This window comes from Sorex fumeus, unplaced genomic scaffold (assembly GCF_029834395.1).
Source record: "Sorex fumeus unplaced genomic scaffold, SorFum_2.1 ptg000063l, whole genome shotgun sequence".
NCBI classification, from domain to species: Eukaryota; Metazoa; Chordata; class Mammalia; order Eulipotyphla; family Soricidae; genus Sorex; species Sorex fumeus.
In genome coordinates, this window is record NW_026606120.1 from 74450900 (window position 1) to 74594736 (window position 143837).

Genomic DNA, 143837 nt, shown 5'->3' on the forward strand with positions numbered 1-143837 from the left:
CAGAGCCAGAAATAATCCCTGAGCACTGCCAGTGTGACTCAAAACTAAAGCACAAGGGAAAAACCCCAAACTTATTTCTAAAATTTCTTTTGCAGGTTGTATGGTTTTTATGTCTTATCCTTTTGAAAATGAGTGAAACTATTGCTAAATTTGTTTTTGTTCATTTATTATATAGAATGGATCTCCATTCACTATAGAATCATTAGTTTCTTAGACTAAATTTCTTAGACTGGTGTCTACCTGTCTATCTATGCTCCATTATTGCGATGGAAGTTGATTCCTTGGGGATGTCTCTGCTGAAAATATTCTCTCTGTATTATGAATCAGTATCAAAATAAGTGTGGCTTCATACAGTGTTTCTCTCTAAAGTTTATTTTTTTCCATTGTACCACTGTAGGCAATCACATGGTCTGAGGTCCTTAGCTGCCAGTTTTATTTACATTGTCAATTTATAGCAGGAAACTGGTGTGGCAATTGGCTGCAGCTGACATCTGGAAATTTAGGACACAGAAAAGCTGTGCTTGGTATACTCACTTTTGGATTGTCATTTAGCAATGTCAATTTCAGGATCTTCAAACCATTATTTATGTGCCATGACAAATTCTTTAGCAACAGACACATTGAACAATTATCTAAATATTTCTTTACAGCACTTATATCTTCCTTTAGACAAAAGTAGTTACTTTATTATTTTAGATTTATTCGAACAATGTACTGAGTTTAATTTTATTTAATTGTTTTGGAAGCATTTATATAATTATTTCCATGAAAGAAATTATAAAAGCAAGCACAATAGAGACAAGAGTATCATCAAGTTTCAGTTTAAGGACTCTAGTTTATTGCCTAAAATCTGATTCCACTGAGACAAATATAGCTGCATGTACAGGTGTCCCCAATCTTAATGTCTTATTTTTTGTGTGTGTAGCTCCTATTACTCCTGTGTAGCAGTAATTAAAATTCTTTATTTTTGTTGTCCCCCCCCCACCCCCGCACTATACCTAGCAGTGCTTAGGACTCACTCCTGGCTATGTGATTCTGGGTTAGTCCTGATGGTGCTTGGGGGACCAGCTGCAGTGCTGGGAATTGAACTGGGTCAGCCACATGCAAGGCAAATACCTTAACCCCTGTACTGCCTCTCTGGCCCATTAGCAAAATTTCTTATCTGGTTTTCAGAGACCCAGAGATCTGGTAGTGTTTCCTGAGTGCCTTTTTCTTCTCTGGTCATTAAGCCTTGGTCCACATTTTTAGAACAAACTGGGATTTTATATCCAGCGTTGCCTGCTCCAGAGTTCCCACCTAAGGTAGGAAAATGGCGAGAAAGTCACTAAGGTTTTTCATCACAACCTTCTCAAAACCATTATTTATGTGCCATGACAAATTCCAAGGGCAACCTACTCTTTCTTCCTATAAGTTGATGAAGCCAAGTTAGAGGGGGAAAAATCATCCCTAGAAGCCACATATCCCCTCTGCAATCTTTCCTTCATCATGACTAGAATCTATGTGCTTAAGGCTGACTCTGATTTTTGTGTAGAGATTGACAAAATGAAAGGACTTAGCCCTGCAAAACCCAGTTCCCCAGGACAGTGTTAAGGGAGTTAGTTATCATTACTAACACAATCTAGGATTGATCAAGTAGCTGAGTCATTTCCAATAAAGTAAATGCCATAAAGATTTTCTTTTGGGGGGGGTCACGGCCAGCAATGCTCAGGGGTTGCTCCTGGCTCTGCACTCAGAAATTACTCCTGCCAGTGCTTAGGGGACCATATGGGACACCGAGGATAGGCACACAAGGCGAACATCATACCTGCTGTACTATAGCTCCAGACCCATCCATAAAGATTTTTAATGCCATCTGTGATATTCTATTTGGTTTTGTTAACTATTTGTGCGAGTTGGGAGAGTCTATTATTTAAAGACACAGAACATTTAACGAGATATTTTTTCTCTCACCTTGGGGAAATGAAGCAGGCACTATTTCTAGTTAAATTTTTATTCTACCTTATGAAATTTCTGCCCTCATGAATTTTTATGACTGTGCTTATAGTGATTTATTTTATTTGGGAATTAGGTGATAAATATGTCATTTTTTTAAAAAAGAAATTATTTGAAATCAATTTTGGGGGTGTTTTTGTGAGTTAATAGCAAGTGGCAGATCCTTAGCTTTTGCATGCTGTACATTAAGTATCACACAGAAACAAATAGTCAGATGAATTTAAATTTAAAAAAATTTCAGAGCCAGAGCAATAGTGTAACAGATAGGGCATTTTCCTTGCATGTGGCCAACCTGGGTTTGATCATCAACATTCCATATGGTGTACTGAGCTCACCAGGGGTGATCCCTGTGTGCAGAGTCATGAGTAAGCCCTGAGCACCACTGGGTGTAACACCCTAAATTTTTTTAAAAAACTTATTTTGAATTTTGACAACTGTAAGATTTTTTTTTTGTAGTGCTGGGGATAAAACCCAGGACCTCACATATGCAAGCCATGTGCTCTGTTCCCAAGTCACATCTCCAACACAAGAAAAGAAAATATAAGTTTTAAAATGTTCTCATTGACTTTTTTGGACTTTGGAAGTGATTCCTTATGCATAACTTGTTATTCTTCTTTTATGAAAGGGAAGAACCCCCAGAAAGTTAAGGAGAAATGGAAAAATAGATACAACTCAGTGTTTTGATTTAATATTAAAGAGCAAACTTGTATGTCTCTCCAGGTGCCTGTGAAACTCTGTGACTGGCCCTTTGCCCCTTTTACAACATGGGCAGATCTTGAGATGGTGAAGAAATCCTGGTCTTGGAGGTAGTACCTGTGATGTCCAGTTGTCCCTCTTCATATTTCTTATTATTACAGGACAACCCCCTCTCCAAAATGTTCATATTCTAAGATGCATTTTTCTTTATGAAGAAGCTGTTCATAGGCAGTTAAATGAAGCCATAGATTACTGGAGAATCTACATAATCTTTAGTAAAATTTTGATAGTAGAAATACAATTTTTTTTTGTAATTTAACTTGGTGTCACTTGATGTTCTTTTTCTCATGGTCCTCATTTTCCTTTTTTTTGTTTTTATGTAGGAATACTGCTATTTATTCAGCCACTGATTAGCTGATTGAATTGTGAATGAACTCCACCTTATTTTTTTTCATTTTTTATAGTTTTATTTATTGAATCACCATGAGAGCAGTTACAAAGCTTTCGGGTCTAAGTCTCAGTCATACAGTGAAACACCCGTACCATCACCAGTGCCCATTTTCCAGCCCCTACAACCCCAGTATGTCCCCATCCCACACCCTCCCTCTACCTGTGGGGCAGATGATTTCCACATTACTCTCTCTACTTTGATCACATTCAATATTTTGACACCAGACCCACCATCACTATTTGAGATTTTACTCTAACACTCAGTTCTGCTGAAAGGCAGCAGTAGACAATTTGTTTTCTATTGCTGGTTATGAATAACATATGATGTCGCGTGGCTGCAGTAGTGACCGTGCGATTTTGAAATTCGGAGATTTTAACACTTAAATCTGGAGGGATTTCTGCCCAAACCTGCTGGGTTCCAAGATTTGCTCCTGAGTCTCTGGGATCATGGCTGTTAAGCAGCTTGCTCAGGAGCCAGAAGAGCCGTTCGTGGGTGATGACTTACGGTCTAATTGGGGTGGGGAGGACAGGACCGGCTCCACCCCCATCTCGTGAGGCCCTGCCTGTCTCATCACTGCAGGCCCAAACCTGACTGTCCAATGGCCTCTGGAGGATGATGGCCACCGAGCTGCCAGGGGGAAGCAAGCGGAGGGACAACACCCTTTCTCCCCTGGGATGGCCTGGTGACAGTAACCTACTACTGGGTCCAGACACATTTCTGCCAAAAGCCACTGGGTTTCGAGATTTGTTTCTGAGTCTCTGGGATCATGGCCGTTAAGCAGCTTGATCAGGAGCCAGAGAGGCCGTTCATGGGTGATGACTTGGGGTCTCGTTGGGGTGGGTAGGACAGGACTGGCTCCACTCCCATCCTGTGAGGCCCTGTGTGTCTCGTCACTGCAGGCCCAAACCTGACTGTCCAGTAGCCTCTGGAGGATGGCGGCCACTGGGCTGCCAGGGGGAACAGGCCAAGGCATGAAACCTATTTCCACCTGGTTGGCCCAGCACCAGTGACCTACTGCAGGGACCGGATGCATTTCTGCCAAAAGCCGCTGGGCTTCGAGATTTGTTTCTGAGTCTCTGGGTTCATAGTCATTAAACAGTTCAATCAGGAACCAGAGAGGCCATGTCTCCAATTATATAACTGAGCCAGAGGTGGTTTGTGGGTGTGTTTCCCACATACCTAACTTTTGGCCTTTACTTTCTTGGTAAACTTTGCCCCAAGTTTTTGGGGTCTGCCCAAAGGCACAGCAGCAATTTTGGGGTATCTGGAAGTCTGAAGGCGCCAACAGGCTGCTGATGCACTCGCCTCATAGTACAGATTGACCTGCTGGCGGCACCATACCCCCGGGTCCTCATTTTTCTTAAGGGGAAGTCTGAGCATTTTCTTTTTATCTTCAAATATCCTACTCATTAAATATATTTTTAGGGGGTACCAGATATCAGATATCCAACTTTGTACTTCATAGTTGCAATCCATAAACGTTTTTTAATTTTTTTGTTAAAATCTATCAGTGAACTCTAGGATAAAATACTCCAATAGCATATTTAAGAAATCTACATGTCAAACTGATTTTGACAAGTCTGAGGCTATTGGCATGCTATTATTTGTATTTAAAGCTCTGCTGTTTCCTCCCAGTGGATGTAAAATATATTTAATGAATTGAATGAGAGAATTGAAAATATGTTTAAAAACACTTTCAGGATGAAATGGTGATTCGAAAATTATGAGAAGTTAGAGTATGTCAAATAAAGAGGATTTTTAAAAAATGAAGTTTAAAGAGTCTGGCAAACTCCCCGTGGCGTATCCAATATGCCAAATACCAGTAACAATGTTGGGTCTCATTCTCCTAAAGAGCCTTGAATATAACCTCAGGGCCAGGATGAAGGAGACGTTACTGGGGCCTGCTCGAGGCAATCGATGACTAACAGGATGATTTGTGATTGTGATTGTGAAGTTTAAAGAGATTGAAGAAAAGAAATGACAAAAAAAGCAAAACAAAGCACATGAGATGAAAGACAGATTTTTCTTTGCAACAATCCCAGCTTAACAGAGCAGTGACTATACCATGGCTATTGAAAGTAATATTGTATTCCAGTTTTCTCAAGGTCCAGGGCTAAACTTCCTTCTGTTCTTGATCTTTGTGCTTGATTCTGGAGGCCACGTTGCAAACTTGTTTGTTATGTCCTAAGTGTGTGATTGAGATAATGAAGAGTATGGCTTTTGCCTGAAGCACTGGGAATTGTTTCATTAGAAGACACAACTGTTTTAAACAGCTCTATTAGCCTGAACCTGGATCAGATGACAGGAATTTTTAAAATTTTAAAAATGTTTTAAAATTTTTATTTTATTTTTATAAAGTTCACTATCACTATCACTATCACCCTGTTGTTCATCGATTTGCTTGAGTGGGTGCCAGTAACGTCTCCATCCATCCCTGTCACGTGCTAGTGTAGCCCGATGGCAGCTCTTTCAGGGTCAGGGGAATGAGGACCATCATTGCTACTGTTTTTGGCATATTGAGTACGCGACGGAGAGCTTGCCAGGCTATATATTTATATGTTTATAATTATAAAGTTGTTCATTTATTACACTCAATATTCCAATACCAATCCCATCACCATTACACCTTTCCACCACCATTATTTCAAATTTTCTCAGCCAGTGCCGAGAATAGTAGGCCCCAATAGTAGGCCCTAGGTAATTTATTTTGTATTGCTTGTTATGAATAATTCGCTAAAAATGATCCAAAAAGTTTCCTTAGAAGAAAGTGTGTGAAGATTGTTGTATCTCACCCTGGAGCCATTGAGTCCTTGTATAAGAGATCACTAACACGTCATTGCAGGTTGAGCCTTGTGTACTAATAGTTTTTCAATTGAGGTGGGTTGTCTTTTACTTTACATCCCCTCCAATGTAGTGTGCTACTGCTGGTACATCAGTGGTGTAGAGTATGAGATGCAGATGACAGGGATTAACAGAAGGGCTTTGGTTAGTTTTAACCAGAGGCTGGAGGATAAGAATAATCTTTCAGGAAGAATTTATGTTTGGGGTGTGAATTTGGATCGAAAGTCATCACCTGACTCTACCATTCTGTCATTGTAGTGGTTGCTAAGATTGTGACAGAAATTTTAAGTACTCACATTGGCTTTTCATGGAAATGTTTGGGTGTGGAACACTGAAGGGGTAATCAAAATTGCTCCACCTTGAAGTGTTGCAATGAAGCCCTTGTTTGCATAAAAACCACTCATGGAGATTAAAAAAAATCTGACATGTTCGTCTTAGGCAACCTAATGAAAAGATTGTATGAAGTAATTTATTTTACAGATAGCTGCAAGCAATGAGTAAAACTCAAAGACCTGTGTACTGCTAAAGATTAGGGTGTCAGAATTAATTGACAAGTTCTGAGAGTATGGAAAGCTCATCCCCAGGATGTCAGGAGATTCCAGGTGCTAATAATCTTGGTTACGAATGACGTCCAGAGAGGATCAGATTCTAAGGTGGGCTAAAAGGCGAGGAAGCCCCTCTGTCACTATCCTCTGATCCCCATTCTTGAACCACAACCTCAGGGGTCACGTGATGAACTGGTTGAAATTGGAGATCAAAGATGGCAGAGAATGTGCCTGCAACTTGACCTTTTTACTTTATCATGGTCAGGTTAGACTAAAATTACCATCAAACTTCTTCTTTCCCATCATCTATGTGATATCATGACAGTTCTGAATGCCACATGTGGTATAAAAAGGAGAGTGGCTCCAACACTGACAAGTCTCTACTCTAAAGACCAATTTTCTCTAGGAAAATCCTCCCTCCCTCATGAATATATTGCCCCATGCTTAGAGAAGTCCTTTAAAATATCCAAGCCCAAGTCTGGAGTATGGGGGTAAAGGCTCTTGCCTTGCATGTGGCTGACCCTGGCTTGATTCCCAGCAATGTATGATCCCGTCCCAGCACTTCTGGGAGTGATTCTGAGTTTGAGATCTGTTACCACATGGTCCCCTGAGCACCAAGACTGTGACTTTGGTAGCCCCTGATACGAGTGGGCTCCATTACTGGTTCTAGCATTGAACTGTCAGGTCCAATTGATGGAATATTGTCCAGAGTGACCCTGAACACCACTTGGGTGACTCCCCAAAATATTTAGACCTCAATCCCCTCCTGGAAACTCCTCTATGAGTGTGCCCACAATCTGTCTCCCTTAGAATGTGTATGAAATCTTTAGCAAAGCTTTCTTTTGCTTTACTTTATATCTTTTCCTTATTTATTTATTTTTTTTGTGATGAAAGCAAAGTCTTTGACTACAAGTTCAGGTTGGGAAAGACTGTTTCCTTTTCCTGTAAAGAGCCAAACTGTCCTAGCACCACATGGTAAAAGCAGTGCTTAGCTTATTCCTAGTCCTGCACTCAAGGATAAACTCCTGATGGTATTCAGGGGACCATGTGGTGCTGGGAATTGAACTGGAATTGGCCACATGCAAGGAAAATTGTCTTATTTCGTGTGCTCAGTAAATAATTTTGGAAATGTCTTGACCAATTATTTTGTACTCTTAAAATGTTATATATGAGGCACTGGTACTATTCAAAAAATGTTGGTTTCTTGGGGGTAGGTGGGTGGTTATTATGCCTGGCAATGCTCAGAAGCTATTCCTGGCTCTGTGCTCAGGGGTCATCCTAGTGGTGCCCTGGGAGGCCATGTACGGTGCTGGGGATTGACCAAGATTTACCTGCAGGCAAGGAAGTTACCTTAGTTCCTTGACTATCTCTCTGGTTCACATGGATAGTTTTTATAAAGTGATTTATGACTTGCAGTATTTTGTCATTTGAAAAGTTCTTTGGAAAACAGTGTTTGAGCTACCTTTTGGGTAATTTTATGTGTCATATTATCTTCCTATCTTGTGCTGAATTTATGAACATTGTCTAATTTTGTTTGCAGTTATTGAGCAGGTTTTAACTGCCTTCTACAGATCCGCAGGTCCTTGGCAGCTTCCTCTTCTCTGTCACCCATAATCCTTGCTTCTTGTCCCTAATCTCTGGGATGATAGATGCCACTTCCAGCATTCTCACCATTTTTTGTCCATGTTGCCTGAGCTCAGAAATATAAGAACAACCCTATCAATCTCTGGATCAGAGCTGACAGATGAAAATCCATATGCGAGTAGACACTGGCCCATCCTCAAGGATAATTAATTCCATGCCCCAATGAAATCAACATCTTCTTCTCATTTAAATGTAGTGTTGACTGAATTACTGAACTTCGGAGTCTGAAAGTCAAACCTCTGTCTGTTGTGTGATCCTAGAATGGGTTTGGCAACTGGAATAAAACGTTGACCTATTTTTCAGCATTGCATTTAGTACTCTAAACTTCATGATGTCATCTGGTTCCATCCTCTTTTATTAAAATTCCAGTGCTCTTAATTCTTTCTACCATATTTCTCAGTATGTTCTGGCCTCTACTATAGCTGTCCATCATCAATCATCTGGTACAAATACAGCATCATCATACTTGTCAAGGAAACGGACAAATTGATTTTCAGAGTAGTCACATACTGTTGACGGGCATGAGGCTGAGAATCACCATCAGTGTGGATTTGAGGGGTATAAGGCTAGAACACTGGACCTCAGCAGATTCAAAAGGGAAGTTTCCCAATGTAATCCTGATGGTCTCAGGGACAGGTGACTGCACACTGGTTTCCATTGCTGTCCTACTTTTAAGCAAGGCTGGATCATCTAGCTCATAGCTTTTAATTTTTCAGCGAAGAAAAAACATTCAGGGTTTAGTTCAGTGTAATTGGTAGGAAGCCTTTGTTTCATTTAAGACAGCCTAACACGGGCTCCTTTTGTTCGAGTAGTGATTTTATGCTCAGGGATGATCTTTATCTGTGAGTGGCACGCTCTTTCTTTCCTTCCTTCTTTCTTTCTTTCTTTCTTTCTTTCTTTCTTTCTTTCTTTCTTCCTTTCTTTCGCTTTTTGGGTCACATCCAGTGATGCTCAGGAGTTACTCCTGGCTCTGCGCTCAGAAATTACTCTTGTTGGTGCTTGCGGGACCATATGGGATGCCAGAGATTGAACCCAGGTTGGCCGTGTGCAAGGCAAATGCCCTACTGGCTGTACTATTATTCTGGCCCAAATGAGAGTGGCTATTTCAGCTATTTAAGTGGCTATTGTGGCCTTAAATCCTATCTTTTATTTCAGGTAATGTGTCCAGAAGATGAACAATAGCATATGTATTGTTATGGTGATTAAGCTTTGATACTCATATGTTATCGCACTTATTGTTTTTGTATTTGAAGGTACAGATTCACACAAGTTATGTTCAGGTTTGCCTTTTGGGAATATGAAATTTGGCATTGTATGCCAAGTCCGATGTTCTTGAGGACTGACTTTGAAGTCTTTCCTAGTGATCTGGTCTTTCATTTTCAGCTTCTTGTTTGATGAAGTGCTTGCCCAAGTTGGATTTGTTTAGTGTCTGGTTCTTCCCAGGACCCACCCTGCACTACCTTCCACCTGAATCTTAACAGGTTTCATCCTGAGCAAGACAGGACAGAATCAGGCAGCTTTAGAATCACTGCAGGGGGCAGAGGAGGGAGCTGGGGCCAACACCTTTGGGGTCACAAATGCCAACAGTGGCAAGTAGGAAATGATTCACTAAGTTTACTAGGGGTGCAGAGGGATTTGGCAAAAGAGTGGGCCCCTTGCCTCCTTTTCTTCTGTGGCTTTCAGAAATCTGGCCAGATCACAGAGCCACTCTGACTTACCAAGATTCTGTAATTTGACCGTCTTTTGAATGTTTTGCAAATGTCCACTGTCAACTCCTGGTGACTTTCCAGGAGCTTGTTGTGGAATCGAGTCCCCCTTATTGGTAATACCTATGTTTTCCTTCTAATTTGTATTTTACCTTTCCTCTCTATTCAAAATACACATTCACGAACTGGGAGGCATAGTTTATGTTTCCTTTCATCTTATGAAATAATTCTGTAATGGGTATAAGTAAACCAGGTCATCATTAATTCTGGATTGGATAGTCACAGAATCTCATCTTTTTTTTTTTTCGTAAGTTAAATGGTTGGTTATACTTTTAGGGACACTGAGGTCTAATTTTAGGAGTTACTGATTCAATGCTATTAAAAAATTCCACAAACAAAAATGGCTGAAATCTTAATTTTTTCTTTTTCTTTTTTTTGGCCGCAGCTGGTGGTGCTCAGAGATTACTTCTGGCTTTGCACTCAGGGATCCTTCCTGGCAGTTCTCAGGGGACTCTCTGGGTGCCAGGGATCAAACCTGGGTTGGCCACTTTCAAGGTAAGTGCCTTACCCACTATACTATCTCTCTGGCCCCTGATTTTGATTTTTTGAAATAGGATCATAGCTGGTGGTGCTCAGGGCCACATCAGGTGGTGCTGTGAAGGCAGGTAGAGGTGGCGGGTGGGTGGGGAATACAGGGCATGGATTCAGCTCAGGTTCTTGCACACACTAAGCATGTACTTTACCATTCCAGCCATCTGGCTCTACACGCTTGCATTGTATGGAGAATGCACTTATAAATAATGGTTGAATATTCGTGACAGAAAAATGCAGCAAGATAATACTTGCTTCATTTCCAGGTAAAAACACAGAATTTCTGAAAAAAAATTAGGAACAACATAGGTAACTTGCAAAAGTAAGTTTATTGTAGTGCAGAAACAATTAGAGAGAAGTTGCCATGTTTTTCAAGAGCATTCTGAAAAGGCAAGAAGAGGATGCAGAAAAGCAGGTTAGGCATTGAGTTCCGGAGAGAGGCTTTTCCTTGGAGTTTTCCAGAAAGATGACTCTATGGGTGCAACCGTTTTGTTCGTGTCCTTTTCCTCCGGAAGTCACTCCTTGGGAGTTGGGAAACTGCTTATTTAAACTTCACCTCTGAAATATTGCTGACTTGAGATGAGACAACTTTGCCATCTACCACCTCCTCGATAATGGTCTTGGTCACTCTGGTCTTACTAGGATCTGAAAAATCGCAGAATCGTAATGTCAGTTTAGAAACCATCACACGGGCCGAGAAAAGTCTCAGGGTGTTATAGGAGTTTCTTTCTGGGTCAGACAATTTTTGTAAACAATAGTACATAAACTTTGAATATTACATGGTTTCTTTTAATTAAAATTTTTTTGTTTGTTTTTGGGGCCACAATCAGCAGTGCTCCTCGCTCTGCATTCATAGATCACTCTTGGCAGTGCTCAGGGGTCCATATGGGGAGTTGGGGATTGAACCTGGGTTGGTTGTGTGCGAAGCAAACACCCTACCCACTGTTCTATTGCTCTGGCCCCAACATCATTCCTTTTAAATGATAAATGCTTCATGAACATCAAGAAAATGACTACCTCGTGTCTGACCAGAGCAGCTTCCTCCAGATCTTGAGTCACCGGTTCCTGAGCCCCTGGATCCTGAGCACCTGGAGTTTCTAAAATCAGAACCACTTGTGAGAATGCTGGAAGAGGAAGGTTCTGCTTCTGTCTGTGGCTTGCAAAGTTGCAGGACACCGCCAAGTGTGGTTCTCTATGATGTGTCACTGTGACTTTGTCAACACCAGCCCAGCTTCCCTTCCCGTTCCATAACCAACACTCAGTCCGAGGGTGACTTGCACTTACCCTCCCTCCCCATCCAGCAGGCGGCGGTAGGTCTCGATCTCCATCTCCAGACGGGTCTTGATGTTGAGCAGCTGCTCATACTCCGCATTCTGGCATTCGGTCTCACCCCGAATCTGGCAGATCTGTTCCTCCAGGCAGCTGATCTGCATCTGCATTTCCGACAGCTGAGCCATGTAGCCCCCCTCCGTGTCTGCTAGGGTCCCTTCCAGGGAGCTTTTCTAAAAGAAAAAGAAAAAAATGTATAATAAAAGAAGTAATTGGGTTACTTAAAATACACATGCATTTTTATAAGGTCAGCTTCATTAAGTTAAACCTATATGCTTAATTTTTGTTAAAATAATTATCTATTTTGTCTACATCCAACTTGATGCTCAATGGTCACTCCCAGCCATGCTCAGGGGACCAGGTGATGCCCAGGGAGGAACCTGGGACTCCCACATGCAAAGCATGTGCTCCTGCCCATGAGTTGAGTTATCCCCCCAACCCTACTTAAAAACAATAATTTTAATTTTAGAATTAAATCTTTTATGTAAAGAAGTAGGACATTCTTTTCAACTAGAATGCTCCATGCTTCCTTCCACCACAATTTAGTTCTTAATCATGCTTTAATTATGTGCTAAGTGGAACACCTTGGCAAAAAGGAAAACACACATACACACACACACACACACACACACACACATACACGGGATATCTTCACTCCTGACTGGAGAGTTTGAAAAGGCACCTTTGCACCTACCATGGCCAGCTGGGACTGAAGCTCAATCTCCAGGGCTTGCAGAGTGCGTTTCAGCTCTGTGATCTCAGTCCTGGCAGAACTGGCAGCTCCGGCGTCAGTGGAGATCTGAGCTTGCAGGGAGGCACTCTAAACAAAATCGGGGGGAGTCATTGGAGGCTGGGCTCTGAGAGTGGGTGCAGCTGGAGTGTGGCCGCAGGCTCAGAGGCTGACCCACCTGCTTGTTGAATTGCTCCTCTGCCTCCCTGCGGTTCTGCTCAGCCAGTTCCTCATACTGCGCCCGCATGTCGTTCAGTAATTTGGTGAGGTCGGTGCCCGGAGCCGCGTTCATTTCCACATTCACATCCCCTCCGGAGCTGCCTTGCATGCCCTTCATTTCCTGGCATGAAGAAGCAAGAACATAGTGATGGGAAGGGGCAATCTGGGGCTCTTGCAAATGCACACAGCCTACCCAAATCTGAAGCCAGGACAGAGATGAGAACTCCCCCGGCCCCTCCCAATCCACATATCATGTATTCATGATACACATTCCCCCACTTCCCCAGGTTGTAGTAATTGGAAATCCACTCAGACAGAATTAATTTTTCTCTCTAGGGACTATGGCAAGTGGGAGAGGGGTCAGGACAGAGATATTTCCTAACAAAGCGGGGTCCTACCTCCTCATGGTTCTTCTTCAGGTAGGCCAGCTCCTCGGTCAGGCTCTCGATCTGCATCTCCAGGTCACTGCGAGTCATGGTGAGGTCATCCAGTACTTTCCGTAGGCCATTGATGTCGGCTTCCACACTCTGGCGGAGATACAGCTCGTTCTCGTACCTGTGAGAGTAAGAGAGCAAGACAATGGGATGTGAGCCAAAGAGGAAAGTTCCTGCTCATCCATCCAAGTGCAGCTTTCTCCTTAGTGCTTTCTGGTAAGGCTCTCTGTGCCATCAAGAAATGGAAGAGTTTTCTTGCAGGAGCTTTTCTTTAGTCAAGAAAATAAGAGTCTACATTTGATTCTCTTGGTGACTATTATTTTTTAAAAATGTTTTAAATGATAACTCAAATGTTATCCTTCAACTGTCTTTGTGGTGGAATAGTTTTAAAAGTATACCCTCTGGATGTTTGTGAATTTATGGCCTGATATAAAAGATTTTATTTTAAAAATTGGAAATGAAACTAAGCTACTGGATTTTCTCCCCTTCCCCCTGTCACAACATGCATCTTTAAATCTTCACATTTCTTACTTCAGTCTGAAATCATCAGCAGCCAGCCTGGCATTGTCAACCTGCAGGACAATTCCCGCGTTTTCAATAGTGGCAGTAATGATCTAGAAAAGGAAATGAGAGGGAGTGAGTCTGACCTGTGTTTGCATGCCTGCCAGGGAGGGGAAAGAAAAGTCTCCAGGTCGGCCCTGCAAGGTGCATTGCTTTGGAAACCAGTTTAGTGATGCTGCTTGCATTGATAACACTGGTGCAGTTGGGTTATACGTTTCTGCAGAAACAAACACTTGACACATTTAGCGGAATAAGCATAGAAGGTTGTTTAAAGAACACAACCCTTCTGCTGCTTTGGAAGGTTATTCTCCCAGAAAACATAAATCTCACTTTCAAACACAAGATGTTAAGAATAGATTTCCCACATAGAATTGTTAAACATTTTGATATTTAGATTTCACCACACTCTTATACCATATTGGTATCAGTTTTCAGGAAGAAAAATAGTCTAAGATTACTCAAATCTTGCAAGACACAAAAATATGCCAACCTACCAGAAGTCATCATGAAATTAGTTTAAGTTACAGTTGACTAAGCTTGTTGCCATCATTTATATATAAACACTTGCAAAAGAGCTGACTGGCATTGTAGGTATTTCACTCTGACGTGGATGCACTCAATCATGAGAAGCCAACAGAAAATTAATGTAGCAGAAGGTTACACATAGTTTGAGTTAAGTCAAAACTGGCCGAGTCCCACTGGACGTCTACAACAATGCTATCGGTTTCCAAAGGCCCCCTGCACTGAAGTTCTTCAGTATAAGACATGATCTGAACACAAAGCCAAGGAGACAGAAATATCAGAAAGAGCAGTCATGGGGGTCTCACCTGATTTCTGAGATCCTCAATGATGGGGTAGTATTTGCTGTAATCTTTTCCAGACCCACTGTCTCCAGAGTTGGGCCCAAATTTCTCATACCACTCCTTGATCTTCCTCTCCAGATCCGAGTTGGCCTCCTCCAGGGCTCTGACCTTGTCTAAGTAGCTGGCCAGGCGGTCATTGAGGTTCTGCATGGTTTGCTTTTCGCCCCCAGGGAAAAGCCCCCCATCGCCACCCCCCCATCCCTCCACCCATCCCCCCACCCATGCCCCCACCGTAGCTGTAGAAGCCTCCGCTGGCCCCTCCACCCAGTCCAGAGCCCCCTCCGAATCCAGAGCCCCCTCCGAATCCAGAGCCCCCTCCGAATCCAGAGCCCCCTCCGAATCCAGAACCCCCTCCGAATCCAGAGCCCCCTCCGAATCCAGAACCCCCTCCGAATCCAGAACCCCCGCCAAAGCCAGCTCCCGAGACCGAAGCGCCTCCAAATCCACTACTGAAACCTCCACCGAAGCCCCCGCTGGAGCTGCCGCCTCCAGCTCGGAAGCCGCGGCAAGAGCTGACCCCCATTCCGCATCGGCTGCTGCTGCTGAAGCTGCTGGCCCCCATGGACCCCCTCATGGAGCTGCTGCCTTTAGCCCTGCAGGAGGAGACGCGGGAAGAGCAAGACATGGTAACTGGTGAGAAGCAGGTGGAGCTGGTCGGTGGAGCAGAGGCGGGAGAGGCTGTGGCAGCTGCTGCCTTTTGGGCCCTTTTATACCCACTGGGAGGGTGTTCCTGGTCTGTGTCACTTGTTAATCCCCGTTACAGTGGTGCTAATCCGCAGCTGGATCACGGCTGTTTCTCGAACCCACTCTACTGGCTTTTTTTTTTCCAGAAGCTGGGTCAGCGCCCCAGGGCATTAACTCTATCAAGAAAATAATAAGGTGGAGCAAGGCAAACCCCTCTCCCCCCCCCATTAGAGTTTTTAATCTTTTAAGGGTTTGATGACTGATCATTCTTTTCTGAGAGAGTAATTCTATTAAATTTGCCTCATTATTTCTCAATTGCAGGGCACATCCCCAGATTAAAAAATGTAATTAAAATACTTAATGGGATGAGAATGGACATTTCCCATCAAACTGGTAACTTTTTGTTTCTATTATTCTTTTAAAGATGCATCAGCATTTTGTTTGAGTTTTACTTAACTGTCGCTCTAGAATAATTTCTTAAGTTTTTCTTTTCTTTTTCTTTTTTTCTTTTTAAATTCTTTGTTCCCTTATGGCTGACATGCAAAAAAAAACAGCTGACATATTTAATACAGGTAACATGATATTCTGGAAATAAATTCATGCCCTTGAAATCATACCATCTATGCTACAAACAGTATATCCTTCACCTCCAAAGGTTTCTTCCCACCTTATTTATTATTTATCTATTTTTTTTTGATGTTTGCATGGGTCAGAGTCCCAGGGCATTAAATCTATCAAGAAAATAATAAGGTGAAGCAAGGCGACCCCCCATTATAGTTTTTAATCTTTTAAAGGTTTGATGACTGATCATTCTTTTCTGAGAGAGTAAGTAAGTAAAAGTAAAGGCCCTCCCGTTGATCATCGATTTGCTCGAGCGGGCCCAATAACGTCTCCATTGGAGACTTTGTTGTTACTGTGTCTGGCATATGAAATACGTCACGGGGAGGGGGAGCTTGCCAGGCTCTGCCGTGCGGGCGAGATACTCTCGGTAGCTTGCCGGGCTCTCCGAGAGGGGCGGGGGAATCGAACTCGGGTCGGCCATGTTGGCTGCGTGCAAGGCAAAAGCCCTACCGCTGTGCTATCGCTAATTCTATTAAATTTGAAAATATATCCCTAGCAACGTTTTTGGGGGGTGTTCGGTGTCAGCCTGATGGTATAGTGTTGTGAGAGTTTTGGGGACCATTAGTGTGTACAACCTGGTTTTGGTGGGGTACTCTAGACCTATAGCTAGCAGTACTGGGGTACTGGGTATGCAATGCTGAGGATTAAATTCAGGATCTCAAACATGAAAGGCATGCACTTCAGTCTTTTGAGTTATCTCCCTCGAACCTTAGCAACTGTTAGACCTATAACATGATAAATTAATGAAAATGAACTGTGATGTTAATGAAGACTTAGCATCTTAGAAATAATAGCACTGTAGCACTGTAGCACTGTCCTCCCGTTGTTCGTCGATTTGCTCGAGCAGGCACCAGTAATATCTTCATTGTGAGACTTGTTGTTACTGGTTTTGGCATATTGAATACGTTACGGGGAGCTTGCCAGACTTTGCTGTGTGGGCAGGATACTCTTGGTAGCTTCCCGGAGTCTCTGAGTGGGGCGGCTTAGAAATAATAGCAGAAAAAAAAACTTTAAAGCAAGCGATGAAAATATGGTAAAATTTTCCTAGTTTGGAAAGTTTATGGGGGATTGGTGAGTTAAGAGCTGAGAGAGGAATTAGATCTAATATTGGAGGTAAATTCTGATGGTTCTTATATGTATATATATATCTTATACATAAATACACAAAAAAATCACAAATCACAAATCATCTTGTTATTCGTCGATTGCCTCGAGCAGGCCCCGGTAACGTCTCCTTCATCCTAGCCCTGAGATTATACTCAAGGCTCTTTAGGAGAATGAGACCCATCATTGTTACTGGTATTTGGCATATTGGGTACGCCATGGGGAGTTTGCCAGACTCTGTCGTGTGTGCAGGCTACATTCGGTAGCCTACATAAATATGTGTATACATAAATACACATAGATAAAAGATATATATGTATTTTAGTTGAGAATGCCATTTCTAAATGAAATGTGTTCATATTGCATTATCACTCTTGCAGAATAACAAGAAACTACAAAATATATCCCCCAAACAAAAACAAAAGTTACTACTATGTGAAGTCATTGGAGTGTACAGAAATGCAGACAGATTTGGAAGAATGTCCAGAATTAGAAGAGAAATTAGTTTAGGGATTTCCATGTTACAATTTTGGCAAGAGAGCATGAAGCATGCAGAGTGATTAAAACTCTACTCAAACACGACATCTTATTATCTCATTCTTACTTTGAACAAACTGGCAGGCTACCAAATGTAACCTGCTCACACGGCAGAATCTGGCAAACTCCCCCTGTCATACCCAATATCCCAAATACCAGTAACAATGATGGGTCTCATTCTCTTAACCCTGAAAGAGCTTTGAATATGGCACTTTTTAAAAAAATTTTAGGGCTAGGATGAAGGAGACGTTACTAGGGCCTGCTCGAGGCAGTCGACTCAAAAATAGGACATCGTTTTAGGCTTTGAAAATCAGAAGAAAGTTTGAGACAAACAGAGCAACTAGAAGTTGGTTATTTCAGTCAGCAAATATTTGCTAAAGTTTGTGACATTAATGTTCACCTTGTAGTTCAACAGTTGAAAATTTAATTGTTCAAATAAAAACTTCAACAATGATCTTGCATGTCTGTATTATGCTAGCAATGCTTTTACTCAAGCAGAGAATACCTAAGAAAGATTGGGAGAGCTAAGGTAGATTATTTTAGCATCAGATCAAAGTTAATTTTCTTTCTGTTTGAACTTGAGGCTATATGATAATTTCGACTAACTTCTTTAGAATCAAATATTGAGAAACCAAGAGATGAGATTGACTTCACCCGCCTTTGCTTGAACGCTATTTGGACAAGAGACTCTAAATCCACTTTTAATAACTAATGTTATGCTTGGAGTTGTTTTGTGTGATTATGAAATCTTGATATTCCTCCAGATTATTCTCTGCCTATGTTTTTCTATTTTTGCTAAAAAGACATGTAGAAAAGAGAGGGCCCATTCCCAGTGTCTTACTGTATGGTCAGGGTCTTTTTATGGATGCTGAAATCTAGAAACATCTAGAAATCTAGTATAGATTTTTCTGGCTATTTATATGTTGGATTATTTCTATTTGCCTCTGACAACTGTTTCTCTGGTTTAAAAGTTTTGCTTTTGTTTTCTTAATAAGACAAACTCTATATGATTCTACTTACAGAGGTGGTTGGTATAGTCAAATTCACAAATTAGAATGATGATTTCCAGGGGCTGGGTAGAAGGGAGAAGGAAAAATTTTTAATGGATGTAGAAATTCAGTTTTATAAGACGAGAAGAATTTTGAAGATTAGTTACAAAGCACACAGCAAAGCCTGGATTCGATATGCCAAACACAGTAACAACCAGTCTCAAAATGGAGACGTTACTGGGCCCACTTGAGCAAATCGATGAACAATGGGAGGACATTGTTTGTTTGTTTGTGACAGTTACAAAGCAAAATGAACACACCAACTACGATTGAACTGCATATTTAAAAGGAGTTAAGATATAAACTCTAAATTAAGTGTACCTAACTACAATTTAAAAATTACCCCCTTTAACAAGCAGAAAGTATATGCTTCCAGAAATATATTTTTAAAATCTTTTAATTTAATGTTCAAGCATCTGACTTTTGTTTATTGGAAATTTTCTTCCTAATGTTGACAATTAAATGAAATGCATGATCCAATCTTTATTCTTTATATTTCTGTTAAACAAAGTGTTGCTATAATTTTTATATTCACCCTTTTGTTATCCAGGATTCTGTCTTCGTGTGTGTGTGTGTGTGTGTGTGTGTGTGTGTGTGTGTGTGTGTGTGAAGCAAGGTGGTTTTTATGGAATAAAACTTTTTTAGGGAGACGTGAGAGGAGAGAAAGAGGGGACATATGTGTTTAAGAGAAAATGCAGGCATTTCCAGAGAGGAAATAAGCAAGCAAAGAACCTGAGAAAAGAAAGTAAGATATGTGTTCAAGAGAGAACACAGGTTTTAAAAGCAAGTGTGCATTGTTAATTTTCTTTAGAAAATAATCTTTGACTTGGACACATAATAGATGACAATTCTTTTTAATATGTGGCTTTTCATGCTCTTAACTTTTAAGTTCTATCTGGAATTATTTTCTTGGCAGTAGGGTGACTTTATCCCTTCCTTCTATTTAGGGTGCCATATCTCCAAGGGATACAAGGTATTTTATAAACTTTGAATGGCTCTATTGGCATTAATTCCCCTTGCAGCATCAAAGGCAAGTGAAAAAAATGCACTCACCATTCTAGTGTGTTGGTCATCTGGCTTCACCCCGCCCAGAGTTAGGAAACACTAATGATTAAATGGTATGGGAGGAACAGTCACTGGGCTTTTCCACCACAGTGAGGAAATGCAGTCTTTCCACTTCTAGTCAAGCTGGCATTTGACTTAAAAGTCTTAAAGAAAAAAAACAGCAGCTAAATGAAGGAAATCTGGTAAAATGTGGATGTTTCAGAGCCTCAATTGAAAAAGACTATAGAGAAAGAAGAAGGAAAGACAAAATCCAGTAGTCTGCTTGGCTCTGGATTGTGCCAGGGCTTTGTGGAGTTTTTCCTGAGCTGAAGTTTTTCACATGTCACTGTTTTCTACCTGATGCTTTGGGAGAACTGACTGGATATTGGGTCTCAACTGAGGGAGCATAGAGTGACTGAAGTATTTTATCTTTTTTGATTTTTAGCATTTTTTTTTGCTTTTTTGGGTCACACCTGGCGATGCAAAGGGGTTACTCCTGGTTCTGCACTCAGGAATCATCGCTGGTGGTGCTCAGGGGACCATATGGGATGCTGGAAGTCGAACCTGGGTCAGCCGTGTGCTAGGCAAACACCCTACCCGCTGTGCTATTGCTCCAGCCCCTTGATTTTTAGCTTCTTACTTGATAACATATTTGATGCTGACCTCTATCTTGTGTTTTTAAAACTTTATTTTATTTTTACCTATATTTTTTGGGGGGGGGCATTGAGATCACACCTGACAGTGCTCAGGGCTTACTCCTGGCTCTGTGCTCAGGGGTCATTCCTGGTGGTACTTATGGTGGATCATATGCAGTGCCAGGAATTGAACCAGGGTCAACTGTATACAAGGCAAGTGACTTAAGCCCAGCACTATCTCTCTAGCCTGCCCCCTCCCTCCCTCCCTCCCTCCCTCCCTCCCTCCCTCCCTCCCTTCTCTCTCTCTCTCTCTCTTTCTCTCTTTCTTTCTTTCTTTCTTTCTTTCTTTCTTTCTTTCTTTCTTTCTCTTCCTATATTTTTGGGAAGGGAGCATACCCAGTGGTGTTCAGGGTCCATACCTTATTCTGTGCTTGGGACAATGCCTGATGGTGCTCAGGAACCATATGTAGGATTTGAACCAGTGTTGTGGCTGCAGCGTTATGCTAGACAAGAGTCTTTACCTCTGTAGTTTTTCTCTGATTTTTGAAAATTCACTTCCATAATTAATTTCTCTTGGAATGCTTCTCTGATTTTGTTTTCCTCAAAGAAATTGGCTAGGAAAGGTATTTAATGAGTATGCAGCCATTGTGACTTCCAGCTCTGTCTAACGAAACTGTATGTAATTAAAAAAGGGTTGAATAATAGTAGCCCAATAAGAAGCCCAAAAAGAAATAAAATGAGAGCTAAATCCTTGGGTTTTTCTTCTTTGCTTGTTAGTATTTTCTGAAATGTATCTTTATGCTTTCTTTCTTTGTGTTTATGTGCCTTTTTAAAAAGTGAATCGATCCAAAAGAATTTTCTTGATTCTGTGATTTGCAATCTGTATAACATTGTTGGTGTTTGGTTGATTAAAGGATTTTTAATAACATACATAAATACAATTTTGCTCTTTACTGAAGTATAGAATTCTTTACTAAACATTAATTACCATTATTTTCAGACATCTCCAAATTCAAAACTCTGAAGTATAACTTGCCAAAGGTCACAAACAATTTACATTTTTGGGTGAGTCCACACTCAGTGGTGCCCAGGTGCCACACCTGGATCCTTGCTCAAGGGACCATATGTAAAGCTGGGATTTGAACCATTTTTGTGGCCACAGTTGCATATAAGACAAGTATCTCTGTACTATCTCTCTAGCAAAAACAAGTTCTTGGCATTTCTTTCATCAGTAAACTGGAAACTTGAAGAATATTATATGTTCCAGAGAAATAGTATGTTCAGAAGCTCTAGTCTCAGCCCCTGGCACCCAGGATTATTAGATTCATGAAATTGAAATTGAAAATTCATGAAATTGAAAGGGCTGGAGCAATAGCACAGTGGTAGGGTGTTTGCCTTGCACGCAGTCAGCCCTGCTGAGCCGGGCTGACTCAATTCTTCCGCCCCTCTCGGAGAGCCCAGCAAACTACCAAGAGTATCTCACCTACTCGTGATGTATTCGATATGCCAAACACAGTAACAGCAAGTCTCACGATGGAGACGTTACTGGGCCTGCTCGAGCAAATTGATGAACAACGGGAGGACAGTGACAGTGGCAATGATCATTGAAAAGAAACTGAATGCCAGATGTAGGGATTTCTCCTTGAACAAGGTTTTTCCCTCAGAAACTATTCCAAATTGTTTGAGTAGTTTATTCTTTCAATAGAATTATATAAATTATAAATCTTTATTTATAAAAAAAGTTATGTTCTTATGACTTTTATAATAAGTGCAGAAGGACTTGCCAATAACAACCATCAATATTTTTGTGAGAGGGGTCACTAGCATTTGAAAAGCATTCACATTAACATAGTACATATTATTAGAGCAATAAGAAAGCCAACTATTGGAAAGTTGGGCATATCACCACTGGTAATTCTTTATTATTATTTTCTTTCTTTAAATTTTTTTAATGAATCACTGTGAGATAGACCCTTACAAAGCTGTTAGTTATTAGTTTCAGTCAGATAGTGCTCCAACACCCATCCTTCCAACCACTGGTACATCTTTAGACTTGAGTAGAAAATGAACTCTGGGCTATTATCTTCAATTAATTCTGGAGAACACTACTGCACATTTTTCAAATGAAACGAGAGCAGAGAGCAGTGAGAAGGACATAAACTATTTGTGAAGGATTGACAGAGCTTTTTGTAGCTGACAGTACAGAGAGGAAAAGCCCCATTGGTGTGAACATAGCCTCTTAAGGGTGATGAAACCATCACCCAATGGATAATGAAGACTTCTCCAATGAATAAACAACACGGTTTGTTTGCTTCATGCATAACTTGGGTAACATTTGTTACATAGTCATTTACTCGTTTTTTTTTTTTTTTTGTGACCTCATCTGTCAGTGCTTAGGAGGGGCTATTCCTGTGCTCAGGAGTGACCCTTGAAAGTGTCAGGAGATCATATGTGGTACAGGGAATTTGAATGGGGGTTGTCGGTGCAAGATAAACACCTTAGCCCATAATATCTCTCAGGTCCACGTTAATCCTTTACTGTGTGTTGCTTTATTCTTTGCCCACTGTGTGTGTGTGTGTGTGTATGTGTGTGTATGTGTGCGTGCACGTGGGGAAGGTTGGTGAGAGGAGGGAGAGAATGCCATGCTGGTGTCACTGGGAAGGGAAGGGGGGATTATCTATTATTCACAACAGAGAATAATTGTTTTGGGGGTCACTATAGTAAGACCCATCAGGATCCTCCTCTCTGTGGAAGAGAGTAAAAGTTCTTGCAATAGTCAGCAGCCTGAGAGTGTCCAGAGTGGATCTAGTTCCATCTGTGAGTTGATTTCAACCTTTGTTGTCAGACACAAAAGAGGCCTCAGTCTCTCTAAAGGGAGACGGAATCCACCAAGGCGACCCAATTTCCCCTCCTCTCCTCTCCCTCCTTCTTTCCCAGCCATACTGTTCCCATTCTCCCTGGGGCACCTGTTAGCTGGCACCTTCTGCTGCATTTACACCTGTTTGCTTGGGTTGTTTTGCCGTATTTTGTCTTGGAGGGACTTTAGCTTTGTGCTAGTTGCGTTTGAACAATCTGGAACCTCCAAACACAGCAACATTTCTGATGATTGTTTAGTTGGTTGTATGGAGAGGGAAGAAAATGGGCAAGGGACTTTGTAGGGGCTGAAGCACTTCTCTCCTTTAGTGTCTTGAGTCAGCTCAGAGTTTGTTTGACGATTCTGTTTGAGTAGTCTCTAGACAAGACTCCAGTTGTCTGATTTGTAAAATCATTACACTGAGTGGCCTCATTTTCAAGATTTCTTGCGGCCCTCAGAGTGAATAATTTGGATATTAAGCCGCATTATCTCTCACTCAGCTGTCCCTCATGCTTTCTATTGTAATTCAGCACGTAGGCTGGAGAAGGTCAGCACTGATCCTTAAGCATTACATAAAAGTACTGCTTCTTTGGCAGAAACGGTGCCAAGGAAGGGGTTAGAAATGGGAAGTCCTCCTTAGCTGGCAAGTACGTGTGCACCCTGAGGGAAGGTCTGGTACAGGTAACTGCTGAGGCATGAAGTGCTGGTCTGGGAATTCCTGCACGGCAATGCTCTCCTGTGTTCCCACTGACCAAGTCTTCACAGGGGCCTGTTTCTCACTCTGTTATCAGGCTGCTCTGCTTTCTACAGGTCCTCAAAGAGAGAGGGAGTAGGGGGAGAGAGAAAGAAAGAGAGAGAGAGAAAGAGAAAGAGAGAGAGTAAGCACATGCCTCATGTCTCTGCTTTCTAAAGGTTCTCAAAGATAGAGGGTGGAGAGAGAGAGAGAGAGAGAGAGAGAGAGAGAGAGAGAGAGAGAGAGAGAGAGAGAGAGAGAGCTCATGTCTCATATTAGTTTCTCCCAGGAGACAGCTGATCCCAGCAGTCCCTATTCCTGGTGGAGTTTCTCTTTCTATGCTTCAGGGTCACCCCATTTTCCCACCAAAAATGCTTCTGCCAATTCTTTTTCAGTATGATTTTGAGATGCTTTTCGATTTCTGAGATCACAGTGACTCCCTAGAACAAGTCGTTCTGATAACATATTCCCCCCCTCAATCCAAATTAGCTACCATAATTCAGATGTTTGAACTACATGACAACCAGACCCATCTTAATTGGTGAGTTAAAGTAGTCTCCTCAATAAACCTTAGACTAAAGGAAATCAAACTTGGCAATGACGAAGAAGATAATGAAAAGAAGAAAACTTCATGCCTGGACCTTTGGCTGGTGGCTGATGTGGGGCTGAGATGTTTAGGCTCAGATGGTTACAAAGAAAAGTGATAGATGAGAAAGCACCAGTGCTGAAAAAAATGTTTAGAGGAACAAAAAAAAAGTATGAAAAAATAGTAATGAAGCTGAAATTATTGAGAGAAAAACAAATATATAAACACTCAAAAATAGATCATTAAAGTAAGTCAACCTTTTTGGGCTGGAGAGATGATTAACTCGAGAGGCAAGACCATACATATTCCCAATCTCTGTCCAGCTTCTGGCACCCTTGGCTGTCCTCCAGCACCACCCCAGGAACTCATGTGCAGAGCCAAGAGTAACCCTTGAACGCTATCCGGTGTGACCCCCCCAGACCTCTACCCCACTGTCCTCCTCAAAGCCCAAACTAAACAAATAATCAGTCTTTTCATGAGCCTGGTTTAAGAGAAAGAGAATGCTTTAAACCACAAATATTAGAAAAGGGAAAGGATGCATAACTGTGGATACAGAAAAGAAAACAATAATTAGACATGAATACCTGGCAGTCGATGGCAACACACCTGGAGACCTTTCTGGTCCTGAGCCAAGCTATTCTCACCCTGTGAACACTCTCTATGCCTACGAGACCAGGGCTAGTACAGGAAGATCATTCGCCCTGTGGAGAGGAAAGGACCTGCAGAGGAAATGCTGCAGAGCCGTTGCTAGTGGGTACGAGGGCTCCCAGGACAAGAATGTTTGAATGAAGAGCTGATAGACCCACCCAGGTCAAGTTGCTTGGGTCAGCTTGGGGTGATGATCTTGGGGACTGCCTGGCACAGAGTATGGGGGGACCTGGTGGCAATGCGTGCTGCAAAGCAGACTGCTGGGGAGGGAGGCAAGGAAAGGGCTTGCCTCTGGGACCCGTTCCTGCACACAGAGAAGCTTCTGGAAGCCCTGGAGGAAGGAGTCAGGGCGCCTGCATCCTGCCTACCACACATTCCACAGCAAGTCCAGGACGCCACCATTGTCCTTCTGTCTGTAGAGGTATTTCTCCAAAGCGCTAATGGATGATATTTGCATATTCACTTCGACCTATCCATCTAGGAATTTGGATGTTTCTAGGAGTACTTAGGCATTTCAAATGTTTCTAGAAGCACTTTGATGGGATTAGTTATGGAGCCAAAAATCAAAACCTTGTCCAAGCCACTCTGGAGTCTTACCATCTTTTAAGGCTTGCAACTTCTAGAATGCTTTTTATCCCCACCCCATCCCTAATTTTTAGCTCCTCTCCTCCCACAAGCATCTTTCTTCTCATTGTCCTTAGAGTTTCTACCACATTACTTACCTCTTGTTGTTATTTTAGTTAAAAGTTAAAAAGCATATTTACCATAAAAACATTTGAACATAGAGATTTTTGAAGATATAAAAATTTATGAGTAATACATTTATTTCAGAAAATGCATAGAAATATGTAGAAGAAAGTATTACTTTCCACTATTCATATATAGACAATGTCACCATTTTTATGTAAATTGCTTGAGATTCTTATTTTTATTTTATTTTATTTTATTTTTTTATGTAGGAGTACTCCTATTTATTCAGCCATTGATTAACTGATAGATTTGGGCATGAACTCCACCTTACTTTTTTTTATAGTTTTATTTATTTATTTATTTATTTTTCTTATATTTATTTATTGAATCACTGTGGGAAAAGTTACTAAGCTTTCAGGTTTAAGTCTCTGTCATACAATGATCAAGCACCTCTCCCTTCACCAGTACTCATTTTTCACCACCAAGAACCCCAATATACGCCCCTCCACCCCTCCCAATGCCTGTGAGGTAGATGATTTTCACTTAACTCTTCTCTATGTTGATTACATTCATTATTTCGACAAAAGATGCACCATTATTGTTTAGAATTTACCACCCCCGCCCCCCAACAATCAGAATTGCTGAAAAGGCATTGTGAAATACTTTGTTTTCTATAGATGGTTATGAGAATCATATAATGATTTTCGATTTCTGCAAAGAGCCAGATAATTACGAGATTGGTTTCTGTATGTCTGGTGTTATGGCTGTGCCAGAGAGCCGCTGGGGGCGGGGGGGGGGGGGGAGCAACTTGTGACCTCGGTAGGGCGTGTAGGATGAGTCGGTACCACCCCCCCCTTCCCATGAGATTGCAGTTGTCCTGTCACCGCTGGCTCATACCTGGCTTTCCTATAAGCTCTGAGGTGGCAGCCACCTTGCTGTCAGGGGGGAAAAAGGTGGAAGGGAGCAAGACCCTTTCCCTCCCAGGGAGGCATGGTGCCGGAGTTTAATGCATGATTCATTTACTTCTCTGCTGCAAGCTGCTGGGTTCTGGACTAAGTCCTTTTGCCTCTGGAGCCATGGCCGTGCCAGAGAGTCACTTGTGGGGGGCAACTTGTGAACTCAGTAGGGTGTGAAGGATGAGCCTGTACCGTCCCCCTTCCCATGAGACTGCAGTTGCCCTGTCACCGCCGGCTCATACCTGGCTTTCCTATAAGCTCTAAGGCGGCGGCCACCTTGCTGCCCTGTGGGGGAGGGGCGGGGGGAGAAAGGCGGAAGGGAGCAACACCCTTTCCCTCCCAGGGAGGCATGGCTCCATAGTTTAATGCATGGTTCATTTACTTCTCTGCTGCAAGCTGCCGGGCTCTGGACTAAGTCCTTTTGCCTCAGGAGCCATGGCCGTGCCAGAGAGTCACTTGTGAGGGGCAACTCATGACCTCGGTAGGGTGTGAAGGATGAACCAGTACCGCTCTCCTTCCCATGAGACTGCAATTGCCCCATCACCGCTGGCTCATACCTGGCTTTCCAATAAGCTCTGAGGCGGCGGCCACCTTGTATGTGGTCCAGATGCATTTCTGCCAAAAGCTGCTGGGTTTCGAGATTTATTTCTGAGTCTCAGGGATCATGGCCGTTAAGCAGCTTGATCAGGAGCCAGAGAGGCCGTTTGTAGGCGGCGACTCGGGGTCTCGCTGGGAAGGGGAGGAAAGGGCCGGCTCAACCCCCAACTGGTGAGGCCCCACGTGTCTTGTCACTGCAGGCCCAAACCTGACTGTCCAGTGGCCTCTGGAGGATGGCGGTCACTGGGTCGTCAAGGGGAACAGGCCAAGGCACGAAACCTATTCCCACCTGGAATGGCCCAGCCCCAGTCACCTACTGCAGGAACAGGATGCATCTCTGCCATAAGCCTTTGGGTTCCGAGATTCGTTTCTGAGTCTCTGGGATCATGGCCGTTAAGCAGTTCGATTAGGAACAAGAGAGGCCTTGCCTCCAATTATATAGCTGAGCTGGAGGTGGTTTGTGGGTGTGTTTCCCACATACCTAACTTTTGGCTGTTTACTTTCTTGGTAAACTTTGCCCCAAGTTTTTAGGGTCTGGCCAAAGGCACAGCAGCAATTTTGGGGCATCTGAAAGTCTGATGGTGTCATCAGGCTGCTGATACACTCGCCTCACAGGTACAGATTGACCTGCTGGCAGCACCATACCCCCTTGCTTGAAGTTTTTAAAAAGTATGCATGCAACTTGTGTGTAATTCTTTTCTTACGCAAATAGGAAATCATGTTTATATTGCCTTGTACCTCTGTCTTTTCCATTCCTCACTTGATTCTTGATACCATTTTGGTCAATACAAATACATTTTTTTTGGTGTCAAATATCATGAACCTGAATACTTTTTCATTTTGTTTTGTTTTTGCCACATAGGGTGGTACCCAGAGCTTATTCCTGGCTCGATGCTCAGGGATCACTCTTGACTGGGCTCAGGGGACCATGTAGGATGCTGGGTATAAAACCAAAGTTGACCTCATGCAAGGCAAGGGCCCTCCTCATCGTGCTATTACTCTGGCTTGAACTTAAACATTGTTTGTTTGTTTGTTTGTTTGGGAGGTTCACACCTGGCAGTACTCAGGGGTCACTCCTGGCTCACACTGAGAAATTCCTTCTAGTGGTACTAAGGGAACCTTATGGAATGCCAGGGATCGAACCCAGGTTGACCTGTGCAAGGCAAGTGTCTTTCCCACTATACTATTTCTTCAGCTCCATAAACTTAAACATTTTTAATGATTGTACGACATTCCATCAGTAGGCTTGGATGGATGTTTTAAAACAAGTTGTTGGTTCTTTGTTGTTGGGTATTTTAGTAGGTCTAATTTTTCACTACTCTAAGATACTGTTAAAAGATGGGCATAAAATAAAACTTGATAATAGTAATATGATTATATAATAACACAAAATAATAGTTGATAGAGCTCTTTCTTTTATTCCTTGTTTCCTGGAGGACCCAGAAGTTCAGAGGAGGAAGTAGACAAAGATTTTCTTATTTACCTTTCTAGTTTTTCATGAATAGCAACAGAAAAATATACATTTCAGATTTTTCATCTGCGTCTCTCTCAATTATTAGGGTGAATCCTACATTAAGAATTGATAGCCACCTCATCAAGCTGCTCAACGGCCATGATTCCAGAGACTCAGGAGCAGATCTCTAAACCCAGTGGCTCTTGGCAGAAATCCCTCCAGATTTAAGTGTTAAAATTTCGGAATTTCAAAACCACATGGCCCTACTGCAGCCACACGACATCATATGTTATTCATAACCAGCAACAGAACACAAATTGTCTATTGTTGCCTTTTCAGCAGATCTGAGTGTTGGGGTAAAATCTCAAATAATGGTGGGTCTGGTGTCGAAATATTGAATGTGATCAAAGTAGAGAGAGAATAATGTGGAAATCATCTGCCCCAGAGGTAGGGGGAGGGTGTTGGATGGGGGTATACTGGGGTTTTTGGTGGTGGAGAATGGGCACTGGTGAAGGTACGGGTGTTTCATTGTATGACTGAGACTTAGACCCAAAAGCTTTGTAACTGCTCTCATGGTGATTCAATAAATAAAATTATAAAAAATGGAAAAAAAAGTAAGGTGGAGTTAATGCACAATTGAATCAGCTAATCAGTGGCTGAATAAATAGCAGTACTCCTACAAAAAAAAAAAAAGAATTGATAGCCACCAATGCAGATACTCCTTCTAAATTGTGTTCTAAAAGTAAGTTCCCTTGTGGACAGCAGGTATGAGCCGGGAGTGTGGGGGCGACTAAAACCTCATGGGAAGGGGGGCGTTCTGGTCCGTCCTTCACGCCCTACCGAGGTCACCAGTTGCCCCCCACGAGCGGTTCTCCAGCACAGCCACGGCCCCAGAAGCACAAGGACTTAATGCAGAACCCAGCAGCTTGGAGCAGAAAAGTGAACGGACTATGCATTGATCCAGGCCATCAAGTCTGCCGGAGGGGAAAGGGTGTTGCCCCATTCGCCCTCTCCTCTCTGGAAAGAAAGATGGCGGCCACATGGGAGCCTTGTGGACAGCAGGTATGAGTCGCGAGTGTGGGGGCGACTAAAACCTCATGGGAAGGGGGGCATTTCCGTCTGCCCTTCACGCCCTACCGAGGCCACCAGTTGCCCCCACGAGCGGCTCTCCAGCACGGCCACAGCCCCAGAAGCACAATGACCTAATGCAGAACCCAGCAGCTTGGAGCAGAAAAGTGAAAGGACTATGCGTTAATCCAGGCAATCATTTCTGCCCAGAGGGGAAAGGGTGTTGCTCCCTTCCGCCCTCCTCCCTCTGGAAAGAAAGATGGCGGCCACATGGGAGCCTTGTGGACAGCAGGTATGAGCCGGGGGAGTGGGGGCGACTAAAACCTCATGGGAAGGGGGGCGTTCTGGTCCGTCCTTCACGCCCTACCGAGGTCACCAGTTGCCCCCCGCGAGCGGCTCTCCAGCACGGCCACGGCCCCAGAAGCACAAGGACTTAATGCAGAACCCAGCAGCTTGGAGCAGAAAAGTGAACGGACTATGCATTGATCCAGGCCATCAAGTCTGCCGGAGGGGAAAGGGTGTTGCCCCATTCGCCCTCTCCTCTCTGGAAAGAAAGATGGCGGCCACATGGGAGCCTTGTGGACAGCAGGTATGAGCCGCGAGTGTGGGGGTGACTAGAACCTCATGGGAAGGGGGGCGTTTCGCTCCGCCCTTCACGCCCTACCGAGGCCACCGGTTGCCCCCCGCGAGCGGCTCTCCAGCACGGCCACGACTCCAGAACACAGAAACCAATTTCTTAACTATCTGACTTTCAGTAGAAATACTTCCAGGGTCAATAGGTAAAAGAGCAGAAACCCAAAACCAACATTTAATTCTTGAACCCAGCCGTAGAAAGCAAATCACTTCACAATGCTTTTTCAGCATGTCTGATTTGGGGGGGGGGTAAACTCTAAATAATAGTGGTGAATCTTTTATTGAAACAATGAATCTAATCAAAGCAGATAGAGTGTTAACTAGAATTCATCTGCCTCACAGGGACGGGGAGGGGTGGGGGGTGGGGTTTTATTGGGGTTCTTCATGGTAAAAAATAAGTATTGGTAAAGGGAAATGTGTTTGATATTTGCATGACTGAGACATAAACCTGAAAGCTTTGTAACCTTTCCCACAGTGATTCAATAAAAAAAAAAAAAAAAAAAAAGTAAGTTCCTAGGATTTAGCAGAAAAGAAATTTCCTTGGCCCAAAATTGAGAGGCTTAACCCTTAATTAAATGAACTCCATTCCAATAAGTTTTGTTCCTTGGATTTTTCTCATACCCAAAGGGATCAAATTGGACATTTCTACCCTAGAGAGGTACTCATGTCAAGCAGTCCTGAATGAGGTTAAATGGGACTACTAGAGGAACTGAAACACAGAGTGTTAAACTTTGAGGGGTCTTATGGGCCGTGAGGCCCAGATCTCCCTCACCACCTCCTCCATCCCGTGACCTTGCAGGTGGAAGGAGGAATGCTGAGGACCTAGTGGAGAGGTGCTCCTTGGTTTCAGCTTCCAGGAACAGCAATGGAACTGCTTGCTGAAAGAATATTCTAAAATATATATACATATATTGTTTTTTGACCATTAGCAATGCTCAGGGGTTACTCCTAGATCTGCACTCTGGATCTACTCCTGATGGTACTCAGGGATTCTGAGGATCAAACCTTGGGTAAACCACATGCAAGGCAAATGTCCTATCCACTGTACTATTACTCCTATATATACTCTTTTTTTTTTTTGCTTTTTGGGTCATACCTGACAATGCTCACAGGTTACTCCTGGATCTGCACTCAGAAATTACTCCTGATTGTGCTCAGGGGATCATATTTGATGCCAGGGATCAAACCCAGGTTGGCCGTGTGCAAGGCAAATGCCTTACCTGCTGTACTATTGCTCCAGCCCTATATCTGCTCTTTTCTTGAAGATTTTTGATACCAGGGGATAAATGGTTCTTTGAAAAGTTTTGTCCACTTCATGGAGAGTATCATGCTAAGTGAAATGAGCCAGAAGTAGAGGAACAGACATAGAAGGACTGAACTCATTTTTGGAGTATAAAACAACATAGCATGAGGCTGACACCTAAGGATAGCATATACATGGGACAGGAGGATTGCTCCATAGCTGGAAGCCTGCATCATGAGCAAAGGGGATAAGGCAGCTAGAATAGAGAAGGGATCACTAAGAAAATGATGGCTTGAGGGACCAGTCGGGATGGGAGAAGTGTGCTGAAAGTAGATAATGGACCAAACATGATAACCTCTCAGTATCTGCATTGCAAACCATAATGCCCAAAAGTAGAGAGAGAGAATATGGGGAAAATTGTCTGCCATGGAGGCAGGGGGAGGGTGGGAATGGGGGGGGGTATACCAGGGATATTGTTGGTGGGGAATGTGCATTGGTGGAGGGATTGGGTGCTTGATCTTTGTGTAATTGTAACCCAAACATGAAAGCTTGTAACTATCTCATGGTGATTCAATAAAATTTAAAAAAAGAAAGAAAAGTTTTGTCCACTTACAGTTTGTCAACGTATTTATACCTTTTTCCTGTTCCCTTGCTGATGTGGTTATTATCATGGACACACTAGACCTATTTTGATGTTGAAACTGACATCTCATTATTGTACTTTGCCTTTCTTTGATTACTGGTGTGGGTCATAGGGAACTTTTTGATTCACAATTTATAGTGTAGAAATTCCTTCCATGTAGCATGCATCCATTATTGAGGTGGCTATCTCTGAAGCAGATCTATACAATAAATTCTGTGTGTGTGCGCGCGCACGTGTGTGTGTGTGTGTGTGTGTGAGAGAGAGAGAGAGAGAGAGAGAGAGAGAGAGGGAAACCAACCTTAAACTAGCTTATAGCGTAAGTACAATGAAAGCCCTGAACCATGCAGCATCGCTGAAATGGATACTTTACTTAATGGGCTCTTGGCTCCCTGGCTGTGTTCAGCCCCCAAGAAAGTGGGCCAAAATTTCTATCTCCCAGGACGAGGAAGGGAGAGAGCAGTAGTGGAGTAAGAGTGGTTATGGAAGGAAGAGTTTGGGGAATTGGGAGATCGAAGATAAATCAGTTCAATTAAACAAACTGCAGATTCTTGGAATGGAAGATTTCTCCTGAATTGGCCGGTACCAAAATTTAAACAGTCTGTGGACCTTGAGTTTAGACAGAGAACACAACTTGCCAGCAGGTGGTGCCAGACCACCGGTTGTACTTGCCATACACTCTTTACTGACCAGCTAGCTCTATGGTGCTGGAATGGAATGGTACCATACACTGTCACTGTCACTTGTCACTGTCCTCCCGTTGTTCATTGATTTGCTTGAGCGGCCCAGTAACGTCTCCATTGTAACACTTGTTACTGTGTTTGGCATATCGAATACGTCACGGGTAGCTTGCCAGGCTTTGCCGTGTGGGTGAGATAGTCTCGGTAGCTTGCCGGCTCTCCGAGAGGGGCGGTGGAATCGAACCTGGGTCTGCCAGGTTGGCCTCATGCAAGGCAAATGCCCTAACTGCTGTGCTATTGCTCCAGCCCTATTACAGTTAAAATATTTTATTCTAATTTTCTTCTTACTGAATACTATTTCCTTGATACTTATATATCTTGCTACCTGTGGTTTCTGTTTTTGAATTTTTTTTCTTCAATCAATATATACTTAAAATTGAAAAAAATTAATTTAAGAACTTTGATTTACAAAGTTACTCATAGTTGGGTTTTAGGCACACACTATTTCGACATTAATCCTACCACCAGTGTCAACTTCCCTCCACCCATGCTTCCCACCCCACCACCTGCTGCCTTGACAGGCACATTTCAAAGTTCTGTGGTTGGAATTTAGATCTCATGTTCTCAATGCCGCTGAGTCTGTGCTTTGTACATAGAGCTGTACCATTCTCCCACAACATCAATATAACCAAGGCTCCTGACCCCGAGTTCCCCAATTACTTGTTCGATATGTACTTTACAAAAGAAGTAAGTCTTTGGGGCTCGTTTTCTTATATTTGCGATACTTGTAGAATTGATGTTGGCGTGGTATGAAGGTGTTCACACCTTCCTCAGTTCCACCCTTCCTTTGTTTTTATTTACCCCTCCCTTGGGCCACACCTGGCTGTGTTCAGGGCTAGCTTTCGGCTCTGTGCTCAGGGATCACTCCTGGCAGTGCTTGGGGGGACCATATGTGGTGCCAGAGATCAAATCAGGGTCAGCTGCATGCAAAGCAAGTGCCTTAACCTCTGTGCTACTTCCAGCCCTTCCTTTGTTAACTCATTATTCCAACTGCCTGTATTGAGTAACTTCACATCTGATCTGAAAAGCCCATCCTTATAATAGGTGGGTCTGTTTCTGGGGTGTTGATTTCTGAGTCTGTGTGATGCATTGTTATAATTGTAACTTTATATTACTTTCCTAAATCTTGTCCTCTGGCAGCCCTGAGATGGTGACGTGTGTGCAGAGGGTTATCCAGGAGTCTTTTTGAGGAGGTCAACACGTAGGGAAGCCAGGGGTTAAGTCAGAGGGAGAGGCAAACTTATATTTTTGTTTGTTTTTTTTTGGTGGGACTGGACCCAGGTCTCATGCATGCTAGGCATGTGCTTTGCCCTGAGCCACATCCCTGGCCTTATAATACTCTTTGAATGACTGATCCTTTGTGGAGTACATAATAGTTACTCAGCACCTATCTGCTGAACAAAGTTAGTGAGTAAGTGAGTGAACAGTTTTGTGAGAGCAAAGGCAGACACATACACTCAGATCCTTCTTTTCTTTTCTTTTCTTTTCTTTCTTTCTTTCTTTCTTTCTTTCTTTCTTTCTTTCTTTCTCCCTTCCTTCCTTCCTTCCTTCCTTCCTTCCTTCCTTCCTTCCTTCCTTCCTTCCTTCCTTCCTTCCCATACTGGGCAGTGTTCAGGGGTTACTCCTGGCTCTGTTTTCAGAAATCACTCCTAATGAGCTCAGGAAACCAAATTAAATGCTAGGGATTGAATCCAGGTAGGCTGTGAGCAAGGATCCTACCTGTTCTACTATCTCTCCAGCCTCTTAGATCTCTATTCAAGAAAGGAACCACTCTCTGGGTATAGTTAGTTACTCCAAGGGTCAATGATCAAGAGAAGCAGTGGTAGCTAAGAGTACTCTCTTGTTTAGGTGGCCATGAACCACTCACTGAACCAGGAGGTGAACAAGACCATACCACTTTCCTGGCAGGGGCTAGCCTAATCCTTAAGATACCATCAAGAGGGCCAGAGAGATAGTACAGTGGTTAAGGTACTTACCTTCCATGCTGCTGACCTTGGTTCAATCCCTGGCACCACAGGTGGTCCCTTGAGTCCCACCAGAAATGATTCCTAAAAACAATTCCAGTTTACTACCCCCCACTCCCACCCCGACACAGACAAAAAGGTAACTTCAGGTAAGATCCAAATTTCATTTTTGAGTATCCTTTAAAAATAATTCTGTATGAGTTGATATTTCAAGACCTTTAGCTTTTCTTAGAAGCTTAAAAAGAACAAAGAAAAAGTATGTTTGTATGTATTTATTTGTTCCTTTATTGGTGGTGGTGGTGGAGGAAAATTGGGCCATATCCACCATTCTAGTCCTGGCTCTGCCCTCAGGAGTGAACCCTGGAGGTGTCTGGGGGTACTGTATATCATTGGGGGATTCAAACCAGAGTTGGCTGGATCCTGACCTCCTTTACTATCTCTCCGGCCCCTGGACTTATTATTATTATTACTATTTAAATGGAATAAGGTTTATTCTGTCTTGCCATGACCATGGGGTTTCACTGTATTCTTTTATAACTCTAAGAAACATTCAAGTCTCTTGAGTCTTCTTTCTCCCTATTTATCTCGGAAACCTTCTGCTGATTTATCATCCTAGAAACTGGTTCAATTCAGAGTAGGGGCATTCTCCCAGGGGCTGAGCAGGGGTGGGACTTTGGAACGTGCTCACGATGGAACAGTCTTCCTGGATGCCTTTTTCCTTGAAGCTCAGTCAAGATTCCACCCTGGAAACAAACCCTATCAATGTGAGGACGGGGTTTAGGTCATCGGGGCAGTGGGTGTTGTTGTCTATCTTCTGCCTTCCCTCGGGTGGAGTCAGGCCCTGGGAAAGAAACCTGGTGGGAGTGATCTCACTGGGAGCCTCTCTGGAGGTTCCAAGCACTGCCAGGGAGACCCTGGTAGCCCCCCACAAACCACAGTCTTTGGTCCTCAGATCCCTGCATTGAACTGGCAGCTGCTTGGCCAGGAGAGGTCTCTTGAGAAACTGAGCACACACACCCCCCCTCCCCCCGCAGCCCCAAAAACACAAAGAAAGAAGCCCCAAAAACACAAAGAAAGAAGAAGGAAATCATTATTCTGAGTCTTAAAGGTTTAACTTTTAAAATAAGAAATAGATCTGTCTAAATAATTAATTTTTTTTCTTTTTTGGGTCACACCTGGCGATGCTCAGGGGTTACTCCTGGATCTGCACTCAGGAATTACTCCTGGTGGTGCTCGGGGGACCATATGGGGTGCTGGGAATGGAACTTGGGTAGGCATGTGCAAGGCAAATGCCCTACCCACTGTACTATCGCTTCAGCCCCTAATTAAAAATTCTTTTCCTTTTCTAAATGGAACAAGATTTGTTCACAGAGTTTTATTCAAAAGTTTCCTGAAGCCACTGGGCTAAGAAGGAGAAAAATCTAAAACCTAAACCAAACCCTAAATAATTTACCAGAGCCTACATTTGGAAACATTTTTATTTGGGCCAAATTATATATATATATATATATATATATATATATATATATATATATATATCTCACACTTACTCCAGGCTCTGTGCTCAGGGATCATTCCTGGTGGGGCTCAGGGGACCGTAGGCATGCTGGGGGATCGAACCTGGATCAGCTATGTGTAAGGAAATTACTCTATATGCTATATTATCTTTCTAACCCCTTGAGTCAAATTTTAATCACTTTGCAAAAACACTGATGATCAAAATGGGTTTTATCTAGAGTACAAATCAGTCATGGGTACCCATGAAGCAGAAAGCTTTGATCCCCACTGAGTATTTTTTTAATAATTTATTTCTTTATTGAATCACTGTGGGAAAAGTTACAGAGCTTTCGGGTTTAGGTCTCAGTCATGTAAGTATCAAACACATTTCCCTTTACCAATACTTATTTTTAACCGTGAACCCCAATAGAACCCCACCTCCCACCCCTCCCAATTCCTGTGAGGCAGATGAGTTCTAGTTAATACTCTATCTACTTTGACTAGATACATTGTTTCGATAGAAGATGCACAATTATTGTTTAGAGTTTACGACCCCCACCCCCAATCAGACATGCTGAAACAGCGTTGTGAAATGATTTGCTTTCTACAACTTGGTTTAAGAATAAAATGATGTCGCGCGGCCGCTATTGCGGCCGTGCGGTTTTGAATTTCTGCTATTTTACTTATTAACCCTGGAAGAATTTCTATTAAAAGTTAGATAGTTAAGAGATTGGTTTCTGTGCTCTGGCGTCGTGGTCGTGCCGGAGAGCCGCTCGTGGGGGGCAGCTGGCGACCTCGGTCGGGCGTGAAGGACGGCCCATTACGCCCCCCTTCCCATGAGGCCCCTGCCGCCCCCCGCCCCCGGCTCAAACCTGCTGTCCACAAGGCTCCCGTGCGGCCACCATCTTTTTTTCCAGAGAGAAGCGGGCGGGTGGGTCAACACCCTTTCCCCTCCGGGCAGGCATGCTGGCGCGGTTTAACACATAGTGGGCTGGAGCGATAGCACAGCGGGTAGGGCGTTCGCCTTACAAGCGGCCAACATGGCCGACCCGAGTTCGATTCCTCTGCCCCTCTCGGAGAGCCCGGGAAGCTACTGAGAGTATTCGATATGCCAGACACAGTAACAACAAAGTCTCCAATGGAGACGTTACTGGGCCCGCTCGAGCAAATCGACGATCAACGGGAGGGCCTTTACCTTTACCTTTACCATTTGCTTTTCTGCTCCAAGCGGGTGGCTCTCTGTGCTAAGTCCTTGTGCCTCCGGGGCCATGGCCGTGCCGGAGAGCCGCTCGTGGGGGGCAGCTGGCGACCTCGGTCGGGCGTGAAGGACGGCCCATTACGCCCCCCTTCCCATGAGGTCCCTGCCGCCCCCAGCCGCGGCTCAAACCTGCTGTCCACAAGGCTCCTGTGCGGCCGCCATCTTTCTTTCCAGAGCCCCACTGAGTTTTTAAATGAATAGGAGGCTGGGGATGAAGCCCAAGACAGAAAAAAGAAAAAGAAAAGAAGAAAAACAAATTTAAATCAGTGCCTTTTCACCAAGAGGAATCTGGCTTTAAAGCTTTCCTGCCTCCCCTCCAAAAGAATCATTTTTTTTGAGGGGGAGAGCGGAAAAATAGTACAGCAGGTAAAGTACTTGCTTTGCTGTTCTGGGTTCAATTCTTGGCACCCTTTATAGTTCCTTGAGCCCTCTAGGAGTGATCCCTGAATGCATAGCCAGGAGTAAGATCTGAGCACAGCTGAGTGTGCTCCAAATGCCAAAAGGAAAAAGAAAAAAAATAAAAACATTTTATTCCAGGTTCATTTTAACAGAAAGAATTGAGAAGCTACAAATATTTTTTTCTGTTTTAATTTAGCTATTCTGTGCCCCCAACCCTCCTCCCCAGTTCCTCTTAATTAGCCAAAAAGATGGAGGAATTGTATAGTTGCAGTCTAATTTTCTGGGAGAAATGGCATCCAGCTGCAGACCTGTTCCTGACATTTGAATTCTGAGAAACATAAAGGCTGCTGGAGGACCCAGCTCTGTTCCTATAACGGCCTGTCCACATACACATATATGTTAGCGCTGTAAATGACACATGAAGGCATATTTATAAATAAAAGGAGCATATTCCAGAGCTCTTCTGCAACGTGATGCTACAGACCAGAGGAAAGCATGACGGGCTCAGGTCTGTGGGGAACTAAGCCTCCAATGGGGTCCGAAAGCTGGGACCCCCAGCTTCACCTTGTCCCTGACATGGACACAGTCTTGTTAGCGGAGGCTTGTGAGAGCAGCTGATGGCGAGTTCCTCACGAGGGAATACTGATCATTCATCACTTCCGCAGACACTTGTCAGCCTCTTCTGCATTCGGGCCTTATCCACAGCACTAGAAAATGTCTGATTTTTTTTTCCTCTCCAAAACAGACCATTTCTGATGCATGTGAGCTGTTTTCTTGTCATTGGGTATTTCGCTCTTGCCCATGAGAACCAGATCCTTTGATTTTTTTCCATGGAGGTGATGCCCAGGAACACGATGTCGTGGGATGAGGGTGATCATCAAAGAAACAAAGTCTGTCCGTTCAAATATCTCCATGTTCTGTTAGCGTATTTCAATTGGCCAGGGACGATGCTGGTGGATGGCCTGCAGGTGGCGCTCTCTACCATGCTCTGTGGCCTAGATCAGCGTCAAAGGATGCTTCTGGTTGATCTGGGGGCTAGCGGTCATCTGCAAAAGAGCGCCTGGTCAGATTCCATTGCTCCTTTCTTCACCTCCCAAGCGGCCTCAATTTTGGGTGCAGCTTATCACTTCCTAGGTGCCACAGCATACCCAGCCCTGCTTGCATTTCACCTGCCCCAGAGACCCAGGTGCTCCTGCCTGCTGCCCTGGTTTCTGCAGGTAAGACGGGGGTTTAAGCACCTAGGGGCTGCAAACTAATGTTTCAGCAGATATCCAAGATAGCTGTGCGTAGTTAATTAACTGACATGATAAAAAGTTAAACTTCTTTCCATTGCTTTGCACGTTTGATGTTGGATCGAAGGATCTGAGTAAATTGAATGACATCTTCTGCAGAATCACAAGACTTTGTAAAAGTAGAGGTTATGGTTTTCCCCTCCAGAGAGGTCATGTTCTCACTTGAATATGTATTTCTCTCTCTTTCTCTTCCCTCACATCTCTCTAAATTTTTTTCAATAAATAAATTGCTTCATTAAAAAAATTAATTAGTGGTTGGAATTTTTGCTTTGGTTTTTCTTCTTTTTTTGTTTCTGGGGAGATGTGTGCCACACCCGCATTCAGAGCTTACTCCTTGCTCTGTGTTCAGGGATCACTCCTAGCAGAGCTTAGGGGACCATATGTGATACTGGGGATCAAACCTGGGTTGGGTGTGTATGAAGTAAGGTTCTTATAAGCTGTACTGTCTCCAGTCCAGAGGTAGGAATTTTTATAGCTTTGGAGAAATTTATCTTGGAAGAGGCTAAAGTCCATGCCTGTCGTCTTTACGGTTCACATTATATATTTACATAAAAGGTAAAATGGTTATTTAAAATTTATTGAACTGTTTAGAATGAATATAACAGATACTCACTGATGTATGGCTTCATTCATTTACTAGTCACCCTATTATTGTATTTGCTTTTCAATTTTATCCTTATTCAATTAATCTGTCTGCAGCTATCAATCATCTTATCATTTATTTTCTTTCTTATTTTCTAGTTAGAATTCTGTAATTAATCATTCTCTAATTGATCATGTTAGGTGGTTACTTATTTATTTACTTACTTATTTATTTCACATTTTATAACCTAACCATAAATTAACTTTATTAACTTTTAACTTTCCAGAAAACTGTGATAGTTTGGGATTAAAACAAAAAGTCAAAGTTCTTAACCTTCAAGAATTTATGTACAATTTTGGCATATTTTATATGATCCCAGAAGTCTCCTTTTATGTGTTTCTTTTTACACTTGAAAATTGTGTTAGAAAGAGAATTCCCTTGTTTGCTTAGCCAGAAATAACAGCGACTATTTACTATCCCAATGCTTGACCTAGTTGTAGAGTCTGAGTTGCTGATGTTCCACTTATCATCTTCTCTCACTTTACTTAGAGACCCAGTTTCTGTCTACCTCGGTCCTAGAAGCATCTCACCCCGTCATCTGCTCTGTGCATCACTCAGCTCTGACAACGGTTCCCTCATCCTCAGTAGCACTAGCTCTGACTCTCTCCCTTTGCTGGTGACCTGGGACCTTCTCTGCTACCAGCTGCCTGGAACCTGTGCTGACTCCATAAGACCCAGTTTCCCCAATTCCTCCGCACCCCAACCTCTTGGGAGCCGTGTTGGAGATGCTGGATGGGAGCTGAGAGTCATTCATGAATGAAAATGTTACCTGGTGAGGCGTAGCACTGTAGCACTGTCCTCCCATTGTTCATCGATTTGTTCGATTTGCTTGAGCAGGCACCAGTAACATCTCCATTATGACTGTTTTTGGCATATCTAATAAGCCACAGGGAGCTTGCTAGGCTCTGCTGTGTGGGCGGGATACTCTCTGTAGCTTGCCGGTTTCTCTGAGATGGATGGAGGAATTGAACCCGGGTAGGCCATGTTCAAGGCAAATGCCCTACCCGCTGTGCTATTGCTCCAGCCCTCCGTAATAAAGGCACTGATGAGGCACATACTCTGCAAGCCAGGGAGAGCCTTTGACCTCTCGATTTTCAGCTCAGCTCCATGTGAAATTTCTTAGCGGTCAATAATTTTTCTTTTTTTGGTAGGAAAATAGGTTCAAGTTTCAAAAAGTCTCAAGGCTTGCTGCTTAAGGAGATCTGGAATCATATTTCTGTCCTTCCAGTTCCACAGTTGTTACTGGGCTCCTTCCTAGCTGTGTGATGCAGATGTAGTGACTCAGCCTCTCTGTGCTTTGATAGCCTCATCTATAAAATGAAGATGCTTGTTACACCTTCACAGGATTATCAGGACTCAACAACTTATTTTTGCAAAGGACCAGAAGCAATAATTGGCACGTTGCAAGTGTGAACTGATTAAAGCTTGCAAACAACTCTAGGGAAATAATAGCCCTATGAACTGATTATAGCTTTTGTTTTGAATGATAAATTGATGTAAGCAAGGACCATGATCTTCTAGCCCATTTGAAAACAGTTAGAGGGGTGGGCAGGGATTGGCGCAGGGTAGGTTCTCTGCCTTGCAGGCACCACGGGGCCCATGAGTTCAATCTATAGCCAAAGTGTCAGTAACTTTGGGGGGCAGTACAGGTCAGTCACAGTCAAAAGTATGGGCTCTGGTCATCACAATGACAGTGATAATGATGACGATGTAAAGCAAAGGAGAATCATTAACAATTTTTGTGGGTAGTACTGAGGTAGGGTGCTTGCCTTGCACAAATCTGACCCGGTTTCGATCCCTGATACCACAGATGGTCCCATGGGTCCTGCCAGCTGTGAACCCTGAGCTCAGAGCCAGGAGTGAGCTTTGAACACTGGCAGATGTAGCTTAAAAATACCAACCCCCTCACCCTCGATTCAAAAACAAAACAAAACAAAACAAAGCAAAACAAAACAAAAAACACACCCTTGGAGATTTTAAATGTTAGTAGCAATTTTCTGAAAGTAGAAAGCACGGTTTTGTCTATTTTTTATTTTTTAAAAAAATCCCATGAGATGATTATCTGTAAGAAATGGGCTGAAGAGGGGGGACTTCCTGCTTATTCTTCTGTTCCTCAATTCCTATTTAGATCCTGTTTGCTCTCATCTTTGGTTGGTACACAGCTCTAGATTCCGACTTTTGAATCAGCCCATTGTTCATTTGGAAAGCCACCATCTCGGCAGAAGGTTCAGGGTGACTGACACTTGGGGACCAGGACCCTGACATGACACTACTGTCTCTAAGTGAGACAGTCTTTATTACCTGGTCCTTTCCATGATGCTGTGGTCCTAGCTGTCGTGCATGCTTATACGCTGAGTTCCATTTGCAGTTTCCATTTATACCTATCATCATTCCAATTTAGTGATAGTGAGTATGGTGAGAGCTGGCCGGGGAATTTCACAGAAGGAAACTGAAGTTGAAAGTTATAGTTTCTTTTATGTGCTAATTTTGGTGGATACAATCTCCAGGGTTGTCCAAGCCTCTTAGCTCCTGCCCATTGCCCTCATATTCCCCGATGGCAGTCACTCTCATGAGAATCTCTGCAAGGTCCCTGGACATGGAACTGTGAAGAAATGGAGATGTTAGTTGGAACTGTGTCACTCCTGGGATTGAAGGTTAGGGTTGAAGCTCATGGACCTTATAGGAGGAAGGTCTACTCACACAGGAAATCCAGTTTCTTTTTTTTTGTTTGTTTGGGTTTTTTTTTTTTTTTGGTCACACCCATGATGCTCAGGGTTTACTCCTGTCTATGCGCTCAGGAATTACTCCTGGCAGTGCACGGATATCAGATGCTGGGGATTGAGTCCAGGTTGGCCGCATACAAGGCAAACACCCTACCTGCTATACTATCTCTCAGGTCCCAAAAGTCAGTTTTTTTCCCTTAAGTTCTGTCCCTTTGTTACATTATCAGCATTGCTATTTTATGATAGCTTATTTCTTTGGGAAGAACTGTGTGTGTGTGTGTGTGTGTGTGTGTGTGTGTATAAGAGAGAGAGAGAGAGAGAGAGAGAGAGAGAAAGAGAGAGAGAGAAAGTCAGACAGTCAGACAGACAGAAGTATTTTATTCTTACTGGAATTCTACCAACTTTACTTTCAGAAATTTCTTGTGAAAAAAAGTTGATCATTTTCCCAAAGAATCTAAGAAATTTCTTAGGCCTCTGACAATCATGCTTCTTACATAACTGAACCTGGCTATAGTTTGCTTTGTTGAATTCTTCTTGTTTTTTTTTCTTTGCTTTTTGGGTCACACCTGGCGATGCATAGGGGTTACTCCTGGTTCTGTACTCAGGAATTACTCCTGGCGGTGCTTGGGGGACCATATGGGATGCTGAGAATCGAACCTGCGTCAGCCGCATGCAAGGCAAATGCCCTACCCTCTGTGCTATCAATCCAGCCCCTGAATTCTTCTTAATAAAGTGAAAATCATTTACTTTCTGTTAATATGGAGTTGATAGCTGGCATAGAGTTAATCATCACTTTGGGGAAAACTGAATTTGCTTGCTTGCATTGGGAGAAGATGAATGTAAAGTTATGTCTGATCCTTCCTCTATTCAAGGCGATGCCTATTGCAGTCTGAATACCCACTCTGTGTTAAACTACAACTAGGAGCTAGGAGTGACTGTTTCCCTGAACTCTGTGAGTCCTTCTAACAAACCACATCAACCAATGATGGCCACACACAGCCAAATCTCTACCACTAAGCTACCTCTCCAGCTCTAAATGCGCGTTTTTGGGGGGTTTGATTTTACTTTAGATCTCCCAAGTACTCTCAGGAGTCTTGGGAGTTGCTCCTGGGCATTTTCAGCCTGCTGGGCTGGTAGTTCAGTGCCCTATACACTTTTAATTATATTAAGTCCCCAAGTCCCCTGCATAATTTCAGAACAAAGGCCACGTGCTCTGAGTGCTGTGGGTGAATGAACTGCCTTTGCACCATGGAGGCTGAATGCCCTGTGAACCAAAGCTGTCACGTTTCTCTTCCCTTGTTAGAAAACTCTCTACTTCTAGCCTGAAACTCTAGTTCTAGTTCAGGCATGTCATTCACTGGGTTCTGTTGTCATGCCCACCTGGACAGGAAGCACCCTGGCCACGCCTGGTTCTGTCTTCTTGTGGGCCTGAATGCCAGGTTGGGAGAGGGCCAGGCTTTCTGTTTCCTTTGTAGACTTGCCATGTTGGCAGTCCTTCCATAGGAATGGGGTCACTTTTATTTTACTTGGCTTAAGTATTTGATGCATTGCTGGAGCTTTGTGGCAAAGTGGGGGAGGATTATCACTCATCCTAAAGGTTGGATCAGAGCTGGGGAGATAGTTCACAAGATCATGCAAGATCCCTGACCAAAGTCCCGAGACCCAGGTTCAATAAACCCGTTTCACATGGCCCCAGCACTGCCAGGTGGAACCTGATGGTCCTCAACACAGATGCATAATTTTTTTATTATAGCACTATGATTTACTAAGTTGTTCATAATGCAGTTATTTCAGGCATTTAAATATTCCAACACCAATCCCACCACTGTCCCTTCCCTCCAATGTCTCCAGTTTCCCATCCACCTCTCCAGCATGCTTCCTTGTAGGCACAAATAAATTCACTTCACATTGTGTGTTACAACCAAAGACAAATAGAATGATTAAAACTTGGATCAGTAAGAGTCAATTGTGATAATTGTTCGGTCTCACAATGATACTACTAAAGTCATTTTCTGAGGATCCACTGTGCTAGTTCGGCTCATTGAGCCTTCTGTGCTATTGTTTAGACTCATTGAGCTTGGTGGTCTTCTGTGCAACTTTCCCTACTGGGCTGACAGTACTATGTAATTTGGAGGAGTCATATGTGGCTGCATATGTTGCCACATGGTTCAGCAGCTATAGATCTGGAACAATTTTGGGCTTAGCATTTTAGTGAGGTTCGGTTGTGGAGGTGGGCCATTTCTATGTTGGAGGGTGCCAGGTGTGGCCACGGACCTTTAGGCACAAAGGGGAGTCTGCCTGCCCCCATTCTGAGTTTTGAGAAGGACCTAGACTTTTCTCCATGAGCTCCTGCCTACACCCCCTTCCCCACCACCAGTAACTAAACAGGAACAGCAGGGGCCTCCAGAACGGGCTCTAAATGTGCCAGCTACTGGTTCTGTTCTGATTTATCTGTTCCCATATCACGCAACTATTACCTGTTTGTTATCACACCTGCTTTATACATTTTTATACATCCTCTCTCTCTCTCTCTCTCTCTCTCTCTCTCTCTTTCTCTCTCTGGTTCATATTCTTAAGGAATGACTGGCAGGACTCTGTTCCACCATCCAAGATGGTCTGTCTCTGGGGCTGAAGACAGTGGTCAGAACAGAAGCTTGGGCATTTCAGATTGGAGATGAGTGGTTCTGGCCTTTGCTGGCAGCCAGGCACTGGTTCTGGTTTATTTGTTTTGTTTTGGGGTCACACCAGATGGTGCTTAGGGCTAACTTTTGGCACTGTATTCAGAGATCACTTCTGGTGGATCTCAGGGGGACATGTTAATAATGAATCACTTATTTCCATGAGATTAGTTTTCCTTTTTTCCTTTTTTTTGAAGGAGTGGGGAGGGAGGGCTGTCCCACAAAAACAGTGCTCAGGGTTTACTCTTGTGCTCAGAGGACCCTATGCAGTGCTGGGGATTGAGTCAAGGTTAACTGTGTGCAAGGCATGAATCTTAACCTATGTACTATCTTTCCGACCTGAGTCTTTAAAGATATGTACTAGTTTTGCTGAAGTCTTTTCTGCACCTTTGTGCAAGTTAGAATAAGTTGTCTGTTCTCTTGGATATTTAGCTTTAGGGAATAGAGTATGGGATGGCTTCCCCTGGAAGGGCATAACCTGCCAAGAACCTTCCAGGCAACCTTTTATAATAACGATTCTCCACTGGAAGTGTGAAGGAAGTGCCTGTGAGAATTTCTTGGGTGTTGGCATGCTGTTTTCATGTTGACCCCAAAGGGGATATGATCTGAGGATCACTGCTTGAGGCCATTACCCAAGCCATCATCACCCTTTACAGTCTGGCCACCTCACTGTAGAGTAGTTGGGGTTCCCTTGCACCCATTATAACTGAGGCTGTTTGCACATGCTTAAGGATGGAACATCCAGGTTAACTTTGGCACTTAAAAAGTTTCAGTGCCTTGCTGTTTCAGGCCTTAAGTTCAATTTTATTTTATTGTTATTATTTTTAATGAGCTCCTCTCAACTGTGCTCAGAGAATACTCCTGGCTTTGTGTTCAGAGATAACTCTTGTGGTCCTCAGGGGGCCATATGCAATGCCAGGAATAGGACCCAGGTCTGCTTGATCCAAGGCAAATGTCCTACTGGTATACTGTTTCTCTGGCCCCCTTAAGTGTTTTGGGAACAAGCTGGAGTCATAATCTCATAACTCATTCAGCTATGAGTCTGATCTCGTGCTGGAATTCAGAGATGAGGGAAATAGCTCCTGCTCTTATGAGCTTGCAGTCAGCCAGATCACGAGCTAGATGAGGAACAGGCAATGAGGATGCAGAGCTCGGGTATGGCAGAAGGGTGTGGCCCAGGGAGTGGGTGTTCCGGAAGGACTCCCCGGGGTAGAATGAGCCAGTGTCACCTCCACCTATGTCACTCGCCTAGGTCACTATTATTATGAGCCTGCATCTCCTTATGCCTTTCTACAACTTCTTCCTGTAGCACTGTCCTCCCAATTGTTCATCGATTTGCTTGAGCAGGTCCAGTAACGTCTCCATTGTGAAACTTGTTGTAACTGTGTTTGGCATATCGAAAACATCACAGGTAGTTTGCCAGGCTTTGCTGTGTGGGTGAGATACTCTCGGTAGCTTGCTGGGCTCTCCGAGAGGGGTGGAGGAATTGAACTTGGATCGGTTGGGTCGGCCGTGTGCAAGGCAAATGCCTTACTGCTGTGTTATGGCTCCAGACCTTCTTTTCCCTATGCTAGAGTTATTTTTCTAGATTCCTGGCACTCTGTTCCAAACCTCCCCTGGCTTCCCTTTCTTTTTCATTTTGTTTTGCTTTTGGGCCACACCTGGTGTTTTTCAGAAATCACTCCTGGTAACTCAGTGGACCATATTGGGATGCTGGGGATTGAACCCCAGTTGGCCACATGAAAAACAATCACCCTACACTCTGTGCTATCACCCTAGTCCATTCATGGTTTCTCACCGAGCTTTGAATCCAGTGCAGCTTTCTCTATGACTTCAAGTGCACTTCCCTCCTTTCTGCTCACTCTCCTCCAAACTCTCTGTTTGGAACTCCCCAAGCTTTCTCTTACCCAGGTTAAGACCTTCTCCCTGACCACAGAACATCTCACAATTGACTCCTTATCCATTTTGCTTTGGTTCAAGTGTCACCCACTTTGAAAAATTTGTAATCACTGCCCCATTGAAAGGTGTCACCTTGATTCTGCATTAGCTGTGATTTTAGGATTTTTATTTTGTGTGTAATTTATGATATTCAACATCTTAAAAAGTGTGCCAGTCCAGGGCTTTTCAATTTCTAGACATAGCAAAAGGCCACAGTTGGAAGGGTGTATTTCCTATGCAAATAAACCAGTTCTGAATCTGAAATAAACCAGGTAAGTTGAGTCTGAATCTGGGGTCCCAACTAGGTCTGTATTTAACTCCCAGACCTAGGTTAGATCTCTAAACCAAGTTTCAAGTGTTATAATACTCTATCTATCTATCTGTCTATCTATCTATCTATCTATCTATCTATCTATCTATCTATCTATCTGAGTATCATTACTCAGTTGGTCTTTTTTTTTTTTGTCACACTGTTGAGTCACAAACCTTGGCTGTGCTTAGGGGCTACTCCTGACTCTATGCTCACAATTGCTCCCTGGTGGTGCTCAGGGGATCACATGTGGTTTGGGGATTTGAATGAGGATGAGGCTGCATTCACCGCCTACAAGCCAGTTGCATTATGTCCTGTCCTATCTCTCTGGCCCTCAGTTTATTCTCTTGAAAGGCAGTTGGCAGCATCTAAGGTCTTGTTCATTTCCCTGTGCTTACTTCTTTCCTTTGCTCTATAAAAGCCAGAGCCAGATCTGTCTGGATTCCTACTGTCCTTCAGGTGGGTGTGGGCATTTACTCAATGGGTGATTTTCGCCAAATAGATGAGTGGAGTCTAATATTGCCTTGACCTAGACTGGCCATGCTACATTCCTCAAGGAGAGAAATGGGAAAAGGATGGGATGCTTCCATATAAAAAAAATAAAAGCCCCAGTTAAAAAAATTCTGTTGATCCTTGTGAGCACCTTCCAAGGCAAGGTGAAATGTACTTTAAGAGAACAAATCCACGGCTGGTTTGGTTCTTGTGGTAGAACACATGCTTCCCCTGTGTGAGGTCTTGGGTTAGATTCCACTTCTGCCCCAGCACACATGGCCTCTGAACACCCACCAGGGATGTACTGAGGGCAGGTCTCTGCGATGCCCATGAGTCCTGGGTTGTAGAATGAGCCCCTGGAAAATAACTGTTCCAGACTCAGAGTTGGAAACAGATACAGATGCTTCATGGAAACAAAGAACAGAGGAGAAAGAAAACTTGGGTAGGACTGAACATAGGATGAAATTAAGACAGATTCTGGCTCGTTGTGTAAAGAGTTTTAAAGGTAAGTTGAGTCTGTGTTTCTAATCAAGCCGATGGGTCTATTATAGAGTATTAGGGGGTTCCCATTAGCTCCCCACAGATGTTCTGTTAATTTAGGGCCCTTTCAAGTTGCTAAGATAAGACTAACATCCTGTATTTCCAATTAGGTTGATGGGGCTGTTCTCTTCCTTAGAAGTTTCTGCTTATTTAAGATCTTCAAGTTGCTTATTTAACTATTTACCTTGGAGCAGCCTGTTGTTATCTTCAGGTCTCTTGTGAGCCTGCCCAAGGCCTGGGGCATAATTTATCCAGTTGTTTCAGGGCATAGCCTTGGGAGACTATGGACTTTCTCAGTGAGGGGGTAGGGAGAGGGAGAGGGAGAGGGAGAGGGAGAGGGAGGGGGAGAGGGAGAGGGAGAGGGAGGGGGAGAGGGAGAGGGAGAGGGAGATAGAGAGAGAGAGAGAGAGAGAGAGAGAGAAAGAGAGAGAGAGAGAGAAGGGGAGAGGATGGCTGCAGAATGGGGGTGGGAGGGGAGGGGAGGGGTGGGAGGGTAAGAGAGGGGAGAAGAGGAGAGGAAAGGGGATGGGAGTGGTAGGGTGGGGAGAGGAGGAGAGAGGAGGAGAGGGGAGAAGAAGAGAGGGAATGAGAGGAGAGGAAAGGGGAAGGGAGGGGAAGGAAAAGGAGAGGGAAGAGGGGACAGGAAGAGAAGGAAAGGGGTCCAGGAATTGCGGTAGAACACATTGTGGTAGAACACATGCTTCCCCTGTGTGAGGTCTTGGGTTAGATTCCACTCCTGCCCCAGCACAAATCCTCCAGGAAGAATGGAGGATTCAGGCAGCTAAAATAGAGCCATTTTTGGTTATCAGCAAAGGGAAACTGAGGCTTCCTCTTTCAGCAATGTCCTTTCAACAGGATTGGCCCCAACAACAACAAGAACAACAACAACAAAAGTCTTTTCATGAAGCATGTGTGTTTGCAGAGATAAGGTTAAGTAGAGGTGAACCATATCCCAGACCCAGAGACACCAGCACCACAGCCAGTGTGTCAGTAATAAGCACTGGGGACACTTCCTACGATGGCGAGATTCATGCTACCCACATGGACCAAGATGGCAGCTCCCTGCTTCCTGTCCAATCCTTTGAGGCAGGGGATGGAGAGTTGATCCCTGCTGTCCATCCCAGTTTGGATACTGAGCCAAGTGCAGGAGGTGGCTGGGGCAATAGCCTGGCTTCCCACATCTTCGATTGGAAAGTCACTCTCTGGAAAGAGTTAAACAGACCCATGGAGAGGCAGCACCAGCCTCAGTGAACGTGGAGTGTTGGGCCTCTCTGCTGGCCTGATCACTATCCTAGGGGCTTGAAGGGCATCTTCCAAACTGGGGTGTGAAGATCAGCAGGGCTCACCTTCATGACTACAGTGCTGTTGGATGACGACCCTTGAGGTTGTCTCTGGGGCCATCCAGAACCACCCTGGGGATGGGAGTTCAACAGCATCAGGGAGTTCATATAGGAGATGGTGACAAGGAGGAGGAAGAGGCTCAGGAGGAGCAGCAGCTTAGGTGCACAGGGACTGGGTTTGGGACATGCCTGCTCACCCATCACTGCCAGCCACTCCCAGGATGGTCCTGCGTTTTCTGGACCTGAGAGGAAACAGCCCCTGCTCATCTTTAACTTACACGCACATACAAGTCCATCCTTTAAATGCAGGCGTATGAAATTTTGGTGCAAGTGTAAAGATTTGGAAGCATTACTCTGATCAAGTAGAACTTGATGAGAGGTGGGAAGAATAGTAGAGATTACTTCAGCATTAGGGCAAGCATATATATATATATATATATATATATATATATATATATATATAAGCTTTTTGGGTCACATCTGGCGATGCACAGCGGTTACTCCTGGTTCTGTACTCAGGAATTACACCTGGCAGTGCTCAGGGGACCATATAGGATGCTGGGAATCGAGCCTGGGTTGGCTGTGTGAAATGCCCTACCCACTGTGCTATTGCTCCAGCTCCTGGGCAAGCATATTTCATCCATAAGTTTTCTTCTAGGATTATAATACTTTGGTTTCACATAATGTTTTGTGGGACATTACCAGGCTTTGTATATTTTATTTTACATAATTGTACATGGGGCTGGAGCGATAGCACAGCGGGTAGGGCATTTGCCTTGCATGCAGCCAACATGGCTGACTTGAGTTCGATTCCTCTGCCCCTCTCAGAGAGCCCGGCAAGCTACCGAGAGTATCTTGCCTGCACGGCAGAGCCTGGCAAGCTACCCGTGACGTATTCGATATGCCAGACACAGTAACAACAAAGTCTCCAATGGAGACGTTACTGGGCCCGCTCGAGCAAATCGATGAACAATGGGAGGACAGTGACAGAGACAGTGACAATTGTATAAAGGACATAGTTTTTATTTTAATGGTCTCTAAGATTAGAAGAAAACAAAAAGTAATTAAAAGATAATTATATTGACCTTGAGGACCTCATCATCTTTTTATCATATTTTCAGATGGATCCCGAAACTAAATTTTCACAGGAGTATTATAAAACGGACAATTCATTCAGAAAGGATTTGAGGTCAATTAAATATCTAAGGGAGAGGCTCAAGCAGCAGTACAGGGGGTAGGGAGCTTGCCTTACACATTGCCAACCCAGGTTCAATCCCTGGCTTCTCATGTGGTTTTCTGAGCTCCACCAGGAGTAATTTCTGAATGCAGAGCCAAGAGTAAGCCCTGAGCACCACTGACTGTGGTCCCAAACCAAAATAAGCAGAACTATCTAAGGGATAATAATTGATTCACAGAAATGATGCTTTTAATTTATCTGAATTTATTTCTTTTTACTAAGGATAAATATTGCTGATAATTTAATTAATAATATTTAGTTCTGAACTAGAAGTTTTATTTTAATCCATCTTACTTTAGAACATAATTTAAATATATACTCAAAGGGGAAATAAGATTTGAACATAAGTCATTTAAAATACTCAGTATTAAGAAAGAGTTAACATTTATTGAGTGCTTACTCCTTAGGTGTACTTTACATCAATTGATTGGTTAATCTTTACAATAACTATTTTGAGAGAGGGCTGATATTATCTCATCTTATAGGTGAACTTGAAATGTGTGCATTTTAACTATAATGAAGGAAAAGAGATTTATTACTCTACCAAAGTATGGAAGATTAGGGATTTAAGTCAAGATATTTTTATTTCTTTTCAATTTGTCTCATTTTAAATTCAGAAATATGCTGGGAATCTTGATGGCATAATTTGATAATCACCTTGTTTTTAAAATGTTTTATATTTAAAATTTTTATTTAAAATATAATTTAAATACTGTTAGGCATTCATATATCTGTGCCATACACACGGACATTTTATCCCCCCCCCACTTTACTTAGACACTGTGATTTACAAAGTTGTTCATGATGATTTATTATAGGCATTCAATATCCCAATATCAACCCCACCACCACTGTCACCATTGTCTTCATTTTCCGACCATCCCTCAAGCCTGCCACTGATAATTTATTTTATATGCTTGTTACCCTCAATAGCTAATGGAATGGTAAAGAAATATCTCCAATGAGAAAAATTTGTGAAAGCACATGAAAAATTTATTTATTTATTTGTTTATTTTGCTTTTTGGGTCACACCCGGTGTTGCTCAGGGGTTACTCCTGACTCTGCACTCAGGAATCACTCCTGGCGGACCATATGGGATGCTGGGAATTGAACTTGGGTTGACTGTGTGCAAGGCAAACACCCGCTGTGCTATCACTCCAGCTCCCACACAAACATTTTAAAGAGAAGACAATATCACCAATAATAGCTTGCTAAAGGAAGGTTTATTGAATACAAAGAATTGGCAACATTTTCTGCAAGTAATCAAACACATCATGGTCTTCGTGTGTGCCATTCTTCTAGGTGAATGGGAACATGCTGCCACTGCTTGCGCAAACAGAGATAATATTTCAGTAACAGAAAGACAACAGGATAGATATTTTGAAAGATTTGCTCATTTCCCCCTAGACAGACATCTCATGCCTTCTCAGAGATGATTTGGCATATGCTCTCTTCTGCACCTCAAGTTAATTGCCTTGAGATTTCTCTTCCAGAGAGTGGAGCCTGGTAGTGAGGATTTTGCTGCGCTGGTCTACTTCCTCAAGAACCTTCTTAACCACAATGGCTTTGATGGGATCTAAAAATCAAAATGAAAAAGAAGATATTAAAGACTTAAAAAGGCAAGAATATAAGCACAATACCTAAAATGTGGAAGCAATAATCCACATGCTCATCAATGAATAAACGGAGAAACAAAATGCGTGTGCACACACGCGCACACACACACACACACACACACACATACACACACAGAGGAATATTATTCAACTTTAAAAAGGATACACATTCAGACATATGCCACAACAGACATGACTCTTGAGGACATTATGCTCAATGAAGTAAGCCAGTCACAAAGAAACAAATATAGTAGGTTTCCACTTATATAAGTCACTAGAATAGATGAATGGTGATTGCTAGGGGATAGGAAGAGGGGAGAGGGATGGGGAACTATCATTAAATAGGAACTTTTAACGATATTTTCAGCTTTATAAGATGAAAAGAGTTTTAAATGGCACTGATGGTTGCAAAACACTATCAATGCACTTAATGTCACCAAAATCTGTACTCAAAGGAGTTAAGATGGCAAACTTATGTTCTGTGTATTTTACTACAATAAAGATGTAAACAAAAATGATAATAAAATATATGAATTAAAGGAATAAGAGAAACTTTATAGAGAATGAACTAGGCAGTGTGCATACATACGTAGATTCACTTCTGATGAATTTTTAAAAAATTTCCTGGTTACCCAAGCACAAAAATGTGTAAGTCTGTAACTGTACCTCATGATGTCTCACTATTAAAAATTTTTTAAAAAGTTCCTAAAACAAACAAACAAACAAACAAACAAAAAATTTTCTGATTACCCATGGTGACATGCTTGCTTTTAAAAAGCAGCAAACATTACTGAAACTAGCCATCTAGCACGCGCTGATAGCTGCTATAAATTTTTATGGTGTCTTTTCTTACTAAATCCTGGGCATATAAAATACAAGCAAGGCATTGGCAATGCCAGAGCACAGCATCAAAGCTGACTTTTACTGGAATTACCTTTGAGTTGATTTCCCATGTTTCCAGATCCATAATCTTTAGACTTGTAACTTCCAGACTTGCAAGCCCTAGGAACACATATTATTGAAAACATAACCAAGAAGAGTCATTTAGAGACAATCCTTCAGTTCTAGATTCATGAAAGCTGTTAATTCTTTTCTTTCTTTTATTTTTTAATTTTTGGGTCACACCTGATGATGCACAGAGGTCACTCCTGGCTCTGCACTCAGGAATTACCCCTGGCAGTGTTCAGGGGACCCTATAGGATGCTGGGAATTGAACCCGGGTCGACTGCAAGGCAAATGCCCTACCCTCTGTGCTATTACTCCAGCCCTGAAAGATATTCTTTCTGTCACCTGTGGCTGAGAATATTTTTACCAGAGGACACAGCTGAAGCACAGCTGAGAAGACTGTGCTTCAACATCCAGAAGTTTATTCTTCCCAGACCTTAAACCCCCAGTTTATTGCATGTGAGTTTTGTAAGAGGTAGCTAGTGTGGATTTTTGGCAATGGAGTATAAAGTTTACTACTTAGCATTCACCGCTGTAAAGGAAGTCCTACCAAGTTGACGTTCAAAGTCTAGAGATCCGCATTCTTCAGAGTTTTCAGGAAATTTCATTGTTCCTTTGAATCACCTACCCATCATCTCCACCGATCAGGAGGCAGTAGGTCTCGATTTCCTTTTCCAAGTGCACCTTGAGGTCCAGCAGCTGCTCGTACTCCAGCTTCTGGCCTTCGGTCTCGGTGCGGACCTGGTGCAGCTGCTCTTCCAGGGCCCCGATCTGCGCCTGGATCTGGGCCAGCTGTGCGCAGTAGTTACCCTCGGTCTCGGTGAGGGAGCACTCCAGAGAGTGTTTCTACCAGCAAGCAACAAAGATCCAGTGAGTGCATGGGCAGAGAGAAGCAGAAGGTTGCTTTAAGTAACCCCCACCCCAACCCCTTAACTGTCCTGTGTTGTTTGAAATCTTCCCCTGAAAAATAGTTACCATGGCTCAAAAAAAAGCAGCGCTTTCTTGGTATTGGGATACCAGCAGCTGTTGTCGTGCTCTGGATTGAATCTTATTCTCGCCTTATTTTTCCAATTTAATTGAATGAAAACTAAAGGAAGCTACTCTCAACACTTAGGGGGTTCTTTATTTAAAATAGCTTTTTCAACTCCCCCTATTCCAAACGTTACCCCAGGAGACGGTGAGAAGCCGTGGCGTGTCCTACCGTGGCCAAGAGGGACTGGAGTTCAATTTCCAGGGTCTGCAGCGTGCGCTTCATCTCTGTCAACTCGTTGCGCGCCGAGGTGGTGGCGCCCACGTCCTCGGAGATCTGCTGCTGTAGCGACGCGCTCTGCACCAGACCCGCACCCGGGAGCAAGACTTAGCATCGCTGGCATCATCCAGAGGCGCCCTGCCTTCCCCTTCCCCGCGCCAAACTCACCTTCTCGTTGAACCAGGCTTCGGCGTCCCTGCGGTTCTGCTCCGCCAGGTCCTCGTACTCGGCGCGCATGTTGTTGAGCAGCACCGTGAGGTCCACGCCGGGCGCTGCGTTCATCTCCACGTTCACGTTGCCTCCGGCCGCGCACTGCAGAACTTGCATTTCCTAGAGGCAGAAATGCGGGCACTTAGGGGTTAGGGAGTCCTCGGAGGTGTCTCCGGGAGCGGGGCAAGGGATTTTAGAGGTCATACATCCCAGGCTGGTGTGAGAACCACGCCACACTACACTTGATTTCCCCCCCCCCCCCCCCCCCCCCCCATGCAGGAGACAGAACTTTCAATGACGATGAAACAGTCACACTGAGCGACTCTTGGGTTCTTAAAGTTTTGCTCGTCCAGGCACTTCCTAATGGGCGATCAAACTGCCGCACTTAACAACTCCCAGTTGCCTGGTTTGAGTTCTGCTGCCCAGAACAAGTCTCAATACTTTTCCAAATGTTCGGTCCTTGCTGGCACTAGTTTTGATGTCTTTTCCTCTCAGCCCATCACAGCCTGGACCTGGACTGGGTGGGGAAAGTTCTAGAGCATTGAAGCAATGATAAATAAAGAGCGATACAGAAGTGGAACGTTTGCTTGGTCACTGATAAAGGAAGAAGGTGACCCTCTGAAGAATCACTGTCTGCCTATGTTCCATGGACATGGGATGAGGGTGTCATGGCAACTCAAGGGTATTCTGCTTCTGCCTTTCTTGGGGCTGGGTGAATTTGCAAAGATTGTGTCCTTTTTATCTTTTCCTGACCAGACCTTTGTTAAGTCTCTGTTTTCTCCTCTGAAAATAACACAAGACCCAGCAATACTGCCTAGCATTCAAATGCCAAATAAATGCTGGCTATGACGATGGTGATTATTATGAGAGAAGTTGGATTCAAGATGAAGTTACTGCATCTAAGGCATGTGCTGTTGGGTGCCATGAGTCTGTCTCCAAGAGGGTAAAGAGGAGACAGCTTTGCTTAGATGGTGTCAATGAAAACAGTGGAACCCACCCATGGCTCTGCATAGAACCTCCCCACCCTGACTACACCCCAAGTCCTGGGAGCATCTAAGGACTGGCATGGAGACTTTCCTCTCTATATAGCTTCCTTGAGGGTTTCTAGCATTATTTCCTCCCTGGTGACTCCTTGTCTCTTTCTTCAGAGGATTTAGTGAAAACATCCCTTGTTTAATCAGAAAACAAACAAAAAAAGATGAAAAAGGATGCATGTGTATTTTCCAATAAGTGAAATGCTAGAAAAAAATAATCGCATTTACCAGCTTCTTATTGTATAATTATCATTGACCAGAAACCGTATTTAATCCTCTGTAGCCATATAAATTCTATTCTTTAAATAGTTTTGTTCAGGAGTTTCATGACTTGGAAAACACATGACACTTTTTATTTTTAAACAAGCCTCAGGTCTAATCAAGAAATCTTTTAATCTGTTTAAAAATAGCAAGTTCAATTTTAAAGTTTTCTGAGAAAACAGTAGATTTGAAAGCAGTGGTGACTCAGTTGTAACTCGATTGTCCATTGTGGTCAATTTGGAAGTGTACTGTATATTTGGAGGCTTGCATTTTAATATAGAACTTTGATTTCAGACTCATTGCTTCAATAGCCATACCGATTAAGAATATGTATTAAGTTACTTCATGGGAAGAAATGTTTTAGTGTTTTACATCTGCCACAGTTTGACAGAAATTTAGATCTTATTTTCTTAAGATGTCTTTCATGTATATTTATTTTATCTATTAGATATAATCTTCTAAGTGTACCATTTAAACTTGGGCCATAATTATCTAGCCCAATATTGTTCTCAAAGCCCTGACTGGTCTGGAAACAGAATTCTTTTTCTTTCCCATGGGAAATTTGGTGACAGAGCAAAGGTGGATTTTTGCCACTTATAAAGTCTACTCAATTCAGGCTCTCTTACTATGGACCTTTAGTACCAGATTCTTAATTTAAGAAGTCAAGTACACTATTTTCCATTAGATGCATTGTGTTGGTAGAGGGAGAGCAATATGTAAACAGGCATATTTTACCTCCTTATGGTTCTTTTTGAGGTAGCTCATCTCCTCACTCAGGGTTTCATACTGAATCTCCAGGTCAGTCCTGCACAGTGTTATTTCATCCAGAACTCTGCGCAACCCATTGACATCCGCCTCAACACTCTGGTGAAGAGCCAGCTCATTTTCATACCTAAAAGAGCGTTCATGAGGGAGAGAGAGAGAGAGAGAGAGAGAGAGAGAGAGAGAGAGAGAGAGAGAGAGAGAGAGAGAAGAGAGGGGTGAGTGGGGTGAGTGGGAGGAGAGGGAGAGAGAGGCGTAGATGGGAGAGAAGGAGGGAGGGAAAGAGAGAGAGGAGATAGAGATAGATAGAGAGAGAGAGAGAGAGAGAGAGGACAGAAGAACAGGGGATAAAGCACTTGCCTTTTATTCCTCTGGGCCTACTTAGAATCCCCAGCACCACCTACAGTTCCCTAGGCACCCCCCAGGGGTCACTCTTGAGCTCAGAGCCAGGAATAGCTCCCCAAAGCTGGATCCAATTACTCAAAATCCCATGTTCCCCCCCCCCCCCCAAAAAGGAGTACTCATAATTGTCCAATTGTTACATGGTTGGAGAATAGCCACTAATTGCAGATTAAAATTAGAATTCTGGAATCTTTATAGTAGCAGAATTGATGTCAAAGTACATTTTTCAACTTCATTGTATAATAATCATCTTTTTATTTTGGGTGTCTTGACAGAAAAAGTACTAAAGTATCAAAAACTTGTAGAATGTATTTCATAATAAAAATATTTTTAAAAAGTCACATCCTATTAATTTTAAGTCCAAGAATCTTACAACTTTGGGTAGTAGAGTTGGCAATATCTGATGTGTGTGTGTTTTGGTGGGGGGGCAGGGGAACTCAAGAACTAAATTCAAAGGTTTTTTTAAAAATTAATTATCAGATATTATTTTCACTCTACGGATTGACTTACTTGAGTCTGAAATCATCAGCAGTCAGCCTGGCATTGTCAATCTGCAGAACCGCATTTGCATTGCTGGTGGTGGAAGCAATGATCTGGAAATGGGAAAACTGACTTTGAAAAGGCCATTTATTACAAGCAATAGTAATTTAAAAGGCATCTTCATTTTTAAGGTTAAGAAATGGGAATGACCAAAACTACTAACTAGATTGCGAATTTGGCCGGGGTGGTGGTGGTGGGGGTGGGGGGGCACGCAATTGACCTATTGAAGTTAAACAAAATTGTTTAACTATTGTTTAACTAGATCGTGAATTCAGGGGCACGCAATTGACCTATTGAAGCTACTTAACATTTATTTTCAATGCTCAACAGTAATTCCATTCAAGTAATTACAAGCAGGAATGAAAAATGATTTTAGTATTCAGTGATAAAGGAAAAGGGCATTTAGAAGTAAAGTCCAAAAAAAAATGAGAGTGAAGTAAAATTTCTTACCTGATTCTTAAGATCATCGATTATTGGGAAATATCTACTATAGTCATGATCAAGCCCACGGCAGGAACCAGGCCCGAACTTCTCATACCAGCCTTTGATCTTCTGTTCCAGGTCAGCATTGGCCTCCTCCAGGGCACGCACGTTATCCAGGTAGGATGCCAGGCGGTCATTGAGGTTTTGCATGGTCACCTTCTCGTTCCCGGAGAGGAGACCCCCCTCATTGACGGTAAAGCTGGCACAGGAACTACTTCCCCCGGCATTTGCCCCCAGTGAGCTGCTTCCAAAAGCACAGGAGAAGTTACTTCCAATTCCTGGCACGCCGCAAGCATTTCCAGCCCCGAAGCTGGCTCCCCCTGCAGAGAGCCTGAGCGACCCTGCTGTGGTGCGGGGACAGGTTCTCCTGGAACCACTGGAAAGTCGAAGAGACATGGTGTGGGACAAGCGTGTCACAGAGCTGGGTTTGTGATAGCCGGAGTTGGAATGTCTTCTCGTTGCAACGGTTTTGTGTGCCTTTTTATAGACAATTGTCAAGTGTGTAATGGATGGAATTCTGCCTACCTAGAGTGAAACATGGCTTGCCAGCCTCAGCAAGTTAGCATAATTGGATTATTTTTTCTAATTAGTAACTAACTTTGCTGGGCTCATTCTGTAGGAGGGCTGTTGCCCTCAGGTTGGTGGTTATCTGAGAAATGGGTCTGGGTGGAGCAATTGCAGGTTCCTGATTGCGTTTCTAAATTGTGGGTGAGTCATTTCTCACTTCCATCCTTAGAAGATAAAACCCCTCAGTCCACTTGGCGTCATGGTTTTGGGCCATTGTGCCAAGACAGATCTTGATATTTCTGAGACTTCCACATTTCTTCCTCCCTGATAGAGAACAGAACTGCTAACGTGGTCTCAACATCCGGGTCTTGCCTCCCCAACTCCTTGTTGACCACTGAGTTCAGTGGGCAGTTAGCTTCCTTTTTGGCTGACACACACTACATTTTGTTGACATTTACTTAAGACTGGGGATAGCTGTCCTCTATTATTCATTTTGGTAATTGGGAACACGCCCCTAATTGCTGGTATGTGTTTGGAAGGGCATTAAGTTATTCCTGACCCTGCACAATTAGAGCAAACCTGGAAGGAAATACTTCATCTGTTTTTATTTCATTGTGGTTTAGCTTAGGTGAAAGTCATCAGAGAAATAGCTATTTACTAGATGTGAATTTGCATGTATTTGTTGACTATCCTAAACACTGTGAAAAAATTGGAAAAATCTGGAAAAGGGCATTTGGAGAAATTTTCCATGAATATTTATTATTTGAGACTGTCATGCACATACTGATTCATTCGTTTATTCATTTGTATAACAAATATTTATAACACCATACATATCAGTCAGTGTTCTTAGTATTTGGAATACAGAGATGGAGAGTAGAAATTCCCTTGTACTCATGGGGCTTATCGCTAGTGGTCCCAACCACAGAACAAGCACGGTACACCAGATAAAGAGTCTTGGGGTTGCAATTTTGTTTAAGACATGTTCTCTCTCCCTTTCACTTTTTCTCTTTGTTTTCCATATTATCCCTGAATTATCTATTTCAAAAACTACTAAATGGGGGGAGGGTTATGTGAATCCTTGTCACCTTTTCAAATTACTGAGTGTGATCCCCCAGCACTGCTATGATTGATCTTTGTGAATCTCTATACTTCATATCGATTGTATGAAGTATGCAACTCCTGGTGCATCACAACCAAATGTGTGTGAGCACCACAACCATGTGTGACCCATGGACTGTGTAACAATAAAACAATAATAAAGAAAAGGGAAAAACAACCCAAATGCCCTAAATCTTTAAATGGACTTAAGTAAGGTAGTAAACCAGGATGAGAAAGCTATCCCTGTGTGTGAACGGATTCAGCGTCTGTGAGTGTAGGTGAGGTGCTTACTGTTGGCAAGGGGCAGTTAATGGAATTCCACACATGTGGGATTTATCTGCTAAGTAACTATTCTAAAGACAGTGAGATCCAGGATTCTTCCTGTCAGGAAAAGGATTTATAGATACTAGAGAAAATTAGACAAGATTGAATCTTGTGTTGGATTAGTGGCATCAAGTTATATTGTTATATTTATACAATGCAAGTTTGCACATGCACATACGTGTATATATAATGTAAATTTAGAAGTATAGCTATAATTACATGGCTATATTTATAAGTATGTACATTTAGCTCTTCCATCTCTATTTAAATATATTTATAAATGTGTGATGATCTATTGAAATTTTTTTGTTTTTGGGCCACACCCAACAGTGCTTAGGGCTTACTCCTGACTTGTGCTCAGGGATCGCTCCTGGTAGGAATTGGGAATGATATGTACTATTGTTGATCAAACTTGGATTGGCTGTGTCCAAGGCAAGTGCCCTATATACTGTACATATAATTTAAAAAAGCCCCTTAGCTCTCTCTACTGTGAGTTCCCAAGAACAACACTAGCTCAATAGCAATGATCATGACCAGAACTCAGCTCTTGATTACTAAAAATCATTCCCCACTAAGAACCCAGGTTCTGTAGGGACATGACCAATTCATGGGCCCATGAAGGAAAAGCACAAGGTAGGATAGAAATGCTCTTATTGTGATAGGAAATAAGAAAATACTTGAAGAATGTGGTATACATCAGACGAACATGGAAACAAGTTGAAGACACTCAGACAAACCAAGTATGAGATAATTTGAGCACCAAAAGAATAATGATTGTAATGGATTATAATCTACTAAATGGGACTTTAATGACGCTATAATGATATAAGTTAACAAAAAGGAAGATGGATGAAGAATGGAATGTTTATGTACTGTCAAAATACCTTCATACAGATGCTTAGGAAAAAGAATTGGACTTTTGATGGTGAACTTAATGTGTGTAAAGATGTTGGTTTATAATGGTGTACACTGAAACTTAATAAGAATATATTAGAAAAGAAATATTTGGTCTTTATCTTCACTTCTGGAGATAAATCTTTAAATCATTGGAATTTCCTAAGTGACAAGAGTAATAAAGGAGAAATACTTATTTTTGCTGTTTGTAGCTTTCAATCAGAACTGAGGTTATTTTAAGGAGATGAGAGCTGGAAAATCCCTCAATAAGGAGAGCCAACCAAGAGATTAGAAGTCAATTTTCAATTCAAACTTAATCTCTGGGAAGGTGAGAAATTCTGGGGTTTAACAAATCAACTATGGTCAATCATTTAATCAAATGTGTCTATATAATGAAACCTCTACAGAATCCTAACGCTCAGGGTTCAGAGAACTCCCAGGTTGGTGGATCATAAGGAGGAACTAGAAGGATAATGCACTGGAAGTAGGCATGGAAGCGCTGTTTCTTTTCACATATCTTGCTCTATGCCTATCTTCCATCTGGTTATTCCTGAGTTGTCTCCTTTCACAATAAATCAGTTAATAATCTAGTGAATACAAATAAATAGAGAGTAGAAGAAGAATTTTACGGTTTTGGAGCATCTTGGCAGACTCCATCTTATCCAATCATCAAAGTTAATAGCAACCCAGAGGGAAAAAATGGAATTTTATGCCACCTGATAGGTTCAATGAGATCACAGTTTCATTTCTGGAATAACCATATCTAAGATGTAGAACCCATTTGTAATCATAGGAGAATATCAGAGAAACCAAAGTAGACGTGTTTGGGGCTGGAGTGATAGCACAGTGGATAGGGCACAGTTTGCCTTGCACGAGGCCGACCCGGGTTCGATTCCCAGCATCCCATATGGTTCCCTGAGCACCGCCAGGAGTAATTCCTGAGTGCAGAGCCAGGACTAACCCCTGTGCATCACCAGGTGTGACACAAAAAGCAAAAAAAAAAAAAAAAGTAGACACGTTTACTATGTTACTAGACTGTACACATAAAAACAGTCGCAGTTGGATGTAGAAGATAGCTCAGAGGCCAAGGGGATATGCTTTACCTGAGGCAGCATCTGAGTTCAAATCCTGACACCCTATGGTCCCCCCAGCATTTCTGGGTGTGGTCCTGCAGGCCTTTGAGTGCTGCTGGGTGTGGCTTAGGGTATGGCCCTATTTTCCCTGGCATCTCAAGGCTCAGCAGCTCCAGATCCAAAACCCCTTTCTGGCCTGATTGAATGAAAATTTCTGGGAATTGAATCCACCCCTAGGGTCCCTGAGCACTGTTTGGGGAACTCTTTAAACCCTCAAATGGTCAGTTTCAAGAAAAATTGCTTCATATAGGAGAGGATACAAAGATATGTTAACTAAGAACAATGTAGAGATTCTGAACTGGATTTTGTGGGTTAGATAATAATAATATTGAGGTGCTTACTGGAGGCTGAATATATCTGAAGACTAGATGGTATTTTAAACTCTTAACTAGTTACAGTTATGTAGAAAAAGTTTTTAAAAAATTTCTAGGAGGGGGGATACTGGGATCATTGGTGGTGGAGAATGGGCACTGGTAGAGGGATGGGTACTCGATCACTGTATAACTGAAACCCAAGCACAAAATTTTGTAAGTCTACAACTGTACCTCATGGTGTTTCACTAATAAAAATTTTTTAAAAATTAAAAAGAAGAAAAATTCTAGGAGATATTCAAGTATTTCTGGGCTAGAGCATCATTTAGGTAGTTTATCCTTTTCTAAGTTTAAAATTATTTCAAGAAGAATAAAAGAATTGCAGCACATTTTTAAAATTTTTAAATTTTTTATTAGTGAGACACCATGAGGTACAGTTGTAGATTTACGAATTTTGTGCTTGGGTTTCAATTATACAATGATCAAATACCCATCCCTCCACCAGTGCCCATTTCCCACCACCACGGGTCCCAGTATCCCTCCCACCCCCATACCTCCCATCCCACCCTGCCTCTGTGACAGGGCATTCCCCTCTGTTCTCTCTTTCCTTTTGGGTGTTGTGGTTTGCAAAAGAGGCATTGAGTGGCAATCATGTTTGGTCTATAGTCTACTTTCAGCATGCTTCTCCCATCCTGGGAGGATCCTCCCAACACCCTTTATTTGGTGCTCCCTTCTCTATCTGAGCTGAATTATAGCACATTTTAAAGCTCTGCCAAGCTTCATTTTTAAGCTCTTACAAGTTTTTAATAGTAATAAACAACTTTCAATATACTATATTATTTATGTATTATCTTTATTATTTATGTATGCTAGAGAGCTAACAGCTTTCTAAAAGCTAGAAGGCTTTATTTTCTTTTATTCTTCCTTCCTGAAAACTTATTTTTGTTTCTTGCTCTATATTAGAACTATATACCTGGTACAAACAGGATAATACAAAGCTACTTGCTGATAAATTACACCTTTCCTTGGATATTAAAAATACTCTTTTCTTCCTTTGTTGTTTTGCAATTTAACCATGCTTTATTGATTGTGAACATCTTTTTATCTTGTTTTTAGTTTATCACAATATGCTCAACGTAAATTTTATTTTATCAAAATGCATTAGACTTAAAAAATTATGAACTGGTGTTTTTAATCAGTTCTGAAGGAATTTTAGCTCTTATTTAAAAAAATACTGCCTTATTCCTGCTCTCTCTCCCCTTCTCTCTCTCTCTCTTTCTCTCTCTCTCTCTCTCTCTCCCTCTCTCTCTCACATTCTTTTGAAATCCAAAAGGAGATTCCCATTTTCTATTCAAACCCATTGGTAGGTAGTGGATCCAGAGCCTGATACTTACTAAGTTTCTGGTCCTCAGATGGTGGGTACAGACAAAAATGCTATAGGAATTAAAAGAAAAACTTACATTTGAAGTGAGTGTTAATTCTATTATGTAAAAATACTACTCCCCATAAAGGGATGCAAGAGAATCATCTTACTAGCATGTGGTTAGTTTTTCTCCTCCCCAAATGGTACCATCATCTCAAAGACAGTGCCTGCTTGTCATGAGGACAGGTCTGTGGCCTGAGCTGACTTCGTGGGAGGGACCCCACACATTGGGCCCAAGAATAGCTCAAGTATGTCTGTCACAATGATCGCTTTGATAGTAGACTCATTATGTAAGCATCAAAGCAGTGAGAAGAGAGGCTCCACAAGATGAATCGCTTTGACCATATCATTGTGGAGGTTTCTCTGGGAGTCGGGGATGTTCTCTAGAGGGCATTAAAATGAGTCACAAAGAACCAGATGCCTTGTGTTCACTCTTAGAAGCATGCAATTTTCATAACTTATTAATTTTCATCACAAATTAAAATTTAATGGGAATTATGCAAAAATATAATTAAGAATTTTGTATACTATGAGCCTAAAGCAATATTACATATAGAAAATATGTTGCATTATTCTTATATTCCTGACTAGAGGAGACTTCTGTCTTCAGGCACTGCTGAAGAGTTGAGTTCTTTACAAAATTACACATTTGATGACTCAAATGATTTTCTGTAGACTAGTTTCTGACTCCACACACTTCAAGCCTTTAATCTCTTCCATGAATTACATACTTCTGGTGCCATGTGTGGTACCATCTGTTCATATCATAATATAGCTTGTTGCCCTCTACCTTTCTGCTCTGACGCTGAAAGCTGAGTCAGACAGAAGGCCCTGGGATTCTGAGAAGTCTCCCATTGAAAGAATGAGAACTTCCAAAAAGAATAACCCACTACGTTCAGCTCAACTTCCTCATGACTTGTTTTGACTTGTGTGACTCTATATGCATAGATCTATCTTAGATCAGTTCATGTCTGTTTATATGCCTGTTTTAGAACATCTTTTACTGTTTGGTTTTGGAACCCTACCTGGCCATTTTCAAGCCTTGGTCCTGGTCTTGGCTCTGTCCTCAGGGATCACTCCTGGTGGGCTCATGGGACCATATGTTGTGGGGTATCACATATGGTGGGATAGAACCTGGGTTGGTCATGCCCAAGGCAAGTACCAATCCACTGTACTATCTCTCTGGACTAAGATTTAGATCATATTTATCCACTTTTAAAATAGTACATTTGATAACAATGAATAAGAAGTTGTGTGGTCAGTCTATTTTAGTACTGTACCCCAAATACTTGTGGATATTTCAATGTCACCTGACATGAGGGAAAGTGTGATGAGCAGAAGTTTGAGTGGAAAGGGATAGCTGACTTATTCAATTATGACATAATTGGTTTTGTACATTTTACAAAGATGGCTGTATGAACATAATCCTACCTATGCTAAGGAGAGGCCCTGAAATTTAAGCTTCATTAGCACCATGATGCATTTACCTCTGTCAATAATCCTGCCTTTGGTTTGTCTATTAGCTTGTTCCCCTATTAAACCTCTTCTAAGACGTTACTGGGCCCGCTCGAGCAAATCGATGATCAACGGGAGGGCCTTTACTTTACTTTACTTCTAAGTCCCATATCTCTCCTGAATTCTGTAAGTTCAAGCCCTTTAACACATATTTTTGTTGTTGATGTTGAGACCTCTTACACCATTCTGGAGCAGATGAAATTTCTCCATTTACTTTTTTTTTCTTTTTACAAAAAATTACTTTTTAAATCCACTTACAATTCTTTCTCATTCTCTCTATATGTGTGGTTTTATAGCTTTTGGCTTCCTTAAAATAAAGTTTGGTGGGGATAGAGAGGATGAAGAAAAAATTTCAGTATACTGCTATTTTTGGAAAGAAGAAGTGTGTTCTCTGTACTGTGATTGAATAGAGCATTGAACTGATCACATTGAATAATGTGACTCCTATATCAGTACCAGAGCTTAGGGCAAATGTAAAAGACATTAGTCAGAGATAAAAAATGGCTTTCCAGATGTCCTCAGACAGGACAAATAGCATGACACTATATTTTGTCTTTTTTTTGTACTGGCTTTCTGTTATCCTTGTAGGACTAAAATCATAAATCCTGTCAGACTCTTTAGCCCATATTTTATACAAACTCCAGTGATCTATATTCTTACTGACTTAGAGTTTAAAGGGAAATAATTTCTCAGCCTGCTTTATAAAATTCTTATTTCCAAGGACTGAAGGTGATATGTATAGGATATGTTTTGTCTACTTGAGGTGTGTCTGAATAAGGGATACAGTGTTTGGTAGTTAACAATTAAGGAGGCCCAATAAAAGTTTCAGAAATATGTAGACTTTTAGTAATAATTTTTTACATTATATTTTGGAAAAGGCTGACTTTCTGGGAATGAGAATGAGCACTTAAACTTTTTATTTTTCATTTCAAGAAGTATGATTGTTTAGTTTTTATTTTTTTGACTTTTTTTGGGGGGAGGGTGTCACACCCGCAATGCTCAGGAGTTACTCCTGGTTCTGCACTCAGGGATTACTCCTGGCGGTGCTCAGGGGACCATATGGGGATTGATCTCAGGTCAGCCACATGCTAGGCTAACACCCTACCTGCTGTGCTATCATTTCGGCCCCGAAGGAGTATGATTGTTAACTAAAAATAAGTATGTTGGGGGCTAGAGACACAGGACAAGTAAGGAGCATAATTTTCACCTGGTCAATCTGGGTGTGGTCCTCAGCCTCTCGTATGGTCCTCTGAGCTCTGGCAGGAGTGATTCCTGAATATAGAGCCAGGAGTAACCCCTGAGCATCGTCAGATGTGGCACAAACAAGCAAGCAAGCACACAAACAAACAAAGAACATTGAAACCATAGTTTATGCAAGTATTGAACATAAATATCTTTTTTTTCACATTTTGTGCTACATATGGCTATGCTCAGGGCTTACTCCTGATTTTGTGCTCAGGGGTCACTCCTGGCCATGCTCGAGGGACCAGATAGGGTGCTGGGAATTGCACCTGGCCGGTTTGGCCGTGTGCAAGGTTTACGCCCTTCCTGTTACATTATATACATAATAAAGATAGGAGAGTCTAGGTGTTTTAGTTGGGAAGAGTGGGTCATAAAAATAAAAGTTAGGTATTCTTGGAAAGATTAAGAACTCTGCTGAGTATAAGGACTGAACACTGGTGGGCACCAGAGGAAGAAGGTGATTGATTCAAATGGTTATTCAAATGGCAGATTAACCAAGTGTTCTGAGTGAACTGAGATGTTAGCTCTTATATTCCTATTTCTGGAAGACAGTCTCTGGATAACCAGAACAGTCAGAATGAAACATAATGAAACAAAGCGAGGGGAAATGTAACCTAAGGGAGAAGGGCATCTGGTGACCAGGACTTAATCAACATAGTGACAGAGGAGGCTGGTGTTGGAGAGAAGTGGGCTATATGACAAATGGCCACATCTTCACAGGAAACAAAAGCCTTACTCCTTTTGTCTTTGCTGATCATGCACATAAGGACTGACCTCTTTGTGGTCCCCTTTGGGTTGCAACAGGATCTTATACTAATTTTGTCTTGATCCCTGGATGGGGGACTGCTGGATTGAAGGCTAGGACCTACCACACATCAGTGTCTAATTCGGGAAGGAAGTTAATCAAATAGAATATATGTAGCTTCACATGTAAAATCAAAATAGTAGAACACCTACCTCATAAACCTTCATGAAGATTAAATTGGTTAATTCATGTAAAGTGAGACAAAGCATAATAGATGACAAAGCATAATAGATGTCAGAGAGTATCATCATGGTCCTGCCTCGGTAAGCATTTCTAACTTAGCTCAATTAGACTGCTCTTTAGTCTAAAGTTTTGTTTCTATCCAACTCCACCTACTCTTTACAAAATAATTTGGTAAAGTAGAATCTTGTGTGCAGGAGGAGATGAGCAGGTTAGAGACCCACTCCAGATTAGAGTAGTGCTGTTCTAAATTTGTCTTGTTTCCTCCCTGGTAGGAAAATGAATATACAGAAAAAGGGAAAACGCATTATATCTAGATCAAATTCAACAAACTTATATTAGCTAACCACCCATGTCGGGTGGCTATTGTGAAGGTGAAAAGATCCTAATAACAGATCAGTGGGGTGAATTCTCTATACCTACAGAAGCCCAAACCCAGAGATCTAGTCATTTGCATAGTTAATGAGGGACATATTTAGGACCAAAGGACCAGTGTTCTGTCCAAAGTAGCCTTTTATGAACTGAAGTACACTTGACTGTGGAATAGTGCTTGATATTAAAAGCTGATTCCTCTTATGCTCACACTGACACCAACTGTGGAAAGTCACAGGCAGCACATTTTTCAAAAATAGGTCACAAAGGAAAAGACTTTAATGAAATGGCAAAAGAGTTCCCCCCATACAAACAAAAGCTAGAGTCAAAGCTTATGGTTTCCCACTCCATGTAAAGAACAAGAGAAAAGGAAGAGGAGCAAAAGAAAATTCTAGCCTTTTCATTCTTTAGAATAGAAATGAATGATTTCCTGGGTTATTTATCAAATAACCTTCTCCCGAACTGCTCACTAAGGTGCTTTAGATGGCACTCGCTGTTCCATTGTAATGTTGCTTATTTTAGAGGATTTTTCTTCAATAGAGTGGACTCTCAGTGAAAGGACATTGCCACGTTGATCTAGTTCCTCAACCACTGTTTTGACAACAATTTCTTCCTTTGAGTCTAAAACAAAATGAAAATTTCATACTCATTTTTAGCAGTTCAAAAGGTAGTTGGTCGTTAGGGTTGGTGTATCTTTAAAAAAATGGGGTTGCTAGTTTGCAGTAAATTAAAATATAATATTATGTTTTAAGTTCATGCTTAATTTATACTTTCCTATCATCAACATTTAAAAACTGAGTGTTTGAAAGTGTGAATAAAACTTCATAATTTGATTATAAGAATACAATATGAAAATATTAAGAATGATCATAAAGAACTTTCCTCATAAAGATTCACTGGAACTAAACCTAGAGACAAGTATATTTGGCTTATAAATAAGTGGCATATTTAATCTATCATTATAATTTAAGAGTTACACAAGTAAAAAAAAACTATACCTTTGACTTGGCTTTCAGAATTCACAGGCCCACATGCTTTTGCTTTGTAACCTACTGTTTTGCAGTTACTGTAAAGAGAAAAGCAAATTATTGTATTTTTCATTCATTAGGGAGCTTACAGATACTGCGAATTTGTAATTAAGGTGTGGAGTTCTAGCTGCAATAAGATTCGTATTTCTCTTCTGTATAAGAGGCACTGGAAATCTTTTCATGAAGTCATATAGTCCAGTGGATAAACTAGATGTTTCTAATAAGAAATTTCCTTGAGATATTATCTCTTTCATCTAGAAATTTGAAGATGTCAGATTCTCATTTTGACTTTCCAATCACCTCACCCATAAGCATGTTTGGGTTGTTTATAGCTGGCACTGGGTACATGCTGTTAAAAGCAGTACTGGCATAGGTAGTTCACAGTGTCAGAATCACATTGTATGCATGAAAAAAGTTATCTATGACATGTCATGAAAGGTATTGTAGGATGACTGAATATGGATTATGTAGTTTGAAGGAGACAGCAATGTGCTGGGTTCTAGTGAGAATTGGTGGTAGAGGGTGAATATTGGCCTTGGAGAATGCATCAAATTCTACTGGTGGCAAGCCTTTAGTAATCACTGGTGACTGAGAACCTTTTGTGAGCAAGCCACTGGTCACTTGCACACCACAAGTCATGTGCACTTTACAAACACAGGGAGGCACTATGGTGAAGATCAGTTAAGGGGATGACTTTGGGGATATTGCAATTTAGTAAGGGAACCCCAATAAAGAGTTTAGAGAGGTTAAGATGCTCCAATCCACCCATGATGGGATCTGCATCTGGGACTGCAATTCAAGTGCTATTGCTCTTGGCAAACAAGATATGGTGACTTTTCCAATTAGATTTTCCTGTATCTCCATTGCTCATCTTCCTAATGAAAATGTAATAACCCACTTAACACAGGGTGCATGTGGGTTAGCTAGTGATGCAATAATAAAATAGGGAATGTTGTTATAAGGAATGTGCTTACACAAAATCATAGAAAGCAATTCCCCCTAGATCAGAATTCAGGAACTAGTACATCATTCTGTATTTAAATGCTCTATTAGTATAGCAGCAAAGACTGCATGTTTAGTGACTTAATTTTGCTTCTTTTTTTCATTTCACAGAGACTATACACATGTCTAGTCTTGCGTGTAGAAAATATGAATTTACCATGTTGACCACTATGTATCCTGCCCAAACCTGATTAATAGATTAATTTCTCATATGTTAATATTTACCTTTTTTCACCATCCATTAATTTGCAATAGGTTTCTATTTCTTTTTCTAAAAGTATTTTGATATCGAGGAGTCGTTCATATTCCAGCTTCTGTCCTTCAGTTTCAGTTCGGATCTGTTGCAGCTGCTCCTGTAAGCCTCGGATCTGATCTTGGATTTTCTGGAGCTGGAGACAGTAGTTTCCTTCGGTCTCGGCCAAGGAGCTTTCATAGGAATGTTTCTGAAAGAACAAAGCATGTATAAAGGATAAATGAAATATTTAGATTTTAGGGGGGGGGTCCACACCTGGCGGTAATCAGGGCTTATTCCTGTCTCTGCTCTCAGGGATCACTCATGGATAACTCAGGAAATCATATGGGGTGTCAGGGATGGAGCTTGGGTTGGCCACATGCAAGGCAAATGTCCTACCCACTGTACTATCACTCTGACTCCCCATACTCAGATTTAAAACAGTTTCCAAGGTAGAAAGAAAATCTTTGTATGAGGACAATCTTTTCAATTGACCATCTTCACGAACAAGGTTTTGAAAAACATTCTGTTCTCTATGAAGAAAAGAATTTGGGGAAAAAAAGGATTAAAAATCTTTGGGATTCATTTGGTAAAACAGAAGTGATGTAAATTTATGAACAAGTTTTGGATTATTTAACTCATATACATTTAATATATTTGATAGTCTTATTGATGTGTAAATACTTGCATATGCATTTAATTATAGTACATATATCCTTACACCTACACACATACACTAAAATCAGTGGTGATTCCTACGAACCATGGCCATCACAGACTGGAATTCGATTTCCAAGGTTTGCAGATTGCGTTTCATTTCTGTCAGTTCATTCCTGGCTGCGGAGGCTGCTCCCTCATCCACCGAGATCTGCTGTTGCAGTGAAGCACTCTGGAGTGTAATATTCAAAAGCGTCAGTGAGAGGCTTGGTGGTTTACTGAGCCAGCACAAGGCATCTGAAGGGCCCCAGACATACCTTCTCATCAAACCAGGCTTCAGCATCCCTGCGGTTCTGCTCAGCCAAGAGCTCGTACTCCGCGCGCATGTTGTTTAACAGAACTGTTAGGTCCACTCCTGGGGCGGCGTTCATCTCCACGTTCACGGTCCCCCCTGCTGCACTCTGCAGAACCTTCATTTCCTGGGAAGGGAGTCAGGATTAACACTCAAAGACGCGCATTCTGACCACAGTTTCCACTTCTCTAGGAAATGAATAGTGGCCTTGAGCAAGGCCTGAAGAAGCTACAGAGCTTCTTACCTCTTCGTGGTTGGTTTTGAGGGATGTTAGCTCCTCATTGAGAGTTTCACACTGTATCTCCAGGTCGGTTGTACAATGGGTCAGCTCCTCCAACAGTCTGTGAAGACTGTTGATGTCAGCCTCCACGCTCTGGTGCAGGGAAAACTCATTTTCATACCTGAAAGGTGATGAAAGTACTGGAGAATCGTCCCTCACAGAGAAAAGTGTCACTTTTCCAGAAGTTAAAAATAGGCTGTTCCATTCACATTCTGGAGGTTTCTTGCCACAGCAGAATGATGCAGCCTTTTGGAATACTTTTTCTGTCCTATTTCATTTTGTACAGTTAAGTTAAAAATTTTTGTCATCCAATGTGCTTAATGGCTGAATAAAAATATTGTTTAAATTTTTTTTGTTGGGGGGAACTTCTCAGAATTTACTGTAAGGACTTGGGAGACCACATGTGATGCCAAAGATCCAACCCAGAGCAGCTGCACAAATACATCAACCCTCCCCCCAAACCCATTCAATTTCTTCAGCTCAATTTTATTATCTTTTTACAAGGGTATACTTAACTTTGCCAGTGGACACATCTGACTACGAAAACAGAAAGGTATGTTCTGTTTTGCTTGTTTGTTCTGATGGTAGCATATTTACCTTTATGATCAATAATTATTTTATTTTCACCTACTTCAGCTTGAAGTCCTCAGCCGTCAGTCTGGCATTGTCATTCTGTAGAACAATGCTGGCATTGCAATTGGTCAGAGAAATAATCTAAACAGGGTAGATTGTATAAAAGTGTTTAGTACTGGAAGTCCAGGTTTAAGGGTCCTTCTCATTCATTTTCCCCTCTGCCTCACTTAAAAAATACAGCAAAGAAATCTGGATTGTCTTCCGATAATGGATCCAGAGTTTAAAAGTCAAGGTGTAATATTTGGCCGTCATAGATAGTCTTATTATTCTTGCTCAGAAAGTATGAGCTAATAACATGATCTAACAATCATTTAAGTGGTTGTAGGTATTTGGAATTTCCCCTTTATTATTTAAATTTGTCTGTAGTTCTGAACCCAGGACCTCAGACAACTGCCTTCATTGATTCTAGATATTTTTGGGGGGGTGTGGGGTGGGGACAGTCCAGGGGCCACTTACGAGATACTTGTCGATGGGCACAGCTGTGCAGTGTTGATCAGCTGGGTGGTGCCGGGAGAACTACCAGCGGCACCTCTGTGTTGCTCTGGGGAGGCCATGCGGTGCCAGGGTGCCATTGGGGAGACTGGGAGGCTCACACATGCGCTCTACCCCCTGGCACTATCTCCCTCCCCCCAGCCCCTAAACTTACAAATGATTGTTGCCAGGCACTGCTCTAAGCAGCGAGAACAGAGTGAGCAAAACTTACAGCACTTACATTTGTTAAGCACATTTTAATTTTGTCTTTTTTTTTCCTTAAAGTTTATCCACGGCATGAAGGTCATATTTCGTACCTGCTTTTTAAGATCTTCAATGATGGGGAAATAACGACTATAGTCACGATCAAGTCCTCGGAGAGATTCAGGCCCATATTTCTCGTACCAACCCTTGATTTTCTGCTCCAGGTCGCCGTTGGCTTCTTCGAGTGCTTGGACATGGTCCAGGTAGGAGGCCAGGCGGTCATTGAGGTTCTGCATGGTCACCTTTTCATTCCCAGTGAAAACACCGTATTCATTTCCAAGAAGACCCTTGTAAAGGCCACCAGCCAGCCCTCCACCACCATTCCCGAAAGCTCCCCCTGAAGAGATGCTGCCAAGGCTACAAGCAAAGCTGCTTCCTGCTCCTGTCCCCGTGCTGGCACTCCCTGTCCCAAAGGCCGTTGTCCCACTGGACAGCCGGCCTGGGCTTGCTCGCAAGCAGACCCGCCGGGATCCTCCAGAAAGCCGGAAAGACATGGTACAGGCGACCCTTTCTCAGAAAGGAGCAAAGCCGAGACTCACAGCCCGCCGAAGCTACCTCCTGCGCCTTTATATAGGATGCAGCAGGTCATTCCAGTGTTAACGAGGCCCAGATGTAATAAAATATTACTAGCACCCTAATTGTTATTTTCTATAATTGAGTGATTTTTCATATTGTCTACCAGTCTGTAGTTGGAAAGCTGCCCCAAGGACATCTTTATATAGGAAAAGGGTGCTCATTGGAGCGACACCAAATCATAGTTCCAAAGGTCAAAGTTAAATAGGAGTAAAGGTACATCTGTTTGACTTTTGGAACCTCTGGAATAGATTCTAGACACCCCCCTTCCTCCCACTTTTTTTTTTATAACAAAGAAGTCATTATTCAAATGAGAAGTGACTGCAAATGCATATAGATTAATATGCTCCATAAGCATTTGCAGGAGTTTTTTTTTTTTTCAATCCTTAGTTAGGTAGATTTTTTTCCTTCCCTATTGAAATCAGGTACTCTTAATATACCAGCATCTTTTGGTAGTATGATTTTTTTTATTCATTAAAAAGCAAAACAAAACAGGAAAGCTAGATTAGTTGAAGCTCTACAGGACAAGTTAACTAAAAATAAGAAATTTGAAGCATGGATAGAATCACTGGCTTAGTCCTGGAGTAGAATGTCTTTTCAGCTAAATCTGAGTCTTCAAGTTGTTTATTTCCCTACTTTAAAAATACCTTAGTGAATTTTGGTCTTAAATGTATGTACTTCAAGCCTTACGAATATGTTTTGGATACAAGCTTCATATTGATGAATGGGGAGTAAAAACTCTGAAGGAGAGGGGTGCTTTCATCACTTCTTAGAAAACCAGTAATTATGACACTCTAGTTCTAACTCTAACTCCTTGTCCTAGGTAAGCACTTCTCATTCTCTGGCCCTGATAACCACAGGAAGTTATATAGTCTGGTCCTGCCCATTTCCCTGTTGGGCAAATGGCAATAATAACATTGGACTGTCTCAAATGAATGTTGAGCAGTTTCAATAATTAATGGCTATAAAGTAGTCTGAAGGGTACAAACATTTTGTAAATGATAATTATTTAAATTATTATAATAAAGTGGAAGTGCCACATGGGGTCAAGTTTATATCACTTATAATGGTACAAATTGATTGGTTAACTGATTATAGGTTGGGATAGTTTTGAAACAAAGATTTTTTTTCCTGCTGTATATTGCGTACTTTAAAAACATACAGTGTTGTTGTCCTTGTAGTGTATGGACTTCTTGGTAGATGGGAATGCCTGGTTTTATGAACAATGCTCAGGCCATTGACTCATTTTAGAATAATGGTTTATATTCAAGACTTGTTACTGATTTTGTTATGACCAGGTCAAAATCTTATCTCTTGTACATTTCCCATGCATTAAATAAGGAAAACAGTATGTTGTCAGTGTAATAGTTTATAGGTTCTGAGTTTCTTGGATAAGAAGTATTATGAGACTGCAATGTATTATTAAGATAATCTTCTTATCTCTAGATATTTTGTAAACATGAATTAACTTACAATCTTTTGTGAAATAAGTTAAGCATGCATTATTAGAATCATCTTTGGAGATGAGTTAGTTCTTATGCTAAGTGACAACACAGATCACAAAGCACTTATATATATCAAAGCAGGACTGGAATCTGTGATACTTAGCTTTTTGAGGCATTGTCATTTACTTATAGGGGTTAAACACTTGAATTTTTTTCATGAATTTTCTTAATCATAAATTTCCTCTAAACTAATACTCACTATAAAATTTTTTACATGTGTTTTACCTAACCTTTTTGAAGTACTGTATAGACTTAACAATGTCTCTAGAGCTTTTTTATCTATATTTTCTCCCCTAAAACAATACTTGACTCATGATAAGACGCTATTATGATTTTTTTTATGTAGGAGTACTGCTATTTATTCAGCCACTATTTAGCAGATTGAATTGGGCATGAATGATTTTTTAAAAGAAATTATTTATTTATTTATTTTTCCCACTTTATTTATACACTGTGGTTTACAAAGTTGTTTATGATGGTTTGTTACAGGCATTCAATATTCAACCACTGTCACCTAACCACCCCTCAAGCCCCTGTAACAGATCCACAATAATTTATTTTATATTGCTTGCTACCACTAAATGGCTAATGGAATGATCAAAAAATATTTCAGCTAAAGAAAATTTGTGAAAAATGTTGTATCTCATCATGGGACCATTAAGTACTTCTCTGAGGGTACTTACTAAAGCTGTTGATGCTAGTTGAACCTTCTGTGTTAATGTTTTTGTTAGTTGAGTTTAGTTGGCTCATAAGTTATACCCCATCCAAACTGGTGTACTCCTACTGGGATGTTAGTTTTATAGAGTTTGGAAATGTTGTGAGGCCGCAAATGTGACCGTGTGCTCCAGAAAAATCCAGACTTTTGTTGTTGTTGTTGTTATAGTCCAGGAGTCTCTTTATTTTAAAACAAACACTTCTCATGCCATGAATTGATAGGGAATGGGCTCCAGCAGCTCAGGCTCATTTCCCTTGGTTCTTACAAAGTGTACTTCTCTGGGTGGAGCAGGCTGGCACTTCAGTTGAACCAAAGTCCCTTTCTCTTTGGCTTCCTTCGTTTTTTTGATCATTTTCCTTCACCCATTTCAGGAAGCTGGCTCGACTTTTAGAACGCTTAATATGCTCAATGCGGACATTAATTCTCTTGGCAAGAATCTTGCCCTTGACTTGATTGTTAACAACAATTCCAACAGCATGCTGGGTAACACTGTAAACTCTTCCAGTTTTGCCATAATAACATGTGTGGGGCATTCCTTTTTGGACAGTGCCCATTTCCTTTATGTCTACAATATCAACTTTCTTGTATATACGCATGTATGTGACCAAAGGAACAACTCCATGTTTTCTGAAAAGTCTAGAGAACATATAACAGGTGATCCTCCGCTTTCCCTTTGTGTTGGTCATTTTTGCGATTTACTGGATGCTGGCAATTCCGGTCGAAAGGAAGCAAATCCAGACTTTTTAACTGGGAAGAGAACTTAAATGTTGGTGGCTGGTGGGATGTGGGTGTGGAGCTCCAAAAATACAGGGAGATAGGGGGAGGTCGCCCACTGTGACACAGAGAAGACCCAGAGTTTTCAAGGAAAAAAAAAATCCCAGTTTACCTGAGTTTGTTAGTGTTTTGGCATCTCTCTGGCGCTCAGTTGTGAGACAGTGGAGTTCAGGCTTACCATTATTTCTTGAGAACCTATTAGATATTAGTATATTCATTATATAAGCTGCATATGTAGGTACTAAAAAAATCAAAATGAATTAATTCTTATGGTCACGGTCACGGTCCTCCTGTTGTTCATCAATTTGCTCGAGCGGGCCCAGTAACATTGTGACTTGTTACTGTGTTTGGCATATCGAATACGTCACGGGGAGCTTGCCAGGCTTTTCTGTGCGGGTGAGATACTCTCGGTAGCTTGCCGGGCTCTCCTAGAGGGGCAGAGGAATTGAACTCGGGTCAGCCATGTTGGCTGCGTGCGTGTAAGGCAAATGCCCTACCCACTGTGCTATCGCTCCAGCCCAATTCTTATGGTAAGCAATGTTAATGTCTGCCTGCTTGTTTCAGGATAAAGTTTATCATTATTTTATCTTATTCTTATGATCAGATATGATCTCCCTCTCCCTGATAAATTTAGGCTCTAGTTTCAAATGGACTTCAGTATCTTTTGCTGTTGTTTAAAGTTCACACTGTATATTTTTGTTGGCCAAGTTAAGAAAATTATTTTTCTTTAACATGAATGAGATTTGCTTTGTCTCTGAATTTTCAGTTCTTTTTTTTTTTTCAGAGAATCAGGTTTCAGTGTGCTAATTCCTCCCACAAAACTGTATCCCTGGGATTTGCTTTGTTTTGTTTTGAAGGACACACAGATGCTTTTGCCTGACTGGAGTTAGAATATGACACTTAGAATGTGGCACTTAGCAAGTTTTTTTTTCTTAGTCTCTTCTCTTAGTAGAAGGAAAGCAGTATTATGAATTTTGAACTGGAATGGTATTCTGTTGTGGTTAAGCATGCAGACAAGGACAGCCCACCTTGATTCGCACTCTCGAAACATCAGTTATTTACTGTATGTATGATCTTTGACAAATTCTTCAGCCATTCCTAGCCCAATCTTCTTATCTCTAAAGAGGATGATAATAGTACCTGCCTGATAGGGTTATTGTTAGGATTAAATGATTCTTAAAATAGATTTGAGAGCATAGTGAATGCTGCTCATAATTAGTGATTCTTTCCTAAAGGTTATCTTAAAAATACTTGAGTATAATAAGACTTAAATATATAAAAACTTGAAAAAGACTTGTGGTTTTGTTACCCGTTGCTTTTGGTGTCAAATAAAAAAATATTGGCAAAACAAATGTTAAGACACTTTTCTTCTGTTTTCTTTGAGATGTTTTATGTCTTATGTTTGATTCTTTAATCCATTTTGACTTGCTTTTGGGGTACAGAGTATGATGGGATTCTAGTTCATTATATTTACACGTGGATATTCAGCTTTGTTGACACCATTTGTTGAAAAGACTATTTTTTCTTTATTATGTATCCTTTGCTTCATTGTCAAAGATCATTGATTATACATTTGTGGATTTATCTATGTGCTCTTATTCTTTTCCTGTGGCCTACACAAGTACCAGTATAGACCACTATGGTCTATACCAGTACCAGACTCCTTTATTCCTTATTTTATCCTGTGGTAAAATTCACAGGACATAAAAAACTGTCTTAACCATTTTAAGTTTATAGTTCACTGATAGTAAACATTTTCTTGATGTTGTACAACTGTCATTCATTTCTTCACTGGTTTTTATCTTGAAAAATTGAAGCTGTGTATCTACCAAACAATAACATTTGACTTCTGTTCCATGTAACTCCTGGAAAGCACAGTTTTATGTTCTATTTCTATGATTTTGGCTACCATCCGTATCTTATATAAATAGGATAAGATAGTTTTTTTGGTCTTTTTTTTTTGTGACTGGCTCATTTTACTTAGCTAACATCCTCAAGCTTCATTCATGTAGTAGCATATATCTGAATTACCTTGTTTTTTATTTATTTTTTTATTAAAAAATTTTTTAATAGTGAGACATCATGAGGTACAGTTGCAGACTTACACATTTTTGTGCTTGGGTTTCAATTATACAATGTCCCTCCACCAGTGCCCATTTTCCACTACCATGGATCCCAGTATCCCTCCCACCCCCCATCCACCCCATCCTACCCTGACTCTGTGACAGGGCATTCCCTTTTGTTCTCTCTCTCTTATTGGGTGTTGTGGTTTGCAAAAGAGGCAATGGGTGACAATCATGTTTAGTCTATAGTCTACTTTCCGCACGAACTTTCCGCATGAATTACCTTGTTTTTAAAGACTTTAATGATATTCCTATGTATTAGCAGGCCACATTTGTTTATTCACTAATCTGCCAATGGGCATTTGGATTGTTTCCATCTTTTAGTTATTGTGAATATTTCTGCTGTGAACATGAGTATATAAATATCTCTTAAGACCTCACTTTAGATTCTTTGAGTAGTGGAATTTCTAGACCATATGATAATGCCCCTCTCGGAGAGCCTGGCAAAATGGAGACGTTACTGGGCCTGCTTGAGCAAATTGATGGTAATTCTATTTTTTTTTTTTTTTAGGAATTGCCGGTTTCCTACAGCAGTTGTACAATTCTATATATTACCATCAACGGGAAATAAGGTGTTTAAGTCCTCCACATTCTTGTTAATACTTTGCATTGCTCATTCCCCACCCCTCACCCCCACATTAAATATCCTAATGGGTGTAAGGTGGTATTTTATCACAGTTTGATTTGTATTTTCCTATTGATGAGTAGGAAATTGATATCTTTTTGGTCATTTGCATATCTCCCTTACTACTTAAGTGACTGTAGCATTGTATTATGTTTTGAAATCAGAAAGTTTGATTTGTTCTTTCTCAAAATTGCTTTGACTTTTAGGACCTTTTGAGTTTCTGTATGTAAAGGTAAAGGCCCTCCCGTTGATCGTCGATTTGCTCGAGCGGGCCCAGTAACGTCTCCATTGGAGACTTTGTTGTTACTGTGTCTGGCATATCGAATACTCTCGGTAGCTTGCCGGGCTCTCCGAGAGGGGCAGAGGAATCGAACTCGGGTCGGCCATGTTGGCCGCTTGTAAGGTGAACGCCCTACCCGCTGTGCTATCGCTCCAGGGCTGGAGCGATAGCACAGCGGGTAGGGCGTTCGCCTTACAAGTGGCCGACCCGAGTTCGACTCCTCCGCCCCTCTCGGAGAGCCCGGCAAGCTACCGAGAGTATTCGATATGCCAGACACAGTAACAACAAAGTCTCCAATGGAGACGTTACTGGGCCCGCTCGATTTCTGTATGTATTTTAGACTTTTTCTATTTCTGTAAAATAAAGTCATTGGAATTTTAGTATGGATTGCACTGAATTTGTAGATTGTTTTATTAACGGTCCTCCCATTGTTTATCGATTTGCTCGAGTGGGCCCAGTAACGTCTCCATTGGAGACTTGTTGTTACTGTGTTTGGCATATCGAATACATCACAGGCAGCTTGCCAGGCTCTGCCGTGCGGGCGAGATACTCTCGGTAGCTTGCCGGGCTCTCCGAGAGGAGCGGAGGAATCGAACTCGGGTCGGCCATATTGGCTGCCTGCAAGGCAAACACCCTACCGCTGTGCTATGGCCCTGGCTATAATTCATGAACACACAATGTCTTCCTATCTATTTCTGTGTGTTTTTATTTCTTTCATCAATGTTTTGTCATTTTCAGTGTACAAATTTCTCACACCCTTGGTTAAATTAATTTTAAAGTACTTTACTATTTCTTATATATTAGAAATAAATATTTAGTTTTCCATTTAATTTTTCTTTTTGGATCATTTGTTATTAGAATATGGGAATATAGCTATCTTTTTTTTGTTAAGTAAAACAGATTTTATTTGGAGGGTTTTTGAAGGGGAGAGAGAGAAAGGGAGATAGATAGAGAGATAGAGAGATAGAAAGAAAGAACATGGGCTTCTCCAAGGGCGGAGAGAGCCCCTACACATACCCCGGCAATAGACATGAAAGCATGAAAGTACACATCTCAAGAGGGGAGATGTGGGCACCACATATGATCAGGTACCACATGTGCTTGGCCACGTGGGTGCAAGCAGCACATGGGCTTGGGCAGCATATGCGCCATAGCTATCTTTATAACATTAATATTTATCCTGCAACCTCATTCATTGATTGCTTAGCTAATCATTCATTACTCATTCTAAGAGTTTTTGATTTTTGTTTTTAATATAAAGTCTTTTACAATTGAGCATGAGATTAATTGTGGGATTGTCATATATAGCCTTTGTTAAGGAGGGACATTACTTCTATGTTTAATTTTTATGGTGGAAAAATGTATATTTATAATTAGCCAGTTGGACTCAATTTAGACGATCCTAATTTTATTGGCAACATCCAAAGCATTACAGTCAGGAGTCAGCTGAAGACATGTCTTCGTCTCTCCATCAGGTCTGAATAGGGGATTGACCTTGGCCACCTCAACATCATAGAGCTTTTCCACAGCCTGTTTGATCTGGTTGGTACTTGTTGGCCTTGATATCCACAATGATCACAAATGTCCTATTGTTATTGCCCTTCTTCCTGGTTGACTCAGTGGTTAAAAAGAACTCCGTAGTGGCCTATTGTCAGGCCAAGTGTCAAGCTGGCTTCTTCTGGAGGTTCTCTTCTGAGGGTATGTGGCTGCCTTCTCAGAGTCTGTGTCATCAGAGGTGGGCGAAGTGTGGGTCTTCTGTGTGTGTGTGTGTGTGTATGTGTGTGTATGACTGTAGATGAATTTCAGCACTAATTTTTTGGCTTTCAAAGCTTTTTTTTTTCATTTTTTATAATTTTATTTATTGAATCAATGTGAGAGCAGCTACAAAGCTTTTGGGTTTAAGTCTTGGTCATACAATGAAACAACTATACCCTCATCAGTGCCCATTCTCCACCACCAAAACCCCCAGTATACCCCCATCCCATACCCTCCCCCTACCTGTGGGGCAGATGATTTCCACATTACTCTCTCACTACTTTGATTACATTCAATATTTTGACACCTGACCCACCATTATTATTTGGGATTTTGCCCCAACACTCAGACATGCCAAAAAGGCAACAGCAGACAATTTGTTTTCTACTGCTGGTTATGAATAACATATGATGTTGCGCATCTGCAGCAGTGACCGCACAATTTTGGAATTCTGAAATTTTAACACTTAAATCTGGAGGGATTTCTGCCAAAACCTGCTGGGTTCCGAGATTTGTTCCCGAGTCTCTGGGATCATGGTCATTTGGCAGCTTGATCAGGAGTCAGAGAGGCTGTTTGTGGGTGGCAACTCAGGGTCTCATTGGAACTGGAAGGAAAGGGCTGACTCCACCCCCATCCCGTGAGGCTCAAAGCTTTTTTTTTTTTTATTTCATCAGGGGGCTTCCTTCTTTGCTTTTGATGTAATCTTTGTGAAAAGCTGTAAGTATTTTGTTGAGTTTTCTTTTCCTTTTTTTTTTTTAACATGAAAGAGCTTGAATTTCATCAAATTCCTTTTCTGCATCTATTGATCTGATAATGATGATCTTAATTTTTAATTGTAGCTGAGATAATGTGGCTATAATAGTGTTTATGTTCATGCTTATGTTGTTCAAAATTACTGCTCCACCATCTTATCCAAGACCCCCTACCGCACTCCTGGTCTTACTTCAAGTCTGTCTTTTTTTATTCCTTCTGTTAACTTTGGGCTTAGTTTGCTGCTCCACCATCTTATCCAAGACCCCCTACCGCACTCCTGGTCTTACTTCAAGTCTGTCTTTTTCTCTCCATACCTCACATTTGGTAACTTCAGTTCTGTACTCAAAGTCCAAGGGGTTGTTGTCCATTAGATACTGTCCATTTCTTTCCTTTGTTTCTGTATATACCACAAATGAGGGAGATCATCCAAATTTGTCCTCCCTCTGATTAATTTTGTTTAACATGACTCCCCTCTAGCTTCATCTAAGTGGTAGCAAAGAGCAAGATTTCATCTTTCCTAATAACTGAATAACATTCCATTATATATATATACACATATATATATATAACTTAAAAAACCCACTCAGATGTTGTTGTACACTTGGATTATTTTCATTTCTTGGCTATTACATACAGTGATATGATAAACATAGCTATGTGTATATCCTTTCAAATTAATGCAAATTAATGTGTGTGTATGTGTTCTTGGGATAGATACCAAGGATCGAAAATACTAGACCATACAGGAGTTTTATTTCTTATTTTTGAGTAGTCTTTATACTGTTTTCTGTTGAGGCTAAACCATCCACTGCTAGTGGGCACTCCCATCAGCAATGGGTGAGGTAAACAAATTTTCATCTATTTCTATTTTTGTTATTTATTATTTTGTTCCTTCTGTTAACTTTGGGCTTAGTTTGTTCTTTTTCAACTACTTAGTAGAGAAGATTAGGTTATTTACTTTCCCTCCACATTTTTGTCAACACTGTTTCTGATCTTAAAAATATGTATGTATATTTAGGGTGGAGCGCACAGCAGGTAGGCCGTTTGCCTTGCACGCAGCTGACTTGGCGACCTGGGTTTGATTCTTCTGCCCCTCTCGGAGAGCCCGGCAAGCTACTGAGAGTATCCCGCCCGCACGGCAAAACCTGGCAAGCTCCCTGTGACGTGACAAACACAGTAACAAGTCTCACAATGGAGATGTTACTGGACCCACTCAAGCAAATCAATGAACAATGGGAGGACAGTGATACAGTGGACAGTGCTACAGTGCTATCTATCTATCTATCTATCTATCTATCTATCTATCTATCTATCTCTCAATATACCATTGTCACTTGTATGAAGTTGTATCTCATTGTCATTTTGGTTTACATTTCTCTGAATACAAGTGATGATTAACACCTTTTCATATACTCACTGGCCACCTCTTTGTCTTCTCTAAGAAATGTGGTCTTTATTCTCATTTATATTCATTTTGTTTTAGCATTTATTGATATGTATATTTCCTTTAATTTGCTATTAATTTGGTTTGTAGATTTCATGAGGAGTTTTGCATATATATATACATTACCGATATTGATTTATAAATTTTATTATACTATCTGTCTAATGTTAGTATCAGAGCAATGCTATCTTCAAAACTAAATTTGAACGTGTATCTACTATTTAAAAAATCTTGAAGCTTGAAAAGGATTGTAGTTAATTCCTCCTAAGTGGTAGAACTTGCCAGGGGAATCATGTGGTCTCGGCTTCTCTTTGGAGAGAGGTTTGATTACTGATTCAGTCTCCTTAGTCCTTATTGTTTCATTGGAATTTTCTATTTCAAGGTAATCCAATTTTGGCAGATTGTATGTTTCTAGGAAATTATCTGTTTATTCTAGATTATTCAATATATGCAGTATTCTGAAACTGCATTTCTGGCATCACTTGTAATATTTCATTTTTATTTGTAATTTAACTTGCTTTGAGTCCTATCTCACATTTTCCTTGGTTCATCTAGCTAAGCCATAAAATAAATCTTCCCAAAAGATTTACTTTGGCTAATATTTTTTAGTATTAATGTTAGTAGTCTTTCATTTTTGATATATATTATTATTTTCTACATTCTGCTAACTTTGGGCTAAGTTTATTCTTTTTCAAGTCCTTGGTAAAGATTAGATTATTTGCTTTTAATCTTCTTAATGCCGGAACTTAGAACTGTGAAGTTCCCCTCTCAGGACTGCTTGGTTCCTTCTATTTCTGCATTCTGTAAGCTTTGATGTCTTATATTTTATTTTGTGTCAAGACTTTTTTTTGTGCAATGTATGTTTATTTCAAATCTGACATATTTTAAAAGGGGGAGAAAATGCAAAGAATGAAATTTGTGAATATTTATTCCCAGGAAGTTAGCAATTAGAACAGAGGCTAGGAGAGAAGGCCTGGGAGCATGAATGTACAAAATAACTTGCCTAATTTTATATTCTTCCAAACCTAAGGATATTGTAAAGGAACAGGATTTGTTTCTGGATGGGGGTGGGGAAATTTCCAAGACGTTAAACTATATAGTTAGCCTTAGTAGAGTGTGTCAAGATTTTTTATCCTTCTGACTTATTTGATCCATTAGTTGTTCAGGAGTGTATTGCTTAATTTCTTCATATTTAAGTTTTTTTCCTTCTATTATTGATTTTTGGTTATGTGCTATTGTAACCAGAAAAATGAGCAGATATAATCTCAACCATCTTAAATTTATTAAGACTTGATCTGTAGCCTAACATTATGGAATTTTTCATGTACCCTCTTTAAAATTCACATCTTTCTCTTTCCCACTCTACCTTTAAGCATCATCATAGATTTTTTTTTATAATTAGGATGTTTCAGATTCTTCCTTTTTTACTCTCTGATGGGCATGCAAATCTTTTAATAACAGTTTTACTCTCATTACCAGTACTTTATGTATGTAGTAACTGAAGAAAGGAATATTTAAAATTTTACAGAGATATGAAAAAGATTTCAACTGCCTTGCCTATTAAGCTTAGTCCTAAAAAGTCCTTGTAAAGACCATTGAATTAAAAGAATAAATTAAAAACATAATTTACCTTCCTTCGGGTGTGGTGTGGGGAGTTTATAGTTGAAATGCAAAGATTGACCAGAACCAGAGGTTAATTTGCAACAGGAAGAATAACCTTTATTGAAACACCACAATAGAGAAAACCAGAGAAATACTGCTATTCTAATGTAGCTTGTCTTCGTTTATTGAAGAGAGGCAGGAAAAAAAAAAAGGATCCTCATTTAAGAATTGAGCTTCAACTTGGTCTCTTTTTAGGGCCTGTTCTTTCGGAATTCAAGAAGGCACCCTCTGTTCACTCTTCACATTGTTGACTTTGGTGGATTTCTCTTCCAAAGTGTGGACTCTGGCAGAGAGAACTTTGCCACGAGGATCTATTTCTTCAACAATTGTTTTAACCATGGCGGTTTTAGGCGAATCTAAAATAACACATAGGAACTGTTAACGTGGATCAAATTCAGAAATGGGAAACAATGAACTCATCATCTGAAACATAGAAATAAACAACAACTGCTTAGGACAGCTCTTACTCACCTTTTATCTGATTTCCTGGTCCTCCATAGCCTTTAGATTTGACACAAGAGCTGTAAAAATAGAGAGTTGTATTAATTATTTCTGATTTTTTAAAGGAGAAACTGAAAGACAATGACTAAAGATGGGAGTTCATTTCTTCATTTTAATTTTTTGGGGGGATGCATACCTGGGGACACTCAGGAGTTACTCCTGGTTCTGCACTCAGGAATTACTCCTGGTGGTGCTCAGGGGCCCCGATGGGATGCCTGGAATCAAACCTGGGTTGGGCACATGTAAGGCAAGCGCCATACCCACTATACTACCTCTCAGGCTCCTCATTTGTTTCTTAAAGCCAGACATCACATATGATGTAGGTCATTGATACTTTGAACTTGACTTCAAAAAATCTTTAATGACCTTTAAAGAAATAGTTTTTTTTTAAACAGGAGAAATATTTACCCATCCTCTCCATCTATCAGATGGCAGTAGGTTTCAATTTCTTTTTCCAAGTGAACTTTGATGTCCAACAATTGGTCATACTCCAGCTTCTGGCCTTCCATCTCAGTCCTGACCTGGTGCAGCTGCTCTTCCAAGGCCCCGATCTGCGCCTGGATCTGGGCCAGCTGCGTGCAGTAGTTGCCCTCGGTCTCGGTGAGGGAGCACTCCAGAGAGTGTTTCTGTGGGTCAGTAAGACATAGCTCAGTTAAAACACAGAGATGTTCCAGTCAAAAAAAGGATTGAGTTTGAATAAAGCACTTAGGAAGTAGCTGAGTTATTCCTACGTTAGGCAAACAACCATATCCATTTGAAAAAATTCCACTTGTTTGACATTCAGTGCATTTAAAAAAATTATATGTATTACTATTTTTCTGTTTGGGAATAAATGTAGTGATAGTGAAAGTTTTATATCCCAAGCTGTGTTAGCAAAGATAGTTATTCTTCATAAGGCCCTGTTTAAAGAACGTCCCTCACACCAGTGTAGCCTGTACTTATAACATTTGGCACAATTCACCATTTTTTTCTCTAAAAATTCTCTACTTGCCTTCTACACTTTTCTATGTTTCAAGTTGTAGGAGAGACTTTGCTATGTTTCAAATAATGAGGATTGCCACTTTGCTACACTTTTCTGTTTAAAATGATAAGAATTATTTTAAACAGAATAGACTCTCTTCTATTAAAAAGGAATTCCGTGATCATCTGTAAACACTTTACAGAAGTCAAATGAGACAGAGAAAAGAATGAGCCATTTAGACATCAAATCAATCAACTCATTGGCTTACAATTCCAGATGGGTTTAGATAGACTTATCCCACAGAGGGATGCTTACTAAAAATTTGCCTGGAATGTACATGGTAATATCTTATCCTTTAACCTGCAAGGAACTTTATTAAAGTTCTAACTTTATATTCATTTGTAGCCTCCTTTGTGATAAGCTGGAGAGGTTACTGCCCTTCATGGGAGTAGGTTTGGAGAGAAGTTCTGATGCATTAGCACTCGAACCGTGGGACTCAGGGAAAACTCCTTAACATCTTTGCATCTTCTTTTGGAGATAACAAGAGCTCTGAAGTCTGCCAGGTTCTTGCCTTAGGGTTCTCTGGGATTCATGAGGGTGAAAGGGTCGTATAAACCCTTAATGAAAAGGGTGCTCTTATCAGCACATGATTGCCTTCAAGTCTGCTTATTGTTATGCCTTGTTAAGGGAACATGTAAATCTTAAGTGGTCAAAAGAAATGCCAGTTAAAGAAGCTAGGAGTTTTGCATTGCATAGACAAGTAGATTTTGATCTTTTGACTTGGGAAGAAGTTTAGGGTGAAACAGATTTTTTTTGGGTCTTTCTCAATATATAATTATACTTGTTAATTTCTCATGTTTCACAGTTATTAGCATTTTAGTATAATTTCCAGTTAAAGAGGATTCTACTGGTCTCCTATTTCGAATATCATGATTAATAGATAAAAGCTAAAATAAATGAAGAAAAAACTCTCCCCTTTCCCCTCACCCCCAACCCTTGCCTCAATGTTCTTCTTCTTCTTCTTCTTCTTTTTTTTTTTTTTTTAAGGGGAGGCACACCTGGTAATGCTCAGGGAGCCGTACGGAGCGCTGGGAATCAAACCCAGGTCTGCCGCGTACAAGGAAGGTACTTGCTGTACCATCACGCTCTACTTACCATTGCTAAAAGGGACTGAAGTTCGATCTCCAGGGTTTGCAGAGTCCGTTTCATCTCAGTGAGCTCATTGCGGGCGGAGGTGGTGGCCCCAGCGTCGTCAGAGATCTGCTGCTGCAGCGTTGCGCTCTGAAAGGTCACGGATGGGTGGGCGTCAGGGGAAAGCCAGCGGCACCAGGGGCCAGTCCCAGGCAAGGACGCCCTGGCATGCTTGTGTACCTTCTCGTTGAACCACGCTTCGGCGTCCCTGCGGTTCTGCTCCGCCAGGTCCTCGTACTCGGCGCGCATGTTGTTGAGCAGCACCGTGAGGTCCACGCCGGGCGCCGCGTTCATCTCCACGTTCACGTTGCCCCCCGCCGCGCACTGCAGCGCCTTCATCTCCTGAGAGACGTGTAGAACTTGGTTAGGAAGGCAATATTTTCTTTCCTTTTCTTGAAAACTATTTTTATGGCCGTATGGGGATGTACAAAACCCTTCATCTATCATACTTTTCACGCATACATCAATCCAATATCACACTCACATCAAAATGCCCACATTCCCCCACCAGTGTCCCAAGGACCCCTACCACCACCCTGATCCCCATTTTAGTTCAGTTCTATAGACAAAATCTTTAGTTCTGATGACTGACCAGTTGTAGTTCCTTAATATGTTTCTTTTTAATCCCATATATGGGTTCTCTTTGTCTCTGTCTCTGTCTCTCCTTCCTTTCCTCTCTCTCTCTTTTAATATGGAGGTGGCGACACCTATTTACATATAGATATATGGAGCTAACCTCCTGGAATTAGAATGGCAATATTTCAAAGGAGCCAGACAGTCATGATCCATCAGCTAGACACTTAAATTAAAAGATGAGCTTTTCCCCAAAGGAATGCATAGAAAGAAGCTTTCAAAAAGCCATCTCAGGCGATTGACAAGTACCTTGAAGAAGGATGTGAAAAACCACCCTATTTCTTATGTGAAATTACTGAAAAGTAGAGGATGAGGGCAGGGGCCTACCTCCTCGTGGTTCTTCTTGAGGTAAGCTAGCTCCTCGCCCAGAGTTTCCACCTGGATTTCCAGGTCTGTTCTGCACAGGGTCAGCTCATCCAGCACCCTGCGCAGGCTGTTCACGTCGGCCTCCACGCTCTGGTGAAGGGTCAGCTCATTTTCATACCTTAGGAAACATGTCAGCGTGACATCCATGATCCCTATCCCCTTTAAGTTCAAACTCATTTTGGGGCTCATACTGCTAACATACACCTAAAATATCAGTTAAAACCATTGATGCATTTCTTTGAAACTATAGGGTGGGGGTAACATTCTCCTTTAGATGATCTTGATGTCCATTTATTCTAATTATCCATTTTCCCAAATAAAATATGGATTCAGGGCCAGAGAGACAGTACAATGGATAAGGTGCTTGCTTGGCACGAGGCTGACCCAGGTTCAACCCTTGGCACGCCATATGGTTCCCCGATTGTGCCAGGAATGTTCTCTGAATGCAGAACCAGGAGCAAGCCCTGAGCACAGCCAGCGGTCTCAACTTCCCATCCCCATAACTCCTTCTCTACCAAAAAAGTTCAGCCATACAGTCTAATCTACATTTGGTGAAAAATAGATAAAAAGATCATTCAACTGATGTCTTATAGCCACTCCCAAGAGAGAACTATTAGAAAATATTCTGGTCTTGTCTTCATTCTACTTACTTTAGCTTGAAGTCATCAGCCGTTAGTCTTGCATTATCATTTTGCAGGACCACATTGGCGTTGCTTGTAGTTGCAGAGATTATCTGAGAAATGGAGAGTTAAGAGAAAGAAAATGAGGGAAAATGAATTATAAAAAAATAAGTTACACAAGAGAAAGGGGAGGATGTTAATTTACTCCCAAGTAACCTTGAAATAAAGCCACTTAGGAGATCACAGTAATTTTTGTGGCACTGTCTTTACCCAAATAAGGTGATTCTTTTGAAAATGTACTGTATTCATAAAAATATATATTTCTAGGAAGCATATAAACATACAGCTAGAAAAATTCAGCAACTTTTGATATAATATTCAAGAAACTTAAGTATACAAAAGATAAACAACATCATCTGTCTACTTGTAAATTTCTGAACATCATGCAATTTTCAAGTTTTCTCAGCTTTTCATACTGTTTGAAAGCATGAAATATAACTTTCTTCTCTATCAGAATGGTAATAAAAACAAAGTAGAAATGATATCACCTAATATCAAATGATGGGTGCACCATGTTCAACAATTGGAATTTTTATGTAATTATGTTTAATATTAAGAATTAGATAACCTCAACAAGAAGCCGATCCCTAGCACTGTGATTGTCTTTATGTTGAGTGAACATTAATGACTAAATCCTTGCTTGGGTAGTAAATTTCGTGAGGTTGTGTTTCTTACCTGGTTCTTAAGGTCATCAATTATTGGGAAATATCTGCTGTAATCGTGATCAAGACCGCGGCAAGAACCAGGCCCAAATTTCTCATACCACCCCTTGATCTTCTGCTCCAGGTCAGCGTTGGCCTCCTCCAGCGCTCGCACGTTCTCCAGGTAGGAGGCCAAGCGGTCATTGAGGTTCTGCATGGTCACCTTTTCATTGCCAGAGAGGAGGCCGTGCTCATTCCCGGCAAAGGCGGCGTAGGAAGCACTTCCCCCACCCAGGCCTCCTGCAGACGAGCTGCTCCCAAAGGCACATGAGAAGCCACTTCCAATGCCTGGCACCCCACAGGCGTTTCCAGCCCCAAAGCTGGCGCCGGTGCTGGAGAGGCGCACAGAGCCAGCCCCGCTGCAAGAGCCACGGCGTCTGGAAGCAGAAGAGAAACGCACAGACATGGTGTCCGGACTGGAGCGATCGTTTTTGGAGTGGAGCGCTGGTGGCAAGTGTCCTGCTCCGACAGTTGGGTTTGTCTTTATATACACATTATTAGGGTGTTTCTTGACAACTGTGCTACCCATAGCAAAATGATGTTTGCCAGCTCATCATGAATTATTCATAATTGGGTGATTTTTTTCCCCTTAATGAATGTCTTCACTGGGTCCATTTCTGTAGGTGGATAGTTACCTTGGGGTTATTTATTATCTCCGAAACGGGACAGGGAGGACTATTATCAAGATTATTATAGTGATGTCTTTCAAAGGCAGTATGAGTCATCTTTCCTGTCTTCCAGACTTTAGGACTATAGAATTCCTATAAGAATAAAAAAGTTGATAGACAAATTTCTCTTCCCCTAGCTCAAATCAACAGCACTGCAGTTACTCCGGTAGGTAAAGTACCACAAGGGTTGCTTTCTCTGGATTCTGTGATCTTTACTTCCCATAGGTTGAAAATGATTTCAAGGCCATGGAGTTATGGTGGTAGAAAGAAAGATACCAGGTCCGAAGGCAAAATGAACGAATCAAATGGACTCTTCTTTGGAGGTGGAAACTTTTCCCTTGATTGATATCCCTTTTGAATAGCCATTTCATCTTTACTGACTTTTGGGGTCTGAACTCTGTTGCTAGTTAGGTTAAGTGAAGGGGTTGGTTAACCACTTGGGGCTTCAGTTTCCTCATCTGAAAAAGAAGGCACTAGACTTTGCATATTTTCCCTATTTAGACATTTCTTTTACTTTTACATTTCTTTTAATGTTTCTAGGAAAAAAACCCTTTCTTTTAGTTCTTCCACTTTGCATTTCCTACTTATTTCTAAATTTTGTTTCTAATACTTTACTGAAATTAATCTCTCAAAGATTGGTCATTAACCTTCATCTATCATTCAATCCTTCTCATATACATCCTTCAACTTCTTTTGGGTACAATCAATGTTGATCCCCCAGTCTTACTGATCTGTACATGATTACTTTCTAAGAATATTTTTCCCTTTCTTGTGACTTCTCTTTCTTCTATTTGGAGCTTCTGGATCTAATTTGTCATTCCTGTTTTGTGCTTGGTGTCTTAGTTTTCTTATTTTCCTTTATTTAACTGTCCTTTCCTATGGCATTTTCTCTAGGCAAACTGGCTCTATGTGAATGGTTACTAAACATATATCAGTAGCACTGGCTGCTTTGCCATTTTAGGCCCATATCTTTTGGGGAACACCAGACATTTCTGTCATGACTTCCAACTCAGCACATCACACTTCATTGTCAAAATTCTCATCTTTGTTCATTAGTTGTTGGTGGAATTATCCTAAGTTTTGCTTAGAGTTACTAAGAAATCTTCAATGGTGGTCATTTTGTACCAGGGCACATCCAGTAAATCACTAGGTCTGGGGAGATCTCTCTTTTTGAAGTGTTTCTTGAAAACTTTCTCTTTTCTTTGTCACTACTTCTTTATTATAGCTAAATTATTAGAATCTTGATTTGATTTCTGGTTTCGAGTCTTCTTCTTTTCATAATGGTCAGTAGGTGAGTGGACTTCAAGGTATTTTCCTGATACAGAATATCACCCACACATTGAAAGAACTTGGGCTCTTGAATCAGATGTATCAGTAATTATGTATCAGGTCCACCATCATCTTATTGTATGGTCAATGCAAAATTCATTCTAAGTCTTAATGTTTCTTTTCTGAGATGGAGATGTTACTTGTACTATTGTAAGGCTATTAAATGATAGTTAAATATGTAATGTTTTTATCAATAGTATAGTATTTCTTTCCTTTCTACACTCTTCTTGTTTAAAAATCCATCTGCTATAAGCTAGATACTGCTTTTTTGCCTGATATCTACCTGACTTACACATTATTTCATTTGAATTCTCTCCATCTCCCTTTTATCTTTGTTCTTGTTGCCCTCTCCATTTGCTATTATTTGATACCTCCTATTTGCCAAGAATGACTGTCATCCATCATTTTCCATTATATTGATTGAAAATGAAATTGCTAAAAATAAATTTTTTTTATGACCTAACCCATGAATTTGCAGAAAAGCAAGCCAGAAAGATCTGTTGAGTAATCAAAAAACCAGGCAACTAAAACCATATAATTTCTTGTATTACACAAAATTATGTTATCAAAACATTAGATTTTGAAAGCTGTATGTTTATGCTATTGTGTATATATCACTCCTATTTCTATTATATACTATAAATAATAAAATATCAAAAATATTTGTTTTAGCATCTCTGGTTGTTCTAGTATCTCTGGCTAAATTTTTCCTGACTTCTGAACAAAGAGTCCCATGTTTCTATTTTGCACTGGGTCTTTCTCTAGGGAAGATGAAGAATTATAGAGAAAAGGACCTCCAGATACAGATTGTTGAGTATTTCCCACAACAAGAAGTTTACTACCCAAATATTCTGGAATGAAATGCACTTACAAACAGAGTCTCCAAATATTTAAGACCTTCCTCTTGAAGATCAATAGAATTTCAATGAAGATCAATTTAAAAAAGATAATTTTACTTTAAACAATTCTCACCACGAAAGACAAATGTAAGGCAATGGTCTAATACAGCAGTCGGGATAACAAAAGAAGGAAAAATAGAGGAAATAAAGCAAACCAAGACAACAAAAACTTTAAAGAAAAAGCTATGAGGATTGACAAGATGACTCAAATGGCAGAACATTTGCTTTGACTTGTGAGATCTGCCCCCTTCACCATAAGGCAGCCCTGATCTCCAGTGTATTACTTTAGTAATTCCCCATAACTAACACAACAAAAAATAAGCTATAACTAATGTACTTAAAAGTAACAAAAAGACAGCACATTTTGGACAAGAACAAAATACCATAAAATTGAACAGCAAAGCACCAGTAGGAGCTCATAAAATGAAAAATTAAATCTCCAAATGAAACTTCGACAAAAGTGTTGGAAAATAAACTAAAATAATATTTCTTAATAGTAGAACAAAGGGGAAATATGGTATGTGAGAACATTAATTGGATCCTTGGCCAAAGTAAAACAACCTTAAGTGGAACTCCCAGAAAGAGAGAAGGAAGAAATGAGGAAGAATTTATCTTCTGAACATATTTCCATAGTGCTATTGTGAAGGGTCGAGTTTCTACATGGAAAGAGATCACCAATAACTATGCATCATAAATGAGAAAGAACCACAGCAAGACCTGTGTGCTGAATATTTCAAAAAATCCCTGGAGAAAAGAGAGCCCTTGGAGTTTCAAAAGAAAACTAAGTCAATGATGGTTGGAGGAATCGCTCAGGATGGGAGATGTGTGCTGAAAGTAGACTAAGGACCAAACATAATGGCCTCTCAGTATCTGTACTGCAAACTATAATGCCTCAAAGTAGAGAGAGAGTAAGAAGGAAGGTGCCTGCCATAGAGACAGGGGGTAGGGGACGGGGGACGGGGGGGGGGGGGGGGGGCGGGGGGGGGAGAGGCAGGAAAGATACTGGGAACATTGGTGGTGGAAAATGTTCACTGGTGGAGGGATGGGTGTTCGATTATTGTATGACTGAAATGCAATCATGAAAGCTTTGTAACTGTACTCACAGTGATTGAATAAAAAGATAAAATAAAATAAAAAAGAAAGAAAGAAAGAAAAAAAAAAAAGAAAATGTAGTACATCTCCCGCAAGGGGGCGATCACTACAGCACTGGATTTCTCACCAGCCCCCAAGCCCAAGCGCAGTTCTAGCGGAGAATGCCTTCAAAAAGTGCCCCTCAAAAAAAAAATGCACAACCTGAAATGCTGTACTCAGACAACCAATTCATCACAATGGAGTGTGATAAAAAGTATTTTTAGACATAAAAGGTTTTGAAATTTTACTTTCTTTGTACTCTTTATCAGGATGCCCCTAGTGGGGAAAAGGGAGAAGAGGAAGGTTTGGGGTTAGAAAATGTACTGAGGTCTCAGAGTCAGTGACTGCATGTAGCAGGTCTAAACACATGTTCATACTCAAGAGGAGGCTGGATTCTGAGTGAGATCTTAAGGGGAGAGCAAAAAAGGATGGATGGTTTATGTAATGTAAAAAAGAGGTGTGTGAAGGTAAAATATATAGGAAACTCAATCAGCAAAGGCATTAGAAAAAGATTGCTTGCATGAAGAATAAAATATTCCCCAGTAGAACATGGAGTATTCCAGTTGACCCCACAGTGGACAATATTTACTTAGAATAATAAAAACAGCGAGCATTGATTGAGGCAATAATGAAGGCATAGAACACTATATTAGTTAGGCAAAGGGGAAAGATGGTAAAAGCCAAATTCTCAACTTCAATAGATGTATAAGAGCCAACCAAATAATAGTGAATGAAATGTGTTATTAAAAAGCCACGGAGATTAAAGAAATGCTGAACTCATTTTATTTTCATCAATTTAAGTTTTTTTTTTTATAGGGATTACTGCCACCATCCTTCCCTCCCCCTGCTAACCACTGATCAAAGGACTTCTCCCTGAAAAAATAATTGACCTGGTAAATTTTATTTAATTATTGAATTTATTTAGTTTTCTGGGTAACACTCAGCAATACTGGGAAACTACTTCTGGCTCTGTGCTTTAGGTGGTATTAAGGGGTCATATGCGAGGTAAGTCCAAGAGATAGTCCAAGCCTTAGCTCCTGGACTATCTCTCTAGTTCCAAACAAGTATGTAAAATTTAAAACTAAATAGAAAATATAGCTAAAATGGAAAGTTTAACTGATGGAATAAACAGCAGATAACATGCAACTGAAGAGAAAAATTAGTAAACTATAGGAAAAATAAAGAGGTATTATTCTAAATGCTGGAGGAGAAGAGAGGGAGAGAATAGAGAGAGCAAAAGAGAGAGAGAGAAGGGATAGAGAAATACATTCTGCTGTACAGATATTTCACTGATGCTCCTACAGGGCTGGGCTATAGCACAGCGGGCAGAGCGTTTGCCTTGCACGCAGCCAACATGGCCAACCCGAGTTTGATTCTTCTGCCCCTCTCGGAGAGCCTGGCAAGCTACCGAGAGTATCTCGCCCGCATGGCAAAGCCTGGCAAGCTCCCCGTGACATATTCGGTTGCCAAACACAGTAACAACAAAGTCTCACAATGGAGATGTTACTGGGCCTGCTTGAGAAAATTGATGAACAATGGGAGGACAGTGACAGCGACAGTGACTCCTACAGGAACAATATTAATGTAATATAAGGGAAAGAACTTTCTTGAAAACATTAGAAATATCACAGTGCTAGGTGGAGGAGAGATAAACCACTGTCTTCTATGTGGCTGACCTGGATTTAATCCGTAACACCCACTACAGTCCCTTGGGCCCTGCCAAGGGTGATTCCTAAGCATAGAGTCAGGAGTAAACCCTGACACTGCCGGTGTTACCCCAAACCACACCCTCCAAAGAAATGTCAGTCCTCCAACTTAAGAAGCAAAGTGAGTTTTAAAAATGTGCTGCTATTAGTAGCATTGTTCTGATCATTATGCTGAAGAACACTTTCAATGCCTCCAGAGGAAAAAAATAAAGATCGCCTACAAAAGAAGCCTAATCTGGCTTTCAATAGCATTCACCTAGCCAATAACAAAAATCAGAAGAAGCTGCAAAATAATAAAACAAAAATAAAATACTCAGATCAAAGCTGAGAACCAAGCAAAATGCTTTCAAGAATAAGCTCTGTTATCTGATGGCCATTCAATACTTACATTGCAGACCGCAACACCCTAAAGGAGAGAGAGGTAAAAGGGAATGCCTTCCACAGAGGCGGGGGTGGGGGGTGGGTGGGGGAAAGGAGGGTAGATGGGAGGGATACTGGGAACATTGGTGGTGGATAACAGGCACTGGTGGAGAGATGAGTACTTAATCATTGTATGACTGAAATGTAAGCACAAAAGTTTGTAAGTCTGTAACTGAACTTCATGGTAATTCATTAAAAAATAAAAAAAATTAAAAAGAACTTAAAAAAAAAGAATAAGCTCTGATGTTGGGGTTGGAAGGATAGTACAGTGGGTAGGATGTTTGCCTTGCATGCAGCTGAACTAGGTTTGATCCCTGTCATCCTATATGGTTCCCTGAATACTGCCAGGAGTAATTCCTTGATTCAGAGTCAGGAGTAATCCCTGGGCATCTTGGGTGTGACTCCCCCCCCAAAATCTGGGAAATCATGGAAAAGATGGCAACATTTTGAGTCCTCACTAAAGAATCACACAGAACAATTACACAGCAATATTTAAAGTCCATATACAGCATTGTTAGGGCGTTCGCCTTACAAGCGGCCAACATGGCCGACCCGAGTTCGATTCCTCCGCCCCTCTCGGAGAGCCCGGCAAGCTACCGAGAGTATTCGATATGCCAGACACAGTAACAACAAAGTCTCCAATGGAGACGTTACTGGGCCCGCTCGAGCAAATCGACGATCAACGGGAGGGCCTTTACCTTATATACAGCATTCACAGCACCACTTGTGATAGGAAGCTACAATCGGGGATCCCAGAATATAAACGGGTAACCCAGACCATCATTTGCCATAAGACATGTTCCTCATAAGTATTTATGTGGGAAGAAGAGGGGATTCAGAGGCACTGGAAGGATCTATGACTGGGGATAGCCCAGAGAGTCAACTGAACACAGCACCAGGCAGATTTGAGAAGAGCAGGTAGAAGGAGAGCATACTTTCCATGAAGGCAAAGGGGGGGCGGGGAATCCACCTAAATCTGTCATTTCTCAACCTGAAATGACCTGCTTGAGAAAATTGATGAACAATGGGAGGACAGTGACAGTGACAGTGACTCCCACAGGAACAATATTAATGTAATATAAGGGAAAGAACTTTCTTGAAAACATTAGAAATATCAGAGTGCTAGATGGAGGACAGATAAACCACTGTCTTCTATGTGGCTGACCTGGATTTAATCTGTAACATCCACTACAGTCCCTTGGGCCCTGCCAAGGGTGATTCCTAAGCATAGAGTCAGGAGTAAACCCTGACACTGCCGGTGTTACCCCAAACCACACCCTCCAAAGAAATGTCATTTTTCAAAACCCACTGCTAACTGTGGTCTCTGAGAGTGTGTCTGGCATGAGGAGCAACTTCTGGAAGAATCTTAATTGATCAGGATTTAACTCATCAGGCCATTAGAGAAGAGGGACAGAGAAGGTCCACAGGTAGGTGGAACCACCAGGAAGAAAGGAGATGTCAGAAACCAAGCCATAAATTCTGGAGACTTCAGGGAAAGCAAGAGGACAGGAAATGCTACAAATTTTGAGAAACAATTGGAATTAAATCCACTTGAGAAGTTAAGGAACATGAATTCCCTACAAAAATGACCAAAAGAAAGCATAGAGGTAAAATCCCTCACAAAGTGAACAAAAACAAGAAAAGGAATTGCTGAACAACATCCTTTTTGAAAATGAAAGGTTGTCATAGTATCTTGACCACAAAACTAAGATCTAACCTGCCATTTCAAAGGAACCTAAATTGCATCAGCAATCTCAGAAGGGGAAAAAAGTCAGTCAAAATAGAATTTTAAATACCTAGAAACGAGAGGACAGAGCGTAGGAAAGAATTAGAAATAAAAGAAAAGATATCAATTACACTATAGAAGAAAGATACAATCACAGGAAATAAGAAGTTCAGGGTAAATTAAGAGAAAATATGCAGTCTGAAATTGTACAACTTTAAGAGGTCAGAGAGGGATCTTGCAGGGGTTAAGGTTCTTTCCTTGCTTGTGGCTGACCTGGTTAGATCCCTGGTACCACATGTGGTTCCCTAAGCACCTCCAGGGGTTACAACTGACTCTTTGGAACAGGCCATGAGCATCTCCTTCAATGTGGACTGCCTCCCCATCTTTAAATGTTACAAATGCAATTCAACAGCATGACAAAGAGCGCATAATATTCCAAGAGAGTAAGTCAAAGGAAATGTGAATGGTACAACATTATGTGGAGCAGCAAAAATTACATTATGACAAAAATAATATGATTATGTCAAAAGTACCAGAAGAAAAGCTGGGAAAATTTATTGGCAATGTTGCAAAGGCAAAAACTTTTCCCAACAGAAATAAAACTCAGAAACTGTTAATGGAAAAATTTATACATATTCCAATGGATTATGTTTTACGATGATTTAAGGAAGAAAAAAATGAGTAATATCAAAACATTTGCAACACCCAATAAAAAGCGACAACTTTCTTCCTTTGCAATGACCACCAGCAAATTTCAGGTATTTGTTGAAAGAAGAAATAGTCCTTCGTGATTTTTGCTGTAATCACCCTCCAAGCCCAGAATTTTTAATTTCTTCTCTTTCAGAGAAAGGCTGCTTCCTTGGAAAGTAACTAAAGGGGAAAAAGCAAAAAGCTGCCTATTTTTTAAAATATATTGCATGAGTTAAGAATGGCTTTTATTCCTGGAACCACATATGGTCCCCCAAGCACCCCTGGGAGTGATCCTTGAGCACAGAGCCTAGAGTAAGTCCTGAGCAATCTGGGTGTGATACCCTCCATCCCTCCCTGGGATCACTACCAGAAGAATGTTTGAGAAAATTTTTTTAATGGAAAGAATGATATTTAATGACCTACCAAAATCTTTTGAAACTTGAATTTTACTATGATTGAACATAGCCGTGTTCATTTGTTGACCTACTGCTATGGCTCCTTTTTGCTATGTTGGCCGAGTTGTAGGTGTGGCTAAAATGAGGATCTTGTGTGCTGCAAAGTCTAACTTATTTACTTCTTGGCCTTCTGTCCTAGAGAGGGGAAAAAGTCATTAGTACTAGGCTTATTGCTATGCCTTTCCCCCAGAGTTTATCCTCTTTCTTTTTTTCTTATTTATTTATTGTTCTTTATTTTTTTCTTTATTTTGAATACCCATCCCTCCACCTTCAGGGTCAGGTGAATGAGACCAGTTGTAGTTACTGGTTTTGGCATATCGAAGTTAAGTGATTAAGTGATCCCTCCACCAGTGACCATTTCCCACCACCATGGATCCCAGTATCCCTCCCACCCTCCATCCCCCCCATCCTACCCTGCCTCTGTGGCAGGGCATTCCCCTCTTTTCTCTCTCTCTCTTTTTGGGTGTTGTGGTTTGCAAAAAGAGTTAAGTCTGATTTTCAGGGAGAAAGGTCAGATGATTTACTTTCCATTGATCACTTTGTATATAAGGAGATGTTGCGTGGCCGCTTATGCAGCCGTGCAGTTTGGAATAAATGTCCTGGTTCCCGCATGCCCGAACTATGCTTGTAGAGGCTCATGGTCACCAAGGTTCCACCTGGAGAAGGCGGGATGCAGCACCTACCTCATCTGGGACTTCCCGGTGATATCTGCTCTGTTTGGGACCTGGAGCATTATCTGGGAGCTGTGGACCCCTTCCCCCAGCGTTCTTATTTTATTTTTAAAAATTCACTTATTTTTATATTTTAATATATTCTAATTTTTATTTTATTTAAAAATTTAGTTATTTATTTTTATTAGAAATTGAGCTCGCATTTGACCCAGCAATACCACTCACTTCTGGGAATATATACTGGAGAGGCAAAAAATTACAGTCAAAATGACATCTGCACTTCTATGTTCATTGCTGAACTGTTCACAATAGCCAAAATTTGGAAAAAACCCAAGTGCCCGAGAACAGATGACTGGTTAAAGAAACTTTGATGCATCTACACAATGGAATACTATGCAGCTGTTAGAAAAGACGAAGTCATAAAATTTACATACAAGTGGTTGGACATGGAAAGTTTCATGCTAAGTGAAATGAGCCAGAAAGAGAGGGACAGACATAGAAAGACTGCACTCATTTGGGGAATATAAAGTAACAGAATGGGAGTCGAGCACTCAAGAATAGTTGAGATAACTAGCAGTAGGTCTGCTCCACAGCTTGGAAGCTGGCAGCACATGCTGGGGGGAAAGACAGCTCAGATAGAGAAAGAAACACCAAGTAAAGGGTGTTTGGAGGACTCGCTCGGGATACGAGATGCGTGCTGAAAGTAGACTATAGACAAAACACGATGGCCACTCAATACCTCTATTGCAAACTACAAGACCCTGAAGGAAAGAGTGAGCAAAAGGGAGTGCCCTGCCACAGAGGCGGGGCGGGGTGGGTGGGGCGAAGGAGGTGTAGGGGTGGGAGGGTCCACAGAATCACTGGTGGTAGAGAATGGGCACTGGTGGAGAGATGGGTACTCGATTACTGTATAACTGAAACCCAAGCATGAAAGTTTGTAAGTATACAACTGTACCTCATGGTGTTTCACTAATAAAAAAATTATTTATTTTTTTAAATTGAACCACAGTGATATACAGAGTTACAAAGTTGTTCATGGTTGAGTTTCAATCAAAGAATGTTTTAACACCTATCCCTTCACCAGTATATGTTTTCTACCACCAATATCCCCAATTTCCTTCCCCCCTTTCCTCTATGGCAGGCACTTTAATATTTTTTATTGAATTACCATGAGATACAGTTACAAAGCTTTCATATTTGAGTTTTAATCATACAATGATTGAACATCCATCCCTCCAGCAGTGCACATTTTCCACCACCAATGTCCCAAGTATTCCCCCCACCATCCCACTCCTCTCTTTGCCCCTATGGCAGACAATTTTCCCCATACACTCTCTCTACTTTTGGGCATTATGGTTTGCAATAGAGATACTGAGAGGCTATCACATTTGGTTCTTTATCTACTTTCAGCATACATCTCCAATCTTGAGTGATCCCTCCAACCATCATTGACTTAATGATTCCTTCTCTATTCCAGCTGCCTTCTCCCCCAGCTCATAAGGCAGGCTTTCAACTATGGAGCAATATTCCTGGCCCTTGTCTCTACTGTCCTTGGGTATCAATCTCATATTATGTTATTTTATATTGTGTGGCAGCCACTTTTATTCTCTCTCTCTCTCTCTCTCTCTCTCTCTCTCTCTCTCTCTCTCTCTCTTCCTCCTCCTTTTGGGCATTATGGTTTGTGAAACAGATAACTGAAAGGTTATCAGATATATCTCTTTACTTACTTTCAACACTCAGTACTGTCAAAGTGATCATTTCCAGCTTTTATTGTCATACTGGTCCCTTCTCTATTCTAACTGTCTTTCACCTCCCACACATGTGACAAGCTTCCAACCATTGACCAGTTCTCTGACCCCTGTTATCCCCGGTCTTGGATATCAGTCTCAAACTATTTTATTTATATACCACGAATGAATACAGTGGTTCTACATATGTCCCTCTCTTTATGACTCATTTTACTTGGCATGATACTCTTCATGTCCAACCATTTATAAGCAAATTTCATGACTTCATTTTTCCTAACAGCTGCATAGTATTCCATTGTGTAGATGTACCAGTTTCTTTATTCAGTTGTCTGTCCTCGGACACTGGGGTTGTTTCCAGATTATGACTACTGTGAATGGTGTTACAATGAGCAACAGATGGTGTTTATGCTGTGTGTTTTTGGGACCCCAGTGTATATTCCCAGAAGTAGTATTGCTGGGTCATATGGAAATTTATTTTTTTGCTCAATACATTGTTGGCGGGAATGCTGACTGGTTCAGCCTTTTTTGTAAAACAATATGAACATTCCTCAAAGAACTAGAAAGAGCTCTCATTTGATTATTCTTTTTTTAAAAAAATTGAATCATAGTGAGTACACGGTTACAAAGTTGTTCATGATTGGCTTCCAGTCAAATAATGCTCCAACACCAGTCTCTTCACCAGTGTATATTTCTCACCATCTATGTCCTGGTGGTGGTGGTGGTGGAGGGGAGAGGGAGAGATGGGGGAAGGTTGGGGTATGGGTGGGAGGTTATCCTCTTCCTATCAGGACTGATAGGTATCCTGCCCTTGTGAGGCAGGAGTCTTTGAGAGAGGCTCAGTGCTAAACTGTTGGGACTGTGCCATCTAGTGGTGAGACTCTTCAATCACAGGAGACTTTCTGAACTTTTCTATGTTATTTACACACGCAAAAATGGTGGAACTTAAAAGACCATGCCTATGTCATATGATATTTACTATTATGTAATTGAAGTAAAAGCCAATGAAGATAAATAGCATAAAGATATGCCTACAAATTAACAAAGAAACAAATGAACTGAAAACAACTATTTATTAGTCACAAGTGAAAAGAGATAAGAGCCCATAAGATTTTTGGTTTACCTGGAAACATCCAAATATTCAGTAAAAGTGAACTAAAGAGACAGGCATTTTTTCCAGTAACTTGTTAAGGGTAGATAGTATTTTTTATTATTCTCCCCTATATGTAAAGTTATGAAGCTGCTTCTAATTTCCCAGTTAACTTTCTCATGAGTTGACAAGCTAGAAAGGAACCTTTTGCTCTGTCTTGCCATTGGTCATTTTAGATGTTTTTTCCTCAATGGATTGAACTCTTGATGAAAGAACTTTGCCACGCTGATCTATTTCTTCAACCACTGTCTTAACTAGTGTGGTTTTGGATAATTCTAGAAATAAAAAAAATGTGAATGAGTATGCATACTCTATTGAAAAGCGTGGATAAGTAATCCCTCTTCTTCTTTTCAAACATTACACCCATTTTTGGTGAGGGAACGGAAATAGACTCTTAGGATGAGTTTGGAATAGTTTCATCCACTCAAAAGAGAAACAGTTGTTCAGAACACGTTAGTTAAAAGCATGTGCGACTCCCAATAACGTGAAATTACTTGCTGCAATAAACATAGAAGTAGATTTTATTACCTTTGGAGGAATTTACAGAGCTTCCTGATCCAAAGCCCATAGACTTGGAGCATGAGCTGTGAAACAAAAACAAAACAACTCATGAAGTTTACTGTTTAAGTTCAGCCAAGTTTTAGTGTATTGATTTCTAAAGTATCTTCTTTAATAAAAAAAAGTTTGACCCATAGCTGGAATGCTCAGGGCTTACTCCTGACTCTGTGCTCAGAGATCACTCCCAGTGGGCTTCAAAGACCATCTGGGATGCCAGGGACTGAACCTGGGTAGGCTGAACACAAGGCTAGCACCCTATTCACTGTACTATATCTCTCCAAAAACTTTATTTAGTTTTTTTTAATTTTAAGTGTTCACTTTTTGTATATTTACTTTTTCTATGTATCAATTCAGAAATAGTCATTGGATCAACAGGTGAACTCAGGTGAACGCTAAATACCCCATAGAAAGGGAAAGCATTAACATTTTTGTTTCTAGGAGATGATAATAATTACTTGATATTTACAAAGAGGGTATATAAAACTCTTGTTTTCTTCTGAGTTTTTTGTTTGTTTGTTAGCTTGTATTAGGGACACACATGACTATGCTCAGGGCTCACTCCTTACTCTGTGCTCAGGGACCCCTCATGACCATACTCAGGGCATGATATGGGGTGCTAGGGATTAAACTTGGGTCAACTTCCTGCAAGGCAAATGCCCTACCTGTTGTACAATCTCTCTGACCCATGCTTTAACTTTTAAATCCAATAATGTAAAATTTAGGAGAAGTCATAGATCTCTCCTGTTAAGCTTATCTATCCCATGTTTGCACAGAGGACACTTCTCTCTCTCTCTCTCTCTCTCTCTCTCTCTCTCTCTCTTTGGTTTCCAGGCCACATATGGAAGTGCTTAGGGCTTACTTCTGGCTCTGTGCTCAAGGATCACTATTGGCAGGATTCAAGGGATTGAATCTGGGTCAGCTACACGCTAAACAAGTGCAGTACCGACTATACTATCTCTCTGGCCCAACAGGTCACTTATTCAGTGATATTTATTAGGAATAGATGGAAAGAAATGGGCAGAGTTGGGTGGAAAATCCTGAAATATAATGATTAACGTGGGTAACAAATTAGGACTTCAGCAGGGATGACTGGGACGATCTTTTGCAGGTACAAAAGGCACTGTGATGTACGAGACACAGAAGAGATGACACACTTCTCTGCAGAGGGAATAAGGAAGCAAATGCTGGGCGGCATGGAAACCAGACCGGCACGCAGTTAGGGTTATAGTGAGAAATGGGTAAAACCAGGGGACTCAAGAGGCGTGACATACTTCCCGTCTCCATCTATCAGGCGGCAGTAGGTCTCAATTTCTTTTTCCAGGTGTAGCTTGAGGTCCAGCAGCTGCTCGTACTCTAGCTTCTGGCCCTCGGTCTCGGTGCGGACCTGGTGCAGCTGCTCCTCCAGGGCCCCGATCTGTCCCTGGATCTGGGCCAGCTGAGTGCAGTAGTTACCCTCGGTCTCGGTGAGGGAGCACTCCAGAGAATGTTTCTGAAGAGGAAGAAGATGCCGGAAGATGGGATGAAAACACTTGGAGAACTAGGCAGATTCTCAGCAAACAGGAGGAGTTTATGGGGGGTGTGTGCACATGTGCAGGAGTGGCCTGGGTTGGGGGGCTTGTCACAAGTCAATGTGTGGGGGGGAGAGGGCAAGTGACAGGCCCTTCCTGGGAGGTTTTGTTTGTTTGTTTTGGAGCCAGATGACCTGCTGTGGGATAAAAACATTTACTCACTGGCCCCATGGATGTTCATAATATTTAATGCATGTCATCTGATGACTGGCACATGTATAAAGTACTTTGTGGGGAGAGCAATAAGAAACAGATTTTAAACAAAGAAATGAATGTTGGAAAACTAACACTTTGAGATTCTGTATTTGGGGTTATCTGCTGCTAGTCAATCCCCATAAATTCAGAATCTGTATTTATTTGGGGTTGTCTGTTAACCCCAATAAATACAGAAAATAGTATGTAACTATTTTCCCGAGATTCATCCAACCACTCTTCCAAAATCTGTGTACATTGCTTGTTCTTCCAACCTGTCCTCGATATTCTATCATCCGTCAAAGCCTTTTACTAAGTCTTTGAGATAGTGAATGCTTTCACAGGGCTGGCGTTTCGAGGCAAGAGGTAGATTTACAACACAGACTTGATCAAGATTTCAACATGACTCTCATGAATATTATATTTCTTCAGGTCTCCTTCCAAAGTCTCTAATTTGCCTGTTGGGCAAGTCCTACCCCAATTAAAGCAATTTTCCTCTTCCTCTTATCATATGTAAATACGCCTGAGTGGTAATTACTTTTCCTGATATTGGTTATTATGTGACCTTTCACCTGTATCCCCACTCTTTGATTTTCCTTCTTGTGGGGAGCAACTCTGATCTTTCTTGTTTAAAATAAAACTTAGCTATTAAAGGATGATACAAGCTTCTGTCTTTATCTGTTTTTTTTTCCCTTTTGGATTTTGGGTCACACCTGGCCCTGCTCAGGGCTTACACCTGACTCTGTGCTCAGGGTTCATGGCTAGTGGGCTTGACGGGCCATATGTGGTGTCAGGGAACTGAACTGGGTTGGCCATGTGCAAAGCAAGCGCTTTACTCACTGTTATCTCTGACTCAAACCTCTGCCTTTTTTCATAAGACATTTTAGGAGAGCTGGCCAAACTCTTTAATCTATTTTATTTAAAAATGCTCTTCTTTTTTTTATTGCAGTTATGGCATTATATTAGTTAAAATTGGTATCTTGTAAAATATGTTGTCTATTGACCTCATTCTAAGATTATAAGTGGGAGTTAACGAAGTATTCATCACACGAACAGATAAAAGTAAAAAGTAAAGGCCCTCCCGTTGATCATCAATTTGCTCGAGCGGACCCAGTAACATCTCCATTGGAGACTTTGTTGTTACTGTGTTTGGCATATCGAATATGTCACGGGGAGCTTGTCAGGCCCTGCCGTGCGGGCGAGATACTCTCGGTAGCTTGCCGGGCTCTCCGAGAGGGGCGGAGGAATCGAACTCGGGTTGGCCATGTTGGCTGCGTGCAAGGCAAACGCCCTACCGCTGTGCTATCGCTCTAGCCCTACACGAACAGATGCTGGGATGAATAGATGTCAGCCAGCTGGTCTAAACAGATGACTGGTGCTTGCTATGGGCACTGCTGGGTGCTGCGGGGGTGGGGGGGTGCAAAGTGAGTTGGAGGGCCAATGGAAAGGTGAGGTAAGTGAATGGTAAGATGTTGAGGTGGTTGTAGAACCATTTAAAATACAAGTTTCCCTGATGAGCAGTCCTCCTCATGTCCTCATTTAAAAAATGAAGCAATTTTTAAAAAATGGTTTCTAGTATTCTCCTTAATCAGAGAGTCTCCATGTCTGTTCTGCCTTTCATTGTCAAGTCTTGGCTTGTAGATTAAGGAAAGACGGCAAATGAACTTGGCCCTTCATTTGCTACAGGGAATACAAACCAGCTGCACATTCAGACAATTCCCAACTCACACAATATTCCCATATTAAATGATAGAAGAGCAAGCTTTGAATTTGTCCTACTACCAAAGAATCTCAGGCATGAAAGTTAGGGTCTCTGCAGACACCAATCTATCACTCAGTTGTTTGTTAAATTAATCTTTAACAATTATATTACCTTACGCACCCAAGCTATGACTCCAGATAGCACAGATTCTAATAAGACTCCAAACAGCACAGATTCTAACAAACCACTTTCTAACATCAAGGCTTCTATGTGAAAACGCTCAGGATTCTGGGAACTGAGGATTTTCTTTGTTAGAGCTCGGAATAGCAGGCAGGATCTGGGCTCAGCAGCAGGAATCTAGATGCTGGAAAGAAGGGAGTGAGGAAGGGAGCCAGGGATATTCTAGGAACCCAGAGTGGCAGGGAGGGTGTCTGTTACGCGTGTCATGGGGAGGAGAAGAGGGGGAAGGCTTAGCTGGGATGAGTCAGAGGAAAACAAGTGTCCAGTAGAAAGCCCAGTGGGTAGGAAAGTAGTGATCATTTTGAGGGTGGTATAATCAAAACACAGATTTTGAACCATCTTTTCCTTCTGGGATCAATGCTCATTTGTGTCATAATAGTCACTCTTCCCTTAAATCCCTCCTAATGTGCTGTGGAAGGGAAAGGTTGTGTAGGGGACAGAACTCTTTATCATACCTGTGTGACAATTCCTGAAATCAAGTCTTTTGGGTGCTCCCAGTCCACACCCCCAAAGGAAGTCCATTTAGCCTTGGCTAATGTAATGTCCTCAAATTCTTAGTGCTTACAGTGCTTTTGCACCACACGCACACACACACACACACACACACACACACACATCATCATCATCATCATCATCATCATCATCATCATCATCACCACCACCACCACCACTAGCAGTTACTTTGGAGATTAGGGTGAGGACCACCCAAGGCTAAATGAACTTCCTTTGGGGGTGTTGGAGGGTGTTGTTGTTGAATGCAGGGCTCTGTGGGGTAGGGGGCGGGGACCTTGTCCCCCTGGGGAGGAATGAAGAGACTGGCAGAGGTTCTGGGAGAACACAGGGGAGCCCTCCTTTTCTCTGCCTCTTGAAAGCACTGGTGGCTTTTATCCGCCACGAGGGAAGTGGGTCCCATTAGTCGGCCTGGGGTGTCGGAAACACCTACGTCTGCCCAACACGTCCAGTCGGCAGAAGAGTCCAGATTAGCTCTGCGTGTCTCTGCCATGCCAGTGTGCGCGCCTGCCAGCGAGAAAAGCGCCCGCAGGGCCGACGAAACCCGCCGTCGGGGCGCGCCCAGGCCTCACCATAGCCAGCAGCGCGCTCGGGCCCTCACCTACCATGGCCAGCAGGGACTGCAGCTCGATCTCCAGCGTCTGCAAGGAGCGCTTCATCTCGGTCAGCTCGTTCCTGGCAGATGTGGCAGCGCCCGCGTCGTCGGAGATCTGCTGCTGCAGGGTGGCGCTCTGCAAGGCGGGCGCCCAGGTGACTAGGGGTGGCCGGGGCGCCCCTCACCCTCACCCCCCAGTCCTGAGAAGGGTTCCCGAGGTGGCCGCACCTTCTCATTGAACCAGGCTTCGGCGTCCCTGCGGTTCTGCTCCGCCAGGTCCTCGTACTCGGCGCGCATGTTGTTGAGCAGCACCGTGAGGTCCACACCCGGCGCCGCGTTCATCTCCACGTTCACGTTGCCCCCCGCCGCGCACTGCAATGCCTTCATTTCCTGCGGGGGAAGCGAACCAGGTGGGCACCTTGGGTGGGGGGCACTAGCAGCTCCCCTCAAGTCCCCAGAGGCGTTTTCCCAGGTGTGACTTTACCTTCCAAGGTTCAAAAAATTGAAAGAGAGAAAGAGAGAGAGAGAGACAGAACCAACACAAAACCCACAGTTGCATCATCCTGCTAATCATCTATTTAATGACTGATTCGTTAATGCAAAAGTCACTACCAGAACCACCACTCAAATGTGCCGTGTTTTATACTCTTCAATCAGAAGAGCTGAGTTTTGAAGCACACTGTTATTGAGGAAACGGCTGGGCAGCTTCTCGGGAAGAGAATTAATTCGCGCACTCCAAATTCCTGCCCTGCAAACCTGAGCCTGCATCTGGCAAACGGGAACTGTTCTCTGCGGTGCGTCTGTGGGAAAGCCTTCAGTCTCTGCACACCTGACCCAGAGGCAACATTGCTCTGGATGAGCCCAGCCTCAAGTCCAATCACCTACGGACTCAGAATTCTCTGATGAATGACCTCAGCTTTAGTTCTTAAGCTAGGTTGTTCTTAAGTCCTTAAGCTAAAAGGAACTTTTCCCTTTGTAACAGCACTTGCTCAACTGGTAAAACTGCTTTCTTAAACCATCCTTCCCCAGGAGCTACCAAGAGTAAAAGATTTACATTGTCCAGGGAAATAATTTAATTTCCACATTCTTTTTGAGGTTTTGTGTCTGATTCTAGGAGAAGAAAAAAATTGGCTCCGGGTGGAGGGGGTGGGAGCGGGGAACTTGTGTGTGTGTGTGTGTGTGTGTGTGTGTGTGTGTGTTGCGGGGGGTGGAAGGGGGTGTCTCACAGGCATTGCTCAGAGGCCTCTACAACTTATACTGGACCAACCAGCCCTGGTGGTCTAATGCTCAGGCGACAATGCACAGAGACTTGTGCACTCTATTCCTGGGTACGGCTGGGGCCATCCCAGCAGGTGATCGACAGGGACCCTCCATGATTCCATCCAGAGGTACCAGACTTTCAGTTCATGAAGACTGTGGCCCTGGGCCTTCTGCTACCTCCTGGCCTGAGAAAAATTCTTGTTGGTGCAAATTGACTTCTTGAGGGTTTCTTGGGAAGAATGGTCAAGGGTGAGTGGGAGACAACGGGGCATTCTCAGGGGATGTGATGTTAGGAGTTCTACTCTGGATCCACTCTACATCCAGTTAATACTATTTAAGGGGCACAGTGCACCCTTTGTACCCCCTGGACTAGAGGGAAACCCTGCTGGCAACTGCAGTGGACCTGCCTGTTCTCTGGGTCTCTCTTTTTTTCTGATTGTCACAATCACAGCCCTGTTGGGTGCTCTCAGTGAATGCTCACCCATAGCCCCTCTCTTTTCATCCTTCTGCCCTGGGACTTTTCTTTCTCCTAGATCTCTCTCTCCCTCTCTCTCTCTCTCTCTTGCTCACTCTCTCTTTCTCTCTCTCTTATTTTCGAATTCCCTTCTTTTCTCCTCTCCCATAGTTTTCTCGTGTGTGTGTGTGTGTGTGTGTGTGTGTGTGTGTGTGTGTTAGTGCTGAGTAGTTTTGGTGTTAGAGACATTTCTCAACGGTGTTGTGGCTTTACTCATCATCTTCAATGATAGTATTCTATGTATTCCCACTGAAGAGTATTTTCTGAAAACTGTATCCATGATTTTCAACACTTTTGTGATTATGTTTGCGAAAACCTTTATTTCTTTGGTAGAATACTTGAAGTTTCCTAGTTTTATGTATCCTATAATGGGTTTTGTTATTTTGCAGGATTCAACATTACAGTAAAGCCAGGCTCATCAGCAGAGAGAAAATTGATAGCATTTGTCAGAGAGATCTTTTGAGAGACCGTTAACCTCAAGATAGGCTTAGATGAACACAAAATATAGTCCAGTGGAGAGAAAGATGGTTGTATCAAAGCAAAAGTAACGCTTTGTTTTGAAAAGGGTAGGCTGTTTCTGAATAAGAAATGGAATGATACAGATCCAGTAACTCCTATTTGTTACATTGGGGGATGATAATTAGAAGGGCAAAGTGGGAGAAATGGAATTCTTACTTTCTATCCCTTGGCATTGTTAGAATTATTACAATGAGCTTGGTTTATTCTTTTTTTTTGACATATTGTCCTCCATGCAAGTATCTAAAACATATGGAACTATGTTTGCACTTGAAGGAAAGCTTCTCCTACCTCTTCGTGATTCTTCTTGAGGTATGTCATCTCCTCGCTCAGGGACTCATACTGTAGCTCCTGGTCAGTCCTGCAGAGGGTCAGCTCGTCCAGCACCCGCCGCATCCCATTGATATCAGCCTCTGTGTTTTGATGAAGGCTGAGCTCATTTTCGTACCTTGGGAGGCAGGAAATGAATTTCAGCACAAGGCAGACTCTCACACGCGATGAAGAGTCAAACCTCCATGGCTTTGAACTGTGAGTAGCAAATTGAATCAGGAATCTAAATATTATCAAAGTATACAAAGAAGATCCGCCTCCACTCCACACCCCAATTCTGTGTGGGAAAAGCTGCAGTGATTTAGTCAAATATATTTAAATGACAAATATCAACAAAATAAAAAGATACTATTTTAGGATTTTAGTTAGACAATATGTTTTACTTGTTAATCAGTACTAAGAATCCACTAGGCATTGTTCTAGGAAGAGATAGAAATTCCGTGATATTTTTGTCCCCAAAATGTAATACTATGTTTAAATTTGTTGTGAGTACAGTTGAGTATAACAATAGAACATGCTTTGTGTTCTAGTATGTTGTAGTATAAGCATTGCTTCATTTAATTCTAAGCTAAGGATGATAGTTTATTCTAGTTTAGTTGAAATTGAAATTTTATTGTGCAAGTTAATAACAGCAATGTTTTTCTAGCACACGGTAATTTTTATCACTTACTTGAGCCGGAAATCATCAGCAGCCAACCTGGCATTATCAATCTGCAGAATAACATTAGCATTTGCAGTCGTCGATGCGATTATCTGGAAGAAATTAAAAGGGAGAGCACACCAAATAAATCTGCTCTTACATTTATCATTGTGTGAAATAAGCTTGTTGTGTGATGAAGTTCGTGCACAAAATATTGCTTTCATAAGTTACAACCTAGATGATTGAGATCAAATTAAAATTTACAGATATGACGTTATTTCTGCTCACATATTCATATATCTTATAGGATATAAAAATTTTTATCAGTGGATGTATTTCAAAATAATAGTGGAACCAGTAGTATTTAAGGTACACTGAAATTCACAAATCAAAGTTCCTGTTTTGAATAATAGAAATAATTATTTATCATAATAGAGGATAAAATGCAGACAAGTTATGCAGAATTTCCTGTTGTTTTATTCTTTTTGCTAGGTAATTCTTTTTTTTTGTGGGGGGGGGCACACTTGGTGGTGCTCAGGGCTTACTCCTAGATGTGTGCTTAGGGATCACACTCCTGGTGGGGCTTGGGGGACCAAATAGACAGCTGAAGGATCAAACTCAAGTTAGACCGATGCAAGTTAAGAATACTTTACCCACTGAGCAATATTTCCAGCCCCTTGTTATGTAATTTAGAAATATTATAACCAGTTCCACATTTATTGTTCCTCACCTTAGTCTTAAGATCTTCAATCGATAGGTGATATCTGCTATAGTCCTGGTCAAGTCCACGACAAGATCCAGGTCCATATTTTTCATACCAGCTCTTAATTTTCCTTTCTAGTTCAGCGTTGGCCTCTTCCAGAGCACGCACATTATCCAGGTAGGAGGCTAAGCGGTCATTGAGATTCTGCATGGTCACCTTCTCATTCCCAGAGAGGAGGCCCCCATCACTTCCAGCAAAGCCAGCACCAGCAGCATTTCCAAGGATACCACCAGGATGGTTTCCACCAGGAATACTGCCCAAGCCCCCTCCCAAAGCACAGGAAAATCCACTTCCAGTAAGGGAGCTGCCACATGCATTGTTGCCGGCAAAACCTGCACCTCCATTCGAGGGTCTGCCGGATCCAGTTCCAGACCGTAAACAAATATGCCTGGACCCAGTAGAAAAGCGGAGAGACATGGCGGTAAGAGGGTTCTTCACCTCGTCTGTTGATGGCTGCAACTTCAAAGAAGAACGGAATATTGTGTGCTGATGATTTTGTTGTGCTTTTATATACAATTATTGGGGTGTTTCTATTAGGCATGCCAAAAGAAAACTGGCATCACTCAGATTAGCATGAAATTATGTATAATTGGATAGATTTTTTTTTTAAATTAACGTCTAACTTCCCTGGATGTTGCTTCAGGATATTTGTTATCTTAAATATAGTAGGGTCTATTCTATATTAAGTTCATTATTTTAACTTTTAATTTTGAGTGAGTAATCCTTTACTTTCATCTAGACCTAAGAATATGGCATCATTATGTGGCACAGGGTATTATAAAGTTTTATAAGTTAAAGAAGGTTGTTATAGAGTACCATCAGCTACAGTCAGGTCTTAATTAACAGAAAGACATATAAAGAACCATTAGGTACTGAAAGGTATGTTTTAGACCGTCTAAGCAAAAAAAAGTGCTTTTAAAAAATACTATTCTATACTGGAATACTATTTTGGAATTTGAAGGGAGGGTCAAAGAAGAAAAAGGGGATTACAAAGAATTTTCTGATGTGCTTCAGAAAATGGTTGAGCTGACTGACTGTATGGTTATATGAAAAAGAGGGAGGTAAGACAAGAGGGAAAAAGATAAGGGCTGAATCACTGGGCATGTTTATAAGGTCATGGAGCAGACATGGCATGAGCCAGAGATAAGTGGATGAGAAGGAAGTTGGTTAAGTTGGACGGGGGAAGCCAGAGTCTAGAATTTTATTTTATTTTAAAATTATTTTTATTTTATTTTTTGCTTTTTGAGTCACACCCAGCGATGCTCAGGGGTTGCTCTTGGCTCTGCACTTGGAAATTACTCCTGGCAGTGCTGGGGGGAACCATATGGGATGATGAGGATTGAACCCAGTTTGGCCGCGTGCTATAGTACTCTTACACTCTGTACTATCGCTCAGCCCCGAGTCTAGAATTTTAAAGTAACATCAACTCAGATTTTGATAAAGTACAATGAATAATGATGGAGAATAGACCCAACAGTCACCAGAATAAGAGGGAAAAAAAGTGGATTAACCAAAAAGCCATTGGAGAAGGTTAGGAACCTTTAGATAATGGTGTTAAATAAGCCAGGGACATAGGCATGAATGAAGTCTATTATTCATGGCAAGAGATGGGAAAGATTGACTGTGAACCAGATGCCAAGGCTCTTGGATGACTTGATAGTGGTGAGGGTAATTTGGATGGCATTAACCTCAAAAGATGAACTTTACATTAAAAACTAAATGAGATTAATATGGAAGTGCCAGTGAATTGTAAGATTTCAGCTTCTCATACGAGCATCTAATCTTCGATAAGGGGGCAAGAAAAGTGAAGTGGAGCAGGAAAAAGCCTCTTTAACAAATTATGCTGGCAAAACTGGACGGCTATATGCAAAAAAATGGGCTCAGATCTCTGCCTAACTCCATGTACAAAAGTAAGATCTAAGTGGATTAAAGACCTCAACATCAGACCGGAATCTATAAGATACATTGAGGAAAATGTTGGCAAAACCCTTCATGACATAGAAGCTAATAGTGTCTTCAAAGATGTCACACCGCTGGCCAAGCAAGTGAAAACAGAGATAGATAAATGGGACTATCTTAAACTAAGAAGCTTCTGCACCTCAAAAGAAACAGTGACCAAAATACAAAGACAGTCAACTGAATGGGAAAGGATATTCGCCAACTACACATCTGATAAGGGGTTAATTTCAAGGATATACAAAATACTGGTTCAACTCCACAAAAAGAAAACATTCAACCCCATCAAAAAATGGGGAGATTAAATGAATAGAACCTTTGACAAAGAAGAAATCCGAATGGCTAAAAGACACATGAGAAAATGTTCCACATCATTAATCATCAGGGAGATGCAGATCAAAACCACAATGAGGTATCACCTCACACCACAGAGACTGGCCCATATCCACAAGAACAAAAGCAACCGGTGCTGGCGCGGATGTGGTGAGAAAGGGACACTCCTTCACTGTTGGTGGGAATGCCGACTAGTTCAGCCCTTCTGGAAAACAGTATGGATGATTCTCAAAAAACTAGAAATTGAGCTCCCATTTGACCCAGCAATACCACTCCTGGGAATATATCCCAGAGAGGCAAAAAAGTATAGCCGAAGTGACATCTGCAATTGTCTGTTTATTGCAGCACTCTTTACAATAGCCAGAATCTGGAAAAAACCTGAGTGCCCGAGAACAAATGACTGGTTGAAGAAACTCTGGCACATTTACACAATGGAGTACTATGTAGCTGTTAGAAAAGACGAAGTCATGAAGTTTACATACAAGTGGTACTACATGGAAAGTATCATGTTAAGCGAAATGACTCAGAAAGAAAGGGATAGACATAGAAAGATTGCATTCATCTGGGGAAAATAAAGTAACAAAATAGGAAACTAACACCCAAGTATGGCAGAGATTAGTACCAGGAATTTTACTCAATGACCCGGAGGACAACCACACATGTTAGGGGAAGGGGGAGCTCAGAAAGAGAAGGGAACACCAAATAAAGGGTGTTGGGAGGATCCGCCCACGATGGGAGAGCATGCTGAGGGTAGACTGTCGACCAAGCATGATTGCCACTCAATGCCTCTTTTGCCGACCATGGCACTCAAAAGGAGAGAGAGGGAAATGCCCTGCCACAGAGGCAGGGTGGGATGGGGGTTGGGGGGGGAGGGGATGCTGGGATCCGTGGTGGTGGGAAATGCGCACCGGTGGAGGGATGGGTGTTTGATCATTGTATAATCGAAACCCAAGCACAAAAATGTGTAAGTCTACAACTGTACCTTATGGTGCCTCACTATTAAAAAATAAATAAATAAAAAAATTTAAAAAAAAGTTAAAAAAAATAAATAAAAAAAAGGGGAAAAAAAGCAGAGAGAGGCCTCTGCTTGTGACAACAAGCCTTCCATTTTGTACTCTAACAAGTTAGACTGACCATCATCAGTTCATCAGTTCCTCTCCAGGTTGATTTTCTAAAGGGACTGAGATGGATTTTTAGCTTCAAAACAGAAGAGGTTATTTTTCTCCAAAGCCAGTTCAATACAGAAGAAATGAACTGTTATAAGGATCTCCTTCCTTTAAACAATTAATAAAAGACGTTGCATTGAAAAAAAAAAAGATTTCAGCTTCTTCATCCATCATTGGACATTTGGGTTACTTCCATATTCTGGTCATTATACTAAGCGCAGCAAGGAACTTAGATATGCACATTTATCTTTTCGAATTAATGTTCGGGTGTTTGGGGTGTAGATGCCAGGAAGTGGAATTGTTAGGTCATATGGAAACTCCTTTCTTTCTTTTTTGATGATATCTCATACAGTTTTCCATAGAAGTTGAACCAGATGACTTTCCCACCAACAGTGAGTGAGGGTTAACCTCCCTCTTTTTTTTAAACCACATCCGCACTAACACTGGTTGTTTTCAGACTTTTGATACATGTAATTCTCACTATAAGAGATGATATCTCTTTGCTGTTTTGATTTGTATTTCTCTGGTAAAATGTTCTAATGACACTTTTTCATACACCTACTGGCTACCCATATGTCCTTTTCGTGGAACTATCTACTCTCTCCTCGCCGCACCCCCTTTTTTTTCTTTTTGAGTCACACCCTGGGATGCACAGGGGTTACTCCTGGCTCTGCACTCAGGAATTACTCCTGGCAGTGCTTGGGGATCCATATGGGATGCTGGGAATTGAACCCGGGTCAGCTGTGTGCAAGGCAAACTCCCTACCCATTGTACTATTTATTACTCCAGCCCCATCCTCTTCCCATTTTTGATGGGATTATTCGCTTTTTGGTTATTGAGTTTTGTGAGTGCTTTCTAGATCCTGGATATTAGTCCTTTATCTGATATATGGCATGTAATTTTTTTTTATTTGGTGTTGCATCTTTTGGGCTGGAGCGATAGCCCAGTGGTAGGGCGCTTGCCTTGCACGCAGCTGGCCCAGCCAAGCCGGGTTTGATTCCTCTGTCCCTCTCCGAGAGCCCAGTGAGCTACTGAGAGTATCACGCCCGCACGGCAAGCTACCGTGATGTATTCAATATGCCAAACACAGTACAAGTCTCAAGATGGACGTTACTCGGCCCACTTGAGCAAATCGATGAACAACGGGAGGACCGTGCATCTTTTTTCTTAGCCAAGTTTCTTTTGCCATGTAAAACCTCTTGAATTTGATAAAGTCCCATTTGCTTAATTTTTAAAATTTATTATCTTTGCCAATTGAGCCAAAGAGCTGAAAACCTCTCTGAGGGCCATATCTTACAGTGGTCTGCTAATCTTTTCCTCAAGGAGTTTTACAGATTCTGGCCTAATCTCAAAGTCTTTAACAAAAGTGGTGACATCTTCTCAGATGGGTGGAGAACCTTAGGAATCACCTCATCTAAGATAATGGAGACCCAGAAAAATAGATCCTATGAAGAACTAACGTAGCTTCTAGGAGGCTCTGAGATAAAGGCGTTATCAATGCATTTTAGAGATAATTATTCTTAATAGTCCATGCTAACATGAATATTTACTTGTACTGTCTTAAATAGTTTAAGGGGTGTGAAACATTGAGTAGAATTATTGTGCAAAATTATTATCATTGTGTAAAAATGTCAAAAATTTATCAAAAATAAAATAGAAATATTAAACCACAAGAATATTAGTATATTAAGAATTCGAAATTTCTTCAGTGAGTGAGTAAACAACAAAACATGATAACCTTTCAGTACTGGACTGCAAATAATAATGTCCAAAAGGAGAGAGAGAGAGAGAGAGAGAGAGAGAGAGAGAGAGAGAGAGAGAGAGAGGAGAGAGAGAGAGCCTGCCATAGAGGCAGGCTGGGGTGGGGGAAGGGATTAGGTGGGTATTGGTGGTGGGAAATGTACATTGGTGGAGGGATGGGTGTTAGAACATTGTATGACTGAAAATAAGAAAGCTTTGTAGCTGTATCTCATGATGATGCAGTGATTCAATAAAAAATTAATTTTAAATAAGAAATTTCTTCAGTGCCAGATTATTAACTGCAAATAATAATTAGACATAATAGTTGAGTATATCTATATTTTGCATCTGTAAAGAAAATATTTCATAAAAACATTTGTGACAAGAGAAGCAAGAAGTTGTTTTACGGGGCCAGAGCAATAGCACAGCCTTGCACGCTCCTGACAGGGGTTCAATCTCTGGCATCCCATATGGTCCCCCAAGCATCACTAGGAATAACTCCTGAGTGCAGAGCCAGGAGTAACCCCTGAGCATAGCTGTGTGTGACCCCCCAAAAAAGTTGTTTTACAAAAAAATAGCATGAGTTTAAGTAAGTAATTTCTTGAAATCACTTAGAATCTGCATCCCCTTTCTCTAAGACACATTATTGAGCACATTGGCCCTGTGCTTCTATTTCCACCAGGGGGCAGTGCTTGCCTTCAAATGGATGTTGCTTGTCCGTTGCTCTCTCTCCTTGAGCCTGGGTCCCACACACCATCAGATGGAAACCAATAAATCTGGGATAAAAAAAAAGCACAGATTAGAAAAAAAAAAGATAAATGGGAGCATTTATCTTTTCAAAGAGCATGATGATCACTTCTTGGCCTTTTGGCTAAGATCAAAGAGCATGATGAGTTCACAAACTACATTTCCTACGTGTGATTTACACTTTTGAAAGAGAGTTGTATTTTTTTCCCATTTGAACTTCACAATGAATCTATAAATTGGGAAGAGAAGCTTCCTTCTTCTGACTTTAAAAATATATTTAAAAAATTTTTCCTTCCTCCAACTTAAAGATGAGAAAATTGAGGGAAAGTCTGGCATGAATCTTGCAGGGTGAGGTCAGAATGAGTATTCAGGTGGTGTGGTGGTCCTTTTAGATTACTTAATTGTTAGATAAGTAAAACTTGACATAAAATGACTCTTAACGAAACATACAAAAACTTTTCTTACAAAATTATTTTTGTATTTCCTGGTTAATAGACAACCCCTCCCACTCTCATGCCAACAACAACAACAAAACCGAAAACAAAACAAAACAAAACAAAAAACCAAACACCCTTGATTCAATTATGTTGCCTGTTAGGTGTCATTAATTCACTTGTTGTTCGTTCTAGAAGCACTAAATGAACACCAGTGTCTTACTCCGCCCTAATCTAGTAGCGTGGACACAGTGAGGGATAAAATCAATGCCTTCTGAGTTAGTACTGTGAATAATGCTGGTGTAAACACGACAGGTATAAATATCTCTTTAAGACCCTGACTTAAATTGTTTTTGGCTACAGACCCAGAATTGAATCGCCAAATTACATTTGCTGGGTCATATGATAATTATATTTTTTATTTTAAAATCAATCCCATCTCCCTAGCAGCAATCTCATTTACATGCTCATCCACAGGACACAAAACTTTGAATTTATCCACATCCCTGCCAACATTTTTTTTCAAATTTTGTTTTTGAGATAGGGCACATCTGAAGTGTTTAGAATTTACTCCTAGCTCTGTGCTCGGCGACCACTCCTGGTGCTCAGGGGACCATATGGAGTGCTGGGGGTCAAACCTGGGTCGATGATGGTAAGGCAACCACAGTATGTCTCTGGTCCTCAACACATGTTATTTTAAATCTTTTTTTTTTTTGGATAGAAATCATCCTAAATTGTGTGAAGTGGGTATCTTTTTAAAGTTTTGTTTTGCACTTCACTAATGATTCCTGATGTTGAGCATCTTTTCATGTGGTCATTGGAACATGCAACTTGCTTCACTCTTTGTAACAATTGTTATTCAGCCTATCAAGATGCATTGTGGTGCCATTTTGTTTTCTGGTCTTTCCTCAAAGATTTTCATATTACAAAACCTTATAGAGGTTTTTTAGATAAAAATTTAATGAGTGTTCCTTTTCCTTGGTCATGAGTTTGGTCATAGATCAGCCGGAATTTAAACCCATTTTCATAATTTTAAGCAGTTTTCTTGAAATAAGGTATTTTGAGCAGGGCAGATTAATACCAAACTTAATATGCATTTTTTTCTGTTGCTAAAATCCTGAAGAACATATCTGTTTTCATAACATCACTCAGATTGTTCTTCAAGATAAAAATACCCACCACTCACACTAATTCACAATAATTCTTTCCACTTATAACTGATAGCAGGCTGAAAGGAGCTCTTATTCAAGGTTGGGATGTTGATGGCATTTGTATTTTTGGCTAAAGACTCTGAGGAACTATGTGACAACTCAAAGAATCATTCCTCCGTTGGCATAGTTTCTGCGAACAACTTTTATCATAAAGCAGCCTTCAAAAACTTCTTTCAATTTTCAAAATGAACTTATTTCTGTTTTGATCTCTTATTTCTCTTCATCACTGAAGAACATAACTAGAGAGCTTGCATCATGATCAAGCTGACCACAGTCAGAGCTTTTAGGGATGGCCAATGATCTTATGAATTAGGGCCAATCCTCTGGACCTCTCCACTTCCTCTCATAGGCCTCTTGATACATATTATTGGATCTCAAGTTCACAGAATTAGGTTCACAGAATTATGTTTGTGACACACTCTCACCATTATTCCATAGCCTGAAATTTAGTTTTCTGCAGCCTTGGGACAGTTATTCTTTACTGCTTGGCAGATTACATTAACAATCACCTACTCTAACAAATTATTATGATACTCATTTTCATTTTTATTTATTTTTTATTATTTTTATTTTGGGGGGCCATATCTGGCAATGCGCAGGGGTTGGTTACTCCTGGCTTAGGGGTTACTCCTGGCTCTGAACTCAGGAAACATTCCTAGTGTTGCTCAGGGGACTTGTCTGGGATGTTGGGGATCAAACCCAATTCAGCCACCTTCAAGACAGGTACCTTACCCACTGTACTATTGCTGAGTCCTCTTGTTTTCATTCCTATTGAATCAAGTTTATCTAGCTAATAAATATATTTCTTTAAAGATGAACAGAATGCTATTTCTTTATTTCTTACTCTATGCGGTGAACATTATTTTAGGGGCTTATGGGTCTGAACTCATTTTATTCCCCACAATAATATGGTATGAGTCAGCTATTATTCCTGTTGTATAATCAAGAAAACAGAATCTCAGAGGATGGAGTAATCTGTACAATCTTTTTGGGTAAACTTGTGTGTGTAAATTTACGTTTACATGAATTGCAAATGTGTGCCAGGAAATGAATCCCAGGAATTACTGATTTTGAAACATATGCTTATAACTGCAAATAAACTCTTTCACCAGTTCCCACTCTCAAGATGCAATCTAGATGGGAAATGTTGGATGGACCTTATTTAGTTCTCTTACTCAAACTATATCTCCTATAATGCTGACTATAAACAAAGTTGCTTCCTATACCAGGGAAAAAAATATCAAGTCATTATGAGCAGCCAGATCAAAGTGTAAAGCTTTTGTTTATGGGCTACATCCATTGGTGCTCAAGGTTTACTTCTGGCTCTGTGCTCAAGGATTACTCCTGGAGCGCTCAGGGATTTTGTGGAGTTCTGGGGATCAAACCCGGGTCTGCTGCATGCAAGGCAAGAGTTCTACCTACCTGCTGTACTATCACTCCAACCACCCTTCCCAGCCCACCTCAGGGTGCAAAGCTTTAAGGTCTATAGCAATATTATTCAAAAAGTTTGGAGAAACAAGCTTTTGCTATTTTTCCTTTTTTCCCCCCTTTTTTTGGGTCACACCCGGCGATGCACAGGGGTTACTCCTGGCTCTGCACTCAAGAATTACCCCTGGCGGTGCTCAGGGGACCATATGGGATGCTGGGAATCGAACCTGGGTCGGCCGCGTGCAAGGAAAACGCCCTACCCACTGTGCTATTGCTCCAGCCCCGCTTTTGCTATTTTTGCTGTTTAAGATTCCCTGTCATAATACTCACCTTCTTCATAGACTTGCTTTATGGCTGTCAGTTCTTGAGGCAATGATTTCTGCCAGGACTTTCTCATCTGTCCCAGCTCCCTTAAGGGCATGCTTCAGTTTCCCTTCATCCTTAGGGATGCTCTCTCCTCATAGGGATTGTAGCTACTCATAGGTGACAGGCCCCTCTGGTTGCTGGGTGTGAATGTATGAATGTATACACTGTTTATTGACCATGTTTGTTTCCTCATTAGGAAGGCCTGTCTTTTCCTGGACCTATAACTTTCTTTTTAAGAAAATTATTATTACTATTTTTTATTGAATCACCATGAAATATGGGCTGGAGCGATAGCACAGCGGGTAGGGCCTTTGCCTTGCACACGGCTGACTGGAGTTCGATGCCTCTGTCCCTCTTGCCCAGCAAGCTACTGAGAGTATCCCATCCGCACAGCAGAGCCTGGCAAGCTCCTCATGGCATATTCGATAAGCCAAAAATAGTAACAACAAGTCTTACAATGGAGACGTTACTGGTGCCCGCTCGAGCAAATCGATGAACAACGGGAGGACAGTGCTACAGTGCTAAGATTCCCTGTCAAAATTACTTAAATAGTAGGGAACTGCAACAATTTTAGAAACTGTAAGGTTATAGGATTTAAAAAATTAATAACCACATGACAGACATCGATAGCAAATTAGTGATCCATATATATATATACATATATATGAATCCATATATATATACATATATATACATATATATATAAAAACTGTTCTTATTAAAAGTAATCATATTTTAGACAAACTCATGATTTTAGAGTATGGTGAAGAGAGTAGTGTTTTGTAATACTTATTTAAAAATTTGACATACACTATCGTATATAGTTATAGCATAATGGCTCAGCAAACATTTATTGTAAAACAGCACCATAAATTTAGTTGGCATTCATCAAGATAGTATTTCAGAGATAAAGAATTTATTTCATTAGAAAATTTAATTTAAGTAACTGTTTAAGGAGTTGCTAGAAAATGAAAAAAGGCAAGAGAGGAAGTTCTTGGGGGAGGGAGAGGGGAACACTGATGATGGGTATGGTGTTGAAATTATGGCCACGAGAATCCATTATGAATAGTATTGTAAACAAAAAAATTTAAAAAGAAGGCAGAACCCAGGTGATTCAGTACTTTCAGGAATGAATGTTTGGATTACCGTTCTACTAGATTAAGAACTGACTAGTTGAGATCCTGGGTTACAGGGGGTGGGGAAAACTGGGTATAAGAGACAAAGCTTAGTAAAAACTACAATGATCTTATAACAACATACTTATGTCAAGTTAGCTATCATTGAATAAGAACATACTTCTTTCTCTGCAATGAGACAGATGACCAGGACTGGAGCGATAGCACAGCGGGGACACTTGCCTTGCAAGCGGCCAACATGGCCGATCTGAGTTCGATTCCTCCACCCCTCTCGGAGAGCCCAGCAAGCTACAGAGAGTATCTTGCCCGCACGGCAAAGCCTGGCAAGCTACCTGTGACATATTCGATATGCCAAACACAGTAAAAATTGTAACAATGGAGATGTTACTGGGCCCGCTAGAGCAAATTGATGAACAATGGGAGGACAGTGACGGTGACAGAGACAGATGACCATCTTGACTTATGAATAATACTCTAGGTCCTATAGACTTAACCCGATACATAATGGCAATCTATCTATCTATCTATCTATCTATCTATCTATCTATCTATCTATACATACATATATATATGTGAATTGCAAGTGTGTGCCAGGAAATGAATCCCAGGAATTATTGATTTTGAAACACATGCTTATAAGTAAAAAAAAGCTTTTCCACCAATTCCCACCCTCAAGGTGCAATCTAGATGGGAATTTTCAGATTGAGGGCTTTACACTGAGATATATTGAAATTTCTACAGTGATCTTTGGAGGACTGGACTCCAATATACTCACTAATATGAAAAGGCATGTGTACAAAAATGGAGAGTCTGAACACTTGTAACACATGTCATAAAAACTTGGTTATAGGAAGTTCGGTCATATTCAACTGGGGCTTCAGCCATCAGTTTGGGGGACAGAGGGTAGGCTTTCCTACCAAGAAAATGGTCTGGAGCCCAGGTCCTAGGGAAAACTGGAACTCAGGATGGATACCAACGAAGGTTGCCTCTTGGTTGGCGCTGAGAGTTCCAGCAGGGATTGTAAGATAGTCTTAGGACCATAAGATAACTCCAGATCTTTGTACCCCGTGTACTGGCTGGACACTAAGCATTACCAGTACATTGGGCTCTTATCAACAGAAGGATGTGATGGAGGTTGACCCTACAAATACCAGGTCTTTAGTTCTGATCACTGATCAGGGTTGGCAAAGACAAGAATATAGAAGGAATCCTTTGGTGAAATTGGTATCACCTTCTCTGGATCATACTTCTCTTCATCTGACAGATACCCAATACTTCTGTTGGGGTACTATGGTTTTACTGGGCAGTTAAGTTTGATAATTGATTAGCTATTGCAATTGAGTTATACAGCTAATAGAAAGACTATAAGGATAGGTAAATGTGAGGAGTAATCCCTAAATATGAAATTACTAATGAGGTTGATTTGGGGGGTCTTCTATGAGATACTTTAGAATTTTCAAGATTGAATTTATTTTGAAGTCAATGAACTGTGAGCTTCTCACAGGGTGTGTATCTTTTAGGAAAGAGTAAGACCAGGGACTCAATGAGATAACTTGACACTGGTTCAATGTACTACAAGAGTAAATCACAGAGACCATAATCCCATTTTAGAATCTGTGGATAACTCAGTCTTCACCATAAAACCATACCCATGCAGTAAGAAACCTCAAGGTTAAAAACAAGAGCTAATGTCAATAAGGACCATTCAGACAAAATCCAATTGTTTGCAGCAGTAAGAAAGTTTATTGAAATTCATTAGTAAATGAGAACAGAAAGGCATTTTTTTTTCTTTTTCCATCTGAAGAACACTTTCTGGTAAAGTAAAGAGAAGAACTACAGAAACCACAAAACACTGCCGAGACCCCAGGGGTGACCATTTCCATAGACCATTCATACTGCAGGGTGTCACTGGAGCTTTCGCCAGCAATCCTGCAGGGTCGCTGTGCTCTCCATGCCTCAGTAGAAATGCTTCTTGGTTTCTGATTCAACAAAAGATGAAAGGACTCTACCATCAGGTGCCACCTCTTCAATAATCGTCTTGATTACCCTGGTTTTATTAGTATCTGGAAATAAAGCACAAGAATCAATTAGAAACAGACGGTGAAACCTGGGTGTGCCAGGTGGTGAAGGGGCTTCCTAGTGAATCAGTCACATTTCTAAAAGAGAAATGCAAGAAGATCCAACTTTTAAAAAATAATTTAAAATTTTATTTTAATATGACTCTTTTATAAAAAGAGCAATGTTTCAGCGATAGTATTTTAAATCATGCCGTTTGGTGTCAGGTATAGTTCGCTGCTTAAAAAGAAAAAAAAATAGCAAGTAAGGAAATTCTGGTTTTTAGTGCAAAAGAGCGCTTAAAAAATTAGATAAAAAAGAAAAAGAGAACGGCTGTACAGCTGAAAATGCAACAAAACCATCACAGAAAGTTAAAGCGGATTCTGATTACCCCAGTTAGTTTCTGCTGACCTGGGTCCCTTATTTGAAGATTCTCCCATGGAACCGGAGCCGGAACCAGGGGATTTGCTGCCGCTAGAACCGCCGCCGTAGCTGCCGCCGGCCCCACCGCTCTGGCCGCCGCCGGAGCTGCCGCCGTAGCTGCCGCCCTGGCCGCCGCCGGAGCTGCCGCCGTAGCTGCCGCCGGAACTTCCGCCGCCGCGTCCACCGCCGCGCCCGCCGCCGTAGGAGCCGCCGCCGGAACCCCTGGTTAGAATAACGGGTCACGTTTGCTTAACTCTAATTGGGGCAAAGGGAGGCTCGCCTCCTAGATAATTTAGGCAGGAACATGGTTTGGGGTGGGGGGTGGGGAACTTCCAGCTCTGCCAAATTTGTATTTAAAAATCGATTCTTTAAAACCAGTGTTAGAATTCACACCCCCTTAGAGTAAGGGTCATTCTTGAGCCAGATTCACATGGCATAAAGACTGGTAGCAGCTGCCCTTTTCTCCCATTCGTTTGCATTTTCTTTGGGTTTTGGCAAAGCCTTGCAATTTGGAGTGTTGAATTAAAGCACTGGAGGCAGGTAAAAAAAAAAAAGGGTATTTACCCTCCCTCTCCATCTAACAGGCTGCGGTAGGTTTGAATTTCATTCTCCAGTCGGATCTTAATATCCAGGAGTTGTTGGTACTCGGCGTTCTGGCATTCGGTTTCAGCTCGGATCTGTTGCAGCTGTTCCTCCAGAGAGGTGATCTGGCCCTGGATCTGAGAGAGCTGCACGCAGTAGCGACCCTCGGTTTCTGCCAGTGAGGATTCCAGGGATTGTTTCTGCAAGGAAAGAGTAAACCACAGGTTAACAACCTCGCCGTTCAGTTAAGAGCAGCTCAACTTATTTACTGATGCAATGAATTACATAAAGAGAAAAGTGAGTAGAAGCTGTGTTTGATGTTTAATGGCAAGCATTCAAATTCAGCATTGTTAGAGCAATGCTACTAGTAATGCTTTTTATGCCAATTAAGAAAAAAAGGCTGCTTTTTTTTTTTCAACTCTTTCTTACCCCAGTTCTGCATGTTCTCTTATATTGCATTCCCTCACACAAGACCATTGACACGTTGTTGATAAAGTTAAAGCCACTTCACAGAAGAGTTATTCACATACCAGGGCGAGTTGGGACTGGAGTTCAATCTCCAGACCTTGAACGGTGCGTCTCAGTTCGGTAATCTCAGACTTGTGGCTGGACATTTGTTCAATGTTGCTGTCGATTTCTGTAGTCAGTTCCTTGCTCTAGGATATTTAAAAAAAAAGGAGGGAAGAATATGAGAAAAATAGGAAATGCTAGCCCCACTTTTTTCAGCTTCACGAGGAAAAAAGAGGAGTTACCTTTTCATTGAACCAGGCTTCTGCATCTTTACGATTCTGTTCAGCAAGTTGTTCATACTGGCTTCTCATGTTGTTCAGAAGTTGAGTGAGATCAACACCTGGGGCAGCATTCATCTCCACGTTCACGTCACCAGTAGACACATTTTGAAGGTCTTTCATTTCCTGTTTGAGGAACATGAAAAATTATAATGATGTCTCTGTGGCCATTTACTGGAGCTTTCTTGTGTGTGGTGGGGGTGGGGTGTGCTGGGAAAACTGCAATGTTTGCATCACCTCTTCATGGTTCTTCTTCAGGTAGGCCAGCTCCTCAGTTAGGCTTTCAATCTGCATCTCCAGGTCAGCCTTGGTCAGGGTCAGCTCATCCAGCACCCTACGCAGGCCATTGATGTCTGCATCCACACTCTGGCGCAGAGCCACCTCGTTCTCATATCTGAAACAGGCAGGATAGAAATGCTGTATATAACAGTGTTGCTCAGAGATGTTGCTGGGTAGAGACTCTCAAAAAGCAAATACTGAGTTATATCGTGGTAACATTTGTCATAGGCTAACCCACACAGGGACATTAGTGATTTAATACAAAAAAACCCGGCAGTTACTTTACAATGCACTTTCTTCTTTTAGGATTGCCCCAAAGGTAACATTGAAATGAATGATTTCTCTGACAACTCTAAAACAGTTTATGTTGGAATGTCTTAAGAGAAATAGTGATGATACTGTGGGCATCCAGAGTCATTGTTAAGAATGACTCATTTATGTCACAGTAATTGTGTGAAGATACTGTGTCATGTGTACACTTAACTTACTTCAGTCTGAAATCATCAGCTGCCAGCCTGGCATTGTCAATCTGAAGCAGGACATTAGCATTGTCAGTTGTTAGAGTGAGGATCTAGAAAGAGAGGCAAAGAAATTAGATACACACATGGCATACATAGGTGAACTGCATTTTATAAAATTGTAGGAAATGTTAGACTTGAACCATGAAATATTGAAGCCTACCCATCTCTTTGAGTTACTTGTTAAGGTTTCTACACTGTTTTCTAATGTCACCCCTTTCTGAAAACCAGCCAGAATGATTTCAGTTGTGTTCCTATGTGTCACCATCTTTAACATATTATTTTCATGTATTTCAGCCAACTTTTGACTTATTTTGCATTTGGTATAACTTATATATTCTGAATGAATACTAAGCTGTCACACAATTAAGGTAGACCAGTAATATCTCATTTCCATATTGAAAATTTATGTTTACTGCAATATTGGTAATAAGTATGTTGTTTTTGTTTTCAACCTGAAGAGTATTTTGATCAGATTGATAATTATTTCAGTTTCCTTTTTTGTAATGATCTGGTGTGTATTTTAGCTATGAACTCATTAAAACCTAAACATTTCTTAGTAATCTACCATCCTATAAGATAGTACCCATGTTGGCTGAAGGTTACAATGGCATACTATCGCCAATTTTTAACTTCGGTGAAAATATATACTTTTTGAAAGCAAGGATGAGTCACAGACAAAGACATAGAACATCTACATAACACTTAAGTAGGATATATCTCTGGATTAAATGAATAAGAAATAGGTTTAGAGTTGGGTTTTGAAAATGCCCCTTACCTGATTTTTAAGATCTTCGATGGTTTGGTAGTACTTGCTGTAGTCACGAGGCTCTCGCTGGCTTGAGTTGCCATGCTTTTCATACCACTCCTTGATTTTACCTTCTAGCTCATAGTTGGATTCTTCCAGAGCCCTAACTTTGTCCAAGTAGGAAGCCAGGCGGTCATTCAAATTCTGCATGGTTACTTTCTCATTTCCGGAGAGAAGGCCGCCATCTCCTCCAAATCCACCACCACCGAAGCCGCCTCCGAAGCTTCCTCCACCAAAGCCACCCCCTCCGAAGCTGCCTCCTCCAAAGCTGCCTCCTCCGTAGCTGCCTCCACCATAGCTGCCTCCTCCAAAACCGCCCCCACCGCAGCTACTTCCATAGCCTCCACCGAAGCTCCCTCCACCAAACCCGCCTCCCATTCCTCCTCCATAGCCACCTGATGAGCCACCCCCAAAGCAGCCTCCACTCGAGCTCCCACGGCTGAAAGAGCCACCACTGCAGCCGCCTGAGCTATACCCTCCACCAAGGGAGCCTTTGCTGCTGGAAATTCTGAGGGCTGAGCCTCCTCCTCCTCCTCCACTGCGGGAGGAAGAGAATTGCCTGCTGGAGCTGTATCTGACAGACATGCTGCTGCTGTTTAGACCAGGGAATGTCTGCTATAAAGGACAGGGACAGGGACAAGCCTTTATATATGCAGAGGGGTGTGTCTCACATGTCCCACGTCTGCTTACTTGCATGGTTTCCTTTTTGCCAATTTAGCATCTTTGGCTTATGATTGCATAAATTATCTTCAGTAATAACCAAACCCAATATGAATGATCTTAAATTTGCCTGGAGAACAAACAGGATTTTGCTGTGTTGAAACTGAAGTTGGGTGTAGTTCCTCATGAGCATATGTTTCATTAAGCTTTGCCACCTTTTGAAGAACATTGGGCAACTTTCAAAATCTACTTTTTAGCACCAACTTACATTATATAGAATGTTTGTAAAGTCTGGGGGAAAATTTAGTTGCAAACTAATAGCTAATGTAAAATTTTGAAATTCACATTTTGGCTAATTGCAACAGCTAATTGGAACAGACAACATAAAGTTTGACAGAAATATGGCATAATAGGGATCTCATGAAAAACTAAAACATTATGAAAAACTTAATTGATATTTGAGAGTTGCCTCATATAAAAAAAAGGAATAAAAACACAAGTTTGTTTGTTTTTCTGGCCACACCTGGCAATGCTCAGGGCTTACTCCTGGGTCTGTGCTCAGGGATCACTCCTGGTGGGCTTGGGAGACAATATATGATGCCAGGGATTGAACCCAGGTTAACTCTGAGCAAGGCAAGTGCCCTACCTGCTGTACTATCACTACAGCTTAAAAAACACAAGTTTGTGATTGTGTGAAATTTTAAGGAGTACTTTATTTGGAAAATAAGAGTACATTAATATTTTGAAATGAGCAGTGACAAATTTTCAGGTTTAATGGTAAGTTTCTTTTTAATATTAAAAAAATCTGAAATCTAGGAGCCTTGGAGGGAGTAAAGGGATAAGGTACTTGCCTTGCATTTGATGGAACCAAGTTCAATCCATGGCACTGCAGATGGTCTACAACACATACATACCAGGAATGATTCCTGAGCATAGAGCGGGGACTGAGAGTAAAGCACTGTCAGGCATGGTCCCAAAAGTTAGCAAACAGCTGAAATATTGAAGTGATTCTGGATTTTTTAAGTTTAAATTTAGTAAAAGCTATGTGAACATCATATGTGGAAATTTGTCACACATAGCATGAAAAACTAGCTTCTAGTTAAAAAATACACTTAATTTGATTGAAAGGGGAAATTTAGGTATGATTTGTGAGTAAAATTTTTCTTGGAAGACTATAAACCTAGGTCAGAGAATAATAATTGCTCCAAAAAGTATGAACAAGATTGCCAACATGTTTTCAAGCTAGATATAGTCCTCAAGAAAACTCTTCCTTGGATGTATTATGTTAGAATTTCATATGAAAGTTCATCTAGTGAAGTAATTAATTGTGACTGTAGCACATCATATAAAAATTTTATACCTGCTATAGGCTATACATTTGCTATTATTTTAAAATGTATTTACATATTTATATGAACTTACAAATAGTTTATAGTTGTATAGTTATGCTGGTTGTTATGCTGTGATTTTATAATCTCTGAAACAAGCTGAGATAGTGGTGATAGTTAATATCTCTAGTTTATAGAAAAGGAAGTTGAAGGTGATAAAAGATTATGATTTTTGCCTAAAGTTACATAATGGGGGGCTAAACTGAGAACAGTTGAAACTTGATACATACACACTTGAATTTTGATCCTTTATACTTTATTAGTGTGATGATTTCTATTCTGTCATGTTCTCTGACTATGGTGGATTTCATCTGATAGTACTGAATACTTTTATTTCTTACCATAAAACTTTTCTATCTTTGGGGCCGGAGTAATAGTGCAGCAGGAAAGGCACTTGCCTTGCATATGCCCACCCCGGGTTCAATCCCTAGCCTCCCATATGGTCCCCTGAGCACCACTGGAACTGGTTTCTGAGTACAAAACCAGGAGAATTAACCCCTGAGTATTGCTGGGTGTGGTCTCCAAACCAAAATCCGAAACAAACAAACAAACAAACAAAAACCCTTTTCGATCCATAAAAATGAAACAAAAATACTTAGAAAGATGAAAATGTTGAAAGGGTATGTGATTTGGCACCCATTCTCCCATCACTGATTACTTTTCAAGTAAAATTTATGACTGCACATTCCGGTTTGTCAGACTGGAGAAAGAGCTTCTGCAGGGAAAGGGAATGTGTTTGGAAGAGCAGTGAAGAGCTGGTTGTGAGAGCGAGGTTACTACCCAACACAATGCCGCTCCTCCAACTTGTTAGTACATGCAAGTGGGGCAGCTGATGGGAGAGAAAAATGAAACCCAACCATGGGAATTGATCCTTGATGAAGATAACATGCAGTAAAGGAAAGCTATGATAAATCAAGGTAGAAAAAAAAGATTCCAGTAAGTTCAGAGAGGATGGTAAAGCCCTGATATTAATGAAAACAAGTTGGAAAGAAAGCACATCAGAATATTACGTGTAATCATCACAAATTTTGGATCTTGAACTGAACAATTTTTGCTTTAGTATTAGCTTTTATTCTCTCCACCTCCACCAACTCTGAGGCAGGAAAATATAAAATCTCAGCATAGTTGTGTTACTTAACAAATAGTATGAAGAGACCTGATTAATCAAATTAAGTACAATAATTTGTGAGATAAAACTGCATAAAATTACATTGGACAAATGTAGAGAAGGTCTTCTGATACTGATTACCTTATAAACCGACTTCAATATTAGCACTGTCCTGTCCTATCCTCCCGTTGTTCATTGATTTGCTCGAGTGGGCACCACTAATGTCTGCATTGTGAGACTTATTACTGTTTTTGTCATATTGAATACACCATGGGAAGGTTGCCAGGCTCTGCCATGTGGGCAGGATACTCTCGGTAGCTTGCTGGGCTCTCTGAGAGGGACGGAGAAATCGAACCCGGGTCAGCTGCGTGCAAGGCAAATGCCCTACCCACTGTAAAACAATATTACTTAATAATTTGTATTATTCTACAAATTGTTGGATTTGAGCTGATATTTGTTAAAATGTGCCTTTGGCGTAAGTGAAATTAAGAGTGTCATGTAATAGTGCTACAACTAAAATGGATGAAAATTGGTGACTATTAGTTCTTGTTTTGACTCTATATATTTGGCTGCAATAATCAATCCTCTGTAACTGTAATTTTACTGTTCTCATTTTTAAAATTGTTTCCCTATGGAAGGTAGATTAAGTGTTTAAGACGATAAATGAGGATCTGTTCCTGCCCTTAAGGATTCTTCCAAGTCATTACAACTTAATTGAGACATAACATACATTATCAACTTAAGTGCCATGGAAATGTTAAGTGAAGGTGGAGGGAGGTGGTGAACATCTACAGTGTTCTAGATGGCTTATCTTCCTTTAATACTCTTCTAATATCTCTGATAGATCTTATTTTTCTAATTCTAGAGTTGAAAAAATTAAGCCTTAGGAAGCTTCTGAAATTTTCTTAGAGAAACACAGCTAGTTTATATTAGAGTTTGATTGTTAATTCAGAGATAATACTGTTTTAAAGACAATGTGATCCCACTGTAATCCTGATGAGTAATGAATCTTACAAGGGTTGTAATGGGGCAATGGAATCACCTAAAGTTTCATGGATCAGGTGGAATTTAAACTGAGCCTTATGAAAGGTGGGTAGAAATTTTTTTTTGGGGGGTGATTTTAGTTGAAACAGGTAACCCATATTATGAATTTATGTGACAGTATTTGCAATATTTCCTGGTAATATATAAATGGTTAAGATATAACTTCCTTCCCTCAAGGTAGAGAGAGGCAAACAGACATAACCATAAATCAGAGATAATGGTATAGGATATTCTGGCTACATTTGATCTATGGAAAAATATTAAAGGTGTGCAGAGAGGAATCCTAACAGTATGGGGTTTGTATTGTATGTATGTATATCATTGATGTTTGTAGGAACAATAGCGAAAAAATGCAATAGTGAACTAACTTGTTTTGGTTTGGATCCACACATGTGGTGCTCAGGGGTCACTCCCGGCTCTGCACTCAGGTTATTCCTGGTGGTGCTTCGGGGTACCATATGGGATGCTGGGATTGAACCCTGGTTGACTGCATGCAAGGCAAATACCCTACCCACTGTACTATTATTCTGGCCCCCGAAATCAGCTTTTTAAGGAGAAGAGTTTAAGAAGTGTATTTGAAGCAATTTATGACTGCACAGTTATTTTAAGAACTGGTTTGGGGCTGCAGACTAACCTGCATTTGAAGCATTTGAAGCAATACCAGAATATTTATGTAAGAAGTTTTTTTTGAGGGGTGAGTTTAGACATGTAAGATTATAGTTCAGGAAAATGATTAGAGCAGCAGATTTCAGGATAGTTATAATACCACAATGAAGGAATTTAGAAATAAGAATATTAAAGCTCGGACTATCAGAGCAGCCACTTTTGGGGGTCAGGGAAAAAGAATTTGAGAATAGTATCGAGCTGGAGGGTAACTAGAATGAGGGAAAAGTTGGGGGAGGAACCTGAATCCCACTGAGAAGGAGACCAAGATAGTTAGATGGTCCCCAGAGACAGGCCAAGAAAAAAAGATGATTAAAGAAAAACTGGTTTGGCAGGAACCATAAACTAGGAATGGGAAAATTCGTGACAGAAACTCAATATCAGAATGGACTTAGTCTGCTTATCATATTTTGTTTTCTTATATTTCTGTTTATCAACTTCTTTAATTGTGTCTGGATTTTGAAACATGGTTAGGAGGTATTCAGATGTTATTATCATGGGGTTAATTTGGCTAGGATTTTTGAAGTGTGCTGCTGATTCAGCTGTGCCACCGCTGGACTTATCTCACTATTGGAATTTGGATCTTTCCAATTCCTTATTTTGCTTCAAGTAGAATTCTCCTTTGAAGCTTCTTGTTGAAAATTAAGTGTGCAAATTTCTTTCCCTGAATGAGTGATTGAGATACAATGAGCAGTTTAGGTGGTAGTAGAAAGAGGACTCATATAATGGAGATTATGTCTTAGCATGACAAGTTTCATGAGAAAAAAATGTTTAGAATTGTTATTTGCTCGAGCGGGCCCAGTAACGTCTCCATTGGAGACTTTGTTGTTACTGTGTCTAGCATATTGAATACTCTCGGTAGCTTATTGTTTATAATGCCAGGGTTGGAAATTGCTTGACTGTTTTTGGTTGTGTGCAAATTGCTGAATGTTCCTTCATGGTTGCTTAGCAACAGCATTAACCCCATTTAAGTGGAAGATTGCACAACTGATGAATTTGGTGACTCCTTCCCAGATAGTTGAGTAGTTAGGACAACCATGATAGTGATAAGGCCAGATAGTACTACTATTACTATGATCTCTTTTTCAAACCCTTGCTCATTGGTTAACTCACAGGAAGGATATCATAATACAAATGAATGAAAGGCTACAGTTAGAAGTTAAAATGTGGCGAGCGAGGAGAAAATTGATAAGTATTGACAACTGTGAAAAATGATGTCACATTTTCCTCTGAATGATAACTTGATTTTCTTTTCATCTCTTACTTTCACCTAGTCACCAGTTTGGCTACTTTTTCTTCTGTGATACTTGTGATGCTTGATGTTTTGTGTCTCTTAGTACTATTGCAACTGCCCTAGCCCAGACTTTTACTATTTCCTTTAGAAATGACATCACCAGCTTCTGAAGCAGTTTTCTTGGCTGAGTGCTATGTTACTTAAGGTCCATTCTGTTCAAGGATGCAATATTAGCATTCTTGAAAAAGTACTATCATCACTTCATTAATATTCACGAGCACCTTCAATTCCTTTCTCTTGTGGGTGGATTATGCCTTTTCAATAACCTTGCCCTATTCTGTCTGTTCAACCCTATATTTCCTGTTGGTAAGTAAAGATGGCATGGTATGAAAGAAGGCTGCATTCTCCTCATAAAGGATTTATGTGACCTTAGGCAAAACACTCAGTCTTTTGGTGACATTTACTACCCTATGAATATGGGTTGTAGTCACTGTCACTGTCCTCCCGTTGTTCATCGATTTGCTCCAGCAGGCCCAGTAACATCTCCATTGTGACAATTGTTACTGTGTTTGGCATATCGAATAGTAGTAAATATAAAAATATGTTTCATGGGCCAATGAAAGATTACATTAGTTTTTCCTTTAAAAATTCTTAGATTATAGGGGTCAGGGATGTGTCTCAGCAATAGAGCACAAGCCTTGCATGTGTGAGTTTCTGGGTTTAGTTCCTGACACTGCATGGTTGGGAAAGCTTTTGGGAGTGACTTTGAGCACTGAGTAGGGAGTAACCTCTGAGCACAGCTGAGTATGGCCCAAAACACCTACTCAAATTCTCTAGTTTTAAGCAAGATTTTCTTTTTAATTCTGGCCATGACACTGTGTTTTATGCTTTTGGGGGTTATTTTGTTTTGGGATTACATCTGGTGCTCAGGGCTTACTTCTGACTTTGTGCCCAGGGATCACTTCTGGCAGACTTGGGGGACAACATGGGGTGCTGGGAATTGAATCTTGGTTGTCTGCATGCAAGGCAAGTACCTTACCCACTGAACTATCTTTCTGGCCCTTTCTTTAGATCTTTCTCCCCCAACTCCAAGTTCTGGATTAAGTGCCATCCCTTTGTTAGTTGTTTTTTAGTCGTGAAGGACTGACTTTCTTTTATTTTCTATATGTACAGCTTATTATTGTGCTTAAACATGTTGTTATTATTATTGTTGTGGTGGTTATTTTGGCCACTTCCAGCAGAGCTTGGAGTCCACCAGGGCTAAACCCAACGGTGCTCAGGAACCATGCAGTGCTTGGTCAGACCTGGGACTACCTTTTGCAAGACCTGCAGCCCAGCCCTCTGAGCCATTCTCCCTCATGATATGCAACTTTTTCATCATGAGACGAGAGACACAAAGTCCATTTAGAGAAGGGAACCGTACATGGTAGGTGTTTCTTGTTTTCTGAATGTTTTTGTGTTGCCTCAGTGTTTTTCCCCAGCTTCTATTTTGTTTTCTGAACTCTTCTCCTTTACATTTTGGTAATAGTGTAAGTTCTAGATATAAGTAAAGTCAACAAATTCAACCTATCTTTAAAGAAAATTATAGATGTCAGAAGGTTGTGTGAGAATAAAAAGAAATCCAGTGTGCCGCATAGGAATTTTAAGATATCTTGTGAATATACATTTGCAGTATATCTTGAAATTATGAAAATTCATACCCTAATATATATATTTATTTATTTTCCAGTTCTTAGAAAATAAGAACACAAGAGATTTTGCTTATGTTCACAGATTGGACAAACTTTGCTTATTATCATTACATTTGTGTTGAAAAAAAAACACCCCAAAAAAATGGGAAAGAAAAATAATCAAGGAGACAAGACTGCCTGCTTTTGTTTTGAAAGGTCAGACTTGTGGGTCTTGTACTCACTTTCTGAAGACCCCTTCTGCTGGCTTTCTGGAGGTTTCTAACTCTTCTGCAGGTTAGTCTGCAGCCCCAAACCAGTTATTAAAATAACAAATCAGAGTAATTAGCTGCCGTGCATTATTGCAGCTTAATCCTTTTATAATGCTGCTTTTCCCAGAGGGAGCTAACACCCATTCTAGAAATCAACTGCTTCCACCGTGTTATTGTTCTCTTGAGTACTGGATTAATTCAGTGGGACATTGTGACATAGAGGTTCTCCCCCAATGTCTACAATTTCAAAAGCTGCAAAAATGCCTCTTTTTGATGTTTCTCACAGAATTCCCTAAGTTGATCATCATTTTGGCTAAAATGTGATGCTAAGGATAAACTTTATAGCCTATCAACAAAGTTATAAGTGATTGGATAAAAAGTATAAGATGTTGTATTTTATTTTGTTTCTTGAAATATGGAGTATAAATACTACAATATAAATATGATTTAGTATACTTATCTTTTTAAAATTAAAATCTACCCGAACCAAGGCTGAAGTCCCTACAGCTTGTGATAGGAAAACTATTATAATGCTCCATCACACTCATGGTCATCAAGTATGAGAATGTTAAAAATAACAAGAAGCTTCACTCCCTTTCATCAATAACATTTATTAAACATTTATCCTGTGTCAGACACTGTGTTAAAAGCTTTCTATGCTCTTTCTCATGCATTCTACTTCACCTTAAAATAGGCATATACTAAAATGAGACCTTTATTTTCTTTTTCTTTTCCCTTTTAAACAGAGGAGGAAATTAAATCTTAGATGGTTTCATATCATGTACAGGTTAAAAGCTATTAAATTGGTAGTTGAGCGAAACTGAAATTGGTTTGTCATTTCCATATCCTACGTTTTACAATACTGTTCTTTGGCAAATATTTAATTTAACTTTATTTTGTGGTTTCAAAGACTATTTCATAAATAGAAATTACAATAATGTAATTGCAATTTAATTATAGCAGGTTAACTTAAGAATAGGATTTTGATTCGTATTTAAAAAATGAACTAAAAATTTTTAAGGCTAACACATTTTTTGAGGAACATTAATTATGTAGATGACTTTAAATGTTGTTTTGGGCAAAGAAGATAGTTCAAATGATTCCCAAGACTCCGAGTTTGATCCCTAATACCACCTGACTCCTGGAATACCACTGAATATGGTTCCAGTGACCTGGGAGCTGCTGGGCATGATCACATGGACACCAGGCTCAAATCTAGGGCTGGATTTTGCCAGGAGTTGGTTCCAGCCCTCTCCTTCCTTTGTCTTGCCTCAAATCCCCCAGTACTTCTGGGAATGGTCCTTATAATAAATAAAAATATTATTTTTAAAAATACTTTGCAAAGGGCCAGAGAAATAGTACAGGAGTTAAGTAGAAGTCCTAGTATGCCATCAATCCTGGCACCACACAGTCCCCTGAGCATCACCAGGCACAGCTGTAGAGGTTCCTGAGCATGACTGGGTGTGACCATAGTGGCCCCTGAGCACTAATGGGGACCCACAAGTCTAGAGCACCACCCTATCCTTGGAACTCTCACATTGAATGTTCTGACCAGGTTGCCTGGGAATGGTTCCCCTGAGTCTACGTGGCACATGTTGGACCTCTTCCCCTTCCTAAAAATTCTCTGAAAATAGTTTGTGATGCTGATATGTCTTGAAGTAATGAATTTTACTAGAATAGAGGTAGGCTGATCACAGTGTTAAGCAATTTTATGCAATTGCTCTTTTATGTCAAGTGTTATAGGTTTTAGCAAGTATACAAAATCAATTTAAAAGAATATTTCTTAGAAGGGCTAAAGTTTTAATGGGTTCTGTATTTCATAACTTGCCCAGACTTTCCACTCATTAGTTTATGATAATTTTCAGTCTCATTAATTAATCAAATCTTTGTGTCAGATGTTATTCTTATTCAACGTTTTGATTTTCTCCTGCAGAGCTGGTTTGTCACATCTTTGATTACTGATCATTTCTTGAACTTCTGAAACTTGAGAAGATTAGTTATTTTCAGTGTTTGACTCACTAGAGCCAAAGGATTGTGTGAAGGAATGGTGAAGAAAACTGAAGAAAACCAAAAATAATTCACTTAAAACTTCAAACTAGGGAAAAAGAGCAGAATGATATCATTTACTACTAGAGGGAATGTCATTTGTAGTTTTCAAGGAACCATTCCAAGTTTATTTCCTTTTGGCATTTCTCTTTCTTTATCTTTCTCTCTTATCTCCATTCATCTATTGGTTCTTTTTTTTCTTTTTGGGTCACACCTGTCGATGCCTTGGAGTTATTCCTCCTGGTGATGCTCGGGGGACCATATGGGATGCTGGGAATCGAACTCGCGTTGGACGCATGCAAGGAAAAGGTCCTACCCACTGTTCTATCGCTCCAGTCCCTGAACATTAGTTTTTGCTTTTTGGGCCACACCTGGAAATGCACAGGGGTTACTCCTGACTCATGCACTCAGGAGTTACTCCTGGTGGTGCTCAGGGGACCATATGGGATGCTGGAAATTGAACCCAGGTTGGCCGAGTCAAGGCAAACACCCTACGTGCTGTGCTATTGCTCCAGTTCCCTTCATTCATATATTGTTTAACCTTAAAGAAGATTTCTTTTCATTCTTACAGTGCAGACATTCATCTATGAAGACAAAATGATCTGAAAAATCGGTCACTCTCCTGTAGCTGTCACACAGGGAGATAACCACTTGATACACTGTGTATGTGATGACTATTTGGACTGTCACAGCCACACGTCCCAGCATTCTTCCCTGGACGTTGGCCCGAAGCTCTAATTCCTGGGAGAGTTTGAGGCTGAGTTCTGACTCCAGTTGATACTTGCCAGTCAATACTTGCTGGTTCAGTTCTTTCCTTGGAACTGTTAGTGTGGAAGGAAAACATAAACACAGAGTGCCAGGTTTTAGGAGCACAGCTTAATGCTGGATTAATTTTTTTCCATGTAGAGTTGGATGCCTTTTCATTAAACCTCAGTCTCTCTGTGGCTTTGTTCTGCCAAGACCTCAGTTTTGCTCCCACACCTGGTTCAACAGGGTCACCTTATGCCTCCCTGTGTTCTGATTTTCTCATTTACATCAATGTAAGGTATCTTATGGTTGTCACCTTCATTTGCTGACCCAAAATGCCATAGACTAGTTGGTTTTTGTGTGGAATTTGGTCATTGAGAAGATAAAATTGGAAATATAACTTTTAGAAACATCATTAAGAGTTTTAAACATCCTAGAAATGTTTTTTTTTCCACTCTGGAGAAGCACATGTTCTCTTTTGAACACGCATCTCTCTCTTTCTCTCCCCTTATATTTTTTTCTAAATTTCTTTCAATAAATACCATTTTGCTTTACTTAATATATTCTAGGAAGTTACAAAATAATATTGCTAGAATTTAGCAAATAAATACACAAATGCCCAATTAAATTTGGTTATCAGATAAACAATAAATACTCTTAGTAGAAATGTGTCTTGTGCAGTTTGGGAAATGTACTTAAGCCAAAATTTATTCATTTTGTCTAACCTTTAATGGGGAGGTGTCCTAACTTTTATTTGGAATTCCTATTACAAAGTATATTCAGGGCCAGTATAAGATAATCATAGTTTTATATTTTACAAACAATCATAACATTTGTATTTTTCTGATCTTTACCATCACAGTAATAGAAAACTTGAGGGAGGGGTATTACTATTATTAACAAAAAATTTGAGACTCTGAGAGTAACAGTTTGTCCAAGTAATGTTTAATGACCACAAAGCATGAATCTAAATCCAGGGTTTTCTATTCTAAGTACAGCATGTTTCTTAAAAATTTGATGCAGTTGCCAAATACAAAAAGAAAAAAAGGCCCTAAAGATTAAGAGAGATGTAAATGGCCATAATAATGTCAGAAATACTGTACTCCTGACACCCAGCATTTTGGACCCAAATTTCTCCTATTTGCTTCTTGCTGAGAGTCCTTGCCACCACCGTGTGTCATGATTCTGTGCCCTGGAAGTGTCGTGCTTAGTGAGAACTGCTCTCCTGACCTGCCTCCTGGGGCCTATTACTAAGAACAAGTAACCTAGGCAGATAGAAGGGGGAAAGGTGAGAAAATCAGATATGCAGCTCAACTTCACACTCTTTGTTATTTTACTGTGTTTAATGAAATGAATATGGTCTCCCCCAGAGGTCTGAGCACTGCATTCCCATAAACCCCTTCATAAGGCACGTATGCTGCCCTAGCCCATGTACTACTTGTGCCCGCGTGGCTGAGCACATGTGGGGCTTGAGCCAATGTGATACCTGCATCTCCCTTCTTGAGATGTTTTATATTTTAGTTTATCTCCCTTCTTGAGATGAGATAAGACTGCTTTCACATAGAGAAAGGCTGAAGGGAAGGTTGTGGAGGGAAACTGGTGGTGGGAAATGTACACTGGTGGAGGGATGGGTGTTGGAAGTCTGTATGACTGAAACCTGACTATGATCAGCTTTATAACTCTGTATCTTAGGGAGTCTCAAAATTAAATTAAATTAGATTAAATTAAAAAATTAAGACTCTTAAAAAAATCCCCCCAAACTCTCACCAAAATCCTTCATAAGACCAAAATGGCTGAAAGAAGTAATGTGGGAATTTTTTTTTGAGCTTTTTCAGACCATCTTTTAATTTCGAATTCAAGCCCACTGTTGTCATTTCCCAGGCAACCCATTTTCCAAAGTAGGAAGCTCTGAAGGTGTTTAAGAGCTGCATAAAGAAAGCTACCGTGATCAGAGCCACCTAAATTTTCAAGGCTCACATGTGGCCCAGCACTCATGTTGCTTTGTCTTATGTCAACACTCCACCCAGCCCCCATACCATAAACTTCCTCAGAAGTTCTCCATACTCTCAGAACCACAGTAGTATTATAGCTTCCTCCTGAAAGCCTACAGCTACAGCAGCATCACTGCATTGCCCAAATCCAGGAGGATGGTCCATTTGTGCAAGTATAGCAAAGGTCAGAGGTCAAATTGTAGACCCTCCCCAAAACCAGTGCATTATGAAGATCATTGCAGAATTTTGTATGTATCACTAAAATATTACATCATCTTTAATAAACAGTAATTTTTAGAGTATAATTTTTTGTCAACTGTTTCTATTATTATTATTATTATTGATTTTGAGGCCTCATCAGATAGTGCTCAGGAGTTACTCCTGGTTCTGATTTCAGGAATTGCTCCTGGTGATGCTTGGGGACTCTACGGGATTCTGGGGATTGAACCTGGGTCAGCTGCATGCAAGGCAAATGCTCTACCTGCTGTATTGTCACTCTGATCTCCAGGTCAACTTGATTTCTTTTACCTTGATTTAGTGACTAAGGAGCCCCATACTCAAGCAATGTGTCCTTGGGTGCTGGAAAGCCGCATGTGAGTGGGGAAAACAGAAAAATCCTGGGCTTATGGCTTTGTCATTTGATCCAGCGTGGCTGGGTCTTTTTGAAATCCTGCAGGTAGTCCTTAAACTGCAACTCTTTGCTTTCTCCTGACTTTCCCCGTGTGATAATTCTTCTGCCCTCAGCCCTGCTCGGGTCTCTCTTACTTTTTCTGTGGCTTTTCAAGGCAACGACTAGTTCCTGTTTACTGAATGTGTGTGGAGTTGGCTCTACACTTCGGATCTAAACAGATCTGGGTTTGAATTCTGGCCTCCTGTATTTTAGCTCTGATAAAAATTTTATCTTTTCTAAGCCTGTATGAAAACTTTATCAGTTCTTCTTCCCAGTTTTCCTCTTAGCAAGCCTGCTCACAGCGGCAGGAAAGGTCGGAGCAAAGAGAAGTTGGAGTCAGGTACAAGCATCCAGTCCTCTGGGGCTGCCTGTGTCTTGGGAGTACAGAAACCGACTCACCCCTTTCTTCCTCGCCTCCTCACCAGATGAAAAGCAGGATAATCAAGGCCGTAGGTGGGACCATAGTTAGGTTACAAGAGCTAGCAGGAGTTAAGTAACAGTGAAAGATGAGTACTACTGAAGAGCCAAGCCTATGTGCCAAGGTGGGGCTGCTAAGTATGAGAGAGGGTGTTTTCTCCAGCTTGGGGAGGAGTAGAAGAACCAGTAACTTAGCTGAGTTTCCATCATTGAATTTGGATCTTTGTTTTAGTATTTTAATATTCCCTTTCTCTCTGCAGCTTCTGTGAACTAGTCTGAAGTTGCTCCCTGGGACCACAAACACATCTCAATTTATTTGCTTTCCCCTAATGGGCACATTTCTCTAATTTCTCTTCTTCCCCTACTTCCAGTTCAACCTGCGCTCTCTCTGGGAGTATATACTGGGCGGACAGTTATCAGGTTATCTGATTTTGACTAAGGTATGACTTACTGACAAGAATGGGTAGAGTAGTGAGGTACTAACACAAGCTACTCCCCCTAAAAACAAACAAACAAACAAACAAACAAACAAACAGGGTGCCTTTTATCTAAGTAGAAATTCAGGTATGGTGGTGATAACATTTTTTGAAAAAGGGCCTTTTGTTTTGTTTCAATTCATGCAACTTTACTGTGAGATTAGCAGAAGTTGATAAGAAGTATGCATTCCTTGCCTTCAGGAATATTGGAGGAAAGGGATAAAACACAAATAATTCAGAGTAGGTGTGAATTTGTACAAAGCACCAAGAAAGAGAAACTAGAGCCTGGAGGACATAGGGAGATTCCATTTGAAATTTAAAAATGATGTGGGAACTTATTGTTTGTTAAAAAAAAAAAGGTGGTGGTGGTTAGGAAATAAAAATATGTAGGTAGACGAACAACCAGCTTGTATTAAGGATATATAAAATAATGCATGGCATACTGAAGTTTTGTTTGGCTATGACATAAAGGTGATATGAGTGAGTGCCAAGAGATAAGACTGGAAAAATAGGTTGGGGCCAAGTGGGGAGGAACTTTAATACCATTCTAAGGAATTTGGACTTGGTCCCAGAGTCAGGGGGTGAACTTCTGAAGACTTCTAAATAAG

At 41.1% G+C, this 143837-nt stretch overlaps 6 protein-coding genes and 1 pseudogene across 8 annotated transcripts; all 7 read right to left on the minus strand.

Annotated features, from left to right (window-relative positions):
• Window positions 1-11007: 11007 nt before the first annotated feature.
• KRT24 (keratin 24) lies at window positions 11008-15227 on the minus strand. Its single transcript, XM_056127156.1, is given in 9 exon segments — window positions 11008-11111; window positions 11484-11554; window positions 11688-11968; window positions 12490-12615; window positions 12704-12865; window positions 13143-13299; window positions 13710-13792; window positions 14567-14791; window positions 14793-15227. Coding segments are annotated over 9 exon segments (1644 nt in total).
• Window positions 15228-52894: 37667 nt separating this feature from the next.
• KRT25 (keratin 25) lies at window positions 52895-59326 on the minus strand. 2 transcript variants are annotated; one of them, XM_056127158.1, is made up of 8 exons: window positions 58898-59326; window positions 58418-58500; window positions 57479-57635; window positions 55407-55568; window positions 55191-55316; window positions 54618-54835; window positions 53964-54028; window positions 52895-52992 (listed from the first exon to the last, which is right to left on the minus strand). In XM_056127158.1, the coding sequence occupies exons 1-8, from the start codon at window positions 59324-59326 to the stop codon at window positions 52895-52897; spliced, it is 1338 nt and encodes a 445-aa protein (XP_055983133.1). The 2 variants fall into 2 exon arrangements, with proteins under 2 accessions (XP_055983133.1, XP_055983132.1); XM_056127157.1 differs by having other exon boundaries at window positions 52895-53004; window positions 53979-54046.
• Window positions 59327-69206: 9880 nt separating this feature from the next.
• Window positions 69207-74150, minus strand: LOC130035798 (keratin, type I cytoskeletal 26-like). Its single transcript, XM_056127714.1, has 8 exons — window positions 73710-74150; window positions 72920-73002; window positions 72253-72409; window positions 71974-72135; window positions 71763-71888; window positions 70993-71210; window positions 69736-69803; window positions 69207-69358 (listed from the first exon to the last, which is right to left on the minus strand). The coding sequence occupies exons 1-8, from the start codon at window positions 74148-74150 to the stop codon at window positions 69207-69209; spliced, it is 1407 nt and encodes a 468-aa protein (XP_055983689.1).
• Window positions 74151-76651: 2501 nt separating this feature from the next.
• On the minus strand, window positions 76652-77135 carry LOC130036125 (60S ribosomal protein L21-like; annotated as a pseudogene).
• An 8943-nt stretch (window positions 77136-86078) lies between these two features.
• LOC130035655 (keratin, type I cytoskeletal 27) lies at window positions 86079-91304 on the minus strand. The gene is made up of 8 exons (XM_056127483.1): window positions 90873-91304; window positions 90168-90250; window positions 89479-89635; window positions 88699-88860; window positions 88483-88608; window positions 86775-86992; window positions 86337-86386; window positions 86079-86221 (listed from the first exon to the last, which is right to left on the minus strand). Exons 1-8 carry the CDS (start codon window positions 91302-91304, stop codon window positions 86079-86081), a joined length of 1371 nt encoding a protein of 456 aa, XP_055983458.1.
• Window positions 91305-103620: 12316 nt separating this feature from the next.
• Window positions 103621-113293, minus strand: KRT28 (keratin 28). Its single transcript, XM_056127529.1, has 8 exons — window positions 112844-113293; window positions 112144-112226; window positions 111435-111591; window positions 109082-109243; window positions 108864-108989; window positions 105318-105535; window positions 104017-104072; window positions 103621-103763 (listed from the first exon to the last, which is right to left on the minus strand). Exons 1-8 carry the CDS (start codon window positions 113291-113293, stop codon window positions 103621-103623), a joined length of 1395 nt encoding a protein of 464 aa, XP_055983504.1.
• Window positions 113294-125119: 11826 nt separating this feature from the next.
• Window positions 125120-129431, minus strand: KRT10 (keratin 10). Of its 2 annotated transcripts, none has more exons than XM_056127444.1 (8): window positions 128817-129431; window positions 128009-128091; window positions 127479-127635; window positions 127206-127367; window positions 126984-127109; window positions 126436-126653; window positions 125872-125922; window positions 125120-125458 (listed from the first exon to the last, which is right to left on the minus strand). In XM_056127444.1, the coding sequence occupies exons 1-8, from the start codon at window positions 129429-129431 to the stop codon at window positions 125350-125352; spliced, it is 1521 nt and encodes a 506-aa protein (XP_055983419.1). In that variant the 3' UTR covers window positions 125120-125349. The 2 variants fall into 2 exon arrangements, with proteins under 2 accessions (XP_055983419.1, XP_055983418.1); XM_056127443.1 differs by having other exon boundaries at window positions 125120-125456; window positions 125840-126093.
• Between the last annotated feature and the right edge of the window lie 14406 nt (window positions 129432-143837).

Bases quoted from the DNA above. Each gene is read 5' to 3' on its own strand.
- KRT28 (XM_056127529.1), bottom strand. From the start codon at position 113,293: ATGTCTCTCCGCTTTTCTACTGGGTCCAGGCATATTTGTTTACGGTCT. The intron at 111,592-112,143 runs GTAAGTGATAAA...CTGCCTCCCAAG, and splicing joins GCTGATGATTTCCGGCTCAA to GTACGAAAATGAGCTCAGCC. The intron at 103,764-104,016 runs GTAATAAAATCT...TTTTATTTCTAG, and splicing joins CTCTGTAAATTCCTCCAAAG to AATTATCCAAAACCACACTA.
- KRT25 (XM_056127157.1), bottom strand. From the start codon at position 59,326: ATGTCTCTTCGACTTTCCAGTGGTTCCAGGAGAACCTGTCCCCGCACC. The intron at 58,501-58,897 runs GTAAGAAATTTT...TCCCATTTCCAG, and splicing joins TCGATGATCTTAAGAATCAG to ATCATTGCTTCCACCACCAG. The intron at 55,569-57,478 runs GTAAAATATGCC...TTCTGCCTCTAG, and splicing joins TCAAAAAGAACCATAAGGAG to GAAATGCAAGTTCTGCAGTG.
- KRT10 (XM_056127443.1), bottom strand. From the start codon at position 129,431: ATGTCTGTCAGATACAGCTCCAGCAGGCAATTCTCTTCCTCCCGCAGT. The intron at 127,368-127,478 runs GTGATGCAAACA...TTCCTCAAACAG, and splicing joins TGAAGAAGAACCATGAAGAG to GAAATGAAAGACCTTCAAAA. The intron at 127,110-127,205 runs GTAACTCCTCTT...TAAATATCCTAG, and splicing joins AAGCCTGGTTCAATGAAAAG to AGCAAGGAACTGACTACAGA.
- LOC130035655 (XM_056127483.1), bottom strand. From the start codon at position 91,304: ATGTCTGTGCGTTTCTCTTCTGCTTCCAGACGCCGTGGCTCTTGCAGC. The intron at 90,251-90,872 runs GTAAGAAACACA...TCCATTTCTCAG, and splicing joins TTGATGACCTTAAGAACCAG to ATAATCTCTGCAACTACAAG. The intron at 88,861-89,478 runs GTAGGCCCCTGC...CACGTCTCTCAG, and splicing joins TCAAGAAGAACCACGAGGAG to GAGATGAAGGCGCTGCAGTG.
- LOC130035798 (XM_056127714.1), bottom strand. From the start codon at position 74,150: ATGTCTTTCCGGCTTTCTGGAGGATCCCGGCGGGTCTGCTTGCGAGCA. The intron at 71,211-71,762 runs GTTCGTAGGAAT...TTGTTCTTTCAG, and splicing joins TCCAGTCTGTGATGGCCATG to AAACATTCCTATGAAAGCTC. The intron at 69,804-70,992 runs GTAAATATTAAC...TTCTCTTTACAG, and splicing joins TTAATGGATGGTGAAAAAAG to TAACTGCAAAACAGTAGGTT.